This window comes from Mercenaria mercenaria, chromosome 6 (assembly GCF_021730395.1).
Source record: "Mercenaria mercenaria strain notata chromosome 6, MADL_Memer_1, whole genome shotgun sequence".
NCBI lineage: Eukaryota > Metazoa > Mollusca > Bivalvia > Venerida > Veneridae > Mercenaria > Mercenaria mercenaria.
The window spans coordinates 11,882,302-12,026,480 of NC_069366.1; the positions used below are offsets into that span (position 1 = coordinate 11,882,302).

The 144,179-nt window shown below is 34.3% G+C and overlaps 7 protein-coding genes across 9 annotated transcripts; 2 read left to right on the forward strand and 5 right to left on the reverse strand.

Annotated features, from left to right (window-relative positions):
* The first annotated feature begins 49,127 nt into the window (after positions 1 to 49,127).
* On the forward strand, positions 49,128 to 57,129 carry LOC123549654 (uncharacterized). Of its 2 annotated transcripts, XM_045337916.2 has the most exons (3): positions 49,165 to 49,261; positions 53,538 to 53,807; positions 54,410 to 57,129. In XM_045337916.2, exon 3 carries the CDS (start codon positions 54,413 to 54,415, stop codon positions 56,651 to 56,653), a length of 2,241 nt encoding a protein of 746 aa, XP_045193851.2. In that variant the 5' UTR covers positions 49,165 to 49,261; positions 53,538 to 53,807; positions 54,410 to 54,412; the 3' UTR covers positions 56,654 to 57,129. The 2 variants fall into 2 exon arrangements, with proteins under 2 accessions (XP_045193850.2, XP_045193851.2); XM_045337915.2 differs by lacking the exon at positions 53,538 to 53,807 and having other exon boundaries at positions 49,128 to 49,261.
* Positions 57,130 to 59,060: 1,931 nt separating this feature from the next.
* LOC123550314 (uncharacterized) lies at positions 59,061 to 70,701 on the reverse strand. The gene is made up of 7 exons (XM_053545115.1): positions 69,906 to 70,701; positions 68,856 to 68,987; positions 66,114 to 66,245; positions 65,202 to 65,539; positions 64,301 to 64,843; positions 63,535 to 63,794; positions 59,061 to 61,262 (listed from the first exon to the last, which is right to left on the reverse strand). Exons 1-4 carry the CDS (start codon positions 70,195 to 70,197, stop codon positions 65,337 to 65,339), a joined length of 759 nt encoding a protein of 252 aa, XP_053401090.1. The 5' UTR covers positions 70,198 to 70,701; the 3' UTR covers positions 59,061 to 61,262; positions 63,535 to 63,794; positions 64,301 to 64,843; positions 65,202 to 65,336.
* LOC123549656 (uncharacterized protein TM_0508-like) lies at positions 61,067 to 65,226 on the reverse strand. The gene is made up of 4 exons (XM_053546666.1): positions 65,202 to 65,226; positions 64,365 to 64,843; positions 63,535 to 63,746; positions 61,067 to 61,262 (listed from the first exon to the last, which is right to left on the reverse strand). Exons 1-4 carry the CDS (start codon positions 65,224 to 65,226, stop codon positions 61,067 to 61,069), a joined length of 912 nt encoding a protein of 303 aa, XP_053402641.1.
* A 5,156-nt stretch (positions 70,702 to 75,857) lies between the features above and the next one.
* On the reverse strand, positions 75,858 to 87,858 carry LOC123549653 (uncharacterized). The gene is made up of 5 exons (XM_045337914.2): positions 87,731 to 87,858; positions 84,458 to 84,558; positions 83,283 to 83,414; positions 79,724 to 79,915; positions 75,858 to 78,720 (listed from the first exon to the last, which is right to left on the reverse strand). The coding sequence occupies exons 2-5, from the start codon at positions 84,554 to 84,556 to the stop codon at positions 78,109 to 78,111; spliced, it is 1,035 nt and encodes a 344-aa protein (XP_045193849.2). The 5' UTR covers positions 84,557 to 84,558; positions 87,731 to 87,858; the 3' UTR covers positions 75,858 to 78,108.
* LOC123528196 (uncharacterized) lies at positions 80,594 to 82,949 on the reverse strand. The gene is made up of 2 exons (XM_045307927.2): positions 82,317 to 82,949; positions 80,594 to 82,019 (listed from the first exon to the last, which is right to left on the reverse strand). Exons 1-2 carry the CDS (start codon positions 82,829 to 82,831, stop codon positions 80,948 to 80,950), a joined length of 1,587 nt encoding a protein of 528 aa, XP_045163862.2. The 5' UTR covers positions 82,832 to 82,949; the 3' UTR covers positions 80,594 to 80,947.
* On the reverse strand, positions 87,651 to 94,702 carry LOC123550672 (uncharacterized). Its single transcript, XM_053546667.1, has 4 exons — positions 94,605 to 94,702; positions 89,118 to 89,582; positions 88,013 to 88,165; positions 87,651 to 87,845 (listed from the first exon to the last, which is right to left on the reverse strand). Exons 2-4 carry the CDS (start codon positions 89,568 to 89,570, stop codon positions 87,651 to 87,653), a joined length of 801 nt encoding a protein of 266 aa, XP_053402642.1. The 5' UTR covers positions 89,571 to 89,582; positions 94,605 to 94,702.
* A 28,561-nt stretch (positions 94,703 to 123,263) lies between these two features.
* Positions 123,264 to 141,656, forward strand: LOC123549652 (uncharacterized). 2 transcript variants are annotated; one of them, XM_045337912.2, is made up of 3 exons: positions 123,264 to 123,378; positions 132,598 to 132,865; positions 138,935 to 141,656. In XM_045337912.2, the coding sequence occupies exon 3, from the start codon at positions 138,938 to 138,940 to the stop codon at positions 141,176 to 141,178; it is 2,241 nt and encodes a 746-aa protein (XP_045193847.2). In that variant the 5' UTR covers positions 123,264 to 123,378; positions 132,598 to 132,865; positions 138,935 to 138,937; the 3' UTR covers positions 141,179 to 141,656. The 2 variants fall into 2 exon arrangements, with proteins under 2 accessions (XP_045193847.2, XP_045193848.2); XM_045337913.2 differs by lacking the exon at positions 123,264 to 123,378 and adding an exon at positions 125,898 to 125,984.
* The last annotated feature ends 2,523 nt before the right edge of the window (positions 141,657 to 144,179 follow it).

The window sequence follows — 144,179 nt, forward strand, 5'->3', positions numbered from 1 at the left end:
AGGTTATTCAATTGGGGGGAAACCAAACCACCAGTCAAGAGTCAATTGAGGTGGAGATCCCCTGATAATAGTCATAACAATTAATCAGGCATCACCTTTAAATTAGACATAATAGTTATGTTAGCTACAGGCTTATTCCCAGGTGTATAATTTTACAGAGTGGGAATTCAAAATGTATTTATATAATGTCTGAAATATCCAAACTTATTCCAAAAGTCAGATTTTAAAGATGCTATAGAAATCACTTTCACCTTTTACAAAATTGAAATCTATGGCCTGGCCTGGCCTGGCCCGGCCCAGTCGAAAATTTGGCTCATTGGGCCAGGCCAGGCCAGGCCAGAGATTAGAACATGCCCCATTTTCTACCATCTGAACGGCGGGGGCAAGTTTTGATGGAAAGTAGCTGCAACACTTCGCACGAATTTGTCTCGACATTTTAATCTGATAGAAGGGTTTTTGTTACTGAAACGTGGAGTACTCGGCTATGATTGTTTTAAATAACGATCGATGATATGTTCTTATTGTATGCTATTCAATATATTATACTTTGCATGAATTTTTATTGTCTATTGATAATTAATTGTCATATATTCATATTGGTCCCAGGTGTAATTATGTGCACACTAATTAAATGTACAGGTGCTTTTTAATGATGTAATTAGCGACGTCAGCTCAGGTTAACATACTTTAAGAATCTGCGTGGACAAAATAAGGAAAGCTTGGATTGGTAAAAAAAAACTTCTTAAACCACTTGTATGCCGTAAATATCCTTTAAAGAAGATATAATCGAATAATTTTGAATAGTATGACGAATTTGCACGACAATGTTATATCTTGTCTTGCAAATTCGTCACCCCCTAGCCAAGGTCATGCTTGGAAACCGGGGATACTATCTGTTTCTAAACATCAACATCAAATATAGTTCTGTTTATATTTCGGTTAAATAAAGTCAAAATGCAATTGTAAGAATATTTTTACATACCTTAGCTTCGCTGACCATTCTTACAGAAAACTGTAACTGCGGTTTTCGTTCAAAATGAATTTGACTGTCGAAGTTACCCGATGAGCGTATTGGAAAAGGAAAGAGCGCCTGTGTGATCAAGATGTTTTCATGATGTCATACATAAATATGACGTCATATAAATTACCTAAGAAAAATTATTCAAGGACATTATGGGTTTCTCCACGCGGATATTAATTCAAGGTGTCGAATATACACGACTGTCGAATTTATCCGAAGTTACTCTACTAATCTTAGAACTAAACGCATTTTTTCCGACCGGTACAAACTTGACCCTCAGATACTGTACACAAACTGGGTTATTCAGTTATTCTGTCACGTAATAAACTCCGGTGACAAAGGAATAGTAAACAACACTTTGAAAGTCAACAGTTTTTATTTAAAGTTCAACCCAAGTTCTTAAGGAAAAGTGAGACGCACTGACAATGATAGCTAACCCAAGGTGTTTTAGCCCAAATAACTAAAAGAGTCTAATCTATTCGGTTCCCCGTGCCGTCCTTCTTCTTTTCCTGGTTAATCAGGGTTATATAGGAAATATACCAAAGAGCATTGTTGGTAATTAGCTATCATGTCCGAGCGTTATTACAAATATGGTGATACGACATTCTGCGGACTGCTGAATCTGCATGAAACTGCAATGTATTATGGAAATATGCCAGCGTCCAGTTGGCTACCTGTATGCCTGGTACAGAGAAGAACTGTACTTTGTTAACCTTAGGATAGCAATATACAATTATACATGTGTATGAAGCAGGGAGAACAATATTTCGGAGAAGCAATATTTTAGAATACTGGACTGTTTCTATAATACTTTATAACTATGTCCTGAACGGCCATTACATTACAATAACCTTAGGATAGCAATATACAATTATACATGTGTATGAAGCAGAGAGAACAATATTTCGGAGAAGCAATATTTTAGAATACTGGTCCCAGGACTGTTTCTATATTACTTTATAACTATGTCCTGAACAGCCATTACATTACAATTTCCTTTCTTTCTTCTCTTTAAAATAAAATAATAATTTAAGTATGAACATGTCATAATAATAAGTAACAGGCCCACAATAATAAAATAATAGGCCATTACATTACAGTTTCCTTTCTTTCTTCCGAAAAAAAATTCAAAAGAATCCTTAAACGATTGCAATTTAGACTACGTACTTATGATGTATAAAAAAAAAAACTTATATAGAGAATATGATATGGTTTACAAAAAAAAAATCACTTATGGTGTTTTTGTACAAAAATACTTCTTTATTATATCCTAATTTCTTAATCTATTCTCTTATCTTGACCCCTTTCTTTCTTCTACATTTAACAGAGCAGAAAAAGATGGTATCAGCAATATTATGTCTGAAATATCACACCACGATCGTATGGGAAATGTGATTACGCATATTTGTAAGCATCATGAAGAAAATACATAGATAATAAACACTTCTAAAGATAATATCCGGATGAACGTCTGTGAATTAATGCGAAATGCATACCTGGTAATTGCAGTTAATTAATGACAGAATACGTTATGATAACATGAAAAAATAATGTCTTTATTCATTCGGTATCTTTGATGTTGTTAGTTTTTTATACACAACATCTCCTGTATGGAGAAATCAAAGTCACTTAGTTCACGAAAAAAAATATATGTAGGTGTTTGTCACAATTAAAACGCACTTCTAAAAAAGTAAATGCAAGTTCGTCTACACAACGACTGTATGTTTGTATGAAAATTAAAACGCACTTTGAAAAAGTAAATGATAATTCCGTGATGATTCCAGGATTGTAAGGCAACGCACTTCTAATAAGTAAAAGTTAATTCCGTTTACACAACGACTGCATGTTTGTATGGAAAAAACAAAACATGTCACTATGCCTGGAGAATAAATATATATGACATCAAACGCACTTCTAAAAAGTAAATGTTAATTCCGTGTTCACGATGATTCTAGGATTGTACAACTGACTTGTAATAATTAAATGTAATTTTTGTTTACGTAACATCTCCCGTATTGTATGTAATGAAGGTACGATAATGTCGATTCAATAAAAAAAACAGTGTAATATGTGTATGCCAATAAAACGGCATGTAGATTTAATTAATCCAATGCGTTTAAATCCGGACTTGGACTACCACGAGCTTGAGGTTCACGTGCGTAGCTCCAAGGATGAATAACGCGAGGTGACATTGTGATAGTTGTGAGTATCGGTGGATGTGTGATCTGCCATGGCGGTCAACTGTTGAAAAACGGTTTCTTTAATTTGTATACTGTGGAGTAGTCCTTGTATTACGTCGATGTTTGTAGTAGCGTACAGAAGGCGTAAGTTTAAATCTCTGCCTTCCATATTCGCCTGTTCCATAATTTGTATCTGAATTCGTTGAATGAAGTGGTAGAGACACCATGAATCCGAAATTAAACAATCAAGCGTATCCCAGTAGTAATTTGAGAAGTTCCGTTGTAGCTGATGATAGTAAAAACGGCGGCTCGGATTTTGAGCTGTAGCTGGAGAGTGTCCAAACTTTTCACAGATTCTTTGACGAAAATAGTTTTCTATGTATTTTATCACCATAGTATGAATGATTTCCACTGGGTACATTGTGTGAAAATGCGACAGTTATGTTGTAAGTATAAGTACGATATAAGTACGGTAAGTGTTGTCGATTTCTTTCAGTGAGATCGAAGTAGAATAAGCTTCTAGAACTAATATTTGGCACTGGAACTAATGTACGAAGATCTTTAATGTCCGATTCCAAGCGAAGACAGTTTAATATCCTGTGTGTTTGAAACGTATATGCGGAAGATAATGTCCAAATAATGTTGTAGGTTCAGCAAACCAGTTTGTACACGGGGCACATAATAATGTTTATAGTGGCTGGGTTGTATAATCGTGGTGTTGTATAATATTAGCTGTGATCCCTTACGCATTATGGATTGACATTGTAGGAGCCAAGTTGGAGCGACGGGTACAGTTGTTGTAAGAGGCTGCCTTTGGTTTGCATGGCAGCCATATTGTTCATCTCGTTGTTAGGTTGGGTGGCGTTGTGCCCATTTGCTGTCTGAATGGTCGCCGCAGCTGGTAGATTGGTTGTAGCCGATCGGAAATACACAGATGGCTCCCCGATTTTATCTACTGTTTGCTTATGTACAGATCTTTGGCACAGTTTCTTATTTTAACAGCATTTACAGTAAAAATAAATTGCTAACCACAGAAAAATTACTTTTTATTGATGCCGGAATCGTGAATTTTTGACTGAGTAAAATGATTTTTACATTTTCATTTGAACTAAATTATATTCCAAACATTTCAAGATCAGAATACATGTAATTTCAATTATTAATTGTTCATGCTTTTAATTGAAGAAGACTTGAGATGTATAAACGATGCTTGTGCCTGACATAAAAGCAGTCAACAGATATTAGAAAGTATAATGAGCAAGTAAACATAGCAAGCCTAGAAAAAAGAAGCACAATAATATCTCAAATAAACAAAAATGTAATTGTCTGGTATATTGTGACAGGAAAGGCCGTACCGGCGACAGTAACCATCAGAACAAATCAACACCCTTTACAATATTTACAAATTTATTTACATAAGATGATTAATAACAATGAATAGATGATATGAAAAAAACAATTGATTATAAGAAAGAAGAAAAAAAAATAAAAGTTCAGTATCACCAGATACAAAGTTCGTATAGTTCCATTCTCATTGACGTGGCACAGTTCTTTAATTTAATTGCGAACTTTAAGTAGCACAAACAATATATGACGTATCTTTAAAACAAGTCCCTTTAAACCGTGAATACGTTGATTCCGTTTTGGCTCCCTATGGTGGTAGGCGACTGCATCCCTGAGCTGACTTCAGAGGACAACAAAAATCATCGTCTTTGCGGTTTACGGCACAACCATGGGACGAAAGCTCTGCGCTGGGGAAGTCACATCCAGGCGAGTGAAGACAAGTGAACCTCGGGCATTGTACTTCCGGGTTATGACATCACCAGGTAAAATCGTCTGGTGGAAGAAGCTAAAATATATAACATATGGTAAGCACCATAGCAAAACAAATAAGTCAGGGCATAAAACTGCTCCTTTGGGTACACCATACCTCCGTAGGCTCCCATAAATAATACGTGCTACTTATACAAAATATATGTGCTACTAAGTTCATACGTCACGTGATTAAAATACGCCACTAATTACTTCCATTATTACAAAGATTACTTACTTAAAAGACTAAAGTTAAAGTATGAAAAAGATATGAAAAGTTTATGATGAAACATTATAGATACGGAGATGATAAACTACAGCTATTATTTACAACTACAAATTAACAAAATTCAATATAAATCAAACGTTATATCATAGTTGGCATCCATATAATATCTAATGCCATACACTACAACGGACATTAATTAGATGTGCTCTAGACTGGCACACAATTACAAATTACAAAAATATATATCATACTTTATTGCCATATAGATTTATACATAACAATACAATGCAGTAATGGCGTTCCATAAATTCAAATTACAAAAATATATATCATACTATATTGCCATATAGATTTATACATAACAATACAATGCAGTAATGGCGTTCCATAATTTCAAATTACAAAAATATATATCATACTATATTGCCATATAGATTTATACATAACAATACAATGCAGTAATGGCGTTCCATAATTATCAAAATGTTTGACATATGTTTTTGAAACAGTGCTTTACAATTATCACGATACAAATTTCAGTACAAATTTTACATCTTAAATAAACAGAACATTTTAGACTCCTCTTTCGAAATAATTTACAAAAGTCTGAAAATTTTTAATAAATTATCCTGACATACCGAAACTAGCAAAAATCACATGCCGAAAAGTAAATGTTACAGAATTCTGTAGAATGCACAAAAATTTACCAAATAAAAAAATCGTAATGCAAAAATCATACAAAAATCTAACAAATAAATTTCTAACCTCGATCGAGCATAAATTTCTAGCAAGATAAATTAATCAGACATAGATTCGTCTATAATGTCGGAAGGTGGTGTGCGCAAGGCATATCTAGTCCAGTCTATTTAAAGGGTAATATCCCGCCAAATACTAAATTTCATGGGATTCACGGATAATCCGTGTGCTATGACTATTGTCATTTTCACGGGATTCACGATATAGCCGGGAAATCTGACTACCTTGGCGCGGATTTAAATTGACAATTTGAGGCCCATTATAGTGGTTTTGGGAATAAAAACATAAATTACTGAAGTTTATAAAATATCAACTTTCTTATTACTGAACCGAATTTAATGAAATTTACATGGAAATTTAAGTTATGAAATACAGAAAAACATGAGAGGTATTTTATGCGCGAAATCTGACATTTACCTCAATAACTGAAAAATTTACAAAAAGATGATGCAATACCTGCATTTACACTACAGATAAAGTAAGGCCCGTATGTCAATTTGTGACATATATATTGTCCGATAAAATAATGTTTTCAAATTGACATACTTTTATTTTTCATTTTTGTTAATACATTTTGTACATGTATGACTTTTCATTTAAATATGTATTGTATGCATAAATTGTCATGTAATTAAGGAATGAATAACTAATTTAAAGTGTGTCAAAACGTTAATTCGAATTCCTATAGTAGTGTAAGTATGGGTTTGTACATTTATATAATATACGCAAAAATAAATGAAAAATGCAAGATAGAGACGATGTGGATAAAATTAACAAAAACTAAAACATCAGGGATAAACACAACTAGTCGATAATTAGATTCTCATTTCTACTTTATCTAATGTATATTTGCGAAATTCAATGTCCGACTAATCTTCTAAATTTTGTAGTGCACATTTTGTTTTGACTTTGCTGGGTAACTGTCGATCTAACACAGTTGTTGGCCATATACCGACTATCAAGCTTTTGATCACTGAGGAAGAACCTAGATAACCCTCCTTGCTTCACAGGCGGCGGTCACCTGGGTAGAACCAAAAGCACATTCTACAGATAAAACGAGGTTTCAAACCCTGCAATGTACATCATCTTATGTTTATTCCGAGTTCTGCAGTTATGTTTCATTTTAAGTTCAGTCAAATATTGTCAGAAAAAGCTCACTACAATCACAAAAGAAGCGTTTCCTTTGCGTGTTTTCACGAAGTTAAAACGGTTCATTCGTAAAGGTGTATTTGTACCACTGCAAAACAAACTTATTATTGACAACCGAAGTATTACTAGAATAAATGTTAATTTCATATCAGGGAATGATTGTAAATTTTATTGACTTTCATTTGCGATTGGCATAGCGGAAAAAACATAGGTGATAGAACGGAGAAAAGGATGGGTAAAGAAGGGTGTTTACCTGTAAGCTTAATTAGTGCGTTGTAAACCGGCAAATAAGAGTTTGCCTTTTTTGGTGGGGGGGGGGAGAGGGGGCGTTAACGTCACACCGACTCATATTACGACTTTACAGCTTTCATGATGGAGGAATACCCCAGGTGCCCCTCCGTGAATTATTTCATCACGAGCGAGCAAGCGTTTGACAAATAAACAAGACACATTGCTTAATTTCTCACCAAATAGGTGTCTACGTTTTCATATAAAGTATATATCAGTCAACCTGATAGATATATTTGTCCTGATAGGATATAACAATTTGCCATGCAATGATATTTTATGTTTAAATTTGATATCTATAGATTAAATGTCAGATGTGTACAAAAATTGAGAAATATTCCTATAAATCAATGTTACTAGACAAATAATATTATCAAATGTTGGAGTAAATCACTTCCACAATTTTGAGGGGATTCAAAAAATTATAAAACATAATCTCCGCGAAATGTAAACGTACTTTTTTCTGGGACGAACTTAGGTAGGGGTTCCCCCCAAGGCGTCAATACCCATCATGTTTGTTGAGGAGAATTTAACAAGTATTTCAATGCAACTTAGTACACATGATGACAATGGAGTTTAGATGTGTGTAATATTTCTTTCGGCGATAAAGGAAGGTATGGGTTCCCTAAGGCCCCCTCCCGCTTGAAGGTTATGGATCAAACTGCTGTTTAAGTTTTTCAGAGGTTCCACTAAAACTTAATGCATACATACGTATGATAACCATTAAGTGTAAATGTGCATGATACCTTTTTGTTGGACTGATCAAAGTTGTGGAGCACCCAAGTCCCATTCCCTCTCCAGTTTGTGGCGTACTCAACCTCCAGTCATGTGTAAATTCCAGCCAAACACCATACACATTATAACCATGAAATGTTGATGTTAATCATGAGCCCACAGACCGCCATCATCCCTTATGTGTGTTGCAAAATTCTTCACGAAATAACTATCTCCATATATTTCTGCATCACGTCAGGTTCACAACTGTACATATATGTAAAAAACTGGTTATACCCACCATTTAAGTGTTAATGCCTAATAAGTGTTGTTGTTGTCGTTGTTGTTACTATTGTTACTATTTTGTCTGATTTATCACAATGCAACTTGTTTACTTTTCTTTCAGTGTTCGATTTATATTACATAGTTACTCTCAAGAAATCAGAAAGAAATTGAGTGTGGCATACAGCATAGCTATTATGTTTAAATTGCTCATTTCAAACCAATCCATGTATATCAAATTCGTTTTGGCATAGTTAAGTTTGAATTACACATTTCAATCCAATTCATGTATATGAAATTCGTTTTGAGTTTAGAGTGGCCTAGTAAAGTTTAAATTACTCCATTGAATCAAATCCATGTATATATATTAAATTCTTTTTGCGTTAAAGTACAGTGTATCGAAAAAGAAAATCAATTTTCTATTGAAATGTAAGGAATTCGTATGCACCAGAGACATAGTTTCTTTATCTGTTTCAATTTTCCAGACATATCTAGCTGAGATGTCGACATCGTAATGGGTAGCTGTCAGAAATGACAAAATTGAAAAAGAATAACCACAAGAATAATTCAAATAAAAACAACACGTTTAGCAATTGTCTGGGTAAAAGAGAAATTGATAATGAATTCAACTAGACTTAGTTTCTGTCTCTCATTAAATTTATTGAGTTTTTATTTGAAAATTACGTGTAACTAAATTTAGCTTAATACAAAATATAATTTCAGAATTATTGAATCACCCAAGTTGTTGTTGTTTGTTTGTTTGTTTGATTTCGTTTGTTTGAATTTTCAAAAAGAAACATTCGCATATTTACAATAACTTTGTAATTATCATGGGGAATAAAACATACTTGATAATAGATGGACTTACGAGAACATGCATAAAGCAAGTACGGCAACGCTGTTTTATTTCATATACCACTATTACCCTTTTTAGAATATAATATTAATACAACTATCTTGTACCGTCTGAAGGAACATTACAAAAAAATATAGTAAGTGCAGAGTGAACAAACCACAATCTCTTTCCTCTCACTATCTAATTGCATGGCCGATTTTAATTTTATTCGCACTATTTAATTGTTTCAGACGACCCGTCAAATAGAGTATAATTTTGTACTATATTACCATTCTCGTTAAATATACCAGGGGCTTCCATAGGGGAGTGGACAAGGCTTTGAATCACTTGTCTCTCACTCTCGTTGGTTCGAAACTTCTCCTATGGTGTAGAATTATCTCATGAGAGGTGGTTGGTTGTACTCAGGTGCCCGTCCTTGCCAGAAATAATGCACGGAAGGACATCTGTTGTCCTCGTCCACCATCAGAAGCTCGAAAGTCGCCACATGACCTAAATTGTGTTTGTGTAACAAAAGGTATTATCAAAAAGATTACACATAATTCAATATAAATCATCATGTCATTATATGAAACTGACTTACGTTGTAATTAAAATTGATATGTAAACGTGATATTTCTTCCTGTGATTTGTATTGCATTTTTTTGGAATCAAACGATGTACACACAGAATCAGAGCTACAAATCCAGAATATATCAACAATACCCATTTTCGAATATTGCATATAATTGAAATATACATATAGTTGGATTTTTGAAGCAACCCGTCTGCTATATCTGCAGGCCTCTGTGCAATATATGGCTCTCTGACCTTGTTTAGGGTGCTCTGTGCTTTCGGGAATTCTACCCTTAACTTTTATTTTTATGTCCACCACTCTACTATGCCTGATGCAGTATGTAAAGAAAACTCTGCAGATATTTTGACCATGTAATTAAGTATTGACTTGAAACAAAGACAATTATTGCATTGCTAATGTGTCAAGGTAAATGAAATAGATCTAGATAGTAATTGTTTGATTTCCGTTCCGGATCTGCGTAAGCCTTCGAACATTTATAGACTCAGTTTTACTGTAATAGAGTCCCGCTTATGCCGGTGCTAGGGGACTTGATGAATTGTGCACTTTTCATTACCTCTCATGAACCGAATCTGCAATTATTTTACTTAAATGCATTCTATGCTGCCAAAGTCCATTTTTTATTATCTTTTAAGGTATTAGGCCCCTAATAGTAATGTTTAAAGAATGGCATTCACTTTGTATATTCTTAAAGTTGATCTTGTTTTGCATTGTGTTGCAAGTATGAAACAACTTTTACCGTGCCGTTTTATGTAAATTTTATATAATATATGATACTTCCTCAAGTAGAGACCAATTTCAATCCAAAACGTTTGCAGAGAATTCATAATACCATTAATTTTGATAAAAGGAATATCAAACTGTTGGTGAACAATTATAAAACACAAAATAAAACTGTCAATATCATTTTTTCTAGGGTTCCTCAAGTAAAAGGATTTAATGAGACATTATTCTAATTACAACATTGAAAACTTAAGGTCGAGTCCTGTGGGACTGTTTCAAATTTTGCTCACTTCATTCAAAAATAAGCTTGGGGCAGAAGTAAAACCTACCTACATTTCTTCCACAATAATCTAAAGAATAAAGGTGAAATAGAGAACTTTTACCGCATGTAACTCAGTATTTTTAAAGATGTCTAACTCTGCTTCTGTTTCAGAGGTAAATTCATTTTGAATAGCAAGAAATCGCTAATCAAATAAAAAAATCCATTTTTGTATAATAAATAAATAAAAGTCTTTAAAGAATGTAAACACTTACTAGAAAAAAAGGAATATAAGGAAGAAATAAGTTGGTCCCAGTGAGGCTCGAACCTATGCCCACTTGAAAAATTTAAGTCAACGTAGGTTTATGGTATGAATAGAATACTCTTCAAAAGGAGGTTCACTATTATGGGTCTAATACCTTTATGTAGTCTCGATTTGCATCAAAGCACGGATAACGTATTTTCCGACAGAGAAGCTCGCTTAGTTGTGATTGATCGACTGTACTTTTGGAGGATTTCCTAAAAGTGTAATATTGCTTACTTCTTGGTTCGAAGAAAAGTAATTGTGTTCGGCCTTTTGGGAGAATCGCTAATATTTCTTTAATATCATAAATCACACATTAGCAGACACTGATCAACAGACTCATTGCAATTTGTGTTTTATATTATTAATGCGGAGTCGTCCTGTTTAAGGAAATTTGCTATGTCATAAGCAATTCTGTCATGAAGAAATTCAAGAAGAGTGTTACTGCTAATACATTTTCAGACATTATAAACCTGTAGACTCCAGCTGATTGTCAAAAATGGTATGTTCATTGGTAAATTTTATGTTTTCTTTAATGTTATTGATGGTATCTATATTTCATCCTGACGAATATCTATGTAAAATACTCCAGACCACGGTCAGCTGGATTTGCTTTTAAACAAGTGTTGTTTGGACGACTGCGATCTTTGAAAGATTTTCCTGTTGAACTTTTGTCCTTAATGTTTAGTGCAAAGACATTACATTAGTGATTATACACTATGTCAAGAATGGTTTTATTAACATTTAAATAAGTAGCATAATCGTTTGCATATGCGACGTATATCTTACCTGTTTACAGTAATTGGACACGCGGTACTTCAAATTATGTACAGCTTTAGTGTCAAGTTTCTTCGAAATCTTTCAAGGGGTTCAAGAGTTACAGAGCGGACACGAAATTGCTAACGGATGAACGGAAACCGGCGTCATTCCATAATACCCTCCTTCGGGCGTATAGAATGGAGTATAGAATGGAGTAGTATCTTAACACAATAACAGACACCTTCTTGGCAACTTGCACTCTGACTATTGCCTCGTAAATTAATTTGTTGGTATTTGGTCGTCTTTACTCTCATTAAGAGACCACAGTCTATATTCTAATATTATTTTTGTCACGTTGTGTTAGGATAATTTAGAATGAAAATGGAATAGAAAATTTACTTGATGCTAACTTGTTGACTTTCAATAGATTTACTACTTGAAGTGTATTGTTATCCTAAGGAAAAAGGACGGATCGTTATTTGACGGGAATTACGTGACTAAAATTATATGTAAATAACAATCTTTCTACTGCGTGTTCCTTCTTTATTGACAATAAGTTTTAGAAATTAAAGTCGAGTGTATGTTAACCACGTATGCCTGCTAACCATGAAATGAGTAAGAAAGTAATTATGTCAACGTCAAAATAACAATAGTCACATGATCTTTGAAATCACTTGGAGCAATTCTCAGTATACTAAATGCCACAACATTAGGTACTACATGTATAATGAACGATAAAATAAATGTTAAGATATTATGATAGGAATTTCTCTCCGACGTTTAAAAACAGTGTGTTGTTTTTTTAAAGAAATTATGATAGGAATTTCTCTCCGACGTTTAAAAACAGTGTTGTTTTCTTTCTTTAAATGTTGCTTGTCGGCACAGTTTAAATCGTATTGCGACTCCTCTAGTATTTGACGGTCGCGGAAAACCTCGGGTGCCCCTTTCAGGCATTGGTCCAGTCATGGGCGGCACATGGGTAGTACCGCCGATCTTCCGTAAGCCAGCTTAATGTCTTTCTCAAATGAAGAATTTTATACCCAAAACGAGAATTCGAACCAACAAATGTCAAGAAAGCCTTTCTTAAAAGATATGAAAATATTTGAAATACCTAGTTAGGTACCATTATCTAGATATTTATGTTAACACACAACAATATTTTTGTTATTTGAAATTGCAAAGAGCTACAAGGATGAATGTTAGTCCGAAATATATCTTTTCTCAGTTGAATATTCAATAGACATTTTTATAAGACATGGTTTGTCAGTGCTGAAATAATGAAGATGTCTGGGCTTCAAATGTGTTTACGGAAATAAGAAGCGTTCTTTCTAATTTCATAACACTTAATCGTCTGAAGGACATCCATAGATGTTCTCGTGATTTATTAAAAGTTGTGTTTTAGAAGTAAGGCTGAAATATTTCAAGTTGAAGAGCTACATTACCAGTTCAAATTTCGTATAGTAGCTTTAGTTTAAACGGATTTGCTTCAAAGTGTCACGGAAATTTTCCAGTTGCTTTTGGTTAAAATATATAAGGTTTTATTTAAAGGGTGAAAACCCGTCTAATTTGAAATACATCGCATGTTAGGTGTTCTGTCTATCTACAGCTACATTTCGTCTTTGGTTGTTTCTGACGGAACTGGTCGATGACTCTAAGACAGAATAAAAGAGAAAGCCACACTCCATAAACGCAGTAACCCTACACAACCAACCACTGCAGTGCAAACACGGACATGCACAAAAAACAGACAAGCAGGAAAAACATCACAATAGGGCAACACCCAGGAACGGCCTTACCTGACACATAGTAAAAACCGTAAATGCAAGGGGCGATTGGAGAAGGGTCAATAAAGAAAGAAACAGCTCCAACAAACTATACAATAAAACATAAATAATTTATTTATGAAACAAGTTGAAAATAAGGGCAAATAAAGGAAACGGGGATGGGGTTAACAGGTTTAGGGCATGCCAACCTGACATTTGCCTTATTTTCAACAAGTTAGACAAGACAGTATAAATAAAATAACTCCCTGTTGAGAAAGGTTCTAACATTAGTGACAAAAATCAGATATAAAGTAAAACAGATAAATAAGGTCAATCTAAGGTATACTTCCACCAATTTTCTCAGCAACTTGTCTGAAGTCAGAGTACGCTGTATTTATAATATATATATATATAATATATAAATGTACTCTTTTTATTCTACGTAAATTTTTGTACAAAATATTACATTTTCGATCGAGTTACGTGAAAGTGGGTTGTTAATGTTTATATTTTCAATATTTTATAATGTTGAAATTAAGATAGTTCAGATTATAGACCTGTTACTGGGGATATTTTTGCATTAATTTATGTTTATGTGAACATGTGCTCAATCTTTGTACAGTTTCTACATTTACACGTTCACATATTACCACTTGGAGTGATTAGCTCTTTGAATTAATTTTTTCTATTGGACTTTTGTTCTTGTTATTCATATAATATTGTTGTACGTGACTAGAAGCATCTACATTTAAGTCAAGAAATATTGGCATGTTACACTTTCAAATTCTTGTATGCTCTCTCTAATTCACTAGAATGTTTTACTGTAAAATCATTTAATTTCGTGGGCATAAAATTTCGTGGTTTTTGGTCAAAACGGCAATTTCGTGGGGATATGAATTCGTGGATTGCAACTTTTGAACATAAAATGAATTGGAATTTTACTTGTTCGTTGGGATTAAATTTCGTGGATTGACTCAACCATGAAATCCACGAAAAATAGTCCCCCGCGAATATTAATGATTTCACAGTATGTGGTTTTAACCGTAGAGTTCTCTTGTTTAAAACTGACCAGTCGTAAACGTTGTATTTGTATCTCGTTCTTATTATAACGACAAGCATGTAAAGAAGATATTTCCCGAATAAGAGTCTCAGTATATGCCCAGACAGCTTATACTTATATACTCAGCATAAAGCATTGCCGATTGTTCGATTTTTATTTATGCCCGTATTGTTATGTATTTGAATATCTGCTCATGTGCAAACATATATCTAGTCAAAAGGTCAACAATGAAAGGAGTGCAAATATTTATCTAGACAAAAGGTCAAAAATGAAAGGATGATAGCTGGATAAAACTATATTCTTTGCGATGCGAGTGTTTCTTATCTTGTTATATGACAGAAAACCGGTTATCCGATCTGACAATTTTTTATGACAACGCCATTAGACGAAGGCCTTTCTAAACTAATGCAAATGTAAAGCTAGCAAATGATGTCATTTTTCTTTAATTCTAGTTCTTTTATGTCAGCATCTTTCAACTGGAATACCTATGCATTCAAATGTTTTATTATGTGATAAAAATGCATTTTAGAAGAAATGGCCAGAAGTTAAAAATGCATATGTGTATATGTGTAATAATAAACACAACCGTTCAAAGTAGGAGGAACAATCCAGGACATATTTGTTTTTATTGCATTTAGTATCGGCAGTTTGGATTCATCCTTTTTGCGGAATCTTACAAGGCAAACATTATTTTGTTAAATGTTTTGATGATTTCTCTACTACAGAAGAAATTAATATATCATGTTGTTCAAAACAGCAATGTGTGTTGCATGCATAAAACGGCTCTATAACCTGTTTTGATGGATTAATTTAAAACCAACTACTTTTAGGAGTACACACTAAACGGGAAAAAAAGATTGACGAGAATAATTCAAAACTATAAATAAAGAAAACTGAACAGAAACAGAAAGCTACTCCAGAAAACCTGATAGGACTGTGTTCCAGGAGCGCTCAAATGTCAGTGACGCTGGTTGTACACTCTATATCGAATTTCATTCTATCTTCCATTGTGTTTCATTTTCCTGATATACTGTGCATACACATTGATATTTAAAATCTAAAATGTGTCCACTGCACAAATACTCCTGAATGCAGTTAATAAAAGAAAATATCAGGAGAACATTCTTTGCCTGTTTCAAAAGATTCATTATGACGTTGATTTTGTGTGTCTACAATGTTGACTTAATTACATGAAACTGTTAAAATATTTTACTTCATATTTTAGGACATTTTTCTAAGCGGAATTGCTTTTTGATGCGAGTACGTTTCTCGTCATCTTTTTAAAAACAATAAGATATATATGTAGAATATTTTACATAGAGGATAATTGTTGGTTTCGGTGTAATATCACGTTATAATTTCACCGAGTGGGCACCAAAAGTGATATTTTCACGAGTGGCGCAGCCACGAGTGAAAATAACAACTTTGGTGTTCACGAGTGAAATTACCGTGATATTACATCGATACCAACAATTTTTCTGTTTATTTTATGTCTAAAACTCTACTTTTGTTGTGTTTATTTCAATAAAATGTCGAAATTTGCGGGAAATTTTATAAGGAAGCATCGCAAAGATGACGTCATTTTAACGACGTCATCGTCATATTGTTTCCGGCTTTCAGTACGCTCGGTAAACTTTTTGACGTTAATCCGGGTATCAGATTTGATAATTTTCACTGAGTGGCCAGTGAGTTTATCAGGATATAATTCACCGTTATATTTCGATAAACCACCGAAAAACATAAAATAAACATGTTTAATTGGTGCTTCGGAACGGTCTTGGCTGCCATTTATTAATATGCCAAATAAGCCTAGGTGAGACTCGTGCAGCCACTTACTATCCGACAAATTTAGAAGTTGTCGCGCTTTTCAGTTTGCATGAATAGGGATAAAGCAAGGACATCTGACACTGTATTTTTTCATTACAACTTCTGATTTCCATTACCTCTCAAGAACAGAATTAATCAAATTGAATCTGCTTTCATTTTGCTTGGTTGCATTAAATGCTTCCAAAGAATCTTCTAGCTTTCATCAAATATCACACGAAAAATCTTAATGTGTGCAGTACTTGGATTCAGTGTTGTTGTTTCAGATCCTTTGGGATCATGAAGTCCATTCAATATCTGTGCTCCCAAAGAATTTTCCTATATACTTGATTTAAAACCTTTCCCCTAAAATACTTTTCCTATATAAATGGACCGTTCCATGAGAAAACCTGTAAAAGTGACAAACTAGATGTGTCCATAGGACACAGGGTCCACAACTCCTGTCACTGTACATGGTTTCATGACTCTAGGTGAAACAATTTTTAAGACGTTTGCATCACAATTTTTTATGAACTTTATGCGTATTTTTCACAAAGTGAAGGACCATAATTCTTGTCTAGCTGCGTGAAATTCTAAAGAGAACACTAGGTGCACAACTTCACATACTATAAACCAATCCACTAATGTTTTATGACTCTAGATCAAGTACTTTTGAGATACATGGGGCATCTTTTTTATTTTTGACTAAGTCAAGGGCCATAATATTTTTTAAGATATGTACAACCCAAACTTCAAGCATTTAATATGTTTTTAAGACCCCTCCACCCCTCCCAATATTTTTTCGGGGAACAAAAATCAAAATTAAGATAACAAAATATTTATAGAGAGATTTATTTTACCTTTTAAATATGAAAATTTGAAGTAATTATCTTAACTATTTCAAGAGCTACAATCACCTAAGTCATTTTAAGACGTCATGAAACCATTATGGCGTCATCATAACATGCCGTGTATTGTTCAAGTCATTAATGCGACAAATTATGTGTATCACTTATTAAACATCATACATTTTAATATTTAGAAACAGCTGAAAATGATTTTACTGAAAAATAACTTAACCGTATATTTCTAGTTTCATCGCGGGCCTTCTATCTATACACCTCTATATCATTCATGGTGTATGAGAGATTTGGAATATCTGTTGCCATGACAACACAAACAATATTTCTTTGTAAAATATGGTAGAATTCAATTTGCCTAAGATAACTGTATTACAATATACTTGTTTCTAGTTTGTGAATGAACATAAGGAAAAAATGATTTTCCAGCAGTTTAAACCATTTATTATGCAATAATTATATCATGTTACTAATACAGGTTTTCTCATGTACCAGCCCATATTTCAATACTTATCCCCTATTTTATGTTCTATGTTACTGTTTCATAGCTTTCGGCCTTACGTTATATAATTTGGGCATAAAATATTTCTTTGTGAAATCGTGCTATAATCTTGTAAAGTATTTTCCTGCAAACTTTTATATTTTTCTTGTTTAGACAGTGTTTTAACATGAGCAAAATGCAAGATCTTATCAAATATAGCCGAGACCCAGCGACTAATCATTTAAACGTAAAAAGAAAGATTGTTACTGTAGAAATAGTTCTAATACCACAGTCACACATACGGCGCGGATAGCTACGTTTAGCTACGGATAGAAACGTAGTAATTCGTATCGATCCGTACCTGAGCTTTACGGACTGGTACGAATTGATACGGGTTACTACTTAAAGGTACGTTTCAGGTACGGATCGATACGGATTACTACGTTTCTATCCGTGGCTAGACGTAGCTCTCCGCACCGTATGTGTGACTTGGGTATTATCAGCAGCCTTTAAACGGAGGGAAATAACTTTAATATTACATTAATTTTTTAGTGACATATCAAATAAAATTCTTCATGGATTTAGACTTGTAAATCGCTATGAATTTGCATATTTTTCTTAATGCAAATGTATCTCTTCACTGGTATGTCTTGAAATGACAACTTCTGTAGGCGAAATGACATCAGTTCAAGGAAATAGAAGGAAGTAAATTATATCTGTCAGGCTGACATTTCCGATTTAACGATGATGTATAGCCTGCTGGTGCTTGAATTTCTTGGCTATAAACACTAAATCAAGCACGTATCCTAACAAATAAAATCCAATTAGTGAAGATAAACCAATTTTGAAACCGGTAAAACAAAAATGAACATGCTTAAAAGGGGACAATAGTTGGAGAATAGGCATCAGCGTAATAGATACTTCATCTGAATTTAAGTCCTAACAAAATGTTAACGTTGCTATCATGTGTTTCTTGGTGTCAGTTTTATAACCATTCAAAAAGAGCAGGGTAGGAAGCAGAACTTGATCTTTTTTACATTCTTTTTTAAATGCTAGACTTATACAGTGACACACTCCTTTATAAATCCATATGTTGGTCAATTTTTGCCCTTATTGCTCAATGACTTCAGTAAATGTATTAATATCAAAGGACTGCAACAGTCAGTATCAGAAATAACCATTTAGAAATTCTGTGCACATAAAAAGGTTTTAGAAGGCGTTGCTCACGACTTCAATTTTGTTAGTCCTAAAATATACAGAAGTCACTGATACCCAGTTACTGCAATAGTAAATGCGCACGCATACCTAAAATAATGTCTCTTTGACTGCGACCGATTATTTTAGTCTGCTGTTGTCTACTCATGTGTCGCTGCAATAGGTTTGAGCGTCATATCACCATAGTTTTTCATATGGTGACCAGCACGTTAAGTCGCATACAACATAGAGGTAAAATGCACAGTAAACAAAATTTTGTCACGTGTATGTAGGCCTTATTAGACATTTACGGATTAAGTCTACGTGGACTGTGAACACCTAAGACGATAGATTTTTCAAGGGGACCGTCTCAACATGATAATTTTAATTTATGTTTGGTATGAAAACATTCCTATAATGATGGTAAGGTCTGGCTTAATATGTCACTGCACAGGATAATATTTGGATTTGTCTGTCCGTCCGTCTGTTCGCCAGAGAAATGTTTTGTTATACATATCGCAAAAAGTATTTGATCTAGCGTCATAACACTTTCCTGAAATGTTCTTCAATATTATACGTTGCGCATCTGCGACAAAGTTGAAAAGATGAGCTAGTCTGATCGCAATGTATCCGTATTCCATCGTCGTCGTCGTCCAACATGAAAAAATCTAAACTGGGTCAGTTGGGATCAAATGTAGGTCAGCAGGTAAAACATTGTGAAAACTGTAGAAAACATAATATCTTGCGTCTCCATTCCTTTGTTGTTATTATACGCCCGAAGGGACGTATTTTGGGATACCACAGGTGTTTGTCTGTCTGTCTGTCTGTCTGTCCGTCTGTCCGTTAACAATTTCGTGTCGACTCCGCTCCTTGATGGATTGTAAACAAACTTGACACAAATGTTATCCACATCAAGAGGACGTGCAGAGCGCCTGTATCAGGTGGCTTGCTTTAAGGTCAAGGTCACACTTAGGGGTCAAGGTCATATGACTTAGTTTCGTGTCCGCTCTGTAACTCTTCATCTGTATGAGGGATTTTAAAAAAAACATTGCACAAATGTCCACCACATCGAGTCGACGAGCAGAGCGCATGTTTTGGATGGCTAGATACAAGGTCAAGGTCACACTAAGGGGTCAAAGGTCGTATAATTTTGTTTCGAGTGCCATGCGTAACTGTTGAACTGCTTGAAGGATTTTAAAGAAACTTGGCAAAAATATTCACCACATTGAGACGACGTGCAGAGCGCATGGCTCGCTTCAAGGTCAAGGTCACACTTAGGGGTCAAAGGTCACATGACTTTGTTTTGTGTTTATGTTGCTTTGCATTGCGGTGCTCTTGGTTTTATTTGGCATATCCATTTTTTGTTCACTTACATATTTTTTATTGAATTACTTCCCTTTTATGTTACTATAAATAGGTTATTTTGTAACATTTTTATTACTGGTCGTAGGGAAAAAACCGATACCACTTTTCTGTGGTACAACATGGATGGTACCTGCAAAGTTAAGGTGTATTTTGACATATCTGTACTTGGTAATGATTTTAGCGGACTTAGAATTTTTCCTGGAATTTCTTCCCTTTGTTTTCTTTTTCGTTTGGGCTTCAACAGTAAAGTTCTTTAAATTTTGCTCCCATCCCCTGATATAATCCTTCGGGCGTATATTGCCCCGCTTGGCGGAGCACTTGTTATTTCTGTATTAGCGTTAAAAACTTTGTATTCGTATTACTTTATTGTTTTAATTTGTCAGTAGTGGATGGACGAAGAGATGGACAGCTTTTTTACTAGATAAATGAACGGAAGATAGGAAAATAATCAAAATAAAAAAATATTCCCATTTATACTGTATTATGGCATAAACATGAATGAAATGAAATTCATTTCTTGTTGACAGTTTTCAGTTTATACAATCAATCCGATATGTTTTCTTCTACACACAAGGGATGCACAGACATGTACGGTTCTTGAAAGTCGCTGTCGTGAGTGCCTCCATACAAAGCTTACGCTCTTGTAACACTTCAATTCTGCGATTGAATGTTCTACAGTTATTCTGTAATGACATACATATTTGTTCAATTTAGTACATTTAATTAAAAAGGGACATAATTCTGTCAAAATCCAAATCAGAGTTATGGGGATTGCTTTTCTTGGTGTAGATTTCGATAGTAAATAACTATTTTAAGTTTCAAGTCAATAGCTTTGATAGTAACAGAGATATTTGACTTTATCAAAAACTTTAACAAAAAATTCTAAGTTAAAAAGGGGCATAATTCTATCAAAATTCAATCAGAGTTTTGCGGATAGATCATCCTGGTAAAGACTTTGATGGTAAATAACTATTTTAAGTTTCAAGTCAATAGCTTCGATAGTAACAGAGATATTTGCCTTTATCAAAAATTTTAACCAAAAATTCTAAGTTAAAAGGGACATAATTCTAACAAAATTCAAATCAAAGTTATGGAGATTATTTCTACGCATGTAGACTTAAATAGTAAATTAGTATTTTAAGATTCAAGTCAATAGCTTTGATAGTAACAAAGATATTTGACTTGATCAAAAAAATTAACAGAAAATTCTTAATTAAAGAGGGGCATAATTTTGTAAAAATTCAAACCAGAGTTATGGGGATTGTTTTTCCTTGTAGACTTCGATAGTAAATAACTATTTTAAGTTTCAAGTCAATACCTTTGATAGTAACAGAGATATTTGACTTTATCACAAACTTTAACCAAACATTCTAAGTTAAAAGGGGCATAATTCTATCAAAATTCAATCAGAGTTATGGGGATTATTTTTCCTGGTGTAGACGCCGACGCCGGAGCGAGTGCAATAGCTCTACTTTTTCTTCGAAAAGTCGAGCTAAAAACTGGCACAATCCAAATTTATATCACCTACCGCATAGTGATGATATAATAACTCAAACCCTATTGCCGTTATAAACTCTTTCATATCGCGCATAATATAATTAAACTATGCTGAGACGGTCCCCTTGAAAGACCTATCGCCTTAGGTGTCCACAGTCCACGTAGACTTAATCCGTAAATGTCTATTTAGAAGCATGAACATTGTTATTCTTTTCTATAATTCAGTTACTACAGAAAATTAAGATAATTTATGTATTTGCGTTGGCTGGATTATACAGGAAACAAAGTTTCATTTGGAATGTACTTTCTTTGTTAATTATTTTGTTTTCTTGAAAACATGACCCAGTAAGTTTAAATGTATTTGTCCGACAAACCATTACGACAAAGGAAATAATTGATTCGGCCTAGAGGTAATCTCATTATTTTGTCATTTGTCCGCAATTAATGTTTCGGCGTTAGCTTAGGTTTCTCCAATTATTCGTTGAACATGATGAGGAGACTTACTTTACTTGTTCTCCTCTCCGTAAGCAAATACTGCGTAAGACTGACACCTTGTAGAATTTTCAAACTAAAAAGTGAAATCATTCGGTCAAAATCGTGAAAATAGCTTTTGTTAATGAACAGTATAATGTCTTGATGACATGAAATTATCTCATCTAATGATCTATAGAAAACAAGAACTCAGAAATGTAGCACAGTAACTTGTTCATTTTATTTCACGGCATAACAAAATTTCTTTTTAAAATGCCTTAGCTGAAGATATAACATACATCCTCTGATAATACTGATAAAACAATTTAAATCACTTGACGCTTTGTCACCATTTTTTTTTCTAAAAAGAAATTTCTAAAACATCCGTATTGTAATGTGTTTGATAAGCACAAATGTCTGATATATGCCTTTAAATGATTGCTCTTTATACTTGCAAGCAAAACGTTAACCAATGTGTGACGCCGACGCCGACATCAACGCCAGGATGAATAAGCAATCCTTAAACAGTCGAGCTAAACATCCGCTGTAACTGCATGATATTTAATTATGAATATAGTTCTTTTTGCAAATTTAATTTACATATTTCTTAAAGCTAAATATCTTAGATGAGGAGTTTATACATTTAAAGAAAATATTTAAAGATTAAAATATTTTAGCGAAAGATGGCTACCGGATATCTGGATATATTTGACAGTCGTGATTAAACTTCAAACAGTTGAAATAAAGAAATTAAATAAAGTTTTTTTAAAAATATATATATGGAATCGAACTTAAGAATAGAGGGTGCTACTGCTCGACTACTTATGAATTAATGTGTTTGAATTGCATAAGTTGTGCATGGACTTATGTAATTCTATAGTTTTTCAAAATGTCTTAATGCTGTGCGATACATGTGATAACTGTTCTTTTTGCTACATGTTTCTAAACATACACAAACAGTTGTTCATACAGAGGGTTTTAAGTAAGTACCGATACCTTTATCGTATAATTCTATTAGTGAATAAACCTTGAATAGCTACACAGTTCATTTTTCGTAAAAATTTCTTGTGTTAAATTTATTCCTTTGTGTCATCACAGAATTGTTGCTGCATTTTTTATCAGTTTGTGTATTTAAATTACAACCCTGCAAACACGTTTTATAAGTTTAATCGAAACAAAGGCAAAAACGGTGGCAGTCTATGTTTTTACTGATGATCTGAATTCACACAAAGGGCCTTAATATATATAGATTAGATGACGTGCGCTCTAGAAAACTAAAACAAAAATTCAAAAGAGGGGAGGTGTCGAAAGGCTTTACAAGAACCTTAACGAGGTGAAGGTACGTTTATCTTATATCAGTTTTAGTGCAATTTCAGGGAACTTCATCATGGAATTAGACCTGTAAATCACAATTAATTTGCATATTTTTCCTAATGCAAACGTATCTCTTCATTGGTATGTCTTGAAATGACAACTTCTGTAGGCGAAATGTCATCAGTGCAAGGAAAATAGAAGAAAGTAAATTATATCTGTCAGACTGACATTTCCGATTTAACGATGATGTATAGCCTGCTGGTGCTTGAATTTCTCGGCTATAAACAGTAAATCAAGCACGTATCCTAACAAATAAAATCCAATTAGTGAAGATAACCAATTTTGAAACCGGTAAAACAAAAATGAACATGCTTAAATGGGGACAACAGTTGGAGAATATTGTAATGATCGTGGGCGTCAGTGTAATAGATAGATTTTTACATTCGTTTTTTTAAATGCTAGACTTATACAGTGATACACTCCTATATAAAAGAATGTTGGTGGATTACAATTTTGCCCCTATTCGCTCGTAGACTTCAGTAAACGTATTTATATCAAACAGTCAGTATCAGAAATAAACATTTAGACATTCTGCATATATAAAGGTTTTAGAAGGCGTTGCTCATGACTTCAATTTTGTTAGTCCTAAAATATAATCCAGTTGGTGCAATAGTAAATGCGTACGCATAACTAAAACAAGGTCGCTTTGACTGCGACCGAGTGGTTTTGTCTGCTGTTGTCTAATAATTTGTCACTGCAATAGGTCTGAGCGTCATATCAACGTAGTTTTTCATATGGTGACCAACAAGTTAAGTCGCAAACAAAATAGAGGTAAAATGCACAGTAAACAAAATGTTGTCACGTGTATGTAGGCCTTATTTAAAAGCATGAAACGTATTATTCTTTTCTATAATTTCAGTTACTATAGAAAATTAAGATAATTTATGTATTTGGGTTGGTTGGATTATACATGAAACAAAATTTCATTTGGAATGTACTTTCATTTGTTAATTATTGTAATGATGTTTTTCTCGAAAAATGACACAGTACGTATATTTGCGTTTATATACTAACTTAACATCCGCAAGTTGAAATATATTAATCAATTTCTAGGTCCGAGAAGGCATTTAGAAAAAGAAAATAATTGATTCGGCCTAGAGGTCATTTGTCATATGTCCGCAATTAATGTCTCGGCGTAACGAGCAAGGTTAGTTTAGGTTTTAGCAATTATTCGTTGAACATGATGAGAAAACTTACATTACTTAGGGCGCTTTTGTTTGCAAAAATCCGGTTTGGGTTTTAGGTTTTGGTTTGGATAAAAAATAATGATAAACTTAAACTGGTTTCGGTTAAATTGAGTTCTTGAAAAAACAGGCGGTTTGTTTGAACAAAATGACGAATCTAGAAAAATAGTGATTAAATTTATTCTAAATGGAGATAAATGACAGATTTTGTATCTAAGAGCCAAACATATTAAATAACATGTACTACTATTACTACTCCTCACGTGCCGCCACAATTTAACATAGCAAGGCTAATTATGGCATAGACAGTTGAGTCACTTCCTTTTGCACTCGAGAACATTAGACCAATTGAGTGAATACAAATGATAGTTTTTGTTAAGTTTAATGTCAGACTGACAGAATTATAGGTCATATATCAACTTCCAATGCATTATTTAAGGCATGGGCGGGCAGCTAGGTTAAGCCACTGTCCGTTAAGTCAGCTGGATTACTTAAAAATCCACACATGAAAGAATTCTACACCCTGAGCAAGGTTCCGAACACACTGCAGTGAAGGACAAATAATTTAATATCAACTACTTTAACCATCCGGCCACAAAGACTAAGACTGAGATGTAATCATATAACTGTATCAACTATCCAGCAGACATTTTTTTTATTTCAATTTGATGAAAATTTGAGATTAAGTGTTTTGTAACAGGGATAACTCCTAAATTGAAATCATTGCTGTTTCCTTGTTTTAGACACACTCAGCAAAGTTTGACATTTGTGATGTAGTTAATGTGCAAAATAGATGACGTTTCAAGCAAAGCACATATACTCTGACTCTGGTGCTGGACTGATTTAAGTAACCAGTTGTATTTTAGGCCAGCGAGTGTATCTTACCTCACAAAAACATGTTTAAATAAATATTAATTAAGATTCTTCAAAAATGGTTGACATATTTAATCTCTGACATTTTTTTCTGATGACGCATTGTACATTCAAAATCCGGATGGCATCCAATGACACCCCTGACTTGATCAGATAATACTTAATACTTTGAACTTTTATGTCACTGTATTAGGTGGGGGGAGAAACCATGGATATACATTATTAAACATAATTGATTATTATGTATATAGTTATATGTATTTCTGTGAATTGAAATTTCTCTACACTAAACGCAGCCACAGGAAAACACTACAGCAATTACAAGGCAGAGATTGACGCACTCATGAAGGCCGTCTCAATGATTGAAAACTCGGCAGAAGAAAGTTCCTCAGTCGTCTTTCTTACAGATGCACTGTCTGTCATGGAAGCTCTTATCAACAATAAAGCTCCGCAGCTAGCCAGAAGAATGCAGCGCCTGAGTATAACCTGCAAAGTAGCACTTCATTGGATTCCATCCCATTGTGGACTTGCAGGCAATGAAGAGGCAGACAAACTGGCTAAGTTAGGAGCTCAGTCAGAACAACCAACAGAACCTGTGAGTCACAAGGGGAAATGAGACAATGCATTATCAACTGAAACAAACTTGTGCAAACTTGTTTTCGAAGTTAGCACTGTAATAAATTGTACAACATTTGACAACAAGGATCAGCTCTTTTTACAGACTTAATAGTCATTTTATTTTTGTTGTTGATAACTGTTTTGTCTATATTGAAATGGCTATTTCATGAGGACACGATTTTATAGAATTCAGCTTTTGAAGATAAAAACGATGGTATTTATGGCTTGTTAGAAATTAATTACACAACTATGAAATCCATGAAAATTAGTCCTCCACAAGTATGTATGACTTTGCAGTGTTTTACGGCCATTTTTCTGCTTATGTTAACAGGTCCTAGAGCTGTCAGTCAAGTTATTTTCAATTAATATCTTGTCAGGGATAAAAAACAAGAGGGCCAAGTGGCCCTGGTTGCTCACGTGACAAGCCAATGAGGCACTATGGCTGTAGGAGAACAAGTTAATGACTGAAAATGTTCTTTGAACAATTTTGATAGAGGACCATCCAAGGATCATTCCTGTAAAGTTTCCTTAAATTTGGCTCAACAGTTTCACAGGAGATAATGGTGCAATATAAGCTCGGCCAACCCGATTGGGCCCACACCCTCAACATCTCGACCAAAGCAATCCTTGATGAAAATCATAATACGTTTTTTTTTCTCCAGGTTCAAATGGCATGTCTTCTATTTTTTATGAATTTTTGAAATCAAGAGTTTTTCCTATATAAGTCTATGTAAAAACAAGTATCCCCTGGGGCGGGGATGACCCCAGGGCCATGATTTGAAGAATCTTGGTAGAGGTCAACTAGATAATGATATACACCAGATATCTAAACTCTAGCCGTTGTAGTTTCAGACAAAATTTTTTTTCAAGATTTCCCTCTATAATTCTATGTAAAACAAGTAGCCCCTGGGGCGGGGCCAATTTTGACTCCAGGGCCATGATTTGAATAATCTTTGTAGAGGTTCACTAGACAATGCTACATACCAAATAACTAAGCTCCAGACATTGTGGTTTCAGACAAAAAGAATTTTAAAGATTTTCCTATATAAGTCTATGTAAAAACAAGTAGTCCCCAGGGTGGGGCTAATTTTGACTGCAGGGCCACGATTTGTATATTCTTGGTAGAGGTCCACTAGACAATACTACACACCAAATATCTAAACTCTAGCCATTGTAGTTTCAGACAATTTTTTTAAAGACTTTCCTATACAAGTCTATGTAAAAAACAAGTAATCCCTGGGGCGGGTTCAATTTTGACCCTGGGGCCATAATTTGAACAAATTTTCTAGAAATTCGGTGAGGTGAGTTAAACAAGTTTGGTGAACATGCAAAAATAAATAAAAGCGCTATCGTGAACACAAGGCTAAAATCTGCAATTTTAGCCATTTCAGGGGACATAACTCCAAGACCCATTGTGCAATATGGCTGGTTTTCGAAAGTAACCGAGATCTAATAGAGATACAAGTTATGTGCAAGTTTGGTTCAAATCAAATAAGAAATGAAAGCGCTATCGTGAACACAAGCTCAATTGTGCAGATTTTAGCCATTTCAGGGGGCATAACTCCAAGACCCATCTTGCAATATGGCTGGTTTTCGAAAGTAACAAAGATCTAATAGAGATACAAGTTATTTGCAAGTTTGGTTCAAATCAAATAAGAAATGAACGCGCTATCGTGAACACAAACTCAATTGTGGACGGACGGACGACAGACAAAAGACCATACTAAAAGTTTCACCTGACTTGCAGTCAGGTGAGCTAAAAATGAAAATTTAATTGGAAATTGAAATTTTATTGATATGAATAGTTGTATGCATGAAAATAAAAAAATACTCATTTTGCTCTTAAAATTTAGTCAGACTAGGGAACTGCTTTGCATAATTATGTATTTATATACTAATGATGTTTACTCGTATGTGCATATAAAGTTATGTCAATGTGCATAGGGCTTCTTGCTAGGACTTGAACCTAGAATTCTTACAAAAGTAAGTGTGTTTCTTTACACTACAAGAAGTGATCCCTTGCTTAGCAACAGAGACATTTATTTAAATACAAAATATTGCATTTGTATGTTATCCTTCAGAAACAGACACATTTACTATAAATTAAAACTTTATACTATAACAGTAATTGGATTTTGGACTGTCGGAGGTTGAATAATCTTGGAACGAAATGAATGGAATATTTCGACCATGGTAAGAGAAACTGATTATAACGATGTATACATGCTAATCAAAGAGAATGTTTCCAGAAGTAATTATTGACAAATGAATTCGGCTGAGCATAAAGATTACCACGGGTTTTCTCCAGAAATGAACAAATTGTTATTTTTTTTCCTTACTCGTTTCCATTTTGGTCCACACGGTCCGCCATTTTTTCTCGAACTGCAATAAATTTCGGATACAACAAACCGAACAAACCGCCTCCGGAGGCAGTTTGGTCGGTTTGACAAACCGGTTAGCGGTTTTTTAAAACAAATGACACAAACCTTTTCCAGATCAAAACCAGTTTTACAAAACAAATCGAAAGTTTGGCAAACCGGTTTGAAACCGAACTGAGTTTGTTACAAACAAAAGCGCCCTTACTCTCCGTAGGCAAATATTGCATGAGACTGACGCCTTGTAGAATTTTCAAACTAAAAAGCGTAAATATTCGGTCAAAATCATGAAAATAGCTTTATAGACAGTTGGCGAAAGCCCCGAGAAAAAAAATCCGTAGGCATTTTTTAGTACAATATGGTATCATACATCAAAATGTTTGTTGGGGTATATGGAATTCAGCCAGGGTGGATACCAGGCTCAGATATCCATATTCAAGTTTTCGTGAGGCCCCAAAAGGGGTGCACGTGATAAGAAATAATAATGAAAGTAAAATGTTGTTTAAATTACAGGTTAAGGTAAATCTGACTTAAATATATAATAGAGTGGGAAGATTCAATTATATAATATAATTTGACGTATAAATGTAATTTTCAAGTGAAATTAAAGACTAGGAGGCCTTAAATTGGGGGTTCTCCGTCAGACGGCATTTACATGATGATGTGACGTATCCAATATGTTAAAATTTGCGGTACATTGGTATTAACATGTTATTTAGAAATGAACGTTTATCCTCTATAGTATCCATTGCATATAAAAAACTAAGACATATTACATTTTCTTTGAAATTTCATATATAATTCAAGAGGCCTCAAAAGGAGTTAAACTCAAAATGAACAATTTTAACCGGACATGCTGCATATCATTTTTACCATCAACGTAAAATTCCGTTAAGTGTGTGGATATACTCACGCAGTCTTAAAACATGAGAACACTAAAACCGAGACTTTCGCAAAACACTTTGATACATATAGAATAAGTAACTCTGAGAATTTCAAGAAATTGTAGAGCCAATATATTACATATACATGTTACTTCGCTGCATTTCATTTCCTAAATCACTTGCCCTTCATCGATGTGGGTTCGAGCCTCACTCGGGGCGTTGAATTCTTCATGTGAGGAAGCCATCCAGCTGGCTTACGGAAGATCGGTGGTTCTACCCAGGTGCCCGCTCGTGATGAAATAATGCACGGAGGGTCAAAAAACAATATTTTCATTTAATTGTTACTACAATAAGAGTGCCGTAAAATATCGGTTTATTGATACTAACTTTTGAAACACATATAGTCAAATTGCCCAAATATGGTATACTGAACCGATATATACACTCAAAAAAGTAAACACGCAATATCACTTTCTGGCAAATATTTCATCTTTTGTTTTGCAAAACATTGTGTGTAAATATTTGATGTGCATTGATATACACATATAAATTGCCAAACTTTTCAAAATTCCAGTGCATTTGAAGAATAGTGAGAGCTATCTGTTCACACTGGTGTTGGTGTCGCCTTTGTTGACATCCTCACCTTGGATAAGTTTTGCATGTAAGTTCATGTCTTAGCAACCAATATATGTGTTGGATTAAAACTTTACATAAGGCTTTTGTGTCATCTAACCTCTTGAAACAAAAATAATCTTGACCGAGTTTAATACAAAATATGATTCGTTTTCAACCTAGAATATTTGGTAAAAGTTTAGCATGTACCTAAAAACAAGGTGTATTTCAAAAACTACATGCATTTTATTAAAACTTCACATAGTGCTTCCGGTCATCAAACCTCGGGAAGTAACCAATATATGGTTTTGTAAGTCTTGTCCAGTCATGGTCCTTTTTAAACTTAGAAGTTGTTGAATAGTCGAGCGCAAGGCTTTTGGGCAGCTATTGTTATTAAAATCGTTATCGGACTTTATCCATGGCCAGAACAGGCATTTTTCAAAAATATTTTGTTGAAGCAGTGGTATGCCATTAGACCAATTGACATTCAGTTGTTTTGAAATGGTGGAGTCACTAGATGTAATAATACTACTACAATATAGAAAACCTTGTGTGACATTACACGTAAATGTTTGTAATCGCGTCTACATCACACAAAGGTGTTTTGCAAAGTAAAAACTTCAAACTTATCAAACTTAAACTCTTGGTCAATTTATTAATCATTTGACAGTATCAAGACTTTTACGGATATTTGGTATGTCATTCCTTACTGATGATTGAATTTTTGTATATCGAAATGTAATTAATATGAGTTTCTAAGGTGGTAGTGAAATGAATTACAACACAGGCGCCATATGCTCATGTAACACAAGTCATGCTTAGACCGTCATAAAGAATGGATGTTGCATTTTTACTTTTTGAGAGTATTTTCAAAGCACAAGGCTAGACAAAAAAATCGCATGGACAAATATTCATTAAGAAAAACTACGTTCGAAGAAAGGACCTCCCCCTCGAACAAAAACCCCATATCAGTGATTGTACATGATTAACTTTACACTTAATATACACGAACAAAGTAAAATATATAGACAACGAGAAAGATACGGACACATAAAGGAACAAAGTGGAGCACAGATTTGGAACTATTAGTTGCAAAAACACAACTTGGAAATTAAACCGAACAACAAAATATACATACTTAATCTATTATCAAAATTGTAAACAAACATATTTCACAGGTCCTTGACATTCTTGTTCCTAAAGCATGAATAGAGGCGAGTATATGAGGACAAAGAAGAGCCGATATCTACAATCTGCAAGGCACAAAATTACACAAAATACTAATGATTACATTATTTTTGAAAATATTAGAATTTTCTAGCCCCTTTGTGGCTACTTCATAAACACCACCTACCAAAAACGTAGCTGGTTGGGAAAATAGGTGCTACATGTTCACATGAACATCAGTTATCCTTTTCAGGTAATGAAATACTTACAATAATAAAATGTAACTATCAGCTGTGCAGTGTCATTGTGACATTTACTGAAGTGGACACACACGAGTACTGGTGTCATGTGGTACATGAAATGCTGACCTCCAGATTGAGCAGCGGAAACCTAAATACTTGATAACTGCTCCGCTGATACTAAATTGGTTAAAAATGTCTTTGACTTGTCTCTCTGGCTAGCTGAATCAAGTGATCAGATTGTTGTTTGGGGTATATTCCAATGTTACAAGAGATCAGATGAATAAAGAAACATGTATAGGTGGCATTGCCAATGAATAAAATTGTAGGCTTGCTTCTAGTATATCAAGAGGGCACACATTTAAGAATAATCTGGTCTTTAAGCTATATTGATACAATGGCATATCAGTTAAAGTTCCACTTACATCCTATTAAAGAGATGTGAAAAAACTTACATCCTATTAAAGAGATGTGAAAAAACTTACATCCTATTAAAGAGATGTGAATACCACCATACATATAAAATGGTGAATCATAAATCGTCATATGCTAAATATATTTCAGCAATAATTCTGTTAACTCATAACTACTTATTAATCTAAATTATCATGAAATGTGAGTAATTTAAACCCCTTTGGAGTCTCAAAAATTTTTTTTTTGGGGGGTGCGGGGTAGAGGGGTGGGGTGTAAAATAATTACCTAAGAACAAATATTAAATTGCTGTGAAGAAAATATTCTGGTAAATTTTATGATTTACAAAATAAAGAAGAGGGCAATTTACCAATTTGTTTCAACAAACTTTAAAATTTGCTCATCAATTATTCTACAATAACATGACCCCATAGTGGTGCCTTTTTTATTATTTTGTGTATTAGAATGCCTGTTACACACCTGAACCTTAAATACTCAACCTTACTATCGTAGAGATTTCACAAATACAGTAAAAACAATATACTTCTTAATTATGCGATACCTATCAAAAATTTCAAAATATTTTTTTTAAAACCCTGTAATGGGCCTCAAATTCTAAAATAATTAGTGTGATGAACATATTTATTCATATTGCAATACATTTAATCTAAAACAAATACACATTTCATCAAATAATGATAAAAATGAAAATTTTCTTTAATTTCCCTTAAAATTGAAAACTAATTGTCCCCTTTTGGGGCCTCACAAAAAAATAAAAAATGGATTTTTGAGCCTGGTATCTACCCTGGTTGAATAGAAGAAAGAATAACGAACGTTTTAACGTATGATACCATACACTAAAAAATGCCTACGGATTTGTTAACCAGGCCTATTTTCCAGGTTAGCCAACTGTCTATTGTACAGGGGCCTATCAAAATTAATGCAGAAAATACAAGCTCTTTTCATATTGAATTAGGTTGAATGAAATAATAAAATGCTATGTCGATCATTTTATGACTATTATTCAACTAGCTCAATAAATTCAATTAGAAAGACACAAATGTAAGACTCTTTTTATCACATGGTAGCTTTTTCTGCTGAACCATGAAAATGTCTCTTTCATTCCCTATAATAGACATAGACAATTCGATTTACGTTTTCTAAACCTAAAACCGATGTCAACCGCCAAATGACAACCCATACGCAAGATTCCAAGCTCTCGATTACGTCACTGCATGAAATGAAACAGATTTGTTCAAGTGAAAATATAACGAACACTTAATCATTCCCATACATGTATACAGCAAAATACATAAAACATCAACAAATTGCTGCTGCTGACAAATAAGAAAATATTTGTCATTCTTTGTTCCATTCTGTTAAAAATATTTGCCGTTGTGTTTAATACATGGGTGATCACTTGCGTAGACATTTCAAAATTATTTCCACGGCGTTAGTAATGAATTACTTTCATCAAAATAAACCCGCCCATCTGTGAATCGTTTGTACTATTTGTCTGGTGTACTCGCTAATTCTTTCCACAATTTGATCTTCCGTTCTTCCCAACATATTTCATTGCTACATATTGATGTCCCGATGAAAGCTTACATTTAGCCTAATAGACGATGACCTTCAAAGTTACTGATGATGCCATAAAAATATAACGTCTGATGGATGGCCTATACTTATCAAAGTTGCACCCAGCTATTTTGGCAATGGAATAACATTTTCTAAAATTTCAGACACAAAATGCACTAGAGGCCACCATTTCATACCCTTTTTTAAAAAAAAACATACTCTAAGGGGAGACCCTCTGACCCCCTAAAACGATGGGAGTACCCCTCACGTACCTCCAAATTTCGACAAAAAATGCACTAGAGGCAACCATTTCATACCTATATTTCATAGAGGGAAACCAACCTTGCCCACTAAAACGATGGATGTATCCACTCCCGTACCTCAAAATTAGACAAAAAGAATGCATCAGAGACCTATATTTCAAAATTTTTCAGGGGAAAATCTCCTGACTCCCCTAAAACGATGTATATATCCCCTTCCATACCTCAAAATTAGATAAATTTAGACCAAAAGATGCAACAGAGGCCGCCATTTCATACCTATTCAAAAATTCAAGGGGGAAACCCCCTGATCCCCCTCACACGAGTTGAGCGCCCACTCCCGTACCTACACCCACTCGGCGCTATGCGCCTTGTCGCTAAACTGGTGCCCCCAGTATGTTCTGTGTTCCGTGTACGATTTACTATTTGCTGCAACTGGAACGAAAAGCATTTTATGCAGTTTACAACTAATTGAAAGCTTTCTTCGATGTATTCCGGAATATTTGATCTTTGAATGTTTTGATTAACACTTACTTTAAGTTCGAAAGATTTAGAATGAAAGTTCTTATCAAGCATGGATTTATGAAAAATAGAAAACTTGCATAAATGACACAATTTGTAAGAAACCGGCCTAATTAGCCTGCAATTACCAGGATCGTAAAACATCGATATGTTCTAGTAACAGCAACTGTTGATTACGTTCATTTATTAATTTGCAGTGTATATGTGTAGGTAATTGTTTTGTAAATTATCAGTTACTAAAATCAAGCAATTATTGTATACAGTCTCCATCTTTGGCATTTGTTAAGACGCATAAAAGCAAACATTACACATCTTGTGTTACGTGAACTAAAATTGCATTTTAAATTAATTAAATTTTCTGTTTGTGCTCAAGCAACGTTTGTGTTACAAGTACCTGCTCACGCTAATTATCATGCGCTAATGGGTGATTTAGATTGACATCTGAATCCGTTGAGCAAATCCCACAAAAACAAAGAAATCCTTTATGTGTTTTGCTGGTTAATATGCTGGTTAATATGCAGGTTTTTTCATTCCTAAGAATGACATTCTCTGTACAGTTTAAAGCGTTTTCAGGTTATATGGCAAATGTAAAAGGGTTAGGCACTCTTATGATGCCTTAAGTAAACACTCGATCAAAGCTTTCATTAGTCTAACATGGTGTTAATTTAAAAAAAACTGCATTTCAATAAGCGGATCAAAGGGAATTAACTCAATTTCCAAATGTTCAAATTGAAACAGCTTGGGTTATTCTCCTTCCCTGTTTTGTCGGATTGACATTATCTGGTATATCTTTTGCTGACATGAGTTATTAATCTGAAGGCTGATTGAATGGACTGGTTAATTATTCAATTCGAGTAGTACAATTTACTATTTGAAGGGGTATTCAATGAGAATTTACTGACTAAATAACGAACAGTGCAGACCATGATCAGCTGGTTTTGGTCTGCACTGCTCGCAAAGGTAGTATCACTTGCCGACTGTCGGCTAAAGGTAAATGTAAAAACTCTTGATCATTTCTTCTAAGAGCCTAAAAGTCCGGTTCAAAAGAGCCAGTGTCATGATCCTGTATCTTTACTGAGATTCAACGATATTTTTATCTAAGTCATATACTGTATTTCTAGTACATCTTGAGCGATGTACTTGCTGCTGTTAAAAGCTTAGGTGCGGTTCCCTTGTAAAACCTTTTAGTTACTTATACTAAACTATGTACAAAAGAAAAGCTATTGTACTGTTATGTTATTTGATACTTTATAGCGAGCTCGAAAGGGCTTGCTCGTGAATCAGTTTTTACGGCAACGCAAGTATACTTTCACACTTGAGAGTGCGGACAAGTGTGTACAGAGCAATTTTCGATAATTCAAGGGTCATTATTCTGAAGTGCATGTGCCGATTTGGCTAGATACCCAATTTGACCAAGATGAAAGACAATAACACACAACCAAGATCTTTGCGGTCACATTTTCGTTAAATGCAGCAGTATTTTGCGATAAATCATTGATGAATGTTTCACTTTCCACAGATTGTGAGAATCATCGTAACTAAGACAGAAATGACTTATCTCAGAAATTCGCAACATGTATTTCAAACTGAAACTGCATGGAACTCCGTTCTTTGTGATTATCTTTTGTCTCATAAGCCATATAAATTGGATAATAACTATTTTATATTTATAATGAACAATTGTTATTGGTTTTATATCTATTTCTAGCTATTATAGCTAAGTTGCGATTTTTATGGGACCTATAATTTTGGGCGACCAGAAGAATGTGGATTTCACGAAAAAAGAAATCGACTCAGACGCCTTTGTCAGTGTTTGTTCTAAGATTTGAATAAGTTGATACCCGAGAAAATCTAGAACATGCCTACTTAATACATCCTAAAATAAAACAATGTTTGTTGGTCTTTTTGTTTAGAACAACTATTTTATCATTCGTACACATGAACGAGTTCAAAGCAAGCATAAGTGATAAACGGTGAAACAGGTATAATCAGGTCTCATATATAGCCGTTTCTCAACAGTATTTCAGTCATGTAACGACGGGCAGTTAACCTAACCAGTGTTCCTGGATTCTGTACCAGAACAAACCTGTTCTATCTATCTATTTATACTGCAGCACTCCTCTTTGCGAGTATTACGTGCAGCTGCGCGCTTGTACAAGAAATTTAAAAGTAGAATGGATAGTAGGATAAAAGTAATACGCGATGTGTATTGCAAGCATGAATACAGTTGATAGTGTTAAAAACAAGAAGGATTTACAGATAAAAGCAGTTTAAAAACAGGTCTATCATGTTAAGCATTGTGTGCAAGTTTGGTCACACCCTGCTTAAACTGGTTCAGGGTGGGGGCTTGCACAAGTTGTACTGGGAGGGAATTCGAAAGCACTATGGTGGCTGGAAAGAAAGAGTACTTATAGTAAATATAGGGAGTGAGGATCTGAGTATAGGAGTGGGGATGCATATGTCTTGTTAGACGGGATGAGGGGCTGACATAGGGAGGGAGTGGTACTGCAACCAAACCATTCACTATTTTGTAGAACATAAGGAGGCGTGAATCAGATCTCCTGCCTTCAAGGGTACGCCATCTCAGCTGACATAGCATGTTTGTGATACTGCTGTAAGGGGAGTAGTCATGATTAACCCATCGCGCTGCCCTCCGCTGAATCATTTCGATCTGGTAGATATTTTGTTGGGTATAAGGGTTCCAAACACAGCTAGCATATTCTAGCTGTGGCCTGGCTAGGGCTTTATAAGCTACTTCTCGAACTTTTGGGGTTTTGCATGGGATATTTCGCTTGATGAAGTTAAGTGTTCGGGTAGCTTTGGACGTGACTAAATTGATGTGTTTATTCCAATTAAGATCTGAGGATATAGTGACTCCAAGGTACTTTGCATCAGGAACTGTTTCCAAGACTTGGTCATGGAGTGTGTACTTTGATTTGAAAGGTATTTTTGACCTTGTTATGTTCATAACAGTGCATTTTGAGGGGTTAAACTCCATGTCCCACTTACTTTCCCATAGCTGTAACCTATTTAAATCTTGCTTCTTCTCCGCAAGTAACTGCCAACTTCCCCACATGAATCAGAGGTGGAGGACTAATGATTTCAGACACAATGTCGTTTATCAAATAGTCATGGAGAAATGAATTTTCCAACGTTTGAATGCAATGAATTAGTTGGAAAATAATTTCCCCTGATTGGTCAGTCTCTACTTGTTTTGTTAGTCATGTGACTAGTGGTCAGATAGGTGAACACGCAAGAATAATTGTCATTCAGCGGTGGGCATTACATGTGTGCTGTAGGACAGACATTATTTTTTAAACTTTGCGAATGGACGACCGTGATACATAGAGAAGACCCGAAAATTCCGGAGAGGGTCAATTACAGGGAACTGGGCGGTTAGAATCTGCTATACAACAGGTTTTGGATAAATTGCAGACTCAGCAAAATGAAATTGTTCATTTACGGGCTGAAGTGAAAGACAGCAATAATTCAGTGAGATCGGAAGTTAACAAGTTGAAAGAGAAAGAACTTTCTTGGAAGCGTGAAGGAAATAAGGTGAAGTACAATTTTAATTCCGATATTGAGCAGGATTGTACACACGTTGCATTGGCAATTTCTAACAATAAGTTAACTTATGCTGAAGAACTTATCAAAGAGTGTTGCGACAAACTGAAAAAGAGGAATAAACTGATTCGTATAGCTGACACCTCAGAAGGAGGTTGGGATACTGTTAAGTTATATGAAGCGAACCCAATCGCAAGTGACAGCGAAGATGAGTCTCGAATCAATAAAGCGGAAAATCGAGCTCTCCAAAAGAGAAAACAGGCGGCGTCAAAGAAGGAAGCTAAGGTTAAACGTTCTCAAGTTACACCTGGCGGGCCTCTTGCTATTAGCGATCAGGGCACTCCATTGCAATAATGGGGAGGTTCGGCATTACCGACAGGAAACAATCTGCCATTTCCCGGAACTTCAGCCAATTTTCGTGGCTTCAACGCAGGGAGGAGAGGGTGCTGCTTCTCATGTGGAGGTTTCCAGCATTTCCGAAGGGATTGTCCGGTCAATAGATCCAGCCAGCAGGGTGAGTTCATTAAAGGACACTAATTTGAAAGATGAGCATGTTTCTATTTATAGTAACGGTGTTGATAGCAAATTTACCAATAATTATTATGAATACGAGTCTGGACAAAAACAAATCTTGGTGAAAGGAAGATTAAAAAACAATTTACAGTTTTGGAAGAATATTGGCTCCAGCGAATATATTTTAGACATTATTTCTAGTGGATACAAGTTACCGTTATATTCATGTCCGTCCAGAATGTTGTTAGATAACAATTTGTCAGCAAGGAAAGAATCAACGTTTGTTTCTGAGGCTATAAATGATCTTTTAGACAGAGGTTTGATTGAAATTTGTGGTAATCCGCCTCATGTTGTTAATCCATTAACTGTATCTATTTAGAACAGTGGAAAGAAAAGATTGATTTTATATCTTAGGTTGGTAAATCAGCATTTATGGAAACAGTCTGTTAAATATGAAGATTTGAAAGTTGTTTTAGAATTTCTAAAACCAAATTCTTTCTTGTTCAAATCACAGGGGTTCGGCTCATGCCTAGGTCCAGGCCCTACCCTATAAGAAAAACACAAGGGAAAGCATTTCACCTAGAGCAAAGTTCTATGTCCCTTCGGTTTTTCGCTTGCTGTATTTTTTCTAAATAATATTTTCTAAAACTGTATATGCCATTTGTTGTCTATTATATTCTGCGCACGATGGTACCAAATTTTCTTTCATGCGTGCTAGCAAACGCGAGAAAACTGCATCCGAACTTCCAACAATGTTCCGAAATATTGTAGTCGTAGGAGACCGTGTCCAAACTCGAGCAACAATGGAACTCCACTAAAACAACTTTACAGCGATACGGACACAGGTAAGTCACAAGCTAATGCACAAGAATGTTTTATAACTATTTATCCCTTTACCTCTTACACGAAAGCTCCGATGAAGTTGCAATTCTGCTTTGTTTTTTATCGCTGAATTTTCATTCAAACGCGTCCATATTGTTGAAATCAAAACGAGGCTGTCATATATACGGATCAGCCAATAATACAACTGGATACTGGAGGTGTGTCAGTCTCAATTTGATTTCAACAATATGGATGCATGTGAATGAAAACACGGGCGATCAAAAAACAATACAGAATTGCATCTTCCCCGGAGCTTTCATGTAAGAGATAGAGGGGTAAATAGTGATCAAATATTGTTGCGAATTAGCTCGTGACCTACCTTTGTCCGCATATATCAATCTAAAGTTGTTTTAGTAGAGTTCATTCGTTGCTTCAGTTTGGACACGGTCTCCGTCGACTACAATATTTCGGAACATTATTGAAAGTTCGGATGCAGTTTTCTCGCGTTTGCTAGCACGCATGTAAGTAAATTTGGTACCATCGTGCGCAGAATTTAATAGACAACAAATGGCATATATAGTTTTAGAATATATTTATTTAGAAAAATACAGCAAGCGAAAAACCGAAGGGACATAAAACTTTGCTCTAGGTGAAATACTTTCCCTTGTGTTTTTCTTATAGGGTAGGGCCTGGACCTAGGCATGAGCCGAACCGCTGTGGTTCAAATTTGATATACATAGTGCATATCATTTTATTTCAAATTATCCACCACATACAGATTTTTAAGGGTTCTCATGGGTGAATGAATCTGGAGATAAAACCTTTTACAAATTCCTTGTTTTACCATTTGGGATTTCCACAGCACCTTATTGCTTTGTGCAATTGACACGCTCGCTTATTGCAAAGTGGCGTAATGAGGGGAAAAGGGTTTTATTATTTTAAGATGATGGATTTGGATGTCATGTTGCATATGAAACATGTTACAATAATGTTGTTTCAGTCAAGAATGATTCAATTTTGTCTGGTTTTGTACCGAAAGGTGAAATATCACAGTGGAATCCTGTTCAAAATCTTGAATTTTTGGGAGCAAATTTAAATTCTAGGGATTTTTGTATATCAATACCTTATAAGAGGATAGAAAAGGCATTTCATACTCCTTCAGATATTGAGAAAGACTTAAGGATACACAGGAGACTGTTGGTTAAGAAAGTAGCCAGTTTTGTAGGACAGATTATTTCTATGTCTATTGTACTGGGAAGTTTGTGTCAGTTTATGACCAGATATTTAAGCATTGACATTTGCTTAGCAAATATTTGGCATTCTTATATCAAGCTGTCATCTGAAAGCATGGAACAATTATCCTTTTGGAAATCAAACTTGTCTGAAATAAATTATAGATTTTTGGGTAAAAGTCCAGTTTGTTCCAAGATTGTATATAGCGATGCTAGTAATGTAGCATATTCTGGTTATGAGGTGAACACTGTTAGTGGGATTGCCCATGGAATGTGGGACTACATAGAAGCCAAAAAATCCTCAACGTGGAGGGAATTAGTGGCAGTATATAGAGTTTTGAAATCCTTGAAAAATACATTAGCTTCTAATAAGGTGAAATGGTTTACAGATAATCAAGGTGTGAGTAGTATTATTGAAAAAGGGTCTATGAAAAATGATTTGCAAGATATAGCATTTAAGATTCACTCTTTTTGTGTTAAAAATTCTATCATTTTAAACATAGAATGGATTCCAAGGGAAAAGAATGAAAAGGCAGATTACTTGTCCAAGATAGTAGAAAGTGATGATTGGGGGTTGTCTCCCTTTATCATTAATTTGATCATTGAAAGATTGGGTCCATTGGACGTAGATTGGTTCGCATCACCTCACAACGCAAAATTACCTGTTTTTTATAGCAGACGCATTCAGTATAAATTTGAAAGGCAAAATTGGGTTATTTGTTCCGCCAGTAAATTTGATTTCTAGGGTTTTTTGTAAAATGTCACATGATAAAGCAAGTGGAATTTTAGTAGTACCATTGTGGAAATCAGCACCTAACTGGCCTCTTATTTGGACAGGTTGTAATTTTGTTAGTAGTATTGTTGACTGGATGTATTTACCAAGTCAGAAAGAATATTATGTTTCAGGTATAATCAGTTCAGGAATATTTGGCCAGGAAGATTTGCATTTTAAAATGCTGGCTTTGAAAGTTGTATTTTAGAAGTTGTATTTGTATTAGACTAATGTCAGATTTACTGATAGTAAATGAAAGATTAAACTGTGTTATGTATACAGTCTAGATATGGCGTGGCTGCCGTTATAATTGCTGACGAATGTTGCATGATGCTCGTCATGGCTGACAAGCCATTAGAATATGTGAGATTTAGAGAAATTGCTTTAAAAAAAGAAAAAAAATCATTATTAATAATAACTGTGCTATAACATAAAAAGTCTTGATATGGCATGGCTGCCATTAAAATTGCTGACAAAGATTGCATGATGCTTGTCTTGGCTGATAAGTCAATAGAATATATAAGATTAGAGATTGGTTTAAATATCATGCTTTTTATTTCATTGATTGCTATAATAATTAGTTATATTTTTTACATATGTTTTTTAGTGCTTCTCAGATGAGATTGATGAACTGCCTCAAGTGTTGTCCGAGAAGGTGCCCTTGATCCCGGAACTACTGGCTTCAGCCCGGGCGAACTCTACCACAAAATCTTACATAAACGCTTTTCAGAGATGGAGACTATGGGCGTCAAGTAATTCCGTAGGAGAAGAGGACATCTTGCCGGCAAAAACTTTTGTGTTTTCATTATATTTGTGTTCTATTGTGCAAAGTGCTAATTCACCAAGTCCAGTTTTAAAAGCATTTTATAGTGCTAAATATATACATGAATTACATGGTTTAAAGTCACCAACAGATTCAACTTTGGTGAAAAATGTGCTAGAAGCAGCAAATAGGAAATTGTCTAATTCTACTGTGAAAAAAGAACCAGTAACTATTAAGATGATGCATGATATGTATAAACGTTTATTTCAGTTTGGTAATCTTAAGAATCAGAGAACTATTATAGCATGTCTAATAGCATATGCAGGATTTTTAAGAAGTTCAGAGTTATTAAGTATTAAAAAGTCTGACATTGTGATTGACAGTTCACATCTAAGTATTTTCATAGAATCTAGCAAAACTGATCAATACAGAGATGGGGCTTGGGTTGTAATAGCCAGGACAGGTACTGAATTATGTCCAGTTGTTAATTTAGAAAAATATTTGTCATGGATTAACATTCCTGGAGATACTGACCATTTTATTTTTTGCAGAGTTGTATTTAAGGACAATTTGTATCATTTAAGAAATTTTGATTCACATATATCTTATACAACATTGAGGGAATTATTTATAGAAGCTTTTTCACCTCATGTTGAGGATATTTCAAAGTATGGTTTTCACTCCTTGCGTTCTGGAGGTGCAACCTCTGCCGCCAATAATGGAGTTAAAGATAGATTGTTCAAAAGACATGGTAGATGGAGAAGTGAAAATGCCAAAGATGGTTACATTAAGGACTCTATTAATGAAAGGCTTCTTGTATCAAAATCCTTGGGTCTTTAATTTATTTTAGTATGACAGACATTTTGATGTTCAGTGGTCTGGTTTAAATGTACAAATTCCGAGATTATCCCGTTCTTTGTATTCAGCAGTGTCCAAACGCTTGCTCGCAATTTATTAATTAATAAATGATATTAAGTGAATATGGTTTTAGCATTTAATAGTAGAGATGGGTAGGTTAGGGGAAATGAATTTTCTAACGTTTGAATGCAATGAATTAGTTGGAAAATAATTTCCCCTGATTGGTCAGTCTCTACTTGTTTTGTTAGTCATGTGACTAGTGGTCAGATAGGTGACCACGCTAGAATAATTGTCATTCAGCGATGGGCATTACATATGTGCTGTAGGACAGACATTATTTTTTAATTTGTTCATTTTTACCAGAACATTTAGGATGGTTATCATTATTATGAGCATTAATACTTGTGATTGAGTACACAGTATTATATTTCAATTTGGAAGTAAAATGTTTGTTCGGATAGTATTGAATGAAATATTTTGTCAGGATATTTGATGAGGATATCGATGATATGTATGATATGATATGTAATAATTGTGCACACAGCAGTGTCCAAACGCTTGCTCGCAATTTATCAATTAATAAATGATATTAAGTGAATATGGTTTTAGTATTTAATAGTAGAGATGGGTAGGTTAGGGGAACATACGCCCCGCCCGGGGATGCATGATAATGTTGACAAACACAAATGAATACTTTATAAGTATAAATTATGAAAGTAGAAAGAAGAAAAGAAAAAAACGACAGAAATAAAAAGAAATATAGAAATGAAAGAAGGGAAGAAACATAAACATACTGTTTTAGATGAAACCCTTTGAAAATCCATCTTAGCGTAAACAATAACAATACTTACTCATACAATAGGTCATAAAAATCAAGTGCTAAACGGATTGAGCGTGTACAGTGCCCCGGGAAAAACGTGTTGATTAATTGAATTGTGTAAATTGGATTTATCGGGTCGTTGCGCCGCACTGCTGCGTTGTGTAACAGTTTAAACCGGCTTTAATCGATTTTATTACGTTTTTCAATGAATTTTCGAAATATAACTGGTAGTTTTACAATGAAAAATATCAAATATACATATTTACTCTGGTAAGAAACTATAAAATGATTAAATTTAGTCAAAACATGAAATAAAAGAAAATGTGTTTGTTTCACATGTAAGATAAAAAAAATCACTCATGAACACCACATCAAACATTTTAACTCTCGGCTATGCCACTCACGAAAGTATTGTGTCTGGTGTGCATTCGTGAAGGATATTTCAGTCTTTATCTGGAAAAAATATCCTCTTTGATCCAGTCTATACAGTGAGTTCGGTATGAATATCTATTGCTCCGTAGAGTCAGTTTTCCTAGATTTCGAATTTATTGAAAAGTCAAGACCGTCATGGGCATCTGACATTAAATATAACATAAAAATGGCCAGGTTGACGTTCAAAAATTGATCAAGCTGGAAAGAAAATACTTAGTAACTATTTTGCTAGTAAATAAAATACAAGAAAGACCTCGAAGGATACTGTCTTTTTTTTTCAGTTTGGATCCAGCGCGGCACCTGACCCTAGCATTGGATTATTTCAATTTTGTTTTCAAAGATGAATCCTCAATGCATAGTGAGGACAACCATTACTACATTAGCCATAATTCAGCTAAAATAATTGTCAGACTTATGCACCCTTGCCTACAGATGAAAAATCATGATGATAACCAAGTGATCAATGTTTCAAAGCAGTATGTCAAATACTTTTGACAAAACTCTGACTAATACGAAAATTGCACCGATTTCCAAGTCAAAAAGGGCCATAATTTAGCCAAAATACTTGACAGAGTTATGAACTCTTGCGTACAGATAGAGACTGTTGTAATAAACAAGTGATAAAAGCTCTAGTAGAGTAGGTTGAAAAATATTCGCTGATTTGATCAGTATTTTAGGCAAAATTCCTTACTTTAACGAATTATGTGTCATTTTGTGACTTTCATTTTTGTACTGTGTGACTTATAAAGCATACAATTATATTAATAGGCATTTCTTCATAATGAATTGTGTGTCAATTATGTAACGCAATATTCTTAGAAGTTTTGAATGAAAGCCCCAGCCTAAAATGTAGTTATTTTGAACTATTAAGTGGAGCGTTTTGAAAGCGGTTCAGTGTATTACATTGTAGATCTAACTGGAAAACATAATAATCTCTTTGAAATATTTAATCAAACAATGTTGCCATCTGATTTTCTATAGGTGGGCGGGCGCCATTGAGACAGATATTCCGTCCAGCTTGCCAGACACCATTAAAGCACCCCACCAAGACCTATATTCCTCCATCTATAATTAAATGTACTCTATGTTCTTGCTAGTATTCCAGTATCAACAGCTACCGCTATACTTACGGAACACAATGACCACTGATAAGAGCTATCGGGACTTGAGCTGTTAAACATTTACCGGGAAAATGAACTGAACAGCGAGTCTGTTCCAGGCAACTTCACCAGAAGGAAGAATAGGAATTTTTTAATGAACTGAAACGTGTTGTACGTCGAATTTATGTTGTTGTTTTTTATTTTTCTAGTGCGACGTAATTTACATGAAACCCTGGTATTTAACACGTTTTACTGACTCTATTTCTTGTGAAAATACTCCCAGATTGCACCAAAAACGTTCTAGCAAACGAAAATATTTCGGGGGAGCATACCCCCGAACCCACTAGAATGCTTGCGTACACATTCTCCAATGCCTAGCTACGCCCCTGATCATGAAGTAGAAAAATATCAAACTGAAATGGTTGTCAAATGAAGAAAAGCAGTAACTACTGACTGAATGGCTAAAGGGAATGACCTTTTTATATGACGTACTAATCCACCGACAATTTTTGACAGTGACGTCATTTTGTCAACAAACTATAAATAACCACGGTATATCCCCAAACGAATGTATACTTGTCCTTATCATATGGGAAACTCAAAGTAAGGTATAGCCCAGTGGATGTGTTGGCTACTTGTCACACAGGCGATGTATGTTCGAAACCAGTGGTAGGCGAGGTATATTTCATGTATTTTTGTAGCAAAAACATTTATATGTTTTTCTTGTTAATTTTTTTTTTTTTTTTTTTTTTTTTTTTTTTTTTTTTTTTTTTTTTTAAATAGCAATCATTTATTTTATTATGAAGTATACCACATGTTAATGCAACATATGCCTGTGTTAGCGTCAGTCCATTGTGTTTTAGAATAGATATTGCTTTCTGGTTATTCTCCAAAGGTTCGTTACAGTTAAAAACGTGTTCATAGCCATTTTAGCTATTTTATTGTGGAGTGAAATGCGAACGTTTTCTACAAAATTTATTCTGTACACATAATTCGTGAAGCACTAGAAAATCAAGATAACTATTTAGCTGAATAAGAAAATTTCGTGCGGAAAAAAGGTTCCCCCGACCGGAATCGAGCTCGGTACCTTTCGGTTACTACGAAAGCGCCGTTATCCTCTGGGCTACGTATCCATGTAGGCTATAGACAAAGAAACTTAATGATAATCCATAACAATATAAGGTAAACATTAGAAAGTAAACACAATATGACGTCACTGTCAGGTATCCCTGGTCGGATAGTACTTCTATATATGCATATAGCATATAGCACTCCAACGTCAGCATTTTTTTTTCTTTGCCAAAATATATATGTTTATTAGTAACTTGTTATACTATTCTCGCGTTAAACAGGTAAAAAAGTCAATAGAATGGTTTTGAGAGACAGAAAGTGGACTTGAAAGTAAACATAGAGTTCGAAACCGACTTTGCACGTCAGTTTACTCGAATGTTTGAAGAAACCAGAGAATTACTGGCCAAAACCACATTACCATGGGAAGGGTAAATGATCTAGATCTGTCGCTCGTACTGAATATATCGCTTAATATTCTTAAAACACGGTGAACTTCAATGAATAATAAGTAGTTTTTCTACCTCACCATGCAGGATGTTGACAAAATCAACTGGAAATACCGGTAATTGAACGTACAATGTAAACTGAAACTGACATATGAAATAAATTAGCATAAATATCATTGAGAATAAACTATTTAGTAAGCATTAAACAAAAGATCAGGCATCAGATAAGACTAATAAAATATTAGAATATTAAGATACAGTAAGATAACTGTTTTGTTATTAAGTAAGCAGAGGTGGGATATTGCGACATGTCCATAAGTTCTTACAAACAACTGTATTTTTGTATTTGTGATGAAATAATTCATATTCGAATGTATTTACACAATAAAACCATCCATTTCATGTTACTTCAATATCTTAAAAATCACAGTCACAGTTCCTAAAAGTGTGCAAAGTAATTTCCAAATTAATGAGTTTTCAACTTCTTTTTGAAAATATCTATTGTGTCTGAGTTCCTTATTTTGAGAGGCAATTCATTCCAGAGTTTAGGTCCAACAGTACCAAAACTTCTGTCGCTGAACGTTTTGCGCTTGTTGAAAGAAACAACGAAACACCCAGTAACGGAATGTGAAGAACGCAAGTTCCTTGTTTGTGTTTGTTTTATTAGAAGTTCTGAAAGATATTCTGGAGAGTTTCCAACTGAACAATTATACATGTAGGTGAGAATATTGAATGCGATTCTGACTTTGATGGGTAGCCAGTGAAGATCATAGAGCGCTTGCTTGGAACTGTCATATTTTCTTCGATTTAGGACAAGTTTTGCACACATGTTCTGAATTCGTTGCATTTTGCTTACCTCGCTTTGAGCAATACCATACAGAATGACATTACAATAATCTAACTGGAATATCACTAAAGACAGCACAAGGGTTTCGGTGGCCTCTTTGGTAAGATATTTCCGGATACATTTTATTCTGAAGTAGTTGAAAATTGCTGTTCTACACTTTCGTTTTACATGCTCTTTTAGATTCAAGTTTTCATCCAGATATGCACCTAGATATCGAATAAAGCTCACTGATTTCACTTAATCACCTACAATGTATATTTTGTCAGTTGCACACTTAGAGAGCTGTTGCCTACCACCAAACATGATGAGCTCGGTTTTGGAAGTGTTCATATTGAGCTTATTTTCATTCATCAAGTTGTTGATTGTTTTAGCACATTATTCAAGTTCTTGTATTGCCTGGGATTCTACTGTTGGAGATGATGGTTTAAAGCATTTATTAGCAGTATGGTCATCCGCAAAGCCGTAAACTGAAATCGATGGCGGAATAACATTAAACAGTGTCCCCGCATATGTCAAATAGAGCCACGGTCCTAAGCAGCTCCCTTGTGTAACGCTACAATTTAATTGGCATGGAAAGGACATGGCTGAATTGACACTAACAGGGCAACTTCTGGGGCGCAGATAGGAACCGACCGAACTCAGTGCTGTTCCACGAACGCCATACTCATACTGCTTGTTTAACTCATCAACAAGAATGTCATGGTCTACAGTATCAAAGGCGGCACTGAGATCGATGGCAATTAACGCCGTAACTTATTTCTTCTCCATAGCATCCAGTATATCATTTACTAGACGTAACAATGCTGATTCGCAAGAATGTTTTTTCCTGTATTAAGCAGATTGGTTTTTGATAGAAGATTGTGTTTGTTTACATGATCATTGAGCCTGGACAGAGCTGCTTTTTCAATTAATTTTGACAGAAACGATAGGTTACTAACAGGCCTGTAGTTTGCAAATTCAAGTTCGAGTCCCTTTTTCTTCAACAAAGGTCTTACAATTGCCTGTTTCCATTTTGTTGAAAAGATGCCGTCTCGCAACGACAAATTTACCAATTTGGTAATAACAGGCAACAACTCTTCTAAGTACGATTTTAGCAGTTTTGTTGGTAGAATATCAAGTTCACGTGATTTCGTCTGTAGTTGGTTTGTAAGTTTTCTAACTTCTTCGTCGCTGAGATCTTTAAAACTGTCAAAACAAGGAATATCTTTTTCGCATATTTGAAAATTATCGAAATGTTTCAACGATTCTCGAATTTTTTCGATTTCATTCTCTGCCAGTGTATTTAGCGTACCCGCGGTAAATGCGACGTTAAGTTGGACACGGTGGATTCGATTTCTCCAAGTAACGATTGGACGCGGTGAATAATGACTAATAAAGTGTAGCCACATATTTGCAAACGCTATTTATAGCTGTGTGCATTAAGTGTTTATGCATTACATCCGATATAAAGTAAACGGCGTATTTTCGCGAAAGATATGTTTAAAATGTTATAGTTTATATGGAAATGAAAAATTGATCACATCAGAGGTGAGCTCGTTTGCATTTATACAGATGAAAATGAGAAATGTTTGATGTATTTCAGTTAATTGTAGAGGATATATTGTATTTATATTGATTAAATGCATTGCTTTATTTTCCTGCTGATCTCATTATATTTTGCTGTATAAACAGTGCAACCTCTGTATAGTAACACCCTTTGGGAGATACAAATATTGACTATTATGTAGAGGTTGTTATTATAAAGAGGTAAATTTCCTAGCATATTTCAGCTTTGGGAAATTTTGATAATGTTGTTAAAGAGAGGTATTTGCTCAAGAGAGGGCCGCTCTGGAAAGGTTGAACTTTATATTTTATCTAAAAAAATTATATAATATATAAAGAAAGATATGTAATTATTTTCTAGTTAATGTGTTAGTGAATTGACTGAACTGTTAAACAGGTGTATGGGCTGGATGTGTACACTATTTAATTTAATTTGAACGGAGGGCCTATTACGCATGTTACGATCAAAAACGCATAAATGTGTCAAGTTTACACATCGAAAGAAGGCGCAGAAGCTCGATTTACGACAGACTTCAGAAAAAACGCTTATACTCCACACTTTTATCTTAAAAACAAAAAAAACAAGAGGGTCGAAGTGGGTGTTTATCGTTGGTACATGAATGTCTGCGCTAAGTACTGTGGTTTACGTTGTAGCACCATTTCTACCCCTTACGTTTCTTACAAGGGTTGAATTTTTCACTTAATTGCCTACTTTGAGGTCATTATTTTTCATACCCACCCACCTTCTCATTACCAAGGTTGTAAACCTTTTTGCCTTTCTGACCTTGTATGTTTTTAATGTTCCCCATTCAAAACCATTTACAGATTGAGTTCCAATCTTATTGTAGGGACGCGCCTCAGCTAAGTTCTTATTATTTGTTGTTTTTCTTTTCCATTCGATATCAGACTGGTTTTAGCATTAAATCATATGCATCCTTGATGTTTATATTTGCCATTATCCTACGTATTATGCAGTACGACTTAGAACTTCATTTTTCAGAACAAGAAGTCAACAAAATAAATATGTCCATGCCGTTCTACCACTTTTTGGTGGTTGAATGATATCACTCTCTGCTCTGTGTTTTCTCCTTAACATAAAACATTTTACTATCCCAATATTTCAATACATTGATATAGCAGAAATTGTCCCACCATGTTTATAAATTGTCTGATTTTTATTCAACTTTACGATAGCCACGCAATCTTTTTATCAAACACACGTAGTAGCCTCGCCAATTCCCTAAACAAAGTTGATGTTTGCCGAATATTTGTATTACAGGTCTGTAACCAGCGGTGAGCTTGCCAAGAAGTTGTACCTCAAAGCTTACTTTGCAACCGTTAATTAACCAATAAGCAATATTTATCAAAAACCGCAGAGTATGAAAATGCCTTTATTGATAATGTCTTGCCAAGTCTCCCTCCGAGACTGTATCCTTATTTTAACTTGCCATGTTATGACTGTTGTTTACATGTTAATTGTGTAGGCATGAATCGCAATCACTTTTCAAAAATACCTGCCCCTGTTTCATAAATGCTTCATTATAAAAAATAAGTATGTATTTTCTAATGGGTATTTTATACCCCATTTTTCATAGTAGTGTCAACTCGCCAGTGGTCTGTTTTGAAGCCCTGGGCTCGTTAAGTTTTGCGGTTCTACTCTTACCTTTGAATTATATACCATTGAATGACCAGTTTTCAAAACCCTGAGGAATGGTGGAAATTACTTACCATTGGTGAATTTTAAAGGATATGTTTAATTTTTTACAAAATCAAGAGATGACTTTAACATTTAAAAGAAAATTATTTTCTCAATTAAAACAAAACCAAAAATGATTCGAATTGTTTAGGAATGGTTAAGAGTCCACTGGAGTTATGAAGCCTTCTTCCGTCACATTGTTCTCATTTTTTGGTCAAAGTTAACTGAAGTCATATTAGCTAAATAACACATATACACGAAATTGTACAGATACATTTTTATGATGTCACATAAATTATATATGCCTTTGAAGTCGAGATAATAAGTAATTTCCTCCAAGAAAGACTTTATATATAAAACAGAAATTATATGCCATATATATACATGTAAGTGAAGTATGCGAAAAGTAATTTAGTGAAAAACGACATTTTGACACATCCCTTAGAATTTAATCAAATAAAATGTTTGTTTTACATGCATTTGTAATTTTGACAGCTGTGGTAGGTATCTTATACTAAGTACCTGGAGGTAAATAAAACATGCCATATGTTTAGGGACTGAAAACAGGTAGAGTACGTTGACGATAAAAGCTAACAGTGAATAAACTATTATAAGGACTTTTTTGCATATCCATCAATGCTACTTTGAATGTTACAGAAGGGATTTGACTCCTAAAATGATATGTCTCTATGTTATCTCTGACATAATGAAAGAAACAACAATTTTTTTTCATGAATATAGGGATATATATTGAAAACAATTAAATGAAAAATGAGTACAGTATATAATATAATCTACCTGAATTTAATGAAAAATCGCTTTCATATTACTTTTTACACTATAATGTTTGGCGGAAAAAGTATGATCTTGAATTGTTTTCTGTTAACATTTTTTCTAATTTGTTCTTTCAATCAGATTTTAATATAAGACAAATTTACATATCAGGCACGATAAAAATATGTAAAATGTATCCAGCACTTATAATTATAACTGAAAGAGAAAGAAGTATTTGTATCTTCGGATCATTTTCAAAAATGCAGTTATCTGGTTTAATTTTATATAAATTGTCATCAATTTTATTCATATATTAGCAAGACAAATATTTCCCAAGTACGAAGTGGAACATTTCTAAAAGAGTGTCAGTTTCCAAATTTTTTATTAGTTACCGGATTCTTAGCAAGATGAATGAAATCAGCATATAAATGTTTTGTTGTATTAAAGAAATTATGTGAAAAGATCTGGTACAGAATATTCTCCATCAGTGGCTTCATTTTCCTTGCAGAAAGTATAAGACTCTGGACAGACCAATCTCTTAAAATATCTTGTGTTTCCATTAGCAGCTCACGTTACTTTTACGAAACCTTTTGAGAGTGATGAGTGTATAAATGTTCTTAGGATAAGTTAAATTTTGGGCAAGTAATGTTTTTGTACGAAATATTAGAAACTGTTCAGTTACACCTTTTATATTCAATGAGTATTTATACATATTAGATTTTCACTAAAGGAATTTTCAAAATTTGATTTCCTTATCCTGGTTGGCAAACCAAAGATATGCATTTGATAATTTCCTTTGGAATGATATAAATGCAAGAAATATTTTTCTCAACTTCGGCAAATATTTGCGCAAACAGTTATATATCTAACCAAAAAATTATCAGTAAAATTATTATAACATCCATTTTCCTATTTTGGCTGTATACTATATACCAAGACACGGATATGAAATAAATGAGTTTGGAAGCTTGACATGGTTTTAAAAATTTTCTTACATTTTGGTTCGGATTTTTGAGATATCCTATTATCTTTCAAATACGTATAAAATAGAAGTTCGTCGGAATGAAATACTCCAATTTTATAATATTTTCAAATTAAAGGGAAAACAAAATTTCTTTAAAAAAAGACATATATTTTCAACAGGGATCCATCACTTTGTAGTGGGTCTCTTTGTTCCTTAAGGAGGTAGGTTACCTTCATATTTGTATGTGCGCAAGTCCAACCGGAAGCTAACGTGACGATTTACGACGACGTTTACGACAAACTAAATGTGTTTGTATATTCATTCTTCTGAAAACAAATCATGAACCTGTCTTCGATCTGATGCTTTATGGCTTAATAGTGCAGAAATAATGAATAAATTGCTGCAGAAACGCTTCAAAAAATGTTGCCTTAAAATGACGTCATTGACGTCATGACGTTACGTGTCAGTTACCGCGCAAATTAATAGCTTTTATCTTGAAAGTACGTAATTCTGTACATTTTCTTTATTTTAACTATTTTCAAATAACCATTATTTGCTGAAATATATTTTTATGAGACTGTTGCTCTGAATAATAATCAATATTTTGCTTCTTTTATGTAGTTATATTGAAATGTTATGTGGAATGTAAGAAAATGGACAATGGTAACCAATGTTATTTGGAATACAGTTGCGTGAAAGGTTACTTGTTACGGTCATTTTCAAATAAAAAATCTAGCAGTTTGATTTGTAATACCTATTTTTCAGGTTCCGTTGATAATTTGTTACTTATATACTAAAATTAAGACCTAAAATTGTTCAAATTTCAGTAGAAAGTTGTGGTTTCTTGAATCAAATTGATGTTACCATGGAAACGAAGCCCGTAACCTAGGTATCTAAATGTAAAATTCAAAAGCGTTGACACTGGTCTATTTAAGAAACACAGCTTCGGAGGGTCATGTTCTTCAAACCTGGATAAAAACTAAACTTGAAGGGACAGAGACAAACGAAATTGAGATTGTAGCAGTTAAAACTTCATATTAGACGAAATACAAAAAAATGCTGCGGTTCAACTAATTTGAATTTACCCTTGTAACAAGGTAACCTACCTCCTTAAATAAATCCTAAACATAATATACGAAAAGTAAAAAGTGTCATCAAATGTTTTTTTATGTGATTGATCACTTTTAAGAACCACAACATATATTAGTTTATACATAATTTATTTTAGGTCGATTGTGAAGGAAGTTGTACAACTTATATTAATCACTCTCGACACCTCATTCCTGATGGAATCCATCGCCACGAGGGTATGAGAGAAGAGGCCAGTTTACATTTTAATGCTGAGCGCCAAACAAGGGAGCTACTAGTACCATTTTTCACGTCTTTGGTATGACGCGGCCGGGGATCGAACCCACGACCTCCCGCACTCGAAGGGGACGCTCTCCCACTAGGCTATCGATTATATATTAAGGACCGCTATGGAAATAATAGATGTTGCTATTTTTATGGCATCAGTATTATTTAATGTCATGATTACATTTCCAATTTTCGTGAGTGTGAGTGAGTGAGTTTGGTTTACGGCGAATCGACACAAAATGGTCATATATCATCGAGCGTAGTTTTCTACTGTCATACACATGCACGTAATAAAGAAGTACTATATATACATATTATACTGAATGTAAAACGATTATTTCAGGAAATGAGTGAGAAGGGTAGCAGCAGCAGGAGAAACAGCTACTGTCAAGTGCTGGAGAATTATGGATATACACAGAATATTAGAAGTAGGTATAAAGACCATGCTCTATTCTACGAAGCGGGATGGCAAGTAGCGTACGGAGACATGAGCAGTGTACAAAATTATAAATTTGGAAGTTTTATTGAGGCAACAATGCTTCCTGGACGAAAGTCCGATATGGATTTGGTAACTTTGATAAAACCATTCGTTGTATTTGAAAAACGATTTCCTTACGAAAGGGAATATAGTTATGTAACCTGTAAGATGATCAAAGATCCCTGGACAGCACCTGGACACGTCAAGTTAGTGCCTTTTGATAATTTAGATATCATTGATGATTTCCTATATCTATGTACCAAATATGATATTTATGGTCGGAGACTCCTGTGTTACAATAGAAACATATTCTTTACTGACTACTTGAAGGTGTATAGAAACTATGATAATGGTTCACATAGAGTTGAAAGGTCTGGACCTGCTATGACGCTAATTGCTCAGACAGGTAGACCTTTAGATTTTATTCATGCTCTTACGTGTGGAGACTGGCCGTCATGTGCAAACGCTTGGCTTCAGAGATGGAAATCATTGTTGTGGTTGGGTCGGAAGGAAATGCAAAGATTGGCGAGACTTCCATGCTTCCTGGTACCGACAGGTTACCATGAAAGCAACCTCGAATGGCGAATCTCTTTTTCGCTTCAGGAGCGTGAGCTCTTTTGGAAACTGACTGATTTGCAGTATAAGTGCTTCATTATGATGAAATATATAAAAGAGGCATCTTTTGGGAAAGAACATTTTCAGTCTGAAAATTCTTTAACGTCTTACCATTGTAAAACTGCTCTTTTTTATACAATAGAAAATAACTCAGATATATGGAAACAAGGGAATTTAATTGATGTTATAACTTTATGTTTTAAACTTCTTTTAAAATGGACTGACGTTCGATTTTGCCCGAGTTACTTTGTACCAACACTAAATTTATTCTGGAAATTAAACGAAAATGACTTTGAAAATCTGAGAAGTTTATTACAAGGTGTTCTAGCAGAGCCAGTTGTGCATTTTATTAAAGGAATCGAATTGATGATCTACATGCATAATTCAGAATTGACAATTGATCCAAAATTAAAGGAACTGTACGGCGTTTATGAAACTCCGTTCAGTAGCATCAAATTCATAGAAAGTTTAGATCACACACACAGGGAACTTGGGGATATGCTTGGAATTGTTATGGAGTACGTTTCACATTTGTCTTTACTTGAAACAATAAACCACCTTGGAAGATTACTGAATATGAATCAGCGAAACGATGCAAATTTGTTTACAAGTTTAGCTTTCCCATATATTCACACAACACTGGCCTGTCATTTTGTTATTTTTGCATTAGAATCGGACCACTATAGCAGAGACTTTTACGTAATGATTTCTGCATTTCATTTTTGGAAAGGACTTAAATCAGATACAATGTCTAGTAAACTGAAGCTGGTAACAGTTCTCCTCTACACTGGATACAAAGAAAGTGCCGTGGCTATGTTGAAGGAAATTTCTATGGTAAATGCAAGTTGTCTTTTCTTTGGATGCTCATGCTTTTATTCGTCTAAATACGATCATCGAAGATCCTTACACTTCCACAATGTTGTATGCAAACGTGCTAGAAATGATCTAGACTGTCTATCAACAGATGAACTGATTCGCAGCCATTTATGCCACTGTGTAATGTTCCTACCCACAGAAATGGATATCACCCCATACCCTTTACGGTTTGAGATGTTTCGATCACATGCAGTACCAGACGATGCTAGAAATCCAAGTATGCTTGACTATTGGTGGTTTCAGTGTGCCGTTATCGATCCAGAAACATACATGCATTTTCTTTGGCATTTAGTTGATATCTCGTGGATAGAGAAAGGACAAGTGTCTGATGAATTACTTGAAACTATTACAATACATACATGGGCTCATTACCACTTGGAAACCAAAGTGAACGTTGCAGGATGGCTTACAGAAAGAAGCGGGCAAAATGGGAAAGCACTGGAAATGTATTTATCATCGTGGCGCCTTTTAAAGATAAGACAATTGCAATATCAAGTACTTCCAGATAATAAACTACTCTTTCATACTAACAATGCTGCCAAATGGCATTTAGTTTTATTGTTGTATCGAATGTGGTGTGAGCGTCAATCCGAGATATTTGGGAGATACCGCTTGTGAAGTCACAGTGGAAAAAAGACATAGCATGCAGCATATTTTTGTCGTTATGATTTTATTAGATAGGAATGTGAAACGGTTTAACGATATTTTAATTTTGGAATGGACATAGTTACAGTTTATATTGGCTAACAAGTTTAGATCACTGACACTTGCAACCGATTTAAGTTAGCGGCATCGGTGATTTAAGATTCAAAACCATGTAGAATGTATGGACAATTTATAGGATTTCTGTTTCCATTTATCCACAACATCTCAATCTAATAACAAAAATAAGAATAAGGCTATCCTTTCATTTTTCTTCTTTATTCGTTTGTATAACATGTCATTATATACATTTGAACTTATAAGCTCTCATACTCATTTCTTACAATGCATGTTTCCATATGTAAATATATATTTCATATTATATGTTACTGTTTTTCTACAGTCTTATTTTGTAAGAGCTGGCACTTATTATAATAAAATTGTAAATAGTCCTTGTTACAACATGTCGGGTGTATTTATATGCTAGCTTCTATGGTAACAAATTGACAAAACAATTAAATTGAAGTGTTACTTGGTCTTTTTACTCGAGCACTTCTAAAGGCCAAATTATCAGATTATATCCCCTTTATATAAAATTAAGTTTGATAAGTAAAATATTGTCAAAACAGAATCACTTCCTACTGAAAGCGCTGTAATACTATTTACCCCCAAATTATATTTGATTGAGGAGTTGCTACCTAGGATACACTTGACCCGCTCTACAATCTCTTGAACTCATACAAATATCACGTTGAAACTTACAAAATATTTTTAGGATCATAAGGCAAATTCACATACCATATTTCGTTACTCTGACTTTCGTTTTGACAAAATTATTCCCACTTTCGACTTAGAAAAAATTTCAAAATTGACATTTCTTTCACTATTTCTGATGCCTATGCATGCATTTGATTCAAACAACCATCTAAGTTTACACATCAATTTCTGTAACTCTGCCTTTTGAAATTTCTAAATCCGTAGAAGATATTGCATTATAACTTCATAATTGGTCTTTAAGTATCATTAGTCAAGTCCGCATAATAGTTTTTTGTCATTTCCAATTTGCACTTTGACAATCCCCCGAAAATGCAATTTCTTTCAATATTCCGTAAACTATGCATGAACTGAATTGAAAGTTTAAAAATCTCAGATCATAATGCAATTATACAAATAAATTCATGATTTTTGAATATTTTATTTTGAGAAACTTATAAAATGCGAAAGAGTTATTGTTTTCCTTAAATAACTCTAAAACCAATGAAGGAATTTCATTGGAACTTCATTGGAACTTTATATAAACCTTTGCTTTTGAAAGCTGACATAAGATATCGTAACTTTGATCTTTTTAAATACAAATTTGCCCTTCTCCCTTACCTTGGGAGCGGCAAAAAGTAAAAGCAGCGTCCGTCCGTCCGTCCGATTGTTAGTTCGTTCGTCCCGAATTCGTGTTCGTTCTGTAACTTTGTCAACTATCAAAGAATGTTAATATCACTTGGCACAAATAATTCCCATAATGAGACGATGTGTCTAGCGCAAAACAGGACAACTAGCTCAAAGATAAAGGTCATATTTGGAAGGGCATATTCCCTATCAGGGCTAATATTACTTGGCACAAATGCGCCCCATAATGAGACAATGTGTCATGCGCAACACCCAGACCCCTAGCTCAAAGGTCAAGGTAACACTTGACCAAACATCAATCACTCATTAGGCTATGTCGAGTTAAGTAATCAGCTTCTAGTAGGGGACTCTGTACTGCATGACAATCCTTTCTTCGCTTGTTAGAAAGTAAAATGAGCCGCGCCATGAGAAAACCAATATAGTGGCTTTGCTACCAGCATAGATCCAGACCAGCCTGCGCATCCGCGCAGTCTGGTCATGATCCATGCTGTTCGCTAACAGTTTCTCTAATAGCAATAGGCTTTGAAAGCGAACAACATGGATCCTGATCAGACTGCGCGGATCGCAAAGCCACTATGTTGGTTTTCTCATGGCGCGGCTCAAATGCATTTTCTTTTAACTGATGTGTTGGTATTTCAGTCTTACCAACATTAAGGAAAGAGGTTTGTTAATACAGACTTATCAACATTAAGACAACAAGACTTGATATTTGAGTCTAATAGACTTATAGGAAAGAGATTGATATTTCAGACTTATCAACGTACGGGAAAGGGGTTCGATATTTCAGTCTTATCAACATGAAGAAAAAAAAATTGATATTTGAGTCTAACCGACATCTAGAAAAGGTTCGAGATTTAAGGCTTATCAACATATAAGAAAGAGGCTTGATAGTTCAGTCTTACCAGGTGTGATTTTTTCAGTCTTACCAATTTCTAGGAAAGGGGTCTATATTTCAGTCTTAGCAACCTAAAGGAAAGGGGTTAATATTTCAGATTTATCGGCATCAAGAAATAATCCTTGGCAACATTAATGAAAGTTGAAGTTGCAGGGTACTATGTACAAATACATGTACATGTATACTATTTTGAATCAAAGTTTGATAAGCTTTGTATTGATGTGCTAGCGCAGGCTGCAAATTAAAAGCTAAAATAACGTGCGATGCCAGAGCGAAAAGACGAAACTGATCACCGTGGCGCTGGGACGTTTAAACCCGTTGCATATCATATCCAAAAGAAGCAGGGAAGTACAAGTTTAAGCGATCCAAAATTTCTTCTAGGTCTTTTCCAGATTGACAAGAATTATAACTGATCATAATTGTAGTAAAATAAACAATACGAACTTGGTCTCTGTCTGTCATATTCATGTGGGGTCATTGCGGCCCTTTCCCAGGAAATGCTCCTCTCAAGTTTATTCCGTCGAAACGTCTGCTTTCTGCGTATTTCAAGAATCTATTTAATTTTACACTTTCATGTAACTTGCCTTCTGTGCTTAAAGACGATCACTTCAAAATACTCATTTTATTTGCAATCGCATGGACCTGTTTCCATAGAACTCTCATCCTGTTCTTCAATAAAGTCCAGTTCAAAAGTGACTTTTTTTCTAGAATTAAAAGCGGATTATACGACGCTGAGTTAAGCATTAAAATTGCCAGTGCGCATCTTTCACTTTAGATATTTTCTTCAGTTGTTAAAAAAACCCTCATCCAATGTATCTAACTTATGTGTGCTGAATCTACTTATAACCAAATTGTAGCGAATAATTAATTTCTTTATCAATTTCATTAAACAACCCAACAAACAGTACAGGGGCTAATAAAGGGGACAGGGTGCTCTATTATTTCGATGCTGGAAATTAAAATGGGCCTATTTGAGATAACTAATTCTATCAATGGAATGAGAAATTCCCCGCATTACTGAGTAAGCAAGTTATATTAAGAAAATTGGAAGGTACTGGCGCCCCCTATTACTCCATTCATCATAGAATGAAAATGCCACGCCATGTACAGTTCATGTGTCTCGTCATTCATGATGTGGGTGATGATGTAAAATATAAAATCCATTTAGTAATTACAGAGATAATATGCAATAAACCTTTAACATGAAAGTATAAGTATAAAGGGGAATAACTCACTGAACATTTGTCAGAGTAATGAACCTTTGTCACATGATGTGATTGATGCAGTGTTTTGAATCGGGTCAATTTAGTAAAAGCATAGACAGAGTGAAAGTGCACCTAAACTGAAACACGAAATTCTAAGTAAATGTAATGTCTCATAAAATTGCGATAACTATTATAAAACGTGAAATAAATCCGTTAGTAATAAAAAGAGTGAAAATTAATCAGTAAAAAGGGGGTATATTTCATGCAGTATTGGAGACCTAGTGACATATTTTACATGTTTCATCATATTAATAAATGCACAACTGCAACAATATGCATGTTCGCCCTAATAATGAATGCATTAACAAAACTGGTCCTTGTAGAAGCTAAATCGAAATTTCTCAAAGAAATCATTGCACCGTCTTCTAAATATCATACACTTTTTGAATGACTAAACTGTCAATAGTAAAAGCTGTGGTCCGAGGTCCGAAGATCAATAGTTTTGACTATTGACAGTCGAGCCATTTAATAGGTGTTTCATTACACGACATAAGAAATCAAATTTCATAGTTTTATTTTTAAATGTTTAGTTTATTAGATCAGTAAACATGTATTAGATATAGACCGGTGATTTATATAACGAGTCATGTAATATATAACACTATTATTATGTGACGAGTACAGTAATCAAATCTGGCGCTCGGTCCGAATGGCTTGCCGGCCAATAATAAAAATTATTACGCGCGACCCGACGTTTTAACTAATGACCAGTAAGCCATTCATTAAGTGTTTTATTTTATGATAACATAATAATTATTTCAGTTTCATCTAATTAGCACAGGAAACATATAGTTATATAGCCGATGACCTGCGATTTATATTTTGTTATTAGGATTCTTTCATCACCTCTACAACACATTTCGTGTCATCTTTGAATTCACGGCACAAAGCTTCTTGAAACCTTTTGGCAGTTTGTGGGGTAATGTCTACAAGGTATACATGCTCCAAACTACTCGATTGGTCCTCCCGAAAGAAGTTTCTCACTGCACGCACTATCAGTCCTGTCGCCTTCTTCGATGTAAATCTAGGAAACAAAATCATTTGAAGATTACGATAGAGATAAAACCAAAACAGGAAGCAAAGAAAAAAAGATTTCAATTATACTATTTATTTAGATCGGTGGTAAAACAAATATCACTTGTAATCTATGCACATGACGTTGGTACATTCTCATATATCATCAAAACTGTACACTATTTAGCCGTTACTGTGTCGGCAAAAGAAAGGTTGGTAATGTTTTGTACTTAAATAAAACAATATGCGGAAGCATTATTGTCTAAAGGTCAATAATAATAAAAGGTAAGACAGCACAGGAACATAGCCAGGACCAAACATTGCAAAAAGGCCAACACAAACAGAAACTGTAGCGAAAATACATAGCAAACGATTTGCTTGAAATACCCATCAAAGGGTGTATTTTAATTGTATGAGCCGTAAAAAAGTGATGAAGTAGAAGGGAGCGGCAGCGAAAAAGAGTAAGTATTAAAGTTTAGGGACACCGCCTTAGAACAGCTAGTATCCTATTTAACGAAATCTAGTAAGACACGATAGAGTAACAATATAGACATAAGCGCTACCATTAGTGACAAGTATACCAGACTGTTTATAAAGTAAAACATATAAATAGGCTCGATCCGAGGTATCAAAACCAATTTACTCAATAACTTTCAAGAGCACAAAGGACATAACTTTCAAGTGCACGACTAGGCAAGTTGCAAGACAAAAAACCACTCCTTCCGGCCATTTCATTTTTTCCCGGCTAAGATTAAGAACATAGCTTTTGTGTTGTCCGTACGTCGTCTGTCCGAAGTCATATCTAAGACATGGTTTGATGTATTTAATTAAAACATAGAATAAATGCCACCATGCAAGTTTCAGTTAGTTTGCCTCTTTACTTATAAATATATGGTAAATATATAGTTTTTCTATTCTTGGAGACAGAGGTATGTTTTCTGGTCGCTTAGGGCGAGGTCACAGTTGCCAAAAATAGAAAGATGTTTCTATTCAACAATTTCAGTAACGAATAAGGTATTGTAATCAAACTTGGAATTTCAGAAGCCAGCATGAAGGCTAAGATTTAAGTTGCATTCTTCTTTTAGGAATGAGATATATAAACCAAACTTGGTAAATAAGTAAATTTCACTGAGACAAGTACTACAGTAGTTTTCGTCAAGGTCATTGTTACTAAATATAGAGAAATGGTCTTCGATCAATTATTAATTTAGGAATAAAAAATTGCGACCAAACTTGATATGATAGGTAGCTTTCGAGGATACTAAAATTCAGTTGCATTCAAAACGTCAACGCTCAAAGAACTTAAATATGTGTCCGCTCAGTGTCTTCCTAACCACTGTAAGTGGTTAAAAATAGCATCAGACACAATAATATAAGTTTTGGTGATGTTTAATCAACACTTCTCTAAAAATATTTTCCCATGAATTCGTCAGGGACAGCCATTCATATTATACTAGTACATCAGACTATTGACCTCAAAGACTTAAACCTATGGAAGTGTCTACTACAAATGGATACCTTCTGGATCAATACACAATGGTCGGAAAATTTAAAATAAAAACCTTTGTTACGGATCTTTAGGATGGAACAACAGAAGTTTCTTTATGCAGCGGAGAGTATTTTTCGTGACACTAATGTATTTCCTCCTTTTCTTTATATAAACATCTACAGAAATATTTTCTGCGCTTTAAAACACTTTAACTACTAGAATAGGAAACCAATATATAGTCAGTTTGTTTAACATGTAATTTACTAAATATGTAAAACTATTGGGAAATGATGCTTATCTAGCTAAGAGTATGCCACGAATGAGAATGCGTTTGCCTAAATAGTTGAATAGGAGTTAAACATCCTTTAGTTTCTTATAAAAATGCAATGTAATGTTCTCTTTAATTTTGTAATACATGTTATTACATATGTTACATATGCATATTTGTAATATGTGCCCATGTACCCATTGTAGTGTTCATATTACCCCTAATTAAAAAGAGAATCAGTTACATTTAAATATCAGCTGGACCTTATTATTGTACAGCTTCCTGATTAAATAGTTCAAGTGAGATATAACTGATCACTGACGCAAAACAACACGTTTTAATAAATGTTTAAGAGTAAAGAGAAATTCTTTACTTTACATAGTAATTCTAAGTATGGTGTATGTGCTGAGTTAAAAATAGTTTTGACCGAGTATACTATGTACGGGATGCTTGAAATTTAAATAGATTTATTTTCATAAGGGGCTTTGTTTTAAAGCACAGTGTGTGTAGGGTAAGTAAACTTACCCAGAAGTTCCACAACTGATTGCTGGCAATGCTATTGTCTTGGCGTTTTTAACTGATGCTTGCATCATTGCATTCCTGACTGTTTGTCCGAGTAATCTGTGCTCATTTTCCGTCCCTTCTCTCTTGATTGGGCTATTCACGTGCACCACATGTTTAGCAGGTAGACTACCAGCCTCGCTTACAAATGCTTCTCCCTCATCTATGCTTCCTTCCTTTTGAAAATATTTGTTACACCTGATCAGTTTTTATCTTTTCTCCTCCTATAAAGATATTGTCTAAGAATCATATCTAAGACTATGGTAGCGAAAAACTGAACAGTAAAGTTATTTCAATGTGTCTAGATTTTGAAACGTTCCTCATGGGACCAACATTTTACCAATCACTTCAATAAAAAAAAAAACTTCAAATTTTATTATGAAAATAAAAATAAATAATGATACAAACTATTTTGATACGAGAAGAAGAAGTACAAAATAAAATTAAGTATCATTAAAGTTGAAACTGTACGCAAAAAGTTTAGAACCTAACACAAGAAAATTGCACCTTTAACTTTGGAAATACGAATATATCTTCTGTGTTTTTCCTAGGCCAAACCTAAAAGCAAAAAGGGTTCTTATTTAGACTTTGACCAAAATACAACGCTTTGTTTGTTTTACATCTCAACTCTAAATTCCCTTGTATGATATTCTAGCATAAGAGTAATATCAGAATTTTGCTGTTTTAAATAATGTCAAGACCTGTCTGTTAAGGAATTATGCATGTCTACCTTTTTCACTTATGGTCTTTGCAAGCCCTGTTGTTAATGAAAGAGCCTTGTCTGTAGTGTTTACCATTACATCTACTCTAAGATTCACTAATGATCCTTTCATAACTGTTATACGTCTACCGCATGTCATTTCACAAACTGCATATCTTTGCATTATCTTTGAATTGTATACTTCAGGTTCTGATTCATGAATCTTTTCATTTAATGGTGTTTCATCATTTCTATTTGCACTAATTAGCTCCAGTACTGGTGCGTGTGGTTCTTCACTGAATGCAGCTTTATCGTTTCTCATAAGACGCAACTCTGTTTCTGATGCCATTACAACGTTTGCATATGGGTCCGACTTCGTCGTACCGGAGCTTTCATGTGCTGCATTTGAACGCAAACTGTCCTTCATTTTACTTGTATCATTATTCATTTTACTTGGCGACAATCTAAACTTAGGCTTTGAGGGTACTTTTGATTTTGCACTTCTAGGTTCATTGGAACTTATAATGGAAGCTATTCCACGGTTTTGTACATTTGCCTGTACTTGTTTAATATCTGGAAATAAGATATTTCCAAAACTGAGTAAACATTTAAATCGTTATTGGTGTTTAATGTCTCAAATAGCTTAATAATATGATATGTCAATAGTTTTGCATTAAATATAGCTACAATATTTAACTATTACATGTTTCGTGTAAGTACATAAATGTCAAGTTTCAATATTCTCCTTTTTATACATTATTTTAAATTTGCAATATATGAATGAAACGTGTGTTTGTTAAAATTGATTTAAATATATAAAATACATGACCAATGCCTTACAATTTAACTGGTCTATAAAATGCAAAATCGAGAGAGTACCTATATTTTACAGTAACAACACGTCATTCTTCTTTCTTAAAAACTAATCTACCTTTAAACATGTCTGGATCAAGCATTTCGGCAATATCCTCAAGGTCACAATTAATCAATTGCAAGACCCGCAAGAAACATCTGAACCAGTCCACAGTGCGACGTGGTAAGTACATCAGTAAAACACAAGCAGCTCTCATCTTCCCATGGTTTTTCTCCTCCCTCTTATTTCTTCTACATCCATTTGTTTGAAAACGCCGTTTTGCAGTAGATGGAGCAATAATTCTGATGGTTCTAGACGCTCGATTATTTTGGATGTAAAGATGTCTACAACCTTGACGAAGTTCTGATCATCTGGACTGTATTTGCCGTCCAAGATACTCACAATCTTTGGATTACCTACAGTTAGAATGCATTTATATATTATTTACATAAATCACATACATAGAATCATATTTTTATTTTCAAAAAATGTAAAGGGTCTTAATTGCTCGTGATACCATATTATATAAGAAATAATCAGCACAAAACTTTGCAATTCATATTGTAAAAGTATTGTTCATATTGTTTAAAAAGAATATCATTTTATCGTAAACCATAGGTATGTAGCATATAAAATAAAATCTATAAAAAGATGATAAGAATTAATACCTTTTCCAATGTAAATATAAAATGAGTTTAGTATTGGGATTCGTTTCAACTATTTTTATTTAATACTGGTATAAAATTGGATTATGATATTGCGATTCTAACTTCATATCTATGCTTAAACAAGGGTTTTTGACATCTGAAGCCATTAAATTAGGGTTTTAATAACATGATATTAGAAATAAATGTTCATGTTGCCTTTTTTAAAGTTATGGCTTTAACGCAACAACGTTAGTGTTGAACTATAGACCGATCAATATTACAAACTATTAACCGGCAATTTATATAAGGAATAATGTATAATAAATTATGCCAAAGCTGCTACCATCATTTTCAGAAAGAGCATCCCTCAGTTCAACAAATCTCCCTGGTTCCTCAACATCATGTAATAACATTTCTAGGGCCTTTCTTGATGCCTTTATGTGATTTTTCTCCGAGAGAATATCTGACTTTTGTTCTGAAATAAACACATTATAATATAATCAGAATTGAATTGCTTCAGTGCTCTTATAATGTCATGCAAAGATAGACCGCCGATCCTGAACTATTTGTCTGACTGGTATATAATTATAACCGATTTCATATTTTCTTTACTGTAAAAGAAAAGTCAACATAATACAATTGTATGCTTCCTTTATATCATACTTTATCTTGCTATACAATGGATCTGAAATTTTGATATCTGATATTGACAGTTTCTAAATTATACTACTATAGATTAGACATAGAACTGAAGAGCAATCAATGGCACAAGTAATAATCATTCCCTGCATTAACCTGCACACCTATATGACACAAGCTAATAGGAAAAATGAAGTAACTGTACGGTGAATAACACAGTGATAAGTCATTTTATTGTAATATCGAAATTCATGGTAAATGCTGAAGAGTTTTTCCTTGTTTTTTATATGTGTGATATGGTAGAAATAACATTATATCTAAATTCAAGCTTCAAATGTAGTGGATCTTGATTTTTTATTAGACCTTAAACATTTTCCGGTGACATACAATAATCATACATTTGACATTGTTTTTGTTTTTTCTTCTTCTTCTATTTTGCATTGCGATTAGTTCTTCCCGCAATAATCCAGGTAAATTTGGGGATTTAATGTTGCTCAATGATTTGATGATAGGCAGGACTCTCTGCAAGAGTGGCAACATGGAAATTAAATAAAAAGTTTCAGAAAATCTCAAACAACATGCTTGAAATGATCAAATCAAGACTTAAGCATTATATTTGGTCTAAAGTATCATATTTCAGCAACCAAAGTAACTTTTTATTTGTTTTTCAAAATTTAAGGCAATGATCCAGGTTTTGCCGAGAAGTACAAAAGTATCCAAAGCTCAACGGGTTTGGAAGATTTGGGTGCAAACGGGCGCCATATTGAATGACCTAGTTACTATTTCCAGTAACTCATTTGCATACAAGAAATGAAGTCAATTACACATCACATGCGCAGATTTCAATTTATAGAATGATCACACTATGTCATTAATAGAAACAATCGTTATAGATTTTTTAAGAAAATCAAATGACCTCATGTTATTTTTATAGAAAATGAGATTCTGCCGGAAGTATACAGAGCTGACTTGTGACTTACTCAATTTAGGGCGTGACAGCGGACACTGAAGGTCAGTTCCTCGGCCCAAGACAGGGAAATAACATGATGTATCAGACAAAATATACTTAGTACAGTAAAATCAGATCAAATAGTACAGTAGTAATAACCAATTATATAAATTCATCCAATAGGCCAAACCAAATTGATTACTTGGTCAACGGATTTCCTAATTTACTTGGAAAGCCCCTTTGAACGTGAAACTGGTCATGAAAAGGGCGCTATATAAATCTGGTATAAAAATATTATAATAATAATAATAATAATTTCCAGCTCTATCTTTTTCATAATCAAAATGTTTTTGAAAATTAGCTTCCGCTTCCGTCAATATTTGCAGACTGATTTCAGAGCGGACCCTTTTCTTTGTGTAGGGGCATTTTTCACAGTGTAACAACAGGGATTCCTAAATTTTAATGCTTTAAACCATAATTGTCCATTATAACATCAGGAGAACATGTGTCAAGCTCTGTATTTCTCTCAACAATTGCACCAGTATGCAAAATAGACAGCCGATATGACAGTTAGACTTGTAAATAAGTTTGTCAACAAATGATAATTGGTGATAAGAAAAAAGTCCTTTGATCCCTAAAATTATAAATTTCAGCCATAACTGGGTAGCAGTTAAATGAGAAACAGGTGGTATAATTCAATTTGGACTACACATTCAGTTTTACAGCCCCTCTCCCTCCCCCAGCTGCCTGAGAAGTGACCTATACTCATCAACCTACAAATTTGTGCAAAGTAATAATTTTTTCTCAGAATTTAGACAAAAACGCACTAGAGGTCATTATTTCATACCTGTACTTCAAAAATTTTGTCATTTAAGACCTTCATTATTTAAGGATATTTGGTTCTCTTATCTATTTTCAAAACAGTGTTTGTCGATTCTTGTGACAAGGTTTTTATTTTTCCTTAATTCGCCCCTGGCCTGCTCCAAAAATAGGTGAAATCCAAAAAGAATATTTTTATTTCGCTCGCTCCTAATTTCTTTTTGAAAAACATTCAATGACCAAGAAATCAATTTGGTGTGTTCGGATAACAAATACTTTGGTAATTAACCAAATTTATGTATGAACATTTATTTTGGATACTATATGAAACCTTCAAATGACGTCACGGTGTAATCGATTCTCTAGAGGCATCTCTAGCAAATTACTACCTTCGTGCCTGTAAAAAATACCAAAGGTTTTAAAATCATTTGGTTGTTAAAATAAATTATTGTGCATAAGTGAGTTGTCAAATACTTTGCATAAGTTTGAGATAAAATGGTTTATTATCTTATTTTTATTATTTCTATTACTTTTCAAGGAACAGCTGTGAGTACTCGAAAGTCTTTTTCTGCCCTGAAAGCAGAAAGTCGCAACGTGACCTTCATTAATTTTATGATCGAAGATCCAAGGGAAAATCCTAACTAAACTGGTCCATTGTAAGGTATATTTTGATTTTACCTTCAGAAAAGCAGTGCAGATGTAAAATCAGATCATCTGGATTGATAAAATGACTGATGTATATCAGGTGTTTCTCAAGGTTTATTCTGATTATCTCCTCTCTGGAATCTTTGTCAACATGGCACTCTTCTTCTGGATAATAAAAAGATATAAACCATTGTTATGATTGTAACTAATATCAGGTATATACAAATACATCAGATGACACATGTACTGGGCTTTCCGGAGCTGTTCAAAAAAATCGAATCTGTCGTCACAATCGAGCTACAGTTAAAACTAAAGACAGAGAAAGACACTGTCAAATTACAAATGTATATGTGAAACAAATTTAAGCATTATTAATTAATTTTTTAAAGAATTACATTTTCTTTTAGACTTTTACAGAATTTGGGATACTCGGGACATGACATTTGATTCAAACACAAAGTTTAAATTTGTGTAGCTCTTCCTATTACATGTATATAATGGCTCATCACAGGCACAGTATGACATAATTATACGAAGCAGAGGGGATAACTATGTACGGTACAATCCAATTCAAAATCGTCTTTTAAGCTTTTAAGTAAAAGTTTGTTTTTTTTGAGCGGGGGGGGGGGGGGGTCTTGTTGTTGTTGTTGTTTTCCGTACCACGCTTGCTCTGAATTTTATTGCATGACTATGTACAATATAGGTTTATTATTCGATATTTCTGACATTGAAAAAGGTTTACATAGGACATTATGTTAAAATATATTTTACAGTCTGTTATCCGTGGTCTGTGAATATACGTTTATTTACAAATACAAATGAATTTTTAGCCACCTGTAACTGTTTAAATTATGTTGGTGTGAACATCAAAATCCAATAATCTGAACCAAAAATCCACTCATGTCGGTTTAGATTTTGCATATTTTTATCGTAAAAAAGTTCTATCAATCTCAGCATGTGCTGAGCTCTTATGGTTAACCCGAACAAAATAAACATAGATCTAATGATGTTTTAAAGCGTAAACATTCTTGTGTATTACAATATATTCAATAATTATATACTATTATTTACCGATTTACTTACCTGTTGCATTGTCTTCGTTGCTTGTATTACCGACTTCACACTCTGCCTGTGTGTTTGTTGAAACATGAATGCGTGTTTCTGTATCAGCTTCAGACCCGTGGTCTCTCGTGTCTGCAGAAGACCTCTGTGCAAACACTTGGACAAATTTCACTTTTGTGTGGTGAAATACAACAGTTCCGGGGGACAGACGTCCAAAGTCCATAGGAAGTGGCATGTCAAGATCCGCACCGGGGAGCTCTGACTCAGATTCTGTAAATTGAAGTGTGTCTGGTCTAGACTTCGGCTGATCCATTTATCTTTGTACAAACACTTTCTATTTTTACAAAACAACTGTAACTACTTTACCTTTATTAATCGTATTTAACATGTGTTTCTATAATCTTGATAAGTCCATCTATAATCCAGTGTTCAAATCGTTAACATCCACTATTAGGCCAATTAAGCCACCTATATCACGAGGCTAGGCCCTGCATACGCATTGTGCATTATTCATATTATACATCCATTGCATTAAAATTTGTGCAGCGTTTATCAAGTTAAGGTTAGATAAAGCACCTTTGCAGACAGGTCCTCGTTGTGTTAAGTGTTTTAACCCAAAATTAGCATGCTTTTATCAACGTGTGTTTGTGCATTGATTTAAGCAATTATCCTTTTCGTAGAAGGAAAATGTTAAGGTCGCATGTCCTATATTCAGTCCTCTGTCAAATTAGATGTAGTTTGCAACTGGAAGCTACTACTCTGTTTTATGACAATTATATTATTTTGTTTCGAAAATTCTTATTGGACAGTGATTGAGTGCCTTATTCATTATTTAGGCCTGCACAATGAAATGGCGGTAATAAAATCACGGGATCATTACAAATTTCGAGATTATTTATGTTTATTAAATACTGTAATTGAAGTGGTTTTTGTACATACCTGCTTTCATTTTCAATGACTTAATGTAGAAGAGACCATTGCTTAGAAGAATGCTGAAAGAGGTGTCAAATTATGAATTAAAAATATATGATAACAATCATAGGCATTCGACATATTTGTTTGTTTGATAATGTTGCTATGTATGATAAAAAAGAAACATCAATAGACAGTTCATAACTCAAAAATAAATCCAAACATCAATAGACAGTTCATAACTCAAAAATAAATCCAGTACCCATTTATTATATATTGACTGAGTAAACATGCAATCAATATATGAGCCGCACCATGAGAAAATCAACATAGTGCATTTGCGACCAGCATGGTTCGAGACCAGCCTGCGCATCCGCACAGTCTGATCAGGTTCCATGCTGTTCGCTTTCAAAGCCTATCCGTTAGCGAACAGCATGGATCCTGACCAGACTGCGCAGATGCACAGCATGGTCTCGATCCATGCTGGTCGCAAATGCACATGTTGATTTTCTCATAGTGCGGCTCATATAGCAAATGGGTAAATATTTTTAATCAATGTATAGTAAATGTGTGTTGAATTTATTTTTAGGTCCTGGACTGTTGATTGATGTTTTTATCGTATATAGCTTCATTTTTGGCCAAACAAATGTGCCGAATGCCTATGATAACAACAAAATGGTGTTTTCTAAATTAGATTATAAAGCAAAGATCACAAATAAATCTGTATAAAGATAAAAAAGTAATATGGATTAACATAAACTTAACCACTGAAAACAGTTCACTTGTTGCCTTCACTTTGTTGATGTTCTTGGACAAATGGTTGGCATTTAAATTTCAAAAAGGTGCTGATTGTACATTTCTATACTTTTATTCGTTAACGACAAAGATCCAACAGTAATATTTATGTTCCAAGAATGCCGCCACCCTAAGAACCATGGTCATGAATGGAAAAATGTACTACCCTGTTTCAATCGCAAATTTCTCACTTAAAACGCGCATTTTGATAAATGGGTACTATGCATATTGAACACGTCGTAATTTATCTTCCATCGTGCACCAGTCACATTGTCTCAATATTTCATATCGCAGAGACACTCCCCTTATTTTATGCTTTTGTCAATGTTACAGAAGAAGCTTGGATGAAACATATTAGGACTGGCTGGTATCAATCGTCGTTTAACTACACGAGTATGCTGGAATGTGAATATGCAACACAATGTACAATGTGAATTAAATAAACAATACATATGTGTACCACTGTATGATTTCAAAATGAAAAAAGATGGTTTTCATCCACCATTTCGAGTTTCTACTTTCCACTTTACGAGGGATCTACTTTCCAGATTATATTATCGTATAACTGTGAATATTTCACATTCTGTTTTTGTTTGTTTACATCTAGACCGGAACTTTATTAGGGAAGCTCATCCAAGTTTTTTCTGTAACGTTGATGAAAGCATAGAATATGCGGAGTGTCTCTGTGATATGAAATATTGAGACAATTTGACTGGTGCACGATGGAAGATAAATTACGACTTGTACCCATATATCGAAATGCGCGTTTTATGTGAGAAATCCGCGATTGAAACAGGGTAGTACATTTTCATGTTCATGGCCATGGTTCTTATAGTGTATCTAGCGGTAAGATATAACGTATACAGAGGCATTTTCTTTCTGGTCTGTACACTCACAACCGAAAATGATCAGCCGAGCTTACCAAAATTTACCTGGTAATTTAACATAGTTAGAAAGCGAAAAATCTTATTTGTTTTACACTAATACATATCCAGCTGAAAGGAACCCTAGTTACATTGAAAGCAATCTATACGTCTTAAGAAATGCTTTAAAATAGTTTACTTCTTTCATTGACTAGGTTTTACTAATTCTGTTTTAATTTAGGAATGTTCATGGCGTATACAAAAGTTACGCCAGAGAAGAACTGTAAGCTGTACACACTGCCCCTTGCGTGACTTCTCATACTTATTCTATCTGGAATGGGATTGTTTGTATCTAACTTGGAGAACTTCATGTTGGACAGCAGAATGAAACCGTATTACTTTCCTTCTCAGTTGTCGTCTGTGTAGAATTCCTCTTATAATTGTTATATTTCCAGACAACATGATTGATAATGGAAGTATCATATATGAGTATCATACATCTCGAAAGGCCAGCAAAGCAGAGTGTACTCTTCAGAGGAAGTTAATTCTGCAGCAATCACACGGTGTGTATGCATATCGGATACCTCTCTGTGGTAAATGAGAAAACGGACACACGGGACCTTCTATGTGGTAAACAATGAACTCCACTGTCAGGGAGCTCGGAAAATTGAAACTGAAATTTTGACTTGAACATAGGTTTGTGCATAAAAGCATATGAACCACGGGAAGACGTAGCTATATACCATTGATTTTTTATCGTTACATTTGTTTCATCAGTTGACACAAGCCCAAACGAAGATAGGATGTAGACGGAGGATACTGGCTCGGATGAACATCGTGCGATGTCTATGAAACTTAAATACTACTTTCCTTGAATGAAGCAAGTATCCAGTACCTTAGATGTCAAACCGTTGATCCCATCTTATTTGTAAATACACTTTATGTGGTTATTTTCATTATGTTTCCTTACTGTCATGATGTGCCCATGTACAATCTGGTCAGTGTCAAGCACACTGTCTCGATGTTTTCATGTACGTTCTGGCTAGTGTCAAGCTAACTGTCTCGATGTAACCATGTAACTTATGACCAGTGTCAAGCTAACTGTCCCACTGTCCCTATGTACGTTCTAGCCGCCAATGTCAAACCACACTGTCTCGCTATGGCCATGAACGTTCTTGCAAGTGTCAAGCTAACTGTCCCACTGTGCACATGTACGACCTGGTCAGTGACAACCACACTTACTCGATGTGGCCATGTACGTTCTGGCCAGTGTCAAGTGCACTGTCTCAAAATTTCCGATATTTGTAATATGTATTTTATTTTACGTGGTAGTGACAAAGTCCAGCCTATTTTAGCTATTTTTACTTAGAACGGAAGGTCGGTGGTTCTACCCAGGTGCCCGCTTGAGATGAAATAATACAAGGAGGGTTACATTGGGTCTTCCTCAACCATCAAAGCTGGAAACTCGCCATATGACCTAAGTCACAAGTTTATTGGTGGTTCCGATGTGCCGTTATCGACTCAGAGACATTTTTATCGGTGGAAGGTAGTAAAGTATACTTCTTAACAGTATTGTATCTTTATCACATGAGCTGGCTCACAGCAAAAAAGGGGACACTTTATAGAAACATTAGAAATATATTTATTTTCACTGCGTCACTTTCAGGTTGCACGGTCGCAATACATTGCACTATCAGACAATAAAGACATATTGTATCTGTAGGTAATTGGCATATAGTTTTGTTGGTGTACTATGTTTGGTGTAAGCAGAAAACAGACTTATAATATTTTACATGATAAGTATCCAGCAGGAAGTGTGACTTCTCAAACACGAGATTGCTTGAAAGGGCGGATGTAAAATAATCGTTTCGATGGATATTTGGCGTTTCGAAATTTAATCATCACTAAATCATAGAAAGAATAAGTTGTTTTACATGAAAACTAAAAAGAATATAAAACATATATTATTTTTGATATATGGTTGAATTCCGGAAAAAGGACCGAATGAAGGGACCTTTTAACACTGTCAAAACCGCTTTTTCGGTGTTTATTAGTGCGTTCCATTAGCGATCCATTTTTGAACAATCAAGACCGTGTTCCATTATTGGATCGAGATTTTGGAACGAGTTATTAACTTTATAAAGAGTCATTTAGAAGGCTTTTACCTCTTTTAATAGTAAACATTATATAAATATAATATGGCAGCGCGTGTGACATTGATATCGTCAACCCGAGGGCAGAATGTCACCCGAGGTGAAAGCACACGCTGTCATATGATATTTATTTTATTTTATTGAACAAAATTAAGTACGTAAAACAGCTGGCCTTTTAAACTCAGTGACCTTACAATTAACCTCTGACGTTAAAATGATTTTAATTGAGGTCAATTTTTGGCTGAACACGCTCTGCAGATTACATATTACTAAACCCCAGGATGGAAAAATGGCTTTGTTGAAACATGCCTAATCTTATTTGTCACAAAGGTTAGCATACGTCGTTACCTTCGAATGCATGGTCAATATGTGAAAACAAACACCATTGCGACCCTCAAATTGTGCGCAACCAATTAATGCATCGAATGGTACACTACATGGACTGACCGGGTCAATGTGTATAGCCAGTGTTTTCTTAATTGCCGTATTTACTCAACTGAAAGTGGTAACGGATTTACTTTGTTGTTGGATTTAACAACTTATGTTAGCGTAAATACTTTGGAAATAGCTCACCTGACATTTTTAGGCATAGTTCTCTTTCAAAATGTTAGTGGGTTTTTTTTTGTATTTTGGTACAGAAATAAACGCACCCTTGGTGCAAATGTAACACCCCCTGGAACGCTTAAACGGAAGGATACGAAGTGCCAGTAAGGTTGAATTGTCTTGTCCTTGTGTCCGATCCTGGGGTTCCACGCACTGATGACCAGTATTTAATGCAGACGTTGCAACCAAAAGTTTACCAGATGATCGTTTTATACCGGTATTTATATAGACATGCCCTAGAAGGAACTTTTGCTATGCTTAATTTGTTCATTCATTTAATTCAACTATCCTCATCAATTAAACAAAATATCACATTGAAGAGTGGGCTCACTACTACATGTGTACATGGGAGGCAATCATTTCATGATTTGGCTAAACAGTTGAAGCAGTTATTTGCCCTTATATGACATTCAAAAATATCAGCGCGGTCACATTACCTGTCACGTGTCAAAAAGATCGAAAATATTTAGATAGTCAAAATATCTGGGATTTTCCCTTCGATTTACCATTCATAACAAATCTTCTAGTTGACATGGTTATGTTATGTAATCTCATCTTACGAATATTATCGGCGGACAAAATTTAGTGCAGTTTGTAGGTAATAAGAACAGAGGGTGGACAGGAAGGAATTATTGAAGAAGAAAAGGTCGATGTTATTTTATTTATATAACGTTTATATGCTTCTACAGGTATTTTCTTAATACATACAATTCTGTATAAATAAACGCATTTTAATGTTGTAATGTTTAAGATTTCAATAAAATTAGCATATGATAGAATTCAAGATATCATTTTAGTTTTTGGAATGTTGATTCAAATGGCATACCGTGTAACATGAAAAGTTGCGAATGTATGTTTCTCTTTGTCTATCAATATTTCATAAAGATGGATATTCTGTTAGCTGATTTATCAAATGATATGTGTAAAACTGAATCCCACGAAATGAAAACGTTGAATAATTTCTAAATTTGTATCATGTCGTGCATAAGATATATATACATTGAAGCAATGCTAGAAAGGCCTTTTCAACTGTTTCTGTACATCTAGGCTAATCCTGAGTCACATCAACAATTTGCCGAATGATTTCAATTGAATACAGCATGTTGTGAGCAATGTATCTGTTTGTTGAAACACATTCCATTGAGCGACCTATTAAGCGATCTAGTATGCCTTCCATTAAGTGGTCTATTGTGCATTCCATTAAGCGATCTATTATGCGTTCATTAAGCTATATTATGCGATCAATTAAGCGATCTATTATGTGTTACATAGCGATGTATTATGCGATCCATTAGCGGTTTATTATGCGCTGCATTAGAATGTTGCTAAGTGACACATGTTAATTAGCGATCCATTAGCTCATTCGCATGTGAAATTCGAATATGTTTTTGATGGTGTTTATTAGACTAGCAACTCGCTTTTGGGGCATGGTTTGGAACAATGTCCCAAATGAAATTTGACATAACTAGGTTTAACATCGTTTTCACCAGTTATGAAAATTGTTTATCTTTATTTCTTTAAAAAATTGATTTTTAAAGGGGGGGGCAACTTTTCAAGAATGTTCTAAGTACGTGACACTACGTGACAATATGGAAAACATGTACTTGACATTTTTCATGATTTTTTGGGGGGATCAAGGTACTTGGACATGCTTTCTGTTGCTTTCCTTTCATTATACGCGTTAATATGACTTCAGTGACTTTACTTTTTATCTAGTATATATCATTAGATAACAAGCGTCTTATCTATTCACACACACACACGCACGCACGCACGCACACACACACACACATGAAGTATACAATAAAATCACTGTTCAATATATAGTTTAAAAGAAGCAGACAACGTACATGGTCATTCTATTAGATATTGTAAAATACTTTTGACAAATTGAAAATTACATTAAAGAATACATTTACCAAGTATTCAATCTGACTAAATTCTAGAACATGTCAAAATAAATCTAAACATTTATCTGTTTTGCAAGACTTGCTTTACATTGACATAAAAAGAACTTTATCAAGGGCAGCAATTTTGAGAAAATATTTGGTCAAAAGCAAATAACAACTTAAGAAACGAAATTACTTAGGTCCATGTTTTTCATTTCCATCAATCGAAGAAGAATATAGTGAGAAATACAGCTTTTATCATGGTCGTATTTAAATTCCTTCTTCAACCCTAGGTCATCAAGAAAAAATAATTTACTTGTTTCGTTTTTTCCGTTTAACCTATATTTTATGAAGTCAAACATTCCGACAAATGTCATACACATGAAGTTGCAAATGCGTTCTGCAGACTGTTAACAAGGTTATTAATAATTTGACCTTGTGACCTTGCTTTCTACCCACGGTGTCTAAGTATCGTGCCTGCAAACAGTCTGAGAGACTGAGTGTCATTAAGAGTGGGCCAAACATATGAATGATGTGTTAATGATGGACGACGCACTTTTACATTAATAGTGTGCAGAAATAAAAGCAACGATATTACCAGTTTGAACTTTGAATATATAGTTGAAAAAAAGCTTAATGAAAGTATATTTTCAACTGTATCACCCAATGTCTTAAATCGCACCCATGCCTCCATTTTGACAGAGTCTCATAAGATTTTTTTCATAATTCAGAATTTTAGCAAAAAAAATCTAAAAGGAATATTATTATAAAATTTGAAAACATTGTTTGTTTTTTAGTACAATTTGCCAAAACAATCACACATGATTTTCCAACGAGAAATATGTTTAGGCCAAACGATTCGAAAGAATCAAGATTGCATTCAATGAAAATCTTTAAATTGTGTGATACAAATGTATTATGTTTGTTAACTTCTTACAAAATAGCATTAGAAATCTGTCACGATATTGACGACTAAACAAGTGATTCGGTTCTTTGTACAAACTGATGTTCATATCTCATTTCTTATCAGTTCTTCGATCCTTGCTCGAATTGGATTGTATCGTTTGGCATTCCCACCGACAAGACTACCTGTACTGCATTCAAATATTTGCCATTTCATTCCTGTACGAACAACGGAACACATAATAACGGCTTGTGAGTTTAAAGCATGGGTAAACGTTGTTTCGCATAAATTGGCATTATCATTGGAGGCCTCGTAAAATTTTAACGAAGGATTTTTGAATGCAGATAGATTCGGTGATCTCCAAGAACTCAGGATAAAATACAAATGAGTTATACTATGTGGAACATGCTTAAGGTATACATGTATTGTCTGATGCCCAGTTTTGGCACCTGGGCCCGTAAAGCTTTTCTCTGAATGTTTTATAGAGTTTCTCAGATAGTATCTGTTTGCCGGATGATTCCAGTCAATTACTTGAACAAAGCTTGTTTTGTCAAATGCCATACATGTTGCGTCGAGGAAATCCGGATTCACAGAAGGGAATTCCCAAGACAGGTCAAATATCACATGATCTAGGTGCTCAGGAATACAGTAGAGAGGAAGAATAAGTGAAATGTTGTCATTGCATCCAATGTTGTAGTCGCTTAACGTCATGTCCGGCTGAAAAGTTGAAAACATCAAGTTTAAATATTAACTAGATATTGTTTTTCACTAAAATATCTCCTACCACTTATCATACAGACACTGAATGTTAAACGCCACAAATTAAGGGTTTAAACGCCAATGAAAATCACCGAATCGTTACATTCCAACGATTTTCACAACTAGGGTTGGTACTGATCATTCCTGTGAAGTTTGGTGGTATTCTAATTTATGGTTTGGGAGAAGTAGCCCAGCCATTACAGAATTTGACGAATCAAGGACTATAACTTCACTGGATATCATTTAATAGGGCATGCCGGTGATATGTATAATTACGCTTCACACTGATCAGTTGTGAGGATTAGTCAAATTCAACCCATTTGTATAAATGCTGAGTACTACGACAAATGAATGGCCATAACTGCATTGAAAGTTGATAAACCGGACGATGCCATTGATATTCATAACTAGGCTTGGCACTGTAATTTTACAAATTTTGGTGTGATCCTCTCAGTGGTATTGGGGCTGTTACATGGACAAAATAAACTACAGCCAATTAAAATCACAGGACTGGAACATGCTGACAATATGCAGAATTAAACTGGCACTAATCATTCCTGTGAGGTTTGATGGAATAAAACATAACGTACGTAAATAATAGCATTTGACGAATTGTAAAGTCTATAACTCCAGTAAAATCAGGAACATGCCAGTCTCATGCCGACAATACATAAAGCTACCACGCTTGAAAATGATCACTTTTCTTAAGTTTGGCGTATGTCCACCCGGCAGTGTCCCAGAAGTTGCGCGGACAAACTTTGTTAAATACAGACAGACAAACAGATGGACAGACAGTAAATCAATATGTCTCTGATGCACATGCGGGAGAATTTTATTCTAGTATTGACCTGTAACATAGTGCATAGCATGTAACATTTTCTTTGTATTAAAAGTGCAATATAGAATTCACGTTTTTTTTGGGAGCATGCATACTATGCAGTGTTTTATTATAAGTAACAACCTTTAGATTGGTATCATTGTAGAGTAATCTCTGTTGCTCCTTTGGTAGATGCAGCCTCTGATGTATTTCATCTTTAATGTCATCAATACGCATACTAACATGGAATGGTATCCACTCTGTATCACCATTTATTGTGGACACACTAATGACATTTCCTTGTGGTCTCAAAAGCTGAGCTCGTTGCTTCATCACCTATTGAATGAAAAGCAGAACGAGTATAGAATCATTGTGTCTGATTGTATCTTAGTATAGAGTAACTAAATTAATCTGAAAATGTTCAGCTTTATTATATACTTCCTAATGAAAAATCGATAAATACTGATAAAAATAAAATACAAATTTTCATTGTATTTATTTTTCATTTTTCGTTGCAAAGAGACATATTTAATTTAGTTGATCTTATTCGGCAAAGCACATGTATAAACAATTTTGTAAAGTGCATTACACTTTACGGGGAAGTGTTAACAGTTTAGGTAAAAACTCCCAGGCTAAGCTGACTTATTAATATGAGTTTTTTCTATTTAAAAAACAATTTGAAAAGAATGGATATACTATTAAATAAGAAATAATATTAAAGTTATCTATATTTTCTGTCTTTTGTTTGTCTTATTATAAAAAAGGGATTGGCTTTGTCTCTACATTTCGGGGTTTAAATAAGCACTGAAACGAGCATTAAAATGGCATATACAAGAATTATAATACTTTCTTAATATTGGTGCAGGTACGTATGACATAGATTCATCAGACATGAAATATATAGAGGATCTTACATGAGTGTCTTTCCATATGGAATTTATTAAACGAGTTGAATAAAAATGATAAAATGCGAGGCTCAGCCGAGCATTTTATCATTTTTATTCAACAGTTTAATAAATTCAATATGGAAAGACACGAATGTAAGATTCTTTTTATCACATAAACCATATACGCAGTAAAAGTGTGTCAAGAATGATCACACTTCCCCTTTAACAAATAAAAGCCAAAGGAGTAATGCGGTTTCTACTTAATGAGCCAAGAAAATAGTGCAACGCTAAACATCAATACGTTTATTTTTCTTACTTTGAAAACACTTCTAAAACTATCACAATATATCATGTGCTTCAATTCAATTTTTAACACTTTTAGATTATTATAATCAGTCTTTTTAACAATTACAAATACATGTGGCCTGGCAAATGACGTCACACTATAAGTTTACACAGCGCGTGCGATTTAAAGTACATGTCACTGTGAATCGCTATCGCTTTCAATAATTCTTAGACGTTTTCTTGGTGGATTAGGTGGAGAAACGTTGTTAGCGTGGTTAATGTACACATTAAACGTACCACCATGGATTGGACCAGCAAACAGACTTTGAAATCCACCGGTCAGATTTATATTTGAGGTGGAATTTGAATGCATCGAAGTTGCCACGCTTGGTGTCGAATATGTGTTGACCTGATTAAGTGGATATGCTGTGTAGTTTGCTTTATCAGTATCAGGATTTGGATGTGCAGTGCTGCTGGATGAATACAGGATTTTGGATATTTCTTTGTGCTGATTGTCATTGATGTGACTGTAGTTATTAATAGAAGATATGTTTTTGTGACCAGAAATTTGCATTATGTGATTTGCTGGAACATTGTTATTGTTTAGTTTTTGAACAAGGTATTTGCGTGCACTGTGATTTGACAGCCGTTTATCAGTGTTAATTCCTGAGCTCTGAACCATACGTTTCATCATTGATTGCAATTTGTTAATACCAACAGGATTACGTTTGAACCAGGTGTCTTCATCACAAGGTAAGGGTTTTGTTGTTGAAGCTATGTAGAATGGATGGGTTGGTTCAGAGTAACCACTGGGGCGTTTCTTGGCATATAATTTGTATATTTGGACAGGGCATCTCTCAGGATTTGCAACGTTACACCATATTTTCGGCCTTACTGTACGAACATCTCTGGGATTTTCACCTGTTCTGGTTTTAGTTTGTCTCTCAGTAAATTCAAGATATTCATTGCCATTTTCATCTTCTTTCAAATTAATGTCACCCCAACACATGTCACGATGTTCAGCACATCCCCTTAAGCCAAAATGCACAGTATTATAAAACCAGAGAGTTTGTAAGATACTATCGGGAGTACTTGCACCCATTTGCTTGCTTTCCCATAACACAGATAATTCTTCGTCAGAGATGGCCTCACTCTTGCGTGGTAGGTTTCCTTTGCCATCTCGCTTAAGTTGCTTTTGTTTGCTCTTCAGAACTTCTCGTACCTGAGCAAATCCAGGTCCAGTGGCAATGTACTCTCCATAATTGTACCTGAAAATGTGAAATAGTGGACCAAATAATACACATCTCTGTATTTTTACAGATAGTTATGCGCTGATAAGAAACTTGGTTTACGAAATTAGTAGAATATTTGCTATTTTAAGTAGATCTATTTCAGTATATTATTATATTCCAGTGTTTTATCATTTTATATCATGTTTTAACATTTAATGATTATTTTACTGTAGATCTTGTAGATTCTATATTTGTATACATAGAAACTTAAAGTATACTGTAGTTGTTCACGGCGGATCTGATAATTAACTTGGGTGGGGTTATAAAGAATACCTGCGTAGCTGTCGGTCGAAGCTTGATACCATTCCCCTGAGACTACCTGGTTCATAGTCCTCGCTGTTTGACTTTTTCACACTCAGGAGAAAACGGCTTAGTAGTGGTGCGAGTTCACTGACAGGGATTTCATGGAGCAACCTTGTCTCTCCAACCGCGGGTTCATTAAAAAAGGAATTCAGCAATTTAAGATCATTCATTGTTTTGGTCAGAGTGTTTTTATTTGACTGCTGATCTATAAATGTGTTAATGTCATCACTATTTACGTGCTGGAATCTGGAGGTATTAGCTTTGACAGTAGGCTGAGTAGTTGTCGTCTGCACGGTCACTTTGTCCGGCGCCGGACAGTCCACACGTTTCAGTCTTTCAGGTTCTATTTCAAACTCGAATTCAGTATTGCATAGTTTGACCATGAAAAATGTCCCAAAACCTCTTTGTACTTTTTCAGTGATCTGGCCACCACCTTTGCCATCAATCTGAACGAAATCACCCACCGTTAACGGACGGTCCGCCATGTTTATTTACTTTTTTGACAGCGCGTATGAATACATAAATAAAGTGATTCGGCCCCGCATATGCCTCATTTGCATATTTATTACACTAGTGTATTACCGGATTTATTGCATGGCTTTATTAAACTCCCGCGCCGTAGTTTATGTGATAAAATTAAGTTCCCTTTATTTGCATTGAATTGGAAAATAACGCATATTCTTTGGACACCGGATTTTGAAAGAAACTGAATCTGAATAAACGGGTATTTGGTGAACCAGACAAAATATGTCATGTTATAACATTCTCCCTGATTTCAGGTAATTAAATTCCTCGCCGGCAATCGAATTATGTCTATTGCTTTCCATTACAGTTTTCCGGCTAAATGTAATGCCAAAATATTCAAAATATAGCATTGTACAGAACGAAACTTGATTGACAATGCTAATAAAACTAATAGATAAGTAGTCAGTGTACCTTTCTGTAATCAACAAACATCCTGTCAAGTTTGGCTTGGAAAAGCTGCACAATTTTACTATTTGGATCAACCCTAGCATCACAGTTTCTGTTTGTGCATGTTCCATTTTCCTTTGCGTGCTTTACAACACACTGAAATAAAAGAGAGTTGAAACGCGATATCTTAAACTCTCTCATTTCAAAACTCCGGTTATCTCAATGTCATTTTCAAGTCCAACCCCGAAAACATGTGCACAAAATGTCATTTTAAAACGAATTTTGGTTATCGTAAAGTACTACGCTTGAACCCCTACAATATGTGTTTCAGTTGTAATATACAAACTAAATAAATATACAATATTCAAGTCAACACAGAGATTTATTCTTTTAAAGAAATGATTCCATCATACGGCGACGTTAAATAGATGCAACAGTTAATGTCGTCCTCAAACAGAAAGAGATGTGAAACGATAAGTATATTTTTTAAAGTGCAGAGAGACGGATCAATTAAAATACATTATTGCCCGATATTTTCAATCGTTGAAACTTATACTCAATGAACAGATAATTTCTACTGAAAACTAAAAAAAACAACTAAACATTCAAACTCGGGAGTACACCGTCGGATGAAAACAAATATAATAGTTGCCTAATGGACTATTGAGATCCCCAAATGAAGACATTGTGGAAATTTGCTCATACAAGATTATGTTTTTACCAAAATAATGGTGTTAGACAAAGTAACCAGTTAGAATCATTTTATACCTATGGTTCTTGCACATTGCAGTTCTTCTAAATATCACCTACCATTAAATGAAATGTCAACATAATCCCTTGAACAGTTTTTTCAGTTATGTTTCAAAGAAACAATAAAATACTATAAAAGGACATATTTCGAAACAAAAGGGGCAATGAAGAGTTATGATTCTTTCATGTATTTCATTATCCATGTCATTTCCTGTAATAATCAAAAACAACTAGCAAATGGATAAACTGTAGTATTTCAACCTTACAAGTATGACATAGATTCATCAGACATGAAATATAATTAAGTTCCCTTTATTTACATCGAATCGGAAAATAAATCTTAAGAAAACTATTATTCACATTTTGTTACTGCAGCAGTACATAAAGCTGGTACTGTGGGTAAATGTTTTAAGAAACTATGTGAAAATAACTTTCAGAAAAGATCTTACTCTCAAACACGCAAGCGGAGCATGATGACAATCCTCTGTAACAGTCGCAGTAGGAAATTCGTTAGGTGGCTTACCAGTTTTACACAAGGGACACACCATACCTGAAAAACGTAAATGAACGGTGTGTAAGTGTATGTGACTGTGTGCGCTCGTATGCGTGGGAAGGTTTAAACGATTGTTTGTTTAAAAAATATATCAAGTCGTCTTTTACCAGCTACGTTTCATTTGATTTTTACCAGTTTTTCTCTTTATGGTTTTAGAAGTGTAACATCATAATAAAAGGAACAAATTGTAGTTTTGTAGTTACTAATGCTATTTAAAGTTTGTGGAAGTCAATGCCTACGAGCTTATGGAAAACACAATTTGTTATTTGTATTTACAGTTTTATTTTCTCATTTTTACATGTGTTCGTCTGATCGGAAGTTGTATATCTCAAAAGTAATAAATCTCTCAAACTAAAAAGTCTCAACTACCGGTGACTGTAAAGGAATAGCAAACGTTTTGACTTTGCATCACAGCACTAGCTTACCACTTTGGAGAAATGCACACTTTTCGCATGACAACATGATGTATGCAAAGAATCGTTGTCACCAATATACTCTAGGGTTATAATATTCATCGTTAACTGGTTTGCATCAGCTGTACATAGCTGTATTTAAAGAAATGCATTTTGACGATGTATGTACGGAGAATTTGTAAATGTAATAACTAAAAGACACGATGGTGCTGAACTATATTTCTAATTATACCACGTTTAGTTCAAGCGCCGTAGCCACACTGAGGCAAACCGAGGCAGTTGCCTCGGTTAAATTTGAGGAGCTAAAAAGGTAAAACGTAGGCCTAACACACTGATGAAAATTTCAGTTATAAAAGTTCAAAAATTATATTAATATCATTATAACATATCAAAATATCAGTTGCCTCATGACATCATTGAGGCAAGGTGAGGCAGAAATCCTAGCAGTCATATTGATAGCCTTGCCAGGCCCGGATCCAGGGCCGGCCCGAGGAAGCCAGTGCCCCCCACCCAAGTTGGCTGAATGTGACCAGTACTTATCAAAATTGCACCCAATTAATTATTATTAATATCACCAAATTTAAACCCCAAAACGCACCAGTGGCCACTATTCCATGCCAATTTTTCAAACATTTCCAGAGGAAGAGCCCCCTGACCTCACTATTTAAAATGAAGGGGCAACTCCCTCCCATACCTCAAATTAAGATATAAAATGCACCAGATGTCACCATTTCATACCTGTATTTCATTTTTTCCAGGGGAGAGCCCATTGACCTCTAACATGAGCGGGTTCCCCTACAGTACATCAAAATTTAGACCAAACAATCATTTCTTATCTGTATTTCAAAATATTTCATGAAGAGAGTCCCCTGGCCCCACTAAAGTGAGAGGGACCCCTTCCCATACCTTAAAATTAAGACAAAAATGCAACAGAGGCTACTATTTCATACCTGTAATTCTAATTTTTCCAGGAGGGAGAGCTCCCTGACCACTAAAATGAGGGAGTTTCCCCTACAGTACCTCAAAATTTAGATAAAAATGCACTGGAGGCCACCATTGCATACCTGTATTTCAAAATTTTCCAAGGGGAAGAGCCCCCTGACCCACCTAAAATAGGGGGTTTCCCCAACAGTATCTCATATTTTAGACCAAAAATGCACCATAGGCCATCATTTTGAATCTGTATTTCAAGAGCCCCCTGACCCCCCTTAAATGAAGAGGTTACCCCTTTCAGAACCTCAAAATAAAAAATACACCAGAGGCCACAATTTCATACCTGTATTTCAAACATTTCTAGGGGTAGACCACGTGACCCTCGCCGCCTAAAACGGACAGAGCCACCTCTCGTACCTACCCCTTCTCTGGCTATAAACTAATAAACAACTACATGTAGTAAACTGATAAATAGCATATTGTTGTATGTGTCTGATTTTATTGCCTATGATTGTATCCAGGACAAATCCCCAATTATCCTTGTTATCAATATATTGTTTTTTCTTAAAATATGAAAGTAAAAGTGATAAATAGGGCTAAAAGACGAGTTTTACTGTAATATAACACAGTCTGAGAGTGCTCCAGAATGCACCAGAGACATTCTGAGGAACAAAATTTCGGGCGGGGTATGGGCAAGCCCTTGGACTCCCTAGATTGCCTGGCTACGGCACTGTTTACACATATATGAAAATAAATACCAACAGCAACCATGAGACAGTGTATCAAATAACAATTATTTGATAACATTGCAAATATTCTAGAAGATTATTGAAATGGTTATTTAACTGTTAACTGAAAAATAATTTATCAGCTGTCTTATAAATAGCGTTACTATCAGATTTCCTGAGCGGAAATATCATATTACATACGTTACAATGAATAGTTACAAAAAGCCCTTAGAAATAGTCATTGCGACAAATAGTAATGGATCCATAATGGCGCATTGACTCTATGTCAAATAATTTGAAGATATATGCAACGCAAACTTTTGAGCAACTAAAGTGTATTTTCACTTAGTCGAGCAAGGACCATAATTCTTGTTCGGCTGAGTGAAATACCAAACAAAATATCAGATATACAAGTTCACATACAATATAACAATCACCTAGTGTTGTTTGACTCCAAGTAAAGTACTTTATGAGATACATGCTCTTTATGCACATTACTACTAAACCAATGCCAAAGACTCTGATATGTCAACAAAACCCAGGTGAAAAAAAATCACACTTGTTCGGACTTCGAAGGTCGAACCACAATTCAGAATAATAAACAAAACTTCGAGTATTATCCGCATTACCAGAAAATGAAACCCACAAGCTGGACCTCATACAAAACATCAATCAAACGTTGACAATATCAAGCTTAGTGCAGAAGCTGAAACGTTCACAGCGTACAGTTATAATTCTATCCAAAATGTTTGGCTCTGTAAAAAGCCAGACCTTTATGCGAGGTTTTAAACTGAATTCGACGGACAGTATAATATTTCTCCTCACTGTGCGGGGAAAGAATTAATAAGATGTAACGGAAAAAGAGGTAACTGTATGTTAACCCTTGACCTAAAATCTTTTCAATTTCAATACAGAAACTTTATAAATCGAGGGCTTGGCGCAAAACTATTGTATCTTGTTCTTTATTTATATACACTTACAACAGTTTTGCACCAAGCCCTCGAAATGTTTTTTCTCAATACTTCTTATCTGCAGCAAAATAAATAAATTTTCTGCCGAGACCGACTTCATTTAAAATTAACAAAACAGGAATACCTTCGTCTTCTTCCTCGTCGCTTTCCTTACTATCAGGATCAGACAGTTCACTTGAAAGAACGATAGGAAAGTCTGGTACAGCCGATCCATTTGAACGTTTGAGCACTGGTTCCTCCTACAAGACAGAACATGATAAGCTATGCAAGGTAAGTTACAAAGCATTAGGTTAGTAGATGACAACAGTTATGAATTTATTCCTGTAATTTTAAAACATATGTGTATTAACTACTTCCAGCTACAGCTAAGCGTAATAACCGATAGCAGTTACTTCTGATTAAGTACCTTTGAACATTCTAATCCCAGTCCAGCTTCCCTGTAGCATATAGACATCAATACCTCTTCCACCTTGTTGAAATCTGTAAGAGCGACATGATGACCAAATGTTGCGGAAGCAATATTTTGATAAAACGAATCTGCACGTACATTGGTCTCACACTGAACGGCATATATCTTTACATTCGGCAAAAAGAGATATGTCATTCTCAATACTTCAAGTCAGTGAATCACGCGGTTTTTTTTTTTTTGTGTGTGTGGTTTTTTTTTTTGTTTTTTTTTTTTTTTTTTGTTGTTGCTTTTTGTTGTTTTTTTTTTTTTTTTTTTGTTTTTTTTTCAGATTTTAATATAAATGAAAATAGTATGAAAATCGGACAATAAATAGTTGAAGACACAGTTATGTCAAAATCATATTTCTAAGGCAGCGGTGGCCATTTTCAGCGCAGTGACACCTTACCGTTCATTCATTGTACAGACATTACTATACTGGTACATAAATGAGTAACAACTAAGTAATCGTGTAAAGTTAGATAAGATATAATGTTTAGCTCAATTCAAACTTTGATTCTGACTTTGAAGTGATTCTTTTGGAAGTCAAATTGTTTATTCATATGAGTTATTATGGAAAATCTTAATTTCACAACGATCGATCCTACCGATTCTACGGTAACATGCGATATATACCGAATGAGATATACTTTCGAATTAAAGTGTGGTCTTCCAGCACGTGCACAGAGCGTCTGACTTGGATTTTGTGGAAAAATACGCTTTTTCCTTGTGCGTAATGAGCGTCCACATAACTTGTCCGAACCGCAACGTCTTGCACATCAGTACAAGTATGGGCAGTATTGCTTTTTATTCCAAAATTTTCCTTTAAATGGATACAGACGCATATTTCTGGGCAAGCTGTTGGACTGAAACGATTCCCGATTGCCTTATTTCATATTATATACGGTAAATTATTCTCAGAATGTAATCTGTCAGTCCTGCGATAATGAAATATTTAACATTTGCCTGTAAATTGAATTATGAATCTTGTAATTAGTCTGACAATCTGTGAGTATTTTCAACACTGAATTACAATAAATTCATTAAAATCAATGAAATACTCTACCATATCTCTAAGATCTAATATTTCCTCTCTCCAGTCAATATGTTGCTTGTTCAAAATGTAGTTTCTTTCATGTGGTCGATGATCACCTATCAATATTAATGTACGTGACGAATTTGGTCGCCAATTTACTTTTGTGTTTGCGTAATGAAGCGCTAGTTCATACGCTTCGTCATTATTGCGGTGTGGTTTACCACCTCCAGTGTTTTTAGCGTCATTTACAAACCTACACAGAGACTCAACATTGTCTGTAAGCTTTTCATATTTAATGACATAAACATGATGTGTATCATAGTCACCATGAGCTATAACTCCTAAATGGATGTCAGGTATGGACGATTTCAGGTTCTTCATCATTACACGCATTCTCCTTTTAACTTGATCCAAACAATTATACATTGAGCCAGTGGTATCAAAGGAAATCACAACATCGAAAGGTTCACTAGCACTTGCCATTTTTCGTAACGTCTGAAATTGAGAAATGAACTGAAATTCAGTGTATTGAAAATAAATTCTGGAATGTAGATCCCTCGGAACCACCGAGAACAAGGCAAAAAGTGAAAATTGCAGACTAGGTTTGATTGAGTCTGTTCATGAGCAGTAATGGAAAATGCAACACTGCCCACACCCACTAACACCGGCTTAAGCAGTGTTAAGTCTTCAAGTCTAAATGAGTTGAAATCAATGATGCCGAAGGACCAGAAAATATAACAGCACTGAGATGAAGTTGGGGCGACTGTTTACGACCGCCACACAGCATGTAACACCCGCTGTTGTGAAGTAAATAAATTCTGGAAAGTAGATCCCTTGGAAGCACCGAGAACAAGGCAAAAAGTGAAAATTGCAGACTCGGTTTGACTGAGTCTGTTCATGAGCAGTAATGGAAAATGCAACACTGTCCACACACACGAGCATCGGCTTAAGACTTGCCACTACAAGTTATTAGAATTATAGAATTTTGAAGAGTTAATATTAGAAGCGCCTAAAAGCTTTTCATTGAGAAATGACAAGAACCAGTTCTCTTTCTGGAGACAGTTATACAGTCTCTGCCATTTCAACAAAGTTTAAGAATATTCATGACTACAAGGTATCATAAACTATTTAAAACTGACTGAACCTACACTTCAAACATGGACTGGACTAATGCAATTAACTTAAATGACAACTGATCTGTATGGTCCGATGTAGATGGTTGTCGGACCGCTGTAGATGTTACCATACTTGTATTTTAACAGTGATTAATAAGAAAAGCGGAAACGTTACGAACGCTTAAGGAACCCGTTTTTGTATATAAGTAGAGACCTTGACCAAAGTAACCGAAATAAAACTCAATAAAAGCTATCTACACACCAACTTTCGTAACAATAGGTATATCCAAACTAAAGAATAGGTTGACCAGAAATGAAACTATTTTTTTCTATTTTTAGTAAGAGTGACCCCATATAAAATCCAAAGTACTTCATATAAGTTTGCAATACACCAAGTTTGTTGACAATAAGCCAATTCATAGCGTCATACCAAAGACGTACCAAATGGTACTAGCAGCTTCCTCGCTTGGCGCTCAGCATTAAGGGGATAATGCTAGGACTGGTCAGCCCGGAGTCAGTATAATGTGACTGGGAATGGTATCATGCCACGTGTCTACGGCGTGATATTCCAGTGAGGCAGCACTATAAAGTTGGGCATTGTGTTCACTACTACAAGTAGACACTGCCGTTTATATGACTGAAAAAATGTTGGAAAAGATGTTAAACCCGAACACACACACACACACACACACACACACACACACACGCACACACTAAAGTTAAAAAGTCGGAAACCACCTTTTCGAAGATCAGTGTAAAACAGAGTTGTTTTCTATTTTCGATTACTACATTGCAAAAGGTATAACACTTTTTCTTGTTTGACGGCCGTTCCGTTGGAAATATTTGCTCAATATTTACATTTTCTTAAAATAAGAAACAAATACTGGGACAGTCAAATGCGTTCGCTCAAACACGGAAATTTGTTCGAACCATTGGTATTTCGAGCCAAGAAATTTAGATTTGTGAGCTGTAAACTACATTATAAAAAATCTTACTGCAAGGTAGAAATAATAGCAAACTTTTAAATAGGTCATGAGTCATTTTCATTGTCAAAATTTGTCATTAGTTTCCACGATCTATCAAAATTAGTTTTATCTCTCAGTTCTTCATATGCATTGTTTTTACAAGTATCTTGGTAGCACATTGTAGTGTGTAGCACTGACACTGACAAAACCTGTCCTATAATTATTTTTTTTTTTTTTTTTTTTTTTTTTGGAGGGAGAGGAGTGGGCTCGAAGTCAAAATGATTTCTATCATTTGACAAAAAATCTCATTCTTCAGGCATATGATTAGTTTCTTTCTGATGAGTTAAGAAAAAGATTAGTATGACTCTAAACGTTATTTTTGTAAACAACTGAATATGTTTTCTTTCGGTCATTTTTCATTCATCGGAAATTCAAACGTGTTTTTTTCCGTACATTTTATCTTTTCAAGATTCGCTGAATATCGTTTTGTATTTTTTTTATGTATGGCATCGGAAGTGTGTCAAAATGGGGAATCGTATTTGATTGTTTTGATTTTAAGTATCACTGTGGCTAAGCTATTCGTGCATGATCAAAAGTATGTGAAAACATAGCGTCGATTTCTTCGATTCAAATCGTTTCGGAGATTTTGTCATCAGGGTAAATCAGTTTTGTCTACACCTTGTATCATATGAGTAATTGTTCCTTCAAAGACAGCCCAACTTGCTCGTTCCATGTAAGAATATATGAGCCCTCGAATGAACATTTGTTGGGTACAGAGAACAAAAGGTAACGGTAAATTCTATTCATTCCGTAGAGTTTATTGGGTACTTTTTGTCGCTTGTTGGGTACTTTTTAACAAAAGAAATACCCAATAAAGGTTCCGTACGTAGGAACGTCCGTGTATTATCACTACCATCGTTTGTTAATGATGCCCTGACAACTGATGACAAATGACCAAAAATGCATTTTAACGGTTGATAGGAGTTACGGGAAATAACATTTTCTATCCCTTTCTCAATAATAAACTAATCTATCTACTAGAAATCTTACGTGCACATTATGCTTCCTAACTGGAAAGGCCTACCAAGTCAAAAAACGAAATATTTGACGTATTGTAGGTGACGGTAGTACGGAGCTTTCTCGGACTGATGAAAATGATAGGCAGTACGGAAAAGATTATTCAATGCACGCACATTTGACTGATTACCAGTTTTAACTGGACTTGATCATTTCTATTTCCAGAAAGCTGTATACTGAAAGGTTTTCAATAAAAAAAATAGAGGAAAGGATATTTTCAATTAATGAATCTATTGGTATATGATTATCATAAACCTTTAGAAAATGTCTGAGTTATAAACATATAATTCTGATTCATTCTACCTACTGACAAGTTTAATATTGTGAAAGTTTGCCAAAAACAAATCTTAAGTGCAAACAATGATTCATGTACTTGTTTGCGATGATTTAAAAGTTATGCAATCATGAAATAAAATGTACTGGAGCTATAACGGTGAGTTTTTTAATGTTTTTTCACGAACAAAACTATGTCGCACTATAATATCGTTCGCTCTGCTCTCCCCCGAAATTTCTCAAAACCGCCTTGGAGGCCTGCCTTTACGAGAATTTTTGTGAAAACTTTAAATCACTATCCCCTGCCCCCATAATTGATCAAGATTTTACCACGAGGCAGGAATTTTACTGTGCGGCACATTGAGTCCCTTTCTCGCAACAGAAAGCTGTTCATATGACGTGTTGCAGCAAAATGTGCCACAGAAATCAGTGGTTTTCTCAGTCATCCTCGTCAACCTCAGTTCTTTTGCCTCAAATGCGTGGCTTTAATTTCATCAATTTGATTAAAGATCATAAAATTTAATGATTCTTCAAAAAGGAGATTCTCTAAAGCATTCAACTTTTTGAACACAGGGAGTACCGGTGCAGGTGTTAAAACCAGCAAAGTTCGGTACAAGTCAATTTATGAAAAGTTGTCATTAATGCAACCGAGTGCCTTTCGGTATTTTCGGAATACCCGAAAAAACAACACATCGTCATATTATTACTTTCGCGGCAGCAAACTCCACTCAAGACTGCCCCACTGTGTTCCTTTGTTTGTTCGTTTTGTCCTTGTGTGTTGACTTTGTGTGTGCGCGTGTGTGTATGCTTATTGTTCGTCTTGTCCTTATGTGTTGGCGTTGAGTGTGTGTGTGTGTATTGTTCGTTTTGTCCTGATGTGTAAGCTTTGAGTGTGTGTGTGTGGTGCACGCGTTTGCGTGCTGGGGGGTTCGTTTTGAGGAGGCTGCGCTTTTGGTGCGTGGCATTCCCTGTTTGATATTTTTCTTTGTTTTTTTCGCACTACATGCAGTTCACTCAATTATCACCTTTTTTCTTACACCATTATGCCGGTGTGGAAGTCTTAAAGCTACTATTCACTACTTCTTTGAGTGTACACTTCTCTCTGCCTGTCGTAACGATCTATTGAATAGTCTTCAGAGATTTGACATTGACTTGAACACGATTTCATTTGGTAACCCTAACCTTTCTGATCAGGAAAACACTACCATATTTTCACAGGTACTAAACTACATAGCCAACAGTAACAGATTCTTTAAGTTTTATAAGACAGCTTCACCGTGACATTTTAGTCCTTCTTTTTCTCCTTTCTTCTATTTTTTATTTTACTGTCAAATCACATAAATTGTAAAGTACTCGTCTTTACAATTATATTCAATTAAATTTTTCTTAAGACTATATTCATTGTCCCGGTACAGCTTAGAGCTCAAGTATTTGCACAAATAATTTTGTCCGCAAAGGAGAAGAATTATGTAAGACTATGAGTCTTATGTCAGAGATGACTTGAAATAGCCGTGTTCAATTTAAATATGATTCAATGTAAGTGATATTTCGTAACTCGTAACTACTTTATTGGCCATTTAATTGTCTTCTAATGAATTTACAAAACAAAACGAATTTGTAAATGTAGTCTATGGTGGCAGATTTGTTTCATTTCGTCTTTTTGCCCCTACCAAGCGAAAACGTAAGTTTAGAAGTTAAAAAGGCTGAGGCGAGGAAAACTCCCAGAACAGCGGGTGATTTAAACTCAAACGGCGGCGTCGCGTGACGAAAAGTCAGCGTAAGCAGAACGCTAATCCGCGACCCCGCCATATTGTGTCTCTTAAATGTCGTATTTTTCCCCGCGGTCTCGCAAATTAAGGTTTTCACTTCTTAAATGCTTGGCAACCTTTCGCTCCGCGCCCATGCCATTTCAATTCTAAAATCTCGTGTTTTTACTTGGAGGGTTCGCGGGGCGAAAGAAGGAAATGGCACAAATCAGCCACCATATTAATCCCAGGGTTATTTTCTGAAAATTGGTTCGGGAATTTCCTCAGTGCATTGCACAAATATTCTTCATTGAAAAAAAATAAAGAATGATAAAACTGTACCTTCAACTGCACAATCCGTTGCAAACAAAATGCATGAATGTTTTTATCCTTTAAACCCACTATACGATTGGTTTCGTTCTGTATTTTAGGTGTACAAGATAGTTCAGATCTAACGTTACTCAATCAATAAAATACGTTAGATTTTAAAGGTGGTTAATCAGATTTTGGTCAGCCAATTGATTTGTTCAAAACTTAATAACTGATTATATACACTTATTTCTGTAGACTGAGTTCTTTATATATGCTAGATTTCTACTGTAAGTGTTTTTAAAACTTGATTTTCCTAACCTGGTTGCCCAAGCGTTATTTTAGTATTAGTGTAAATATTGTTGTGCTATGATTTCTACACAACAACTGTTATAATGGGGAATCTAAAATATAGAATAAGAAGTTCATAAGATCCTTTTTCCAGTTTATTTTACACTTTAACTTTAAGCTGTCAGCGAATGTTGTGTTCATACAATATGTATGTGTACCTAATATTAGTTAATAACACAATATTACATTTAGCATTTAAAACAGAAATATTAAGAATGGAAACAAATGATTCAGATAGATTCGACAACTTTGTCAACAACGTTCATTAATACAATTTGTAATTAATTTCTAACACAATATTACATGTACATATGTAATATAAAACAAGTCTCTATTTAAAATGACAGACAACTTTAAAACAGAAATATCTTGAATTAATCAATCAGAAAGATTCTTCAATATTTTCAACAACGGTAATTTATACAATTTGTGAATTAATTTCTAACGTAATATTACATGTACATATGGAATATAAATACAAGTCTTTATTTAAAATGCTAAGATACTTTAAAACAGAAATATTTAGAACAAACCATCTATTCAGAAAGATTCTACAATTTTGTCAACAACTGTAATTTATGTAATTTGTGAATTAAGTGCATGTGCACTCATTTAACATACCGTACTTATTATAAGAAAAGCAACACTCAAGTTCTAAAGTTAAACTCAAAGTATCAAATATACATTTGCTCCAAACAATTATATTTCGTTTAATGTGTATCGAAAGTATCCGATTTATGAAAAATGTATTTTTATCGTAATTACTCCCACAGTTGAACAGAATTACTTATAAAAATATCTCAGCCAAAATAAATAATACTTTTAATGTTTTGACTTAAAAGAATATAAAAGTTTATACATGAGATTTATGATACATGTAGATAACTAAGCAAGGAACAATACAACACAGTTCTATTCAAATTACATCGCAACACAGAATAAAAATAATTATAGTAAAATGCTAAATTGCTTACCTAAAATATAGAATAAGAAGTTCATAAGATCCTTTTTCCAGTTTATTTTACACTTTAACTTTAAGCTGACAGCGAATGTTGTGCTGACCCTCTGGAAAAAGTATCTTATAAAGGCTCAAACTCTGTTTCTGGGTTGGTGGTGTTGTCCAATGAAAAGCTCGAACTTTAGAAGGCGGGGCCGTGAAAATATGGCTGTAGGGACGGAAGACCGTAATTTCATATATCCTCCCGGGCCAATTTTATATCTTAAAAAGGTAATTAAAAATACTTATCCTATCGCCTTAAAGAATGAGACTTCCTTTGTTTAGTGATAAAACTCAAAAATGACAGAGGTGATAAATTATAATACTGCCTTAAGAAAAACATTTATGCGGCAGGAAAAAAATGACTTTGTAAGCTAAAAATAATAAAAAGGTTATTGATTGAACCGCTGATAATTATGAATTATATTTTCTAAAAATTGAATGATATTTCTAAAAATTGAATGATTTTAGAAATATTTACTAAGCCTTAATGAAGCAAATATACTGAAAATATAGGGCATAACACCACCTTCCCCCTTTAAAATAACTTTATTCCTATAAAGTGGTGTACATTTGTATAAACATATATATACATAAGAATATATCAATGTAGATCGACAAAGCATTTCATACCACAACATAAGGAATTTGGAATATACCGATGACTCCATTTGGATGTAAAAGTATATTGTTCACAAAAACCCGATTTGAAAATGCTGCATCTGAAACTAACATTCATGTTAACGACAACATACATGTAATACAATACAAAAAATATTAATATACAAATAATACAATTCTTTTTGTAGGTGCCTTGTTTCTCTTGCAATGCAATGGGTTCAGTTACTTATTGCAAAGGTGTCAGAAAGTTCTCATGCTGAACGTAAAAATGAATTGTGTAAGTCGTGCTTAGAATAGCTCGTAGACGTCTTGCTACTAACAAAGAAACCGTAAATTGAGATTTTATTTGCAGACTTTGTTCAGTGAGTAGGTTTACTAGTAGACATTTGTCCCAATCAAATGAAAGAAGAGGCGACCAGAGACCCTGTATTGAAATGCAATTTATGTGCTCTGGAAGAATGACTTTCCAGTAGTTTGGACATAATGACAATGTTTTCAAGGGAATTTGCACACATGTATTACCATTAGTGAGTTCCAATATAAGTCTGTTCTTTTGCTTATAACACTTACAAAAGTACACTAGAAATAAAATTAAAGTAATGAAAGTACATATACTCAATAACAGGATATAGTGGTCAATAGTTAGATCTAACTCTGCATAGAAGGATTGATAAGATTCCTCTGGGATTTTGTTACTCTTATAAACAAGAGTAGGAACTGAAGCAGCAGACAATTGCTTTCTGTGTGCATTTTGAAGCACAGTTAGTACGATAAGAACTTTTCTTAGTTTAAGACAAACTGTTAAAAGTGCAAATAAACAAATAGCTGCTACAGAAGCGGTAACATATAAAATGATGTCATCTGTTTTTGGCCATGTGCTATCTACCAAAATTCTGCCTGCTAATAAAGGTTCAGTCAGAGATTTAAATGCTACGGCATTATTCTGTGCTGCTACAGCCACTTTCTGTAAACTTAGATGTGCGTTATGATCATTTGCTAGAATGTTAGACATAGAATGATTATACAATTGAAATTTTGGTATATCTATGTCCAGTGGGTCTTCAAAAATAGAGTTACTTTCAATAGATTGAAGTGTTGAATCATTGAAAAATTGTTGCAACACTGCTAAATTCACTGGGTGTAGCTTACTTTCAGATTTTTCCTGACAAGATGACAATCTCTGTGGTAAATACTTATTTTGAGTAGACACCGCGCATTGGCAAGGAACATTAATTATGCAGAATTTACAACCTTGTACATTTCTATTCCTAGCATTACAAGACAACTGTAGGACATCAACCCTATATACAATTACTCTAGTATCTGATAATGTTGAGATTCCAGGACTTATATGGTTTACCAGAAACCGAAAATCGCATAACGCCTTTACAGCTGTTTTATCATTTGAGAACAAAGCAAAAATGCAACTATTTGACGTAACTGGTGTCAATACCTTATTAAATTTGCATACAATCGAGCTAGGCTTTGAACAGCTAGCCAACTCGTCATTTTCGAACACATTATATTGGTATTGCAAGTCCCTAGTTATTGCAAAAAAGTCAGGCATATTTAGTAATTGTGTAGCATGATCGGCGGTATCATTTACTGGAACTGGAAATGTGAGTACTTTAAAAAGAGACAATGGTTTTTGGAATGGGACGATTAGGAACTTAACAGCTATAATTATACAACTTAAAACCTTTTCGAGCATACAAACTTTCAACATTTTTATAAATATCAGTTGGATTTGTAAATACAAAGTTAAACCCATTGTATTTTCTGAACATAATATCATGAATATCAGACATAGTTTTGATCAATGTTTTTGGAGGTATCAAATGAGGGGAAATTTTGCCTTCAACTAATTCGTAAATGCCTTGCAAAAATTCATCAAGCATATGCTCCAGCTTTCTAGATTTTTCAATTTGTTTAGAAATTGTGACGCTCGTAATTGCAAAGAGTTCTTCTAAGTTGTCAACAGTTGTATGTAGTTCTTTTTCTAACTTATTTAGAGCTAAATGATTTTCCTCTATACCTTTCATTAGGTTTGACATCCTTTCATCAGAAGTTCTCATAAATGAGGCTAAATTTTCTTCATGTTGTTCTACCTGAGAAACTACTTTACTAGTTGTTCTATTTAAAGAATTAATATGACGAGCAAGCATTTCTACATCCTCTGTTGTAGCAGTTCCAAACAATGTTTCAGATAGTCCGCCAATGAACGAAAGAATTGCACGACGTGACCGACTCCTTACATTAAGTTCATGTTCAGGTACTAGACGATATATGGAAGCAAGTGTGTTGCTGATTACAGTATCAGTTTCTTTTCTAATGTTACTAACTTCTAACAGAACACAATTTACAACAGAACAAGTTCTAGGGCGTTTGCTACACTTTGGCAACTCCGATAAGTTCATCCCTTTTGGCAATTCTACCTCAAATGTATGTATCCATGTCTCTGTAGCTAGATGAGCTTCACCTCTTGGTTCGAATACCACACCATAGTTAAGTCTCTGCAACTCAGTCGATGGATTACCCGAAACCACGGTAGAACAAAGGATCACAAGGACTATGGCTGGTAATAGGTCACCCAACTTAACTAAAATACAACAATAGGAATGCCGTTCAGTCGGTGATGTAAACTCAGCGCGCATGAGTTATACATTCTAGTACATAAACAAGGAAACAGGATCGATGATAAATTAAGTACATAAAACAAAATAAAATAGAATAGCTCTCAGACTATCTTACACTACAAACACACCACACTCAAGTCGACACCTGTTCCTTACAAAAATTGACCTATCGACATAAAATGTCTGAGTACACATAACTCAGGTGTACTGGAAGTAAGATGTCATTACCACCGTAAGAACCCTTATACTTTGGAACAAAGTAACAAATCCCTAGTCTACCAAGTTCAATACATAGAAAGTCCAATTTACTATAAAAGTATTTATAAGGACGACGTATTAAACACTACAAGTATCGGAGAGAACATAACAGTAACTTAACCAGATATCGATTCTGACTTGATCTGCTCTAAATTCTTCGATTTGTTTAAGTGTAACAATGCCTAGCCTTATCTGTTTAATTATTTTCACTTTTATCAAAGTATTTGTAAGGACGTTTACGCCTTTTCCCTGTATATGTATGTTTAACATAGAACTGTCTTTTCAGTCCGTCACTTACATTATCTGCCGTTTCCCAAGACGGCTTATTGTTATCTTTCCATTCAATGAGGTACTCTTTATTTCTGCCCTTATTTCGTTGCCGTATAATTTTGACAGCATCATACCAAGTTTCATCCCTAGGATTATTTTCTGACTGTTCATCATGGGGTTTAGATCTTATATCAGTGTCTTTTTTAACCTGACTCTTTGTACTGTTCGTTGCCTGTTCTGGCTCGTCTTCAAGATCAGAATCATCAACTGTTGGCTCAGTATACATATGCCTATAGTTTTGGGGGTCGTAATATCTCTTCAGATGTTTAGCATTAACCATTGGTTTGTGTAATTTGTTTGTTTTACAATCTGCTATTTTGTATGTATCAAATGGTCCCTTTTGTCTGATGTAATATGGTCCTTTCCATTTATCTTCTAATTTGTGCGATAACCCTTTTGTATGTTTATTGACCTTGAGAAGTACCATTTCGCTTACTAAGAAATCAGATTCTTTAGCTTTCATATCATGCCTTTGCTTACTTTCATTCTGAGTAATTTCTGTATTTTTAGCTGCTTGACAATGAATTTTCCTTAACCTATCCATTAGCTGTTCTACATGGGCTTTAGCTTCTGGGCCTAGTGTTTCCCTGGGTACTAAAGTTGTATCAAATGGTAACCTCATTTCGCTTCCAAATAACATTTTAAATGGTGTGTAACCAGAAGTTTCTGTATTAGGTGATGATCTCATGGCCATAAGAGCAGTAGGTAAGATAGAATGCCAATTGTTCTGTGTCACAAATTGACATACGGGCCTTATTTTAGCTGTAGTGTAAATGCAGGTATTGCATCATCTTTTTGTAAATTTTTGAGTTATTGAGGTAAATGTCAGATTTCACGCATGAAATACCTCTCATGTTTTTCTGTATTTCATAACTTAAATTTCAATGTAAATTTCATTAAATTCTGTTCAGTAATAAGAAAGTTGATATTTTATAAACTTCAGTAATTTATGTTTTTATCCCCAAAACCACTATAATGGGCCTCAAATTGTCAATTTAAATCCGCGCCAAAGTAGTTAGATTCCCCGGCTATATCGTGAATCCCGTGGAAACACAAATAGTCGGAGTCCACGGCTTAGCCGTGAATCCCATGAAATTTAGTATTTGGCGGGACATTATCCTTTAAATAGACTGGACTAGATATGCCTTGCGCACACCACCTTACGACTTTATAGACGAATCTATGTCTGAATTATTTTCTTGCTAGAAATTTATGCTCGATCGAGGTAAGAAATTTATTTGTTAGATTTTTGTATGATTTTTGCATTACGATTTTTATTTGGTAAATTTTTGTGCATTCTACAGAATTCTGTAACATTTACTTTTCGGCATATGATTTTGGCTAGTTTCGGTATGTCAGGATGATTTATTAAATTTTTCAGACTTTTGTAAATTATTTGGAAAGAGGAATCTAAAATGTTTCATTTATATAAGATGTAAAATTTGTACTGAAATTTGTAACATTTCGTTATTATGGAACGCCATTACTGCATTGTATTGTTATGTATAAATCTATATGGCAAGTCTAGTACCATGTATATATTATTGTAATATGAAATTGTGTGACAGTCTATTGCATACACATACAATGTCCGTTTTAGTGTATGGCATTAGATATTATATGGATGCCAACTATCATATAACGTTTGATTTACATTGAATTTTGTTAATTTGTAGTTGTAAATAATAGCTGCAGTTTATCATGTCCGTATCTATAATGTTTCATCATATACTTTTCATATCATTTCATACTTTAACTTTAGTCTTTTAAGTAAGTAATCTTTGTAATATGGAAGTAATAAGTGACGTATTTTAATCATGTGACGTTTGAACTTAGTAGCACATATGTTTTGTATAAGTAGCACGTATTATTTATGGGAGCCTACGGAGGTATGGTGTACCCAAAGGAGCAGTTTTATGCCCTGACTTATTTGTTTTGCTATGGTGCTTACCATATGTTATATATTTTAGCTTCTTCCGTCAGACGATTTTTCCTGGTGATGTCATAACCCGGAAGTACAATGCCCGAGGTTCACTTGTCTTCACTCGCCTGGATGTGATATTCCCAGCGCAGAGCTTTCGTCCCATGGTTGTGCCGTAAACCGCAAAGACGATGATTTTTGTTATCCTCTGAAGTCAGCTCAGGGATGCAATCACCTACCACCATAGGGAGCCAACACGGAATCAACGTATTCACGGTTTAAAGGGACTGAATTTAGAAGCTATGTTTTGTTTGTGCTACTTAAAGTTCACAATTACATTAAAGACCTGTGTCACGTCAGATTAGAATGGACTATAAGAACTTTTGTATCTAGAGATACTGAACTTTCTTTTTTTTCTTTCTTATAATCAGTTTTTTTTTTCTTTTCATATCTATTCATTGTTAATAATCATCTTATGTAAATAAATTTGTAAATATTGTAAAGGGTGTTGATTTGTTTTGATGGTTACTGTCGCCGGTACGGCCTTTCCTGTATTTACGTACATTCTTAAAGTCTGACTGATAATACCATTTTGTTTCTCTACGCAGCCATTTGCTTGCGGGTTATAGCTAGCCGTTTTATGTCTTGAAACTTGATAAATTTCACAAATGGCGTTAATTAATTTTGACAAAAAGTTCCTACCCCTATCGGTAACCAATGAAACGCAAGCTCCATAACGACAAAAGATTTCGTCGTGAAGTACTCTAGCTATTTCTACTGCTGACTGCGTGAACAAAGGGAATGCTTCGACCCAGCGCGAAAAACTATCTACACAAACTAGAATGTACTCATGTCCTAATGAAGTTTTGGGCAAAGGACCTAAGATGTCTATGTGTAACCTTTCGAAAACTTTTGCAACGGGGAGTGGCTTTAAAGGAGTGGCAAGAGGATTAGAGTCCCTTTTTGCTCTCTGACATCTGTCACAAGACCTAACAAAGTTTGTTATTTCTTGACACATTTTTGGCCAGTAATATTTAGACCTAATAGCTGCATAAGTTTTCTTGAATCCAAAGTGACCATTGAAATCATGGAAAGCTTGCATTGCTTTTAATCTTAGCTTTTTAGGTAATGCAGTTTGAAAAATCAGTTTTTCATCAGTTGATTTTTTCTTACTCCTAGGTTGGTATCTATGTAACAGAATGCCATCAACAATATCATAGTGTTCTTTTTCAGCAACAAGTTTACTAATTCTATCTTTAGATGCCTTATCTGGAAATTTGCCATTCTCTAAACATAAATAGATATCTTTAAAATCTGGACATTCTTTCTGTAATTCTGTTAGGTTTTCATTCTCAAGACTTAGTTTTTCAGATGTTTCAGCTATTACCGACAGTACTGATTCACTATGATCAAATTCAAAAGTGACTTCTAACATTCCTGGTTTTGTGTGTTCACAATCTGAATTTAAGTTTGACACATCCATATCTTCAGACACCTCAGAATAAATTTGATCATGATCACAGGAATTTTGAATTTTATTGTCAGTGTTTTCGATAGCGGATATAGAATTTATTTGAAGTGCGCCTAAATGTTTATTGCTTTCATCAACTGGTTGATTTGTAGCTTCTAATGTAAGACGTGAAAGTGCGTCTGCGTGATTATCTTTGCCTTTTTTATAGACTACTTTATATTTGAAACCCTGTAGAAATAATTGCCAGCGGGCTAATCTACCATTTGGAGAATTTGTCGTAGAATTTAGACAAGTAAGAGCTTTATGATCTGTAACTGTTGTGAACGGATGACCCGTTGAAAGATACGACTTAAAAGTTTTCACGCCAGAAACTATTGCCAAACATTCTAATTCTGAAACAGAATAATTTTTTTCAGATCCATGAAGTGCTCTCCCGCCAAATTCTATGACCCTTTCTTTATTGTTTTCATCTAACTGTCCTAAAATATAACCAAGACCTGATCTTGAAGCATCGCATGTTAGAATGAATGGTTTGTTCATATCTGGGAAGGCTAAAATAGGTGCAGTTGAAAGGCATTCTTTTAAAGTATGTAAAGCTTTATCACAGTCTTCTGTCCATTCAAATTTTATGTTCTTTTTCAAAAGATTAACAATTGGTGCACATATTTTACTATACCCAGCTATGAACTTTTTATAATAATTTGTAAGTCCAAGTAGGCTTTTCACCCCTTTCTGGTCTTTTGGTGGTTTTAAATTAAGAATTTTCTCGACTTTTCTTTCATCAGTTTCTACTCCAGATTTACTTATAACGTGTCCTAAGTAATACAATTTCTTCTGAGCAAAGTAGCACTTTTTAGGTGATAATTTTAAGCTTGCTTCTCTGAAGCGATTAAATACTTCTGCCAAATGATCAAGATGATTTTCAAATGTTGACGAGAAAATAACTACATCATCGACATAACAAAGCACATATTTCCAAGAAATCCCCTGTAGAAGTACTTTCATCATAAGATTTTGAAAGATGGCAGGTGCCCCTGAAAGTCCAAAAGGCATGGAACGGAACTCGTATATCCCGTCATATGTAATAAATGCACACTTAGATTTACTTTCTTCGTCTAAAGGTACCTGCCAAAATGCTTTACCAAGATCTAAAGATGAAAAATACTGAGCATTTCCTTCACCAATTGCGTCAAAAATGTCTGGAAGTGGGTATGCCTTCTGTTTACTTATTTTATTCAATTTCCTGTAGTCTATCGCGAACCTGTATTCGTCAGAGTTACCCTTTTTAACCATTACTACAGGAGAATGCCAGTTAGAAAAACTTTCATGTATCATATCCGCTTTCAAAAGTTCGTCTACTTTTTCTTTAGTCTTGCGTCTTATTTCAGGATTTTGCCTATGAAATGGTAAACTAACAGAAGGTGCATCACCCGTATCTACTTTATGAGTGATTAAATGAGTTCTTCCAATATCATGGAGACCTTCAGAGAACAAATCTGAGTTAGCATTTAAGAAATCTAACAGTTTTTCCTTTTGAGAAGAAGTTAAATCAGAATCATCTAAATTGAATTCGAATGTTGGTGGTTTTGATTGTTTATTTTCCTGAGTATTTTGCCCAGATTGTGTTAATGTAAAAACATTTTCATGCTTAATTTCTGAAGCGACCGCCAAAATTTTATTGCTTTTTAATCTGACATCTTTATCTGTGGGATTTATAAGACGAATAAATGCTCTGCCCTTTTTGACGTTAACAAAACATTTTGCTCCCATAACATTTTGGTTTGTTAAACTAGTCAAAGGTTCTAAAAGTACTTGCTTGTTTGTTTTGTGTCTTGCAATTTTAACTTGGATATCCATTTCAGAACTGGCAGGAACCACAACTGATTTCATTGTCCTAGCATAGCCTGAGTTTGTTGTAAGCTGACATACCGCCAAACTGTCCTTAATGATAATTTGTTTTGATTCATAATCGATTTTAACTTTGTGTTTATCCATGAAATCATGCCCTAAAATAACTGAATGGTGAAGATCATTTACTACATAAAAAGGAATGTTTAACGTTAATCCTCCAAAGTTAACATCTATTTCAACTACTCCAGAAACCTCGTGACGTGTATTTCCTACACCTATTATGGATTTTATGTGACATGGGTTGATTTTTGGTTTAACAACTGGAAAAGCTTTTTCGAAATAAGTAATACCTAAACAAGAAACAGCAGCTCCAGTATCAATCAAAGCACTAGTTTTCTTATTGTTTACTGACACATTGATTGTATTTCTCGTCATGTAAGATGTAAAATTAGCACATATAGATGGCTCTTCAGACTTTTTAGAATCACTTTTAGAGTTATCATTTGAATCCGATAAAGATACTCTCTTTTTGTGTTTAGCACTATTAGATTTTTCAGTATGAATTGCTGTAGAAGCGTACGGCTTAATAATGCCATTATCATTATGCCCATCTACTGGTTTGATCTGCTCATCCCGGCAGACAGGCGCGAATTCCTATTGTGAACGGTCCCGAGAACGATCTCTTCTACCATTTGATTGGTTACGCCTGCCAGACCTATCTCTCCTACCGCGTGATTGGTCACGTACCCTAAAATTTTCCCTATTTCTATTATTTTGATCTCTATTTTGATTATTTCTCCTAGAAGTAAGACATTTATTTCCAAAATGATTAAGTCTACCACATTTATAACATTTTTGACCCATTGCTTTACAAGAAGAATTATTTAAGCACCTACGTTCACTGCGAAAAAAGGGTCAATATACGGGAGTGTACGGTCCCGTATATTTCGAATATACGGGAGTATACGGGGTGTATATTACAAATATACGGACCTAGTATACAATCCCGTATTCGGAACATCTAGTATACGGGAAGTCCGTATATTTGTCATGCATATACGGGATCCCGTATATGCCGAATATACATACATGTATATTTCCCGTATATATTAAATATACGAGTTTTCAAAAAAAAATTAATTAGAAATGGTGTTTATTAGTGTTCTGCTTTAACATAGATTTTATTTCCATGTATTCGAAGGGTCTTTGAAATTTATCCCGTATACTTGTCGTATTTTAGAATATACGGAACACGTATACGAGCCTATATATTCCGGATATACGTAGTATACGGATCCCGTATTTTTGACATATACGGACTGCAACTGCATCTAATATACGGGACATATACGGACCTGTATTTTCTAATATACGGGCATCGGATTTTTTTCCGTATACGCATGATATACTAAGTATACGGATCCCGTACTTTTGACATATACGGGGTATATACGGAACTGTATTTTTTGATATACGGGCTACGGACTTGTCCCGTATATGCAGGGTATACGTAATATACGGATCCCGTACATGTGGCATATACGGAATTTATTTGCATCTGATATACGGGGATATACGGAACTGTATTTTGTTGATATACGGGCCAGGGTTTTTCCCGTATATGCAAGATATACGTAGGATACAGATCCCGTATTTGTGTCACATACAGACTGAATTTGCTTTTCGTATACGGGAAATACACGGAACAGTATTGTTAACATATACGTTGGCCAGATTTTTCCCGTATATGCACTATCCCGTATTTTTATTTTATTAGAACTGATCTGGTATATGGGGCACACACTGAAAGATGACATAGAATGAAGGTTAAACAAACCTTTAGCAGAATACGGTATGTTAGGAAAAATCAAGACAAAGACAGGGTATGAGAAAAACATTATCATCAATGGAGACAAGTCAGATTAAATTAACATTATATATAACATAAATACTTTTTAAAAAACAGTTGTTTTTTCTCGTACGATTATGCGTTATTTTTATTTTTTGTCCAAATGAAATAAGCAGAAAATATAATTCTTGCACACCAGACGGGGATTTCCGGTATTTTTACCGGTGCTGGAAAAATCCATCTTACACCCCGGGGTGTAAGATGACTCTCGTGCTTTAAATGACGTATTACGAACTACATATATGGAGATGATTCATGTAGTTATATTTTCTTTCAAAAATGAAATAAAAATCCAATACCTTGACAGTTCCTCTTGGTTCCTGATAATATATTTCTCGATTCAAAGGACGTTATTTTATCAAAAATTCATAACGTTACGCTGCAACTGAAAAACAAAATCGGAACTAAACATTGTTATTTGTCTATGAAACGTCATGACATCTTTCCTGTTTACGGACGTTGCTTTCCCGCGCTTTGTTTAATTACGCTGCTATAAGAAATAGTTCTATCAAGAAGCCATTCGATTGATTTTATTTTTATTAATTTATTTCTTGATGTCGGTATGCAAGAAAAAGATTCTGTCACTGGTTATAGGTGCAGATGGGAATATCCGGCTCTCGGCTAAACAGTTACCCTCGAAGCCGGAAATTCCCATCTGCACCTACAACCAGTGAAAGAATCTTATAGCAATCAATAACATTATGCATTTTTAGATGTTCGTTTCTAATTGAAAAACTAACAATTCGCACATGCAAATATGTGCCGCACCGTTAACGCAACAAATCAGTATAGTAACACTTCCTTATTACTGTTTATAAATTTTTCGTTATTCCAGTGACTGTTGATTCCCACTACAGGCTTTTCGATTTGCCGTCTGCTAAAAGAGCAGTACATCCTTTCTAATGTCTGAAGATGTATTCAAATTTAGCGCTTTGAAAAGATGCATGATGCATTCTGTGTTGGAATTCAATATGTAAGCAGGTTACAAATGATGCACCCCATGGAAATATTCAGTTTCATGATCTCAATAAATGTAAGCTTTTATCTGTTGGGGTACGAATGTCACTGAGTACGATGGCTCATCCGGGCTGTCTGTCAGCATCTATTGACCAAACTTCTCACATAAGCGTATTCTCTATCATGAAAACAAACCGTCGTCCAGTTGGAGTTAATTGAAAAATCTCTTGTGTCAACCTGAAATAAAATGTGCAAGCATTAAATGTTATATAAATGGACTCTTGTAGTTAACAGAGAATGATATCTTTTAACACTATAAATGATGTGAAAAATATGACAAATGAAATGACGTGTGGGCAGGGATGACATCATTTAAGTGCTCATTTCGCGCAAAGAAACTAGATATACAGTCAACTTATTTAATTAAAGTGTTTCATTTGCGTTTAATAGTTATATTACATTAAAATCTATCCCCAACATTAGATTTTATATAAAATGCATGGTGTGCATAGTGCCGACACACGTAGCCACCTCATTTGAAGAATTGTCTTTCAAACTGACATAAAGTCACGACAAAAGTAGGGAAGATATTTTCAAGAGAGATTTTACCTGCAACAATTGTTTACTTCAAAAGCATATAAAGTGCAGTGATGTGATCTAAATAACACTTTCCCATTCTATTTCTACTAAAATGTAAAATAAAATACATCCGCTATTTAAACGAAAGCTAGTTTAAACATAAACATTCGTAGCCATTTATTGTAGCAAAAAATTGAGTCACATAACCTGAGCGTCTTTATTATGCTATATTAGTGTTCTATAACCTGTCCGCCATTACGCGATTCATTTTGTTTCAAACATTTCTTAAAACTTTGTAAATGAGCAAATTCTGTACGATATATACGATATATTTGCCACTAAATGTTGTTTTTTTTTTTTATTATTATTATTATTAAATTATCTGAAGAGTTTCAAGAAATTCCAGTCTCGCGCTCAGTATAATATTCTCACTAAGATTTATTTTAGACAAGTAAAATGATTCACCAAAAACGTCTTATCTCTTCATGTTAAAATGCTTTAATTCAGCAGTCCTGTATTCAAGTATGCAATAGAAAATAAGTATAATTGTTAGATACATGTATCCAAATCTTATAGATTAACCTAAATGAAATATTAAAAGATATCAGAGTATCAATATAATTTACATTATTTCGTATAAGTGTTACCGAATACTAGTATTCGATACTATCAGATCATAAAGGCTATCTTTCAAATTGAAGTTTGGTCAAATTACGAACAACAGAATAGGAATTTTTGTTTCTCAACTATTTAAAAATACCATATCAAGAGAAAATAAAAGATGACAGCGTCAGGAATCGAACCCGGACTGCCGCGGCAATAAAGAAGTTTTCCGCTGTCGTTACCATAAACGCTGAGGAGGGTTTGATGTTCAATGCGCGTTAAATATACAAACGCTTTTCAATTTTCATCATAAAAAGTAGTTAAAACAATTAATTCTCATTTTCTGTAACATATAGTCTGTCAGTAATTAAGAAATATAGCATTAATTTCCAGAGATTTAAAAAAAAAAATGTCGAACTTTGCCTTTAATGCCTGTATTAGTATTCTTTTAATTTTTCGTTTGAAAATTGCGTTATCCGACCAGTGTTGTTTCAAGGTGGGTCATAAAATATGTTAATACACTTAGTGATAGGTATTTTTATGGTTTTTACGTTGTATTTATGTATCACCTTATTATGTCTTTGTATCGTCTTTTTTCTCGGGAATTTAGTTTTTATGATTTTTACACTTATTTCACTTGACAAATTTTATATCATTGGAGAGAAAATTTTAACACAAACTAGAAAATAAAAGATTTTTTGCTGTATTTTTGTTGTATATAAAAACGCTACTTAGAAAACCTTTAAAGTACGTCATTTTGCGCTCTGCTAAAAAAAAAGACGTTTGTGGTCATGGCTGCAAAAAAGGTAATAACAGAAAACGGAAATACATATGTAAATTATGAAAATTTCGTAATAGTCCGTTGAAAATCGGTAGGTGGTGTATATTTGAAATAAAAGACTTAGCTACGCAATTACTTATATTGTGTACATATACATATATAATAATATGAGCCGGGCCATGGGAAAACCAACTTAGTGCGTTTGCGGCCTTCCTGGATCCAGACCAGCCCGCGCATCCAGGATCTTTATTGTTCGCCTTCAAACCTTATTGCAATTAGAGAAACTGTTAGCGAACAACATGGATCCTGACCAGCCTGCGCATCCGGATCCATGCAGGTCGCAAAGCCGCTATGTTGGTTTTCTCATGGCGCGGCTCATATGTTTAATATCATGTTTCATATATTTACAAGAAAGTAAACTTATGTGTTAGATGTATAATATTTAACGATTTCTAAATATTTCATAATATGTTTTAAGATCGAAATTACAGACATACTCGATTTCTTTTCTAACAAATGACTTTTTGTTTTCAGGATGATTGAATATGCACGTGCGCAGGTCTATCTATGCACGTGAACAGGTCTGGTTAGAGTAAAAACACGTTTACATGCACAGATCGACCTCCCCGCGAGATTTTTAATGCTCTTACAGTTGTTTTCAAAATATATAAACCCTAGGCAAACAAAAGATCTAGAGTAGGTGTGTATTTTTTTTTTCTATATTGAAAGAGAATAAAACTTTCCAAAATTCTGAAATTTTATTATAACCAACCTTTTTTGATATGAAACTATGAAACAATAATACGCATCACAACCGCTTACTCTTTAGTCTAGAAAAGCATTATATTTTGTCAGTTAGATTACCCATTTTCTAAAGATAAAAGATCGTAAATACTAACTTCATGAATGCTTTCATGAGATTCCAGTTTTGATCGAATGAATGAATGTACGTGCCGCCTAATTCATTCGTAAAGAAGTTAACCGTAGCTACTTTGCTTCTGCGAAATATATTTTTTTCTTTACAACATTTTTTCTCGTTTAACCACAATGGTATTCATGAAATATTTTTGCACGATATTTTCTTTTATTTCAAACACTTGCAACATTAGCTTTTGGTGACTGGAATTTTTGTCTACTAATGAATGAAAGACTGAATGAAATAATTGTTGAATTAATTGTGCTTGAATGACTGAATGAATGAAAGATTTCACGAATGAATGAAACTACTTAACGGCTATTCTGAATTTCCTTTTTTCATATTATAATTATATAATTTAATAATTTAGTAAATAAACAATTTTTTTACTGACGCTAGCAATTAAAAAGAGTATTTCGTCTGAAGTGTATTATTTAATCTACATTGTACATTAAATATTTTCCTTTAAATCGCAGCAACTTGTGTTCCCGATTAATTAATTAAAAAAAACAACAGAGAACAGGAGAATTACAAGGCTAACTCCATTTTCATACAACCTTTCGACTATTTATTAAGTCTTCATCAGGAAGTTAACAAATATGATATGAAATAAACAACGTCATGAATTTAAGTATTTCATGATTTGCCTTGTTACAAAAAGCATTCATATTGAGAAAAAAACCTGTCTAATTCAGTTAATCAAAAATTAAAACAAATAAGTACCTACCCGAGCCTTCGTCTTCCTCTGCAGAATAACGCTAATGTCAAGACATTTTTGCAATATACAGATTAGTGCGTGCGGTCACTTCAACCAGATGTTATCGCCTCGGGCTAGATGAATGCGCGCTGATTGGCCGTTAAACGACAGAGGGTTAAATTAGGCCATGCCGATTATCTCATAAATTTAATTAATATGCATACAATTAGTATCAATTAATGTTGCAGTAAAACTGTGCCGCAGAACCTATATGTACAATTTATTTACGAAGTGATGGATGAATGAGTGCAAACTTTGATGAAGTCTATGTTAGACGATTGTGTTAATTTTTTTAATATGTCCGTAAGTATTGACCTGGCACTCATTAATCTTTGCAAATATTTTCGGGCGTTTTCGTTAATTTACCTAATATTTGTATTTTGAAAATAACCATATTTTACAGCTAACAAATGTCACGGTGGGTTTGATTTCCAGGCACGTTACCACGGGTATCATTTTATAAAAATGTAATGTAATGTTAACGATACCTGTTTTATTTTTACATTAATTTATGTATCATATTTTTAAAAAAAAAATTTATTGTTTTCTCTTGTAGTATTTATATTCTAGTACGCTTATGACGGGTAACATGCCTTTTTATCTAAGATACTTTAAACAAATTATTCTACTTTGTTGCAACGAGTAAATATGATAACTTTTAGTAAATAGACCATAAATATCACGATACGTTTGATCAAATAAGTGGTATTGGTAAGTTTGCATATAAAATTTGGGGGAAAAGGTATGGTCAGAGGTAGGATTCGAACCCACGACCCTGATATTGGCAGCAACACCGCTTGTCCACTCAGTTACCTGCACATGCAACAGTATATCAATTAAGGGTTATATATGTAATATTTATATTGCTATTTGTGATCGAACACTGAAAATCAATTTACGGAATTATACGAAATATTCATGAGTGCCAGGTCACTACCAACGGAAACTACAACCACGAGAAATAACTTGGAACAGTGTATACTACGGTAGCATAGAGGGGACATGTTCACACTTGTTAACTATCACGTTCGCTTGTGTTAGCTAAAACGTTCGCAGGTGGTAGCTAACACGTGCGCACGTGATAAATAAAATGTTTCCTATGCCCCCGCTATGCAACCGTAGTATACATAGAAGCATCCGCGGAATTATTTTTAAAATACAAACACATATTTCACTTAATAGTTCATAAGTAACAGCTAAAATTAAACAAAGAAGTATAAAATACATTTTATAGCTCTCTGAATTGAACAAAAACGGAATGACTACGGTTAATTATGTGCTTTCTTAATAATCAAAATGTCATGTTATCTACACGTTGGTTTAAAGGTCCGACCTACCCGAATGGAGCCTCAGTGGCCGAGTGGTTTTGATCGCTGACTTCAAACAACTTGCCGCTCACCAATATGGGTCCGAGCCTCATTCGGGGTGTTCTCCATGTGAGGAAGCCATCAAGCTGGCTTACGGAAGGTCGGTGGGGCTACCCAGGTGCCAGCTCGTGATAAAATATTGCACGGAGGGCACCTGTTGTATTCCTTCACCAAAAAAGCTGGCAAGTCGTTATAGGATCAATAATTGTATCGATGTTACATTAAATCCATCAAAAACACAAAAACGACCTACCCGGACGGTAGCAGACCAGGATCTTGCGAAATTCGAGTTAGAATAAAAAATGCGAGTAGGAAGTCATGGCACTAGAATATTTTCGCGATCACGCTTAAAAATCGAGGAATTCGCTCAAACTGTCCTATTCTCTTAAAACAAACTCCTTTGAGGTAGTTGATTTATTATATGTTGTTGTTATTTTTTAAATTTTAGAATCAATTTCATAAGTAAAGTATCAACACACGTCTTTGGTGTTATATTCTACTGAAGGTCTTATATTGTTACTGTATAAAACAGGGATGGATTAGTTGATTATTTTTTTCTATACTAGTAATTATTTGCATTGTATACACGAGCGTTGGAAATGTGCAGCAGAAAGAGTAATTAATGCATGCATTTGATTTTTACAACGGCGATGATACACGAATGTGTTTATCACTACAAATAGATAAGGATGAATGAATTTTTTTCTCAGTCGGATATTTAGATTGAATGTAAAAGTAATTCGAAATCGCGCAAGAAGAAATGATGGATTTATTCATGTCTTTGATTTTATACCTGTTTTAGCCCGCGAATGTTTTTATCAGTTCGTGAGATATTAGTGCTATACATCTATTTCATCTATTTCATTCATTCATTCATTCATTCATTTGACATACATGTACACGTCCAAAAACATGCAAAACGTTTGTCCTTTGAAATGGCCTGAGAATATAATTTTCACTACATAAATTATATTGATTGCATGGCTTATCATTCATAATGATTTTTCATTAGTACCGACAAGGAAAGAAATTGATAGCTTAATAAATCTTAATTGCTTGTATTGAAAAAGAAGAAGAAGAAGAAAAACATGCAAGATACAAGAAGAAAGGATGAATTATTTGAGGTCTTTGAGTTTATATTTGCGATGGTTCGCGAATGTTTATTTTTCAATTTAGGACGCACAAGAACAAAGAATGAAATATTCCATGCCTTGATTTTCCATTTGAATGAGTTTACTACAAGAAATCCATCTTCTTCTATCAATATTAAAGGGCCTTGGCACCAGATTTTAGCTAATATGATCTTTCTTTAAAAATGAAAATTGGTCATATTATGAACATTAGAAAAAGCTATTCTTTGCACACTTTTTTATTAAAAGAATGTTAAACAAAGCAAAAGATATTTATGAGTTGGGAATCGAACCCGGATTGCCTAGGCAATATAAAGCCCCTAAACATCTTGACCAGCACAGTACGGTGAAATTTGTACGACCGTTTAAATAAAGCTTTATAATTAACGCAGTTTACCTTTGGTACCCCGTGAGAAACGTTTTCAGTCTAATATAGATTATGAATGAAAATTTTAGTGAATATCGGGACTGGATTCTTTGTCTGTATACACTGAATGTAGAAATTATGAAAAACACGAAGGAATATATATTGTACATTGTAGAAAATTCGAAACATGGAAGAAAGGATGAATTAATCAATGTCGTTGATTTTTATACGCCCGAAGGGTGCGTGTAATGATATGACGCTGGTGTCCGTCTGTCCGTTTGCTTTTCTGAAACCGCTCTGTAACTCTTGAACCCTTCAAGGATTTCGAAGAAATCTTGCCACAAATGTTCACCATATCGAGACAACGTTTTAATGGCTCGCTTCAATATTAAGGTCATACATAGAGGTCAAAAGTTATATGATATTGTTTCGCGTCCGCTCTGTAATTATAACTACCCTTGAACTGCTTGAAGGATTTAAAGAAACTTAGCATAAATGTCAACAACATCGAGACGACGTGCAGAGCGCATGTTTCGGATTGCTCGGTTCAAGATCAAGGTCACACTTGTGCTTTAGTAAAGGCAACTAACATGCATAGTTCATTTCAAAGTATATATAGATTTTCAGAAGCTCTATCATAATGTATATAAATCAGCAATGTATCATTAACCCATGAATCTTTGCTGCAATTTTAGCCTAAAAGTGTCATATACCACTAGCAAAAACTTGGAGAACAGAATTTCCTTTTAATTATTGCTCTAACCTTTTAATGACCAGATTATAATCATTTATATTTTTGCCAAACATTACTAAGTATGATTATATACACATTTCTGAATCCCGTATTTCCGCCACATACGGCAAATATACGGAGTTGTATACAAAGCATATACGGGAAATATACGTCCCCTATTTTCGAAATATACAAATTATTTATATCCCGTATTTCCAGAATATACGGGAAATATACGGTGTTGTATACCAAGAATATACGGGAAATATTAGTCCCGTATTTTCGAAATATACAAATCATTTAAATCCCGTATTTCCGGCATATACGGACAATATACGGAGTTGTATACGAACAATGTACGGGAAATATAAGTCCCGTATTTTCGAAATATACAAATTATTCATATCCCGTATTTCCAGAATATACGGGAAATATACGGTGTTGTATACCAAGAATATACGGGAAATATTAGTTCCGTATTTTCGAAATATACAAATCATTTAAATCCCGTATTTCCGGCATATACGGGCAATATACGGAGTTGTATACGAGCAATGTACAGGAAATATAAGTCCCGTATTTTCGAAATATACAAATTATTCATATCACGTATTTCCAGAATATACGGGAAATATACGAGGCTGTATACGAAACATATACGGGAAATATACGACCCGTATTTCCGTAATATACGGATTAATTTATTCCCGTACATCAGACATATACGGGAAATGTAAAGTGGTGTATACGATCAGAATAACCTTTTTAAAAAATTCCCGTATTTCAATAATATACGGGTTATCGTATATCAAGAATTCCGTATTTCATAGTATACGGAAACCCGTATTTTATTAGTATACGGACTTTTAAATATACAAGTCCCGTACACGCCCGTATTTTAGTTTTCCCGTATTTCTTCCCGTATATTGGTAATATACGGAATCCCGTACACTCCCGTATATTAACTCTTTTTTCGCAGTGTACCTCCACATCTTCCACATTCGGATGTCCTCGGGTATTGTTCTTGTTCTGACCTGTCGACGGCTGTAGTGAGTTTTGCTACCGTGGCAACCAAAATGTCTAATGTAGTGACTGTCCAGTTTAGATGGCATAGCGGCGTTCACTTCCGGTTGTCGAAACTGTCCCATTCGGTTAACGAGTTTTCGTACCTCATCTAGTGTAGAAGGTGCGTGTGTACTAATGGCAGCACCGATCGACCTGTCCATTCCGTTTAAAGCGATTTGCACTAAAATTTCTTGAGAAACTGGGCATCTATATGATTCATTTTCAAGCCTAGTTAGAAAACACTCAACTATCCCATGTGAAGCTTGTTTCATGTTATATATGTGTAGACTGACCTGTTTGTTCTTTCTGTATTTCGCTAGAAGTAACGCACGTAAAGCTGTAAGGTCGGTAGGTGGCGGCGACAGAGACTCAAACCACAGTCTCGCGTTACCCTCTAGGTGTAAAGCAAGCGTCGGAAATGCTTGTTCGTCCCGAAGACCAATACACGTTGTATACTGATCGAATCGTTTAAGATACGAGTTGATGTCTTCGGTCTCCTCACCTCGGAAATTATCTAATTTAAACAAACCAGCCATGATGTGACGTTGAATCTGTTGCGGTTGTAGTTGTTCTGGCTGTTGTAGTAGTTGTTGTTGTTGTTGTGCCTCTTGCACTTCTTCCGGTTGTTGTTGTACCTGTTGTACTTCTTCCGGTTGTTGTTGTAACTGTTGTACTTCTTCCGGTTGTTCTTGTAGTACCTGTTGTACTTGTTCTGGTTGTTGTTGTTGTACCTGTTGTACTTGTTCCGGTTGTTGTTGTTGCTGCACCAAAGGCACCGATCTCAGATTGTAATTCGATGGTTTTGAATTTAGAACCATGTCACCATACTCTTCTCGCTTGGTCTATGTGAATTCTCGCTTGGTCTATGTGAATTCTCGCTTGGTCTATGTGAAAGGTTTGGATCGACTTCCTACCCCACCACGTGTTGTGCTATGATTTCTACACAACAACTGTTATAATGGGTAATCTAAAATATAGAATAAGAAGTTCATAAGATCCTTTTTCCAGTTTATTTTATACTTATATAACTTTAAGCTGTCAGCGAATGTTGTGTTCATACAATATGTATGTGTACATAATATTAATTAATAACACAATATTACATTTAGCATTTAAAATAGAAATACTAAGAATGGAAACAAATGATTCAGATAGATTCGACAACTTTGTCAACAACGTTCATTAATACAATTTGTAATTAATTTCCAACACAATATTACATGTACATATGTAATATAAAACAAGTCTCTATTTAAAATGACAGATAACTTTAAAACAGAAATATCTTGAATTAATCAATCAGAAAGATTCTTCAATATTTTCAGCAACGGTAATTTATACAATTTGTGAATTAATTTCTAACGTAATATTACATGTACATATGGAATATAAATACAAGTCTTTATTTAAAATGCTAAGTAACTTTAAAACAGAAATATTTAGAATAAACCATATATTCAGAAAGATTCTACAATTTTGTCAACAACTGTAATTTATGTAATTTGTGAATTAGGTGCATGTGCACTCATTTAACATACCGTACTTATTATAAGAAAAGCAACACTCAAGTTCTAAAGTTAAACTCAAAGTATCAAATATACATTTTCTCCAAACAATTACATTTCGTTTAATGTGTATCGAAAGTATCCGATTTATGAAAATGTATTTTCATCGTAGTTACTCCCATAGTTGAGCAGAATTACTTATAAAAATATCTCAGCCAAAATAAATAATACTTTTAATGTTTTGACTTAAAAGAATATAAAAGTTTATACATGAGATCTATGATATATGTAGATAACTAAGTAAAGAACAATACAACAAAGTTATATCCAAATTACATCGCAACACAGAATAAAAATAATAGTAAAATGCTAAATTGCTTACCTAAAATATAGAATAAGAAGTTCATAAGATCCTTTTTCCAGTTTATTTTACACTTTAACTTTAAGCTGTCAGCGAATGTTGTGCTGACCCTCTGGAAAAAGTATCTTATAAAGGCTCAAACTCTGTTTCTGGGTTGGTGGTGTTGTCCAATGAAAAGCTCGAACTTTAGAAGGCGGGGCCGTGAAAATATGGCTGTAGGGACGGAAGACCGTAATTTCATATATCCTACCGGGCCAATTTTATATCTTAAAAAGGTAATTAAAAATACTTATCTTATCGCCTTAAAGAATGAGACTTCCTTTATTTAGTGATAAAACTCAAAAATGACAGAGGTGATAAATTATAATACTGACTTAAGAAAAACATTTATGCGGCAGGAAAAAAATGACTTTGTAAGCTAAAAATAATAAAAAGGTTATTGATTGAACCGCTGATAATTATGAATTATACTGTCTAAAAATTGAATGATTTTAGAAATATTCATTAAACCTTAATGAAGCAAATATACTGAAAATATAGGGCATAACAATATAATAAACATATTTTGTCTAAAAAATGATATGAAATAAGCATTAATGTATTAAATTTGTCAAAGATTTGCATTGATAAGTATTTATTTTGCCAAACTTTATTAGAATTGCAAGTATGTAAAATTATTATTACCTCCCTATGCTGTCTCAGTTGTGCAACCAAGACAGATTGAAAATAGGTAGATTCCGAAGCTACACGCTATTCCAAAACTTGCCTTAAAGCTAGTTGAAACACACAAATGCAAATGTAGAATTAGAAATTATAATGAAATCTAAAGAAAAAAAATCCACTAATTACTATTAAAGTAAACAATTTCAAGAAAAGTAATAAAATATACTCTACTGGATGGATCTTTATTCCTTAAAGGTGCAAAATAAAGACAAATGAATAGACATAAATCTTAAGAAAAAACTACATATTTTGTAATATAGTACTCTACATTATGATAGCCGTGCAATATTCCCTTGAAATCAACACAAGAACAGAGAAACAAATGATTGTTTCTGTATTTTCTTAGACTGACATGGGGGGTCATTTTGTCCTACTTTCATGTTTATCGTTTTTCCGTAATCGGTCGGAAATTCTTCGGGATCACGTGATTTTAAAATTGTTTCAAACGAATATCCGTTTAAAGACGCGCGACAAAATAACTGTATTTCCATGATGGTAATTATACACGACTTGCACGAAAAATATGAAATGTACAAAATTTATGTTTAAAATTGACAGTGACATATATTAGGCCAAGACAATGTGTTTAATGTCTAAAATCTTATTAAATTAATGTAGCCATATGTACATAAATCAGTGTATTTAGGTTAATTTCAATCACATTTTGTTTCGGCAGTGTAAGACAGTTATTCATTTATATTCTTAAAACTATACTGAAAAGAGATTAACTGAAAACGTTTGCAGACGAAGTTGTAAAAACACTTTTATTCGGGAAGGGCCTGAATTGTCCTTCCGCAAACTTGTAGTATAGCTGTTTATTACCTGTATTATAAGAATGATTTTCATGAAGGTTTTGTGAATTACAAAATTGTTGAATTCCATGTGCTAAGTTTGTAAAAATCACATTATCGTTTGGGCATATAATATATTTTGCATCTATTTATAAATTATAGCCTCGTTTCGGAGGATTCTTCCGAAAAAATCCGAAGATGCTCGACGGGTTCGTAAGCAGTCGGAAAACATACTTTCGGTTTGACATAGGCAACATTTTTTGTTTATTTGTTAGTTATTCTTGAACATATTCATGACTATTTGGTCAGATCTGATGCAGTGAGCCATATTTTCTGTAAATAGGAAGTCTCAGCTACAAACTCTGGTTTTCATATAATACTCGTTCGGGTTTTAGTAATGGACCTTTAAAGGAAATTGCAATGATTTTTATGTTAATGCCGTCTGCTAGGATTTGTTGAATTACTTAAAGAAGTAAAAGAATTTTCAAAATCGGCTAAAAAATGAGAAAGTTATGAACATTTAAATATTTGGTTAAATTGGCAGCCATTTTGTTTCCATGGCAACAAAAAGAAGATGGCGGATTTATTGAATTTATAGATACATGTCTGAGCTGTATTTACTTTTTTACATAAAACAATTTTTCTATCGTTCCAAGCTAAAATAAAAGAAATTACCATCTTATATCTTACATACAAAAAAACAAAACAAATAAAATTAATCTATTTATGAGGTTATTTGCTAAATAAAGATTTCAGAAGTGTGTAAACGAAGTCATAAATACACTGAAATGGCTGCCTCCTAGATCAGCCATTTTCTTAGAAATTCAAACTGAGATATCTTTTTTAATACTTATCGGATTTTAAAAATTCTTTCAGCATTATGAAAGGCTTGTGAATGGCTTTTATATAAAAATAACTTATTGTCAGGTCTTCCTTGCCCTTTGGATAAATCTCTAACAGAATGTATGAGAAGCGAAAAAATGTCATAAAATGTTGCTCAACCTTTAAAACGTTAACTTTTGTCTCAGGTCGCTTCATTTTCTGAAAACCTGATAGCATAATATCACACACTGGTAATAGGTACAGGTATATTGCTGTCTTGTAGCGAATGACAAAATAGATTTAGAAAATAACTATTATCGTTTATATGGACATGTTTTTACATGAACGCAAACATCACCGAATCATGTAAAAATAAACAGCATATAAAATACGTATAATCTTCTTCACATGCCCTTTGTATTCAGGAATAGGGACCTTTTGTGGACATGTTAAGTACCCCGTCATCTTTAAAGGGCTTTTACTTGTCTTCATTTGGATGCGTTTGCAATGATGTCCAAGTGCTAAAATTACATAAAATGAAGATGAAACCATTTTAGGTTCAGCCTTATTGAGATGTATAATAAAATACAAATCTACCATACACGAGTGTTTCAAACTAATGTATACATTGTCATCAAAGTAAAGGATTCCTAGAAATAAATTTAAAAATATATAATAAGATAGGAATAATGAAGTTATGGAAGTAGATATATTGAATGCATCCTTCATTTCACAGTGCCAAACAAAGTGATAACAGGCAGGGCATTAATTATTACTGATAAGAAACAAACAAGAAAAAATGTAACTAGAGACGATATTATAAAAATAAAAGCCAAATCGACCTTTAAACAGCAATATTTTTTTTTTCCAATTTATGTTTATTTTTATCTTGTGTTGCTACTTCATAATTTCATTCTATCTAAATGGCTGCACCTATAATGAATATGACAATCTTTAATGAGTGCTTAATTTTGTTAAAGAACACTTCAACAGTGTTTTAAAATGGTGGGTTTAAGTTGTTTATGAATGGTACCTGTATCTAATATACCTGTTAAACGGAATATTCGCGACTGATTTATAATTCTTACCTGTTTAAAAACGATTAAAATCGTTGGTTTTCATTTATGTAGGTCTCTGCATTTACAGAAAACACGTTACACTTTAATCGATTTTGGCAAATAAAGTTGAAAATTATATAGGTTATATGTCGACGCATGTCTGAACAGAGATTCGTGCCGGTATATTGTGGACATAAGTCCTAAGATAAATCAAATTTTAGTTTATCATGTCTGCCCTGTATCTGTTAACAGACAATAATAAGGGGCCGATAATTCGAATGTCAGAATCTGCTGGTGGTGGGGAATTTTACTTGGAGCCAATATATTTTTCCTTCTATGAAAGTCAGAAATTTGTATTTCAGAACTTGAAAACCTGAACCTTTTTTAGAGTAATTCAAAGTTATCTTTGTCTCAAAATATTTTTTGCTATACTTATGGTATTCAAAACTAACCAGCCTTATTTAGACATATATTCTGTATTGAGTAATTTGCCTAATATTAGGAAAACAACATGAAATCGCCCGTAGACTGCTCGTATCCTTTTTTCCGTGAAGCCTCCGTTAAAGTTAAAGTTTTAAATTAGAAGCAATATGACCCAAATAACAGTTCCTTATTTTTATGTCATTACATGCCTAAAGCAATGAACTGTACACAAAGTGCAGAATTTGTAGTTTTAACTAAAATCGCCAAATATAGAAATTATCATGCCAGAAGGTCATTTTTTCCCAATCAGTCACTTACAACTGACACACTCTGCCGCATAAGTCCTCTGAGTGCTTTGGTTATATTACAATCTTAAAAGCTTTTGAAAATGTTGTTTTTCCTATGTGTTTTATTATTTTGGTAACCTGGTCTACGTGTATCAGTATTGTCAGTCTTAAGCGGTTTTCTCTCTGTCCTGATAACTCTGTTGTCACCTTTTTATTCTAGCTAAAGTATATGACTCGAAATACTGCACCGGACAATGTTGAACATAGAATGACCATTTAAATGACAGGAATTAGTATTTATTGGTATTGTTAATTAGAATGGTTCCAGTATTCATTTAACATCACATCGGACAACATGCTATTTGGTTTTTCTTTTATTTTTTTTTATAAAATATTCTCATTTATCATGTGTTATTCCTATATGGTTCAGACTAGCAAATAATATATTTTAAAGAGTTTGTCTAAAGGCAAATGGTACGTATTCTAAATTTAACTTTATCAAGTCCTGCTAGTTAAGAGTATCCGAAGTGCTAGTTTCGTCAAGGTGTTCATGACCATTTCCACGTAAAATGATAAATGTCGTATTTTCAATTTCCATATATGGTAACATACTTTTGTACCACCCTTATGGATACTTAACGCTGCTGTCTTATTTTTCTAACTGCGTGTTTCGTGTCCCACTGAATTTAAGATAAACAACAACAACCAAATGTTTGACATTTAACATCTAAACGAAGTATATAGCCAAATTTAGAAGTGCATTTGAAATGATGCCGTAAAATCATAATAAGAGAAATATCACAGAAGAATATATTATGATATTAAGTTTTTAAATTATTCATAAACTAAACGAAAAGTAATATATCTCATTCAGGACATGAAAACGTAGTTGTATGTGTAAAATGAAAACTTTAAACTCAAGAGTCAAGTGCTTAAAACGGTTCGGGCTTCAGTATTGGACAATTTAACATCCAGTTTTATAGTAATTATTTGCAAAAGAATTCGTTATTTAAGATATAAATTACGTACAAAAAGTAATTATTGAACCAATAGTTCTGTCATAAAATGGTCTTCAACTTCACGCTACGGATGGAATCCCGCAAAAGCGTACATATTCTCAAAGTGTAGCAAACTGATTTTCAGAAAACGCTTTAACCCGGGTTAATTCCTAAACTGGCAGTTTGAACAAGTGCAGTGGAAATAAAAAGGCTCAACATGAAAAGGAAAAAACTAAAAGGTACAATTTCATTTTTCATTTTTTATAAAACAATTTATATATTATTTGCGTCAATATGTTTCTTTTTTTGTAAGATATACGCTTTCGCCCATTGCCTGCCTCGATACATGGCATAACCTCCCCCCCCCCCCCCCCCCCCCCCCCCTCTACCCCACCAACCCACACACACACGCACACACACAAATAGTAATTGTATAAAGAGGGGAACAAAGAAACGAACAGGCAAAATCAACAGGAAATGCCGGTAATTGAACGTACAATGTAAACTGAAACTGAAACTGTTTTATTTGATTAAACGCCTATTTTTACGTAAAACATATTCAATGGCGTTTTACAAATACATAATAAATACGTCTAAAAATTAAGACATTTTAAATGACATATGAAATTAATGAGCATAAATATCATTGAGAATAAACTATTTAGTAAGCATTAAACAAAAGATCAGGCATCAGATAAGACTAATAAATTATTAGAATATTAAGATACAGTAAGATAACTGTTTTGTTATTAAGTAAGTAGAAGTGGGATATTGCGACATGTCCATAAGTTATTACAAACAACTGTATTTTTGTATTTGTGATGAAATAGTTCATATTCGAATGTATTTACACAATAAAACCATCCATTTCATGTTACTTCAATATCTTAAAAATCACAATCACAGTCCCTAAAAGTGTGCAAAGTAATTTCAAAAATAATGAGTTTTCAACTTCATTTTGAAAGTATCTATTGTGTCTGAGTTTCTTATTTTGAGAGGCAATTCATTCCAGAGTTTAGGTCCAACAGTACCAAAACTTCTGTCGCTGAACGTTTTGCACTTGTTGAAAGAAACAAGGAAACACCCAGTAACGGAATGTGAAGAACGCAAGTTCCTTGTTTGTGTTTGTTTTATGAGAAGTTCTGAAAGATATTCTGGAGAGTTTCCAACTGAACAATTATACATGTAGGTGAGAATTTTGAATGCGATTCTGACTTTGATGGGTAGCCAGTGAAGATCATAGAACGCTTGCTTGGAACTGTCATATTTTCTTCGATTTAGGACAAGTTTTGCACACATGTTCTGAATTCGTTGCATTTTGCTTACCTCGCTTTGAGCAATACCATACAGAATGACATTACAATAATCTAACTGGGATATCACTAAAGACAGCACAAGGGTTTCGGTAGCCTCTTTGGTAAGATATTTCCGGATACATTTTTATTCTGAAGTAGTTGAGAAATGCTGTTCTACACTTTCGTTTTACATGCTCTTTTAGATTCAAGTTTTCATCCAGATATGCACCTAGATATCGAATAAAGCTCACTGATTTCACTTCATCACCTACAATGTATATTTTGTCAGTTGCACACTTAGAGAGCTGTTGCCTACCACCAAACATGATGAACTCGGTTTTGGAAGTGTTCATCTTGAGCTTATTTTCATTCATCAAGTTGTTGATTGTTTTAGCACATTGATCAAGTTCTTGTATTGCCTGGGATTCTACTGTTGGAGATGATGGTTTAAAGCATTTATTAGCAGTATGGTCATCCGCAAAGCCGTAAACTGAAATCGATGGCGGAATAACATTAAACAGTGTCCCCGCATATGTCAAATAGAGCCACGGTCCTAAGCAGCTCCCTTGTGGAACGCTACAATTTAATTGGCGTGGAAAGGACATGGCTGAATTGACACTAACAGGGCAACGTCTGGGGCGCAGATAGGAACCGACCTAACTCAGTGCTGTTCCACGAACGCCATACTGCTTGTTTAACACATCAACAAGAATGTCATGGTCTACAGTATCAAAGGCGGCACTGAAATCGATGGCAATTAGCGCCGTAACTTATTTCTTCTCCATAGCATCCAGTATATCATTTACTAGACGTAACAATGCTGATTCGGCAGAATGTTTTTTTCCTGTATTAAGCAGATTGGTTTTTTTTGGTAGAAGATTGTGTTTGTTTACATGATCATTGAGTCTGGACAGAGCTGCTTTTTCAATAAATTTTGACAGAAACGATAGGTTACTAACAGGCCTGTAGTTTGCAAATTCAAGTTCGAGTCCCTTTTTCTTCAACAAAGGTCTTACAATTGCCTGTTTCCATTTTGTTGAAAAGATGCCGTCTCGCAACGACAAATTTACCAATTTGGTCATAACAGGCAACAACTCATCTAAGTACGATTTTAGCAGTTTTGTTGGTAGAATATCAAGTTCACATGATTTCGTCTGTAGTTGGCTTATAAGTTTTCTAACTTCTTCGTCGCTGGGATCTTTAAAACTGTCAAAACAAGGAATATCTTTTTCGCATGGTTGAAAATTATCGAAATGTTTCAACGATTCTCGAATTTTTTCGATTTCATTCATGAAATGATCTGCAAATTTCTCTGCCACTGTATTTAGCGTACCCGCGGTAAAATGCGACGTTAAGTTGGACACGGTGGATTCGATTTCTCCAATTAACGATTGGACGCGGTGAATAATGACTAATAAAGTGTAGCCACATATTTGCATCCGCTATTTATAGCTGTATGCATATAAGTGTTTACATCCGATATAAAGTAAACGAAGATATGTTTAAAATATTATAGTTTATATGGAAATGAAAAATTGATCACATCAGAGGTGAGCTCGTTTGCATTTATACAGATGAAAATGAGAAATGTTTGATGTATTTCAGTTAATTGTAGAGGATATATTGTATTTATATTGATTAAATGCATTGCTTTATTTTCCTACTGATCTCATTATATTTTGCTGTATAAACATACAGTGCAACCTCTGTATAGTAACACCCTTTGGGAGATAAAATATTGACTATTATGTAGAGGTTGTTGTTCTAAAGAGGTAAATTTCCTAGCATATTTCAGCTTTGGGAAATTTTGAAAATGTTGTTAAAGAGAGGTATTTGCTCAAGAGAGGGCCGCTCTGGAAAGGTTGAACTTTATATTTTATATAAAAAAATATATAATATATAAAGAAAGATACGTAATTATTTTCTAGGTTATTTGTTAGTGAATTGACTGAACTGTTAAACAGGTATATGGGCTGGATGTGTACACTATTTAATTTAATTTGAACGGAGGGCCTATTGCCCATGTTACGATCAAAAACGCATTATTGTGTCAAGTTTACACATCGAAAGAAGGCGCAGAAGCTCGATTCACGACAGACTTCAGAAAAAAATGCTTATACTCCACACTTTGATTTTATCTTAAAAACAAAAAAACAAGAGGGTCGAAGTGGGTGTTTATCGTTGGTACATGAATGTCTGCGCTAAGTACTGTGGTTTACGTTGTAGCACCATTTCTACCCCTTGGCCGCACCCCCCCCCCCCCCCCCACCCCCCACCCTCCGCCCACACACACACACACACACACACACACCTCTGTCTATATTTTGCATAAAATTAAAATGTACTTGTTGGATATTTGAGCAAGCCGTTCGTAATATTTTTCCGTTACAGCTTCTTTTTGTTGAGGACCTACTTTTCAAATGCGTAGCTCTAAGGCTGTGTTTATGGTGCTCTGTGCTTCCGAGAAATAACCCTTACCTATTATCTTTGAAATTTGTTATTTAGTTCAAATACTTATACATTTTGTTTTTATTTTTATGGGGTGGATAATAAAAAAAACGTTTCTTACAAGGGTTGAATTTTTCATTTAATTGCCTACTTTGAGGTCATTATTTTTCATACCCACCCACCTTCTCATTACCAAGGTTGTAAACCTTTTTGCCTTTCTGACCTTGTATGTTTTTAATGTTCCCCATTCAAAACCATTTACAGATTGAGTTCCAATGTTATTGTAGGGACGCGCCTCAGCTAAGTTCTTATTATTTGTTGTTTTTCTTTTCCATTCGATATCAGACTGGTTTTAGCATTAAATCATATGCATCCTTGATGTTTATATTTGCCATTATCGCATAGTGTGGCAGTTTTTCTTTGATCTTTGCAGTATGTTAAACATGGTAATACACATTAATACTACAAAATATGTGCTGATATTTTACAAAACTGTTAAAATATATATCAACACAGAAATCTCTATAGAGATTCATTAGAATAAAACTGTTGTGATATATATCAGCACAGTAAAACTGTTCCGATATATATCGCAACACTTTTTCTCTATCGATGCCTATTGAGGTAGTATAATTTTTTCCTTTCAAAGAAAAGGTGATTTTAGCTCCAATTTACAGTTCACAGAGAAAGAATTATCACAAACACCTACATTTATAAAGTAAAAGAATAAATAAACTAGAATATTTCAAAACCTCGATAGTTATCGCCAAATTCAGAAATACATGAAATATATGAAATTCTGAGATTTCTCAAATGTTTCTTTTTCTTTGTTTTTTTTTTTTACAAACAAAACAACAAGTTTTACAATATGTTTGGCCAATGAAATGCAAAGATTTAAAACCAATGCAGAAATCTGTTGGATACTTTTATCTGGGGAACACATTTTCTAAAACAGAAGTTTTAGTGTTTCAGTCAGCGAGGCCCAGAAAGGTTATCAAAAGAGTAAAAATAATAATAAACAAATTTAAATGAAAATAATATATAAATTTTAACATAAATCTATGCGATAAAACAGTTATAATATGTAATGCTCATGTGTTACGAGGATATATCAGAGCTAGGGGTACATCTCGGTATTTTTCTCTGCACATATCTGTCTCGGCCTACCGGCCTCGGCGATATGTGCAGAGAAAAATAACCTCGATGTACCTCTAGCTCTGATATATCCTGGTAACACACTCTCACACATACTATAACTATTACTTATCCTACGTATTATGCAGTACGACTTAGCACTTCATTTTTCAGAACAAGATGTCATCAAAATAAATATGTCCATGCCGTTCTACCACTTTTTGGTGGTTGAATGATATCATGCTCTGCTATGTGTTTTCTCCTTAACATTTTACTATCCCAATATTTCAATACATTGATAAAGCAGAAATTGTTCCACCATGTTTATAAATTGTCTGATTTTTATTCAACTTTACGATAGCCACGCAATCTTTTAATCAAACACACGTAGTAGCCTCGCCAGTTCCCTAAACAAAGTTGATGTTTGCCGAATATTTGTATTACAGGTCTGTAACCAGGGGTGAGCTTGCCAAGAAGTTGTACCTCAAAGCTTACTTTGCAACCGTTAATTAATCAATAAGCAATATTTATCAAAAACCGCAGAGTATGAAAATGACTTTATTTATAATGTCTTGCCAAGTCTCCCTCCGAGACTGTATCTTTATTTTAACTTGCCATGTTATGACTGTTGTTTATATGTTAATTGTGTAAGCATGAATCGCAATCACTTTTCAAAAATACCTTCTCCTATTTCATAATGTCTTCATTATAAAAAATACCAAGTATGTATTTTCTAATGGGTATTTTATACCCCATTTTTCATAGTAGTGTCAACTCGCGGGTGGTCTGTTTTGTAGCCCTGGGCTCATTAAGTTTTGCGGTTCTATTCTTACCTTTGAATTATATACTTTACCGCCACGATAGCCTAGTGGTAGATCCGCCCGCTTCTTGTGCGGGAGGTTGTGGGTTCGAATCCATGGACGCGTCATACCAACAACATGAAAAGTGGTACCAGTATCTCCTTTGTTGGCGCTCAGCATTAAAAGGGATTAAAAGGGAAACTGACTTTTCTTTTCTCATGTCCTTGTGGCGATGGATTTCATTAGGAGTGAATTGTGGAGAGTTATTAATATAAGTAGGACTTGATTTAAAATTGACATTAAACTTTTATATCTTTTTACATAGTACTATTAATACACACAAACCTGTTAATTTTATGTTTGCATAAACCATAGATGATAATTGTTCAGTTCATATTTAATACTAATAATCATATGCGTAATGAAGCAAATATCTGCATTTCGTCTGGTACCTTGTCCGTTTGGTCTGTTCAGTCGAGCGTGTCTCTTTAATTCTTCAGTAGAAGTAAAACATAAATTACCTGATATTTACGAATTGAACTATGTATGATACATCTATTTAAAACTGTTTACAAATATTATTAATCAAACAGCAAATAGAACAAGAACTGACACAGGAGACAGCGCGCTCAACTACTTTGATGCTGAAAAGAGAAATAGGGCCTACCCGATCATTTCAGTGATACATCCCTCCGTTAACATAATAATTTATATTTGAAGCTTTTGAATTAACAAGATAGATAAAGTTAAGGAAATTGGAAGGTATTGGTGCTCCTACCTCCATCCATCCGGGACAGAAACATGTCACGCCATCTACAGTTCAGTAGCGTTGTCATAAATAATGTCGATGAATAAATATCTATTCAGTAATAACAGGCATAAAAACTCTTTCCTGATATCATGTAAAATAAATTCTGTGAAAATATCCTTGGAAGCATAAAGCAACCGAGCAGCAAAATAGCAAACTCGGTTTGACTGAGTTTGTTCACGGAAGGTTATAAAATGTGCACCCCTAGCACTGGCTGAAGCGGAATTTTTATCATGTTAAAAATAAATGTTTTGTATGATTTCAAAGTACTAGAAAAGACAACAACTCAGAGTCTAAATACGGGAAAATTATTCACCACCACACGGCACTTAAATGATGTTGCTGTGATAGTTAAAGGCACTGACCTCCAGATTTCCGCTAAAATGATATTTCTTGGTCATATTTCTCAACTTTCTTTAAAATACCGTATCAAAAAAAAACATGCCCGAATCTGGAATTGAACCCGGGTCGCCTCAGCCATAAAAATATTCCAGCGTTCTTAACCAATACACCATGGAAGAATATGTTAACGGTCGTTAAACATAAAGTTTTACAATTAAGGCATTTTACTTCTGGTATAACATTACAAACGCATTTAAACTTAGACTGGAAAAATTTGTATAAAACACTAATTCTTATGTGTCTATATAACATAAAATCTATCAGTAACTAAGTTTTTAATCCTTCTTTAAGAAAAAACACACAATATTTTTCCTTATATTTAATAATTTTCTATTTTTGTTGTTGTCGTACAATCTGGAGGCCAGTGCCTTTAAAACGAAATCTGTGAAAAGATCCTATAGAAGCAAAGAACATAACAAAGCAATATAATAGTAGACTCAGTTTGACAGAGTCTGTTTTAGTTTATGAGAGATAAAGAAAAGTGATAATATTTTGCCTTATCCGGATATTTCTTTTGTATTTGGACGGTTCAACAGTCCCATGGTAACATACGATAAAGCCCGAAACGCGTGAAAATGTTCCGAATGTAAATCGGGTGAAGCAGGCGTTTGACTATGCCGCATATGTATACATAGTATGCGTCTTCATCCAGGATTATTTGAAAATACAGAAAAGTCAGAAAGACAATAGTCAGTGAATCATTTCTAATTTAAACTAAAATAAAATTGATATAGAATAAAAGCTTATTTAACATTGCACTGTACAATACGAGATATATTTGGACTCGTACCCATCTGGGGTACTCGTCAAAATATACCTCCGTATTGTACAGAACAATGTTAAATAACCTAATAATATAGTGTACATAGATTATGGGTGTTACTGATTCGACCAAACGGGTATATGGTTATACGGAGTACATCATTTAGTTATCACTAATTTTTGGCGAAATGCCTATTCAGTCATTACAGATCTCGAAGGAACGTTGAGAAGCTCAATCAGTTCTTTATAATCCTTGCATAAGATAAAAATTCATGACTCGCTTGAGATTTTTTGTTATCTCTGCTGAATAATGATAAATTTCAATAAAAATTAAACTGTTTATCGATCAGATCATAAATTATTATAAAACATAGCAACAGTAACACGCGGTCGTTTGTTTGCTATAAACAAAACTCTGAAGGGTTTTCAATCTCTTTTTAGATTAAAAAAATATAAAAGGAATAATAATGTTTGAATATCCGAACGGTAAATTTATTTCATTTCATCTGAAAAGGAAACATTTATTTTCATATTGAAACAAAGAATATTTTCTTACAAGTGTGTCCTATCAATTGCATATTTGCATGCCCCGAAGGTTGGCAAATTAAAATCGCATTGTCCATCCGTGCGTCCGTGTAAATTCTTGTCCGGGCTGTAACTCTGCCATCTATAAAGGGATTTTTAAATAACTTGACATAAATGTTCACCGTAATGAGATGACGTGTCATGCGCAAGATCCAGACACCTTACTCCAAGGTCAATGTCTAACTTAGAGGTCAAAGGTTAACAGGGTCTCTTTCGCGTCCGATCCATAATTCTGCCATCAATGAAGGGAATTTGAAATTACTTTGCATAAATGTTTACCATAATGATGTGTAATGTGCAAGACCCAGTCCCCTGGCTGCACTTAGAAGTCAAAGGTTAACATGGTCCGTTTCTTGTCTGGTCTATAACTCTGCCATTTATCAAGGGATTCGAAAGTAATTTAACAAGTGTTAACTATACTGATGCGTGTTGCGCTTACGACTCAGGTCTCTCGGGTCAAGGTCCAGATCACAAAATAATTCATACATTAACTATTGTGGTATATTTTGCGCAGACAACTGTAGCATTCTTTGGCACGCTTCGGGAGCATTTGTCACTAATAGTGACAGCTCTTGTTTATCATTATTTCCCACTTGCCTTTATTAATACCGGAGAAGGCTGAGGGATTTGCCTTTTTTGTCTTTAGTGTGTTTTCAACACTCAAGATTACAGATGATTCTGATGGTTGGGCCATCTTAGCTAAGGTCTTGCTGGTATATTATTAGCAATTTATTTGTCCTTTTGAGTATATTCAATTCTGCATATGGAAAAATACTTTTGCAAATAAATATCAGACTAATTCTTTTTGCTTTAGATCAAATGAATCCTTGATTGCTTATATTTGTCACTGTGACTATCCTAACTCTCACATAGTATTGCAGAGCACTTCATGTTGCAGAACAAATTTAGTTACTGTAACACATGAAATCATCTAAATTTATGGACCGAGTCTATGGGCTTCTACCACATTTTGTAGGTTGAACGACATCACCTTCTGCTCTGTATGATTATTCTTCGGATTTCTCAAAAACAGGCAACATATTTAATTATCCAGAATGTTTTCCACCTTGTTATGTTTTATATTTAAAATGTTCAATTTATTTGTGTGAAGGAAAATGCTTCAACCCATGCAATCATTATAACCAATCGGGAAATCACACACCCGTAATACCTCACGCAAGTTACATAAACAAAATTGAATTTTGCCGAATATTTGTATTGTAGGTCTGTAACCAGGGGTGAGCCTGCCAAGAGGTTAGAAAGTGGTGCGTACCTAAAAACTTATCTTGCAACCGTTAATCAATGCAATAGTTAACCAAAGCGCAAACGATATTGAATAGCTCGATTGATAAGGATACGCTAGTATACAACACAGTAAATAGAACAAACGTATTCAAGAGGTGATTGCGCCGTACAGAAAGTGAAATGATAATTATCAAATCAGCATTATTATTTACAAATTTCCTGTTACGGATGTTGTTCTTATTTTGATGTAAGTATTTTTTTTTAAATTGTTGCTATGTTTAATCGTAAAAAATACCATTAATAATTGTTACAGTTATAAAGAGTCATACAATAGAATTATCTACAATAGTACAATAGATAAATACACAGATGTGATGAATGTTTGATATTTTGGCAAGAGCAAATACAAGGGGCTGGATGTGAAGTGGTTTCACACTTGGTTCAAGCGAGCGAAATGGTTGCAAACTTACAAAATGGCGGATATTTACTGAAATCGTCGCGTGTTCGCTTGCTTTTTTTATACGGTAAGTTGGTTTCTATGGTATTTAGAACTCTATGGATATGTGCATGCATCAGTTCTATGTCTACGTCACACTCGGTTTTGCGTTTCAGCGTTGTAGATTTTGAATTCTCGAAGTTATTGAAGTTATAAAATTGTCATGTCCATGTTTTGATATTTGAATTGCGTCGTTTCTTGCCATTTTTAACATTCTAATGATCAAGCTAGCCTGTTTTGGGGCCCTTAAACGAGACAAAACAACTAATTGTGAAGAATTCTATAAACGTTTGGCTCTGCATGTTTTCTGGATAGTGCTATACCCAAATAAATCTTGTTCAAGCTAGTTCTTGTTGCAAACTTGTACTTCAAGAACTTTCTGTTGCAAACTTTTTCTAAAAAAATAGTGTCCATCTATCAGAGAATGTTTATTGTGTAACTGGTTGAAGAGGCAAATCATAAATTTCCACAAAGTTGCAGCAGATAGCGCGAAATTTCATAATTCTATTTCTAATCACGTATAACGACGTTTGGGCACAAAACAGAGACTTATTTTCAGCTTTTAGTGATTTTGGAAGATCAGTGAAATAATATGGTCAATGTTTTGCTATGGTGTGCACTAGCCTTGTGTGTATCTTGCCTAAGAAATTACTTAATGCAAACTGAGTAATCTAACAAGTTCTCGTCTCAATTCTTAGCCCCAATACTAAGTTCTCATCTCCATTGACCTGTATTTATAATTGACAGAAAATTTGTTGAAGATATTTTACATAAAAGAAATACTATAATCGAACTAGTATATAGCAAACTTATGTTTTGATTTCAATCGATCTGAAATCTACAGTATTGTATTTCCTTGTTCAATTTATTTTTCGGGCAAAAACGCAAGACTGAGACAGCGATGGGAATTCTCCTCTGAAATATGGTATTTGCGCAAATGAAATCCCGTTCACGGTTTGTGCTTCAACGTCATTTGTCGTTACATGAGACAAAAAACTATCAGGATACATGATTTGTTCATAAAAACTGTTTTTCGTAAAATACTAGTACATGTAGTTTTGATAGAAAAAAAACACATTTATATACAACAGTGGTGCAATAACATAATGACATAAATGCATACGTTATGTGTTATTTCTAGATTTAATGTACAAAAATATATCCCAGTCTTAAGACATGATGCAAAATGTTTTGAACTCATTAGAAGTTATAATAGTTGTTCATCCACCTGCACAATCTTGTGTCGATATAACATGATCATAATACGAAAGAAGGCTATTGAGTGTTGGTGATAAGATACATGTAAAATACCCCTTTACCGACATGCGGCATAGTTCATATTTTGTTTCTGAAACATAAATCGTCGTCTTTGAATATCTTATATGACATACGTACTATGTATCAAAACAATAAATAAATCGATACAAACACTAAAACTCATGGACGCTGTACAATGAGAGTAAAACTGAGATAAAATGTTAACTCCTCTAAGTTACAGTATAACATCTGCAGAAACATGACTGTAGTTCCCATCATTTTATCACGTGCTTAATTTTGTCGTTTAAATTTATAATTGGAAAATTTAATGGTTTTAAACAGAAAGAAAAATACCACAAACAACTTCGGAAAAGGCAAAACCCAAGTTGCACGGTATCCAAAAAGATGTAATCTTGGACACAAGCAACTTTATTAAGGCAAAATTGAAAACAGTAGAGTTGGCATTAAAATTTGTGGTGGCAATCAACAGAAAACATCATAGTTATGTTTGTTCATTTTCAGAGAAGACGGATTTAATCGCAGCCAAACATTTTCTTGTTATAGTTTATCAATTTCAATCCACTGTATACAGCGTAACTGTTGTGCAGTATTTTAATTTGTGAGTTCGCTAAAAATATAGTCTTAGTGGACTCGTCAACTCTATGATGTGACTTAACTGGGCGAACACCTCTTGGTATATTATTCAATTTTCTTAAGGTTCCATACTTTGGTATGCTTCCTTTCCTTCGGTTAAACTCGTGATCTCTGCAATAAAAAGTAACACTGGTAGTTTGTGTCATATATTGCAATGTAATGCAAAATTAATATAATATAAAGAATTCAACAAACAACATTATACACTGTTGCACTTGACGCTTTTGTTTTGTTTCTAACAATTAAAATAAATTTTGCAAGTAAACGGCATTTCAATGTTTGTCCTTGCCATTCATTTTTGTAGCAATACTTGTATGTCTTCTGTATTATGGCACTGCAATTAATTTACTTTTCATTACTGGTTGGTAACCAACATTGCTTGTGTGTACTATAATATTACGCAAAAATATATCTGACTTTAGGTTGCTAAATTGTTGGTTCAGAATAGGAATAGAAAAAAAGAATAGGCTTACAAAATTTTATATATTGTCTTTGATACCAATAACACTTACATAACGGTTATTTCTGATATACGTGATAGCGTTGTTTGTTCAACTAATGAAGATTCATGTTCATGCTGTTGGGTAGCGTCTGATGTTCATAGCATCTAGACCTGAAAAGATCTGAAAGAAAACAACTGCATGTTAAAGTCGTTGTCTGTATAGTGAGTATAGCTGGACAAGATCCAAAAGACAAATTGTACCTTTAGACAATGTCTCCGAAAGTTTAGTTTTATTTCTGCTTGCAATCTAGACAGCTGATTATATAAACAGGGAAGATGTTAAAATTATGTAGGTACACTAACCCTAATCCTACCAGGTTTCATGAAAACATGATAAGGTTTTTTATCAACAGTTATATTAAAATATCAAAGGGCCATTTGATGCTATGAAAATGTACGACCCTAAACAGAAAAGAAATGTACACGAGTTGCACAATAAACATTCTCTGATAGTTGGATACTATTCTTTTTTACAGAGAATTTTGCAACAGAAATTGCTTGAAGTACAAGTTTGCAACAAAAAAGAGCTTGAACAAGATTTATTTGGGTATAGCACTATCCCGAAAACATGCAGAGCCAAACGTTTATAGAATTCTTCACAATTAGTTGTTTTGTCTCGTTTAAGGGCCCCACAACAGGCTAGTTTGATCATTAGAATGTAAAAAACGGCAAGGAACGACGCAATTCAAATATAAAAACATGAACTTGACAATTTTATAACTTCAATAACTTCGAGAATTCGAAATCTACAATGCTGAAAACGCAAAACCGAGTGTGACGTAGAATTAGAACTGATGCATGCACATATCCATAGAGTTCAAAATACCATAGAAACCCACTAACCTGATACAAAAACAAACAAGTGAACACGCGATGATTTCAGAAAATATCCGCCAATTTGTAAGTTTGCAACCATTGCTCGCTTGAACCAAGTGTGCAACCGCTTCGCGTCCTCCTGCCCCTTGAAATATCCAGTTTATTGAAAGGTAAACGATAAATGTAAGCTATTGAATAGTTATTTTGCCCATTTGGCAGTATGTTTGTTTTAGCCCATTTGACTTTATATGGATTTTCGTAGACAAAAAGTAATAGTAAAATAAAATTATGATGTGAATTGCCCATTTATAAATGAATCACTATTCTTTATATTAGATGGTTACTAATTTTGACTTATTCACTTATCATAAAAAACGATGAATTGTTAATTAGTCAAATGGGCAATGTCTTATTGGCTCTTCTGGCAGTTTATCTTAAATGAGGTTGCTATATTTATACCTAACAACCAGAATATTTATGCTCAAATAACAAGGTAATACAGTGTTATTCTATCACTATAGTCTCATCCACATTCTGACCAGTGACAACATACCTGCAATGGTTTGTCATGAAATGCTTAGATACCATTTAAATAAGCAAGACAAATATTTCGTAAACATTGAATCATTGAATTTGGTATTTTTATCAGTTAATTTCCTCCCTAATTACAGTTAGTATATATTATGACATTAGATACAAGACAATGGCGCAATAATTATGACTAATATTGGAAAGAAAATCCTCCTATTTGGACTTCTATACTGGCTTTAGAAAAGCGAAAAGCTATACAAGAATATCAGTAAAATCACTTTAAATGATTGCAGAAACTATGAAAAGCATCACATTCTTTGGTATCAACAAACTATGTTCTTTTTGTCTAGCATCAAGTTATTGAGTGCACTGGTGTACTCATATCCCAGATGATATATCTTGATTTATACAAATAGAGCTTAACTCGGCGGAGAATGGTTTGATTGACACTGTCTCGCCAAACTTCGTTTTGAAAGGTTACTGATTATTTCGAGAGACTGTGTTCGTATCCCAACACATTTCCCAAATTGTCCCCTCATTTTATAATGTCTTCATTTAAGTATCTATTGTTGGTTGGTATTTGAGGTTCAATATCTGTTGTATCTTTTCAAAATAGTCTCAAATTGTGTGTAGTTTAGTTTACAGGTCTGGGCCCAATAAAATACGGAAACCAAACTTTTACCATTTTTGTAAGTAACTTGTAATTTCCATGAACAAAATATTACAAGAATTTTCTGCAAATTTTTTTAGAAATGCTACTTTGAATGCTTAAGCAAAGATTTGACTGTAATAATATGCTAAAGCAACAATAATATGCAAACTGAAGGATGTGCTTTTACTTTATTGGATATCGGATTCTTAGTAGAATAATTAAGATAAAAATCTGTAATGGAAATTATGTTGTTATATTTTCAAAAATATATGAAATGATTTGGGACAGAAAATTTTACCAATTATTTCCAATAAAGTAAAGGACAAACCAATCTCATCAAATATCTAATGTTTCCAATAACAGCTCCAACGACCTCTGTGAAACCTTTTGTGAATAAGTAAAAGGTGGTAAATCAGAGTTTGGTCATGCAATGGATTCGTTTCAAACATAAACAGTTGATCAGTTATATTGTATTCACTAAATTCTTAATACGTATGTCATATGGAATAAATTGTCACAAAAGATAATTTGAAACCTGTTTGCTCAACCAAGAGAGTAAGTATAAATTTCATAAATGTACTTTGCTCAAAGAATAATACGTTGGTTTTTTGTTGTTGTTGTTTTTATTTTTTATTTTTTTTTTGTTGTTGTTTTTTTTTACCGTTTCCTTCAGTTTGATTGGATAACTTTTGTGCTGCTCCCGATGTTGGACAACTTTTTTCACTTTCTATTTATATTGCCAGAACAGAGATTCGAAATTAAAAATGACTGACTTGAAAACAATGACTATAAAAAGAAACAAAAGTAATAAAGTAAAAAATCTCTCCTAGTTGTGCTACCAAGATATAGTATTATAACATGATTACAAACTTGCAATTTGTAATAACTTTCTGCTAGATACATGTACGTAACTATCAACTTAAATATTTGACAGTTCTTTTATCAAAGAAATGAATGTCATATTTTTTGTTTTACACACTTGTAAAACCCGGAACCGAACTGCAGATATCCGATAATGCCGGAATATTGTAGATATGTGTACGAGGTTTTGGGTGTTATAAGTGTGTACAAAAAAAAATATGACATTCATTCCTTTGATAAAAGAACTGTGGAAGATTTGCGTTGATAGTTACGTATATGTATCTAGCAGAAAGTTATTACAAATTGCAAGTTTGTGATGTTATTACTATATCTTGGTAGCACAACTAGGACAGACAGGAAATAAATTATCTCAGAAGCTACAAGTGGTTGTAAAACATGTCAAATTATTGAGATATTCAAATATATATCAAATGCAAAAGGATTTAATGTCCACCTTTCATGCGGGTAATATTTTAATTGTTATGTATGTAATAATGTTTAAATGACTATAATAATATATTATACACTAATAAAAACAATCTTCCAGAAAATGAACAAGAAGGATACTAGAAGAAACAGGTACTGTCTTGTGCTTGAGGATTATGGATATACACAGAATATCAGAAAAAGATATAAAGATCATGCTTTGTTCTTCGAAGCTAGAAAGCAAATAATGCAAGGAACCTTTAGTGTACTACACAATTATAAATTTGGAAGTTTTATTGAGGCAACAATGCTCCCAGGACAAAAATCCGATATGGATATGGTAACTTTGTTAACATCGTTCATTGCATTTGAAAATCGAATCCATTATGACAGGTCAGATAGTTATGTAAAATGTAGTCTAAAAATGATCGTAGATCCCTGGACAGCACCTGGACACGTCAAGTTAGTGCCTTTTGATAATTTAGATATCATCGATGCTTTCCTATATCTATGTACCAAATATGATATTTATGGTCGGAGAGTGTTATGTTACAAGCGAAACATATTCTATACCGGACACTTGAATTCATTTAGGAACTATGATACTGGTCCGCACAGAGTTGAAAGGTCTGGACCCGCTATGACGCTAATTCCTCAGACAGGTAGACATTTAGATTTTATTCATGCTCTTATGTGTGGAGACTGGCCGTCATGTGCAAACGCTTGGCTTCAGAGACTGAAAACATTGTTGTGGTTGGGTCGGGAGGAAATGCAAACATTGGCGAGACTTCCATGCTTCCTAGTACCGACAGGTTACCATGAAAGCAACCTCGAATGGCGAATTTCTTTTTCGCTACAAGAGCGTGAGCTCTTTTGGAAACTGACTGATTTACAGTATAAGTGCTTTATTATGATGAAATACATTAAAGAGGCATCTTTTGGGAAAGAACATTTTCAGTCTGAAAATTCTTTAACGTCTTACCATTGTAAGACTGCTCTTTTTTATACAATCGAAAATAACTCTGGTATATGGAAACAAGGGGATTTAATAGATGTTACAACTTTATGTTTTAGACTTCTTTTAAAATGGACTGACATTCGATATTGCCCGAGTTACTTTGTACCAACACTGAATTTATTCTGGAAATTAAACGACAATGATTTTGAAAACATGAAAAGGTTATTACAAGCCTTTCTAGCAGAACCAGTTGTGCATTTCAGTAAAGGAATCGTATTGATGCACTACATGCATAATTCAGAACTGACACTTGATCCAAAATTAAAGGAACTGTACGACGTTTATGAAACTCCAATCAGTAGCATCAAATTCATAGAAAGTTTAGATCACACACACAGGGAACTTGGGGATATGTTGGGAAATGTTATGGAGTACGTTTCACATTTGTCTTTACTGGAAACAATAAACCACCTTGCAAGTATACTGAATATGAAGCAGCGAAACGATGCAAATTTGTTGACAAGTTTAGCTTTCCCATTCATTCACACAACACTGGCCTGTCATTTTGTTATTCTTGCATTAGAATCGGACCACTATAGCAGAGACTTTTACATAATGATTTCTGCATTTCATTTTTGGAAAGGACTTAAATCAGATACAATGTCTAGTAAACTGAAGCTGGTAACAGTTCTCCTCTACACTGGATACAAAGAAAGTGCCGTGGCTTTGTTGAAGGTAATTTCTATAGTAAATACAAGTTGTCTCTTCTTTGGATGCTCATGCTTTTATTCGTCTCAATACGATCATGGAAGATCCTTACACTTCTACAATGTTGTATGCAAACGTGCTAGAAATGATCTAGAATGTCTATGGACAGATGAACTGATTCACAGCCATTTATGCCACTGTGTAATGTTCCTACCCACAGAAATTGATATCACCCCATACCCTTTACGGTTTGAGATGTTTAGATCATACGCAGTACCAGACGATGCTAGAAATCCAAGTAAGCTTGACTATTGGTGGTTTCAGTGTGCCGTTATCGATCCAGAAACATACATGCATTTTCTTTGGCATTTAATTGATGTCTCGTGGATAGAGAAAGGACAAGTGTTCGATGAATTACTTGAAACTACTACAATACATACATGGGCTCATTACCACTGGGAAACCAAGGTGAACGTTGCAGGATGGCTTACAGAAAGAAGCGGGCAAAATGTGAAAGCACTGGAAATGTACTTATCATCGTGGCGCCTTTTAAAGATAAGACAATTGCAATATCAAGTACTTCCAGATAATAAACTACTCTTTCATACTAACAATGCTGCCAAATGGCATTTAGTTTTATTGTTGTATCGAATCTGGTGTGAGCGTCAATTCGAGATATTTGGGAGATACTGCTTGTGAAGTCATAGTGGAAAAAAGACATAGAATGCAGCATGCAGCTGATATTTTTGTCGTTATGATTTTATTAGATAGGAATGTGAAACGGTTTAACGATATTTTAATTTGGGAATGGACATAGTTACAGTTTATATTGGCTAACAAGTTTAGATCACTGACACTTGCAACCGAGTTAAGTTAGCGGCATCGGTGATTTAAGATTCAAAACCATGTCGAATGTATGGACAATTTATAGGATTTCTGTTTCCATTTATCCACAACATCTCAATCTAATAACAAAAATAAGAATAAGGCTATCCTTTCATTTTTCTTCTTTATTCGTTTGTATAACATGTCATTATATACATTTGAACTTATAAGCTCTCATACTCATTTCTTACAATGCATGTTTCCATATGTAAATATATATTTCATATTATATGTTACTGTTTTTCTTATTTTGTAAGAGCTGTCACTTATTATAATAAAATTGTAAATAGTCGTTGTTACAACATGTCGGGTGTATTTATATGCTAGCTTCTATGATAACAAATTGACAAAACAATGAAATTGAAGTGTTACTTGGTCTTTTTACTCGAGCATTTCTAAAGGCCAAATTATCAAATTATATCCCCTTTATATAAAATTAAGTTTGATAAGTAAAATAATGTCAAAGCAGAATCACTTCTGAAAGCGCTGTAATACTATTTACGCCCAAATTATATTTGATTGGGGAGTTGCTACCTAGGATACACTTGACCCACCCTACAATCTCTTGAACTCATACAAATATCACGTTGAAACTTACAAAATATTTTTCAGGATCATAAGGCAAATTCACATACCATGTTTCGTTACTCTGACTTTCGTTTTGACAAAATTATTCCCACTTTTGACTTAGAAAAAATTTCAAAATTGACATTTCTTTCACTATTTCTGATGCCTATGCATGCATTTGATTCAAACAACCATCTAATAAAATCTGAAAAATAGATCCCTCGGAAGCACCGAGAACAAGGCAAACAGTGAAAATTGCAGACTCGGTTTGATTGAGTCTGTTCATGAGCAGTAATGGAAAATGCAACACTGCCCACGCCCCCTAGCACCGGCTTAAGCAGTATTCAATCTTCAAATCTAAATGAGTTGAAATCAATGCTCCCGAAGGACCAGAAAATATAACAACACTGAGATGAAGTCGGAGCGACTTTTTACGGCCGCCACATAGCACTTAACACCCGCTGTTTTACACATCAACTTCTGTAACTCTGCCTTTTGAAATTTCTAAATCCGTAGAAGATATTGCATTGTAACTTCATAATTGGTTTTCAAGTATCATTAATCAAGCTCGCATAATATTTTTTTATCATTTCCAATTTGCACTTTGACAATCCCCCGAAAATGCAATTTCCTTCAATATTCCGTAAACTTTGCATGAACTGAATTGAAAGTTTAAAGTCTCAGATCATAATGCAATCATGCAAATAAATTCATGATTTTTTAATATTTTATTTTGAGAAAAATGCGAAAGAGTTATTGTTTTCCTTAAATAACTCTAAAACCAATGAAGGAATTTCATTGGAACTTCATTGGAACTTTATATAAACCTTTGCTTTTGAAAGCTGACATAAGATATCGTAATTTTGATCTTTTTAAATACAAATTTGCCCTCCTCCCTTACCTTGGGAGCGGCAAATAGTAAAAACAGCGTCCGTCCGTCCGTCCGTCCGATTGTTAGTTCGTTCGTCCCGAATTCGTGTTCGTTCTGTAACTTTGTCAACTATCAAAGAATGTTAATATCACTTGGCACAAATAATTCTCATAATGAGACGATGTGTCTAGCGCAAAACAGGACAACTAGCTCAAAGATAAAGGTCATATTTGGAAGGGCATATTCCCTATCAGGGCTAATATTACTTGGCACAAATGCGCCCCATAATGAGACAATGTGTCATGCGCAACACCCAGACCCCTAGCTCAAAGGTCAAGGTAACACTTGACCAAACATCAATCACTCATTAGGCTATGTCGAGTTAAGTAATCAGCTTCTAGTAGGGGACTCTGTACTGCATGACAATCCTTTCTTCGCTTGTTAGAAAGTAAAATGAGCCGCGCCATGAGAAAACCAACATAGTGGCTTTGCTACCAGCATAGATCCAGACCGGCCTGCGCATCCGCGTTGTTCGCTAACAGTTTCTCTAATAGCAATAGGCTTTGAAAGCGAACAAAATGGATCCTGATCAGACTGCGCGGATCGCAAAGCCACTATGTTGGTTTTCTCATGGCGCGGCTCAAATGCATTTTCTTTTAACTGATGTGTTGGTATTTCAGTCTTACCAACATTAAGGAAAGAGGTTTGTTAATACAGACTTATCAACATTAAGACAACAAGACTTGATATTTGAGTCTAATAGACTTATAGGAAAGAGATTGATATTTCAGACTTATCAACGTACGGGAAAGGGGTTCGATATTTCAGTCTTATCAACATGAAGAAAACAAATTTGATATTTGAGTCTAACCGACATCTAGAAAAGGTTCGAGATTTAAGGCTTATCAACATATAAGAAAGAGGCTTGATAGTTCAGTCTTACCAGGTGTGATTTTTCAGTCTTACCAATTTCTAGGAAAGGGGTCTATATTTCAGTCTTAGCAACCTAAAGGAAAGGGGTTAATATTTCAGATTTATCGGCATCAAGAAATAATCCTTGACAACATTGATGAAAGTTGAAGTTGCAGGGTACTATGTACAAATACATGTACATGTATACTATTTTGAATCAAAGTTTGATAAGCTTTGTATTGATGTGCTAGCGCAGGCTGCAAATTAAAAGCTAAAATAACGTGCGATGCCAGAGCGAAAAGACGAAACTGATCACCGTGGCACTGGGACGTTTAAACCCGTTGCATGTCATATCCAAAAGAAGCAGGGAAGTACAAGTTTAAGCGATCCAAAATTTCTTCTAGGTCTTATCTAGATTGACAAGAATTATAACTGATCATAATTGTAGTAAAATAAATAATACGA

Excerpts from the sequence above, each read along its gene's own strand:
- LOC123549653 (XM_045337914.2), bottom strand. The coding sequence starts at position 84,556 with ATGGTGTGTCCCTTGTGTAAAACTGGTAAGCCACCTAACGAATTTCCT. Across the intron at positions 83,415-84,457 it reads CTCCGCTTGCGTGTTTGAGA|TGTGTTGTAAAGCACGCAAA; the intron begins GTAAGATCTTTT and ends CTTTTATTTCAG. Across the intron at positions 78,721-79,723 it reads ACAATGATACCAATCTAAAG|CCGGACATGACGTTAAGCGA; the intron begins GTTGTTACTTAT and ends TCAACTTTTCAG.
- LOC123550672 (XM_053546667.1), bottom strand. The coding sequence starts at position 89,570 with ATGGCAAGTGCTAGTGAACCTTTCGATGTTGTGATTTCCTTTGATACC. Across the intron at positions 88,166-89,117 it reads TATTAGATCTTAGAGATATG|TGTGAGACCAATGTACGTGC; the intron begins GTAGAGTATTTC and ends TATGCCGTTCAG. Across the intron at positions 87,846-88,012 it reads TGGGATTAGAATGTTCAAAG|GAGGAACCAGTGCTCAAACG; the intron begins GTACTTAATCAG and ends TCTGTCTTGTAG.
- LOC123549652 (XM_045337912.2), top strand. The coding sequence starts at position 138,938 with ATGAACAAGAAGGATACTAGAAGAAACAGGTACTGTCTTGTGCTTGAG.
- LOC123550314 (XM_053545115.1), bottom strand. The coding sequence starts at position 70,197 with ATGGATCAGCCGAAGTCTAGACCAGACACACTTCAATTTACAGAATCT. Across the intron at positions 68,988-69,905 it reads CAACGAAGACAATGCAACAG|AAGAAGAGTGCCATGTTGAC; the intron begins GTAAGTAAATCG and ends TTTATTATCCAG. Across the intron at positions 65,540-66,113 it reads TGCTCTTTCTGAAAATGATG|GTAATCCAAAGATTGTGAGT; the intron begins GTAGCAGCTTTG and ends TTCTAACTGTAG.
- LOC123549654 (XM_045337915.2), top strand. The coding sequence starts at position 49,163 with ATGCATTACATCCGATATAAAGTAAACGGCGTATTTTCGCGAAAGATA. Across the intron at positions 49,262-54,409 it reads AAAAATTGATCACATCAGAG|GAAATGAGTGAGAAGGGTAG; the intron begins GTGAGCTCGTTT and ends CGATTATTTCAG.
- LOC123528196 (XM_045307927.2), bottom strand. The coding sequence starts at position 82,831 with ATGGCGGACCGTCCGTTAACGGTGGGTGATTTCGTTCAGATTGATGGC. Across the intron at positions 82,020-82,316 it reads TTCGACCGACAGCTACGCAG|GTACAATTATGGAGAGTACA; the intron begins GTATTCTTTATA and ends TCACATTTTCAG.
- LOC123549656 (XM_053546666.1), bottom strand. The coding sequence starts at position 65,226 with ATGCTTGATCCAGACATGTTTAAAG. Across the intron at positions 64,844-65,201 it reads TGATCCAGACATGTTTAAAG|ATATTAAACAAGTACAGGCA; the intron begins GTAGATTAGTTT and ends TCTTATTTCCAG. Across the intron at positions 63,747-64,364 it reads ATCTTAGAGTAGATGTAATG|GAAGGAAGCATAGATGAGGG; the intron begins GTAAACACTACA and ends TATTTTCAAAAG.